Genomic DNA, 118,141 nt, shown 5'->3' with positions numbered 1-118,141 from the left:
GCATGCTGACAAATGGCACTTTTTGTGAAGATCAACACATAAGCGCCTCCCACCCAAAATCTGGGCCAGCATCTGGGCCAATTGCAGCCGCTGTCCAATTAAGCATGCCAGCCCCCTTGCCCAAGAGCCCGTACAGAAGTGAGGAGGATCATTGGAAGTGGCCGTGACTGCCCCAGGACAAGCACTCCAGGACCACAGCCTGCCTGCCTTCCCAATCTCTTCTCCCAGGCAGACAACCTTGCTGTAGAGCTCTAACTCCATGGTGAAGAAGACCTCCAAAACAATCTCTCCCACAGTAGACATGCCTAGCCCTAACTGCTGGCAGAACAATATGTAACAGGTGGTGTTGGCCAGGTACCAGAGAGCCATGGCCACCCTCTTCTCCACCATGATGGGCAGGCACATGTTGGTGGCCTGCAGCCTCTCCCTGAGCATGGAGGAAACCTCCTGAAGGTGCCTTTGGTCATCCTGAAGTTCATGATCCATTTGTCATCACTCCATATGGCCAGGATGAAGTTCTCCTACCATTGGTTCTCCTTTCTGCTCACATCTGTTTTGGGAAGGGCACCTCTGTGAGAGCGAACCACCAGCATCTGTCAGCTCTCCTTGACCTTAGGGAGATCCTTATGTACTGGCAGTGCCAGGTATACCTGGAGATAGGTCAGTGCCAGGTCCACAGATGCCTTTGAGGGTCATCCATGCAGAGAAGGGAGTCTTGTCCCCCCTGATGTGAGTGAGGGTGGCAGAGCTAGCATGACCATTCTCCATTCTCAATAGATTCCTGAAATGGCCACTTTCAAAGATCCAGAGGAAATGGTAGAGAGGTGTGCTGCTTAGTAGGTTTATAGAGGCCATGGGGGGAGGGGTTGTTCAGAGCATGGACGTGTGCTCACCCAAACAGTGAGTGCCAAAATGCAGCAAGAAATTGAATCCCTATGATAAAACAAATCAAGGCTTCACTGTTTTTGTGTTAATGCATAACAACACTTAAGTATCCTTTAAAAAATACTTTTGATACTCAGGGGAACTTTGGAGTCCCCCAAACTACCACTGAGAGGGGACTGGTTGCCTCAGATGGTTGACAAGCAGAGGAGCAGGATGTAAAGTTCGCATTGCTGTCTCTTCTGCCTTATCCGCCAACATGGCAGCAGAGAAACGCGGGAGGGGTCTCCAATATGGAGGGCTGCAAATGGGAGGTTTACCATCCTGCATTTGAAAGCAGGAGACCATGCATGTTTTACCCGTCCATGCAGAAATGGTCACTGAGATGGAGCATTGGGATAGAGTTTTACTATTATTTATTATTACAGTTTTTTATATTCTGATTTTAACTCTATTGTAACAAAATATATACTGTACACCACTCTGAGCCAGGATACAAAGAGGGGTGATTAATAAATCAATCAAACAAACAGACAAACAAACAAAATATTTCCCAAGTTTATAAAAGCCTTTCTCCCTAGGATTAGCTTTCTCAACACTTCTCCAGCATATGGTCCATCTTGGTCTGTTCTGGATCCCAAGAATATAAAATGGTCCATATTCCCAGTCCCCCATCAACTGCAACGTCTCAGAGGTAAATTTGACTTGTCTTTTTAATACTGAGAGTTAGGCCAAATTTTGCACTTTCCAATTTTAATTTCCTGATGAGTTCCAGCACATTTTCTTCATTCTCTGCTGACAGAATTGTATCATCTGCATATCTGATTAATTTTCCGTCCTCCAGTTTAAATGTCTGCTGTCATTTCCTTTAATTCAGCCAGTCTTATTATATACTTACTGTACAAATTAAAAAGATATGGAGATTAAATATAGTCTTATCTTATTCCCTTTCCTAATTTGTATCATTCTGTTTCTCCAAATACAGTTCTCGCTGTTGCTTCAAGCTCATTGTAAAGATTCCGCATTAAAATTATTAGGCAGTGTTTTTCAACCTTTTGACCATGGTGGACTCCCTGAAAATTTCTTCAGGCTTTGAGGCCCCCAGAAGTGATGTCAGTGGGTCACACCTCCCTGTCATGCCCCCAAAAGTGTGATGTCACTGGAAGTGACATCACCCAGACCTTCCCACTGAATGTGATGTCAGCAGGCCCTTACAGGAAGTGATGTCACCTGGCTCTTCTCTCTCATGACATATCTGTCCTAGTTCTTTGTTCTCTTGGGCTGCATTCATTAACAGGTCAATGCCTACTTGGCCAAACTTTGCAAATTCTGAAATGAGAAGGGATTTAGAAGGGGAAAGGGCTTGACTCTTTCTTTTGGCCAGTTGACCAATAAAGGCAGTTTGACCTTAACCCATGAGCATCCACAGAAGTCAAACCCAGTTTTCACATAGCAAAGTGGAAGATTCTTACAGAGATAACTGGGATGAAGTCTTATTTCATTACAAGCACCAATGGACACAGAAAAGGCACTGCTGGATATGCAAGTGGTCCATCTACTTCAGTATATGCTACCAGTTGTCCTAGAGGGCCAACAAACAGGGCATAGGCCAAAGGACATCCCTTGATGTTGCTTCCTAAGACTGAGTTTCAGAGGTTTATCATCTTTATTTATGCAGGTTTACTCATCGTGTCTGGTAACTATTGATAGACATAAATCTCTTACCCGCTTTTATCTGTCTTAACCCCCTTTTAAAGACATCTTTCACTCATGACCATCACTATGTCCATAGGCAATAAATGCCTCCGTTTACTAACTCATTGAGTAAAGAATTCTCTTTTGTTTGTTGCCTATCAGCTTCATTGAGTGTCTCCCAGACTGAAAAGTCCCACGCTCTTCATCTCAACCAAATGAGAGTCCAGTAGAACCTTTTAGACCCACAAAGATTTATTCAAGGCATGAAGGATGCCTTGAATAAATCTTTGTTGGTCTTAAAGGTGCTGCTGGACTCTCATTTTGTTGTGCTACTTCAGACCAACACTACTTGAATCAGCTCTTAATCTCAGTTGCTTTCTTCTGTCTTTTCCCAGCTCTGCTACCCCCTCTTTTTTACTATGGTGACTTTGCAGGCCTGGCTTCTTTTGAGACATGCATAGGATTGGGCTGCCTGAGCAGAAGCAAGGCTGCTGCCTCTGAGCACCGTTCGCTTTGCTGTAAATGTACTCAAGTTCCGCTCACTCTTGTGGAATATCCGCCTTCCAAGATCGTCCGGGGGGCTTTGGCCTCTAGCAATCATCCACCAGAGAGGGCCCTTGAAGGACAGGCTGAATGCGTTTATCTTATTGTCTTCTTTTTATTGCCTCGGCCCAATTAAGAAACTGCTGGCAAAGCCGTTTCCCAGGTCGAGTATCTCCAATTTGACGTCACCATTAGCGTCACAGTGGCCTTCTACGCTCCCGTGAGTGTTTATTATGGCAATTTCTCGGATGTATCATCTACAGTCCGTTCCTTACGAGTATAAATTTCCCCTTAAAAGAGCCACGCAATTATATTTTGAGGATTTTCAGTGGGAAAGAGTATTTGCTAATAATATGGCAGAGGTTATGTGGGCGCATAATAGGCCCAATAAAAATGGAAGATTAGTTGGCAGATCTGATTGTGAGGATCTCTTCTCTCAAAGGGCAACCGTTGTTCGTTTATGGCCATTCCCAATCACCTGGTACGAGTTCACTTACGTGCTATGGTAGGATGGCCAACTCCCGGTTGGAAATTCCTGGGGATTTGGGGGTGGAGCCTGGGCATGGGGGGGGGGGTTGGAGAAGGCCGTCAGTGGGCTATATAGAGCCCACCTGCCAACGAAAGTGTTTTTTTTTTTCAGGTGAACTGATCTCTGCTGTCTAGAGATCCATTTTAATTCTGGGAGTTCTCCAGGCCCCTCCTGGTGGGTCAACAAAGTATAAACAGAGCCACAGATAGATAACAAAAGTACAAGCAGCACAGCAGTTACTGCATACATGCGCCATAAGAAACCACAACTCAGTAACTGAGAGTCTTTTCTCAGACAACCTTGTTTTGAATAGTACAAAATACAGTTGTCCCAGACCAATAACCAACAATGGCTAGAAAATAATTAGAAGTGTAAATAGGCTTTAAAAGCCACCCGTTCCAACTACATGTCAGCCACGGAAATCCACTTCAGAAATCCACCCAGAGAAATCAAGCAGGTCGGAGCTCCAAATGGCTACCCAGGTTCTTGATGGGCTCCAAGACTTAACCAGGTGACCCAATTCAGCTCCTGGTGCATTTTGTTGCTTCTGGACCATGCCCTGCGGCCTGAAGTGTTGAATTCAGTAGGCCTGACATTATACAGACGAGCATGGAGGGATGGGGAAGGTTGCGTGTGGAAAGTGCTTGTTCAATCAATTTACTACGGGTGCCGCAGTGACTATACTCCCCATGCGTAGAATAAACGAAGAAAATAAGCAGTTAATAAACTGTGAGACCCTTTTCAAGGGAGTCTGGGTTTCACTGGGAGAAATGAGGAGATTCTGGGCCATTTCGCACGGCTTCAAAATAGCACAATGGTTGCTAATTGGAAACGCTACTAATTTGCCATAACCCACGACGTCGTAGACAATCTGCAACAATCCTGAAACCGACCCGCAAAAAGCGCTTCGTTGTAGCGCTTTCAGGGGAATCCAGAAAAGTGGATTCACCCTCCGGATAGCGATACACTCCTGCAACCAATCTGCAACAGTAGCGCTAAAGACCTGTGCGTTACCATTGTTGCTGGTTCTTCAAAGTCCCTCCCCCTGGCTCTCTCCTCCAAACTTCCGGCGAAGCGATCGCCATTTTTTTTTCTCCGAGCGAGCGGGGATAAACGCACCAGCGAGCCTCTTTCCGTTTAGAGGCTTCCCTGGCTTCAGTCCTTCACCTTTAGTCACTAAGCACAAACCACATAAAAGCCCATTTGCTGAAATAAAGTCCCTTTATTTTTTACGCATAAATTCAGCCGAAAATCGGGCCCGTGAGAGGGGGGGGGATTTTTTTTTTATCACTCGAGGCAGCGTGCAAACGATCATACAATCAAACAACAGCTCACATTGGGCAGCTGGATGGGTCTCTCCGTAGCAACGAATCTACCTAGATTCGTTGCTATGGGTCTGTTTTTTTTTTTTTTAAACCTTTCTTAAAGGGAAAGGGGCTGTTTGGGAGCATGCTAACGGCTGCCCATTGGCTGATTGACGGCCAGGGGCGGGACGAGCTTGGCAATAGCGCTTCCTTTCTAGCGATTTCTGCCGAGACCGGAAGCCTGTGGGAAACGCTAAAAAACGCAACTGATTCCACTACAAAGGCAGGTATGCATAACGACGAATTCCACTATTTTAAATGGCAATTTTTCATTCCGCAAACAATTTGCAACAAAGATCCCCGTGCGAAAAGGCCCTCTGAATGCCCTTTCATACTGGGGGGGGGGGGGGGCAACTCTGGGTTGGGAAATACATGGAAGTTTTTTGGGGGTGGAGCCTGAGGGGAGGCAGGGTTTGGGGAGGGACCAGAAGAAGAGCAGTTTTTTAATACCCCACTTTCCACTACCCAGAGGAGTCCCAAAGTGGCTCACAATTGCCTTCCCTTCCTCTCCCCACAACAGGCACCCTGTGAGGTAGGTGGGGCTAAGAGAATAGCTCTGCAAGGACGGCTCCAAGAGACCTGTGGCTTGCCCAAGGTCACCCAGCTGACTGTATGTAGAGGAGTGGGGAATCAAAACCCGGTGCTCCAGATTAGAGGCCATAGCTCTTTAACCACGACACCATGCTAGCTGCAGGGTAAAATGCCATCGATTCCTCCTTCCAAAATAGACATCTTCTCCAGGTGAACTGATTCCTTTGCCTGGAGATCGGCAGTAATAGCAGGAGATCTCCCTCCCCCACCTAAAAAGGGGGCAATGGGATTCCATACCCTTTTGTCAAGCCCTCCCCTTTCCTTAGTGTGGCTTTTGAAGGCGAACTGGACCATCAGCATGGAAAATGGAACCTTGCTTCTAACAGCCGCATAGAGAATGTACAGCCCACTCTGTCACCAACCATTGCAGGCTGGATTCTGGGGCAGTACGAGTGTGAAGAGCTCTCAAGCAAACTAGACGTGGCATTTGAAAACCACTTAAAATAGTGGCAGTGTGCCCAGATTGGGAAATCCCTGGGGATTTGGGGAGCTAGATCCTGGGGAAGGTGAATTCAAGGATGGGAGGGAACTTGCCCCGGCAAGGGACTGATCTCTGTTGTCTGGAGAACAGCTGTAATTTGGGGAGATCTCCAGGCTCCACAAAGACTGCCACGTTTAGCTTGGCTCTCAGAATCAGTTCTTTCCTGATCCACCTTCCCCTCACAGCCTCCTGCACCATGGGTGATCGGTGAAATTAACGAGCAGTAGGCTTTTAACAGATAAAGGGAAGTCCTTGGAGGGGGCCACAGTGGGAGGGCTTCTGGAGTTCTGGTAGACTGGTAGACCTCCTCATAGCCCCTGGGGATCACAATTATGTGACACAGAGGGTTGGTCTGAATGGGCCAATGGCTTGATCCAACATGGCTTCTCCTATGTTCTTATGTCTGGGGCAGTGATGCTCTGTCTTCTTGGGGCTTGGGGAGTGGGCCACAGTGGAAGGGCTTCTGGAGTTCTGGGCCCACCAGCAGGCCTCCTGATGGCCCCTGAGTTTTGGCCCCTGTATGACACAGAGTGTTGTTGGACTGATCCAACATGGCTTCTCTTATGTTCTTGGTTCTAGGTTATTTATTTCAGCAGCAGTCCTGGGCATTCAAGGACTGTTCTTGCCCTGTCAATCATTGAACTAGTTGAAAACATGAGTAGTCTGTGCCCAGTTTCCATTTGAAGGTTAGTAAAAATTATGAAGTAACTATTTACCTTAGTGAGTGAATCACAGCTACCTTTTTTTTAAAAAGCGTGTTTCTGCAGGTGTTTCCAACCACTGAGTGTCTTAGATTATCTGAGGTAATTACTGCTGTAAACAGACATGAATCTGGCATCCTGTCATAGGAACAACAGAGTTTATGAAATCTCCACAGTTCAAGGCTTGGCCGTTCATCCACGTTTACAGTAAAACAGCACCATCACATGCCATGAAATCTATCCAAATTGTTCAACTTTTGATGTAGCAATAAATAACAACAAAGCTCTTTGCCCTAGGACAAGGGTAGTCAACCTGTGGTCCTCCAGGTGTTCATGGACTACAATTCCCATGAGCCCCTGCCAGCAAACGCTATCCCTGGCTATCCCTGCCCCAGGAAACAGAGTGTAGCCTTCACAATTCTATTAAGGGGGGGGGGGATGAGGGACTGATTTATTGAAATATCCAGATTGACTCAAAGGAGAACATCTACTCCAGGTGTAGCTTCCACAGGATAGATTTTCCTATTATCTGCATGCAATAAAAAGGTTTGGTGTCCACAAAATATAAATACACAAATGAAATCAACATTTACTGTGCACAACTTGTACAGTTAAAAAGTTTGAAACATAGAGTGTAGGCAACCCTTTGAAATCATGAAATATGCACCCTACAATGCTAGACCTAATGCGTTTTGACCCCAAAGTGGGTCTTCCTCAGGGTTCTAATTCTGAGCACACATATGATTCCTGCAGTCAGTGAGCTTTTAAGCATTCATTAATTCCCTCTGAATAACAAGCTCAATAAAAACAGAACCGAAGAAAGATGTCCATTTATCAAATGGCTCTTCCTCAGCTGCTAAAAATATTTTGGTGTGTGTCAGTAGCTTCTGTTCAACTATGATTTCAAAAATCACCCTATGGTCTCTGTCTATGTTTTTAGAGCCAGCTTGGTATAGTGGTCAGGGGCGCGGACTTCTAATCTGGTGAGCCAGGTTTGATGCTGCGCTCCCCCACATGGAACCAGCTGGGTGACCTTGGGTTCACCACAGCACTGATAAAGCTGTTCTGACGAAGCAGTAATTTCAGGGCTCTCTCAGCCTCTCCTCCCTCGCAGGGTGTCTGTGGTGGGGAGAGGAAAGGAAAGGGGAATGTAAGCTACCTTGAGATTCCTTTGGGTAGAGAAAAGTGGCATATAAGAACCAAGTCTTCTTCTTCAGTAATCTCAGGGCTCTCTCAGCCTCACCCACCTCAAAGGGTATCTGTTGTGGGGAGAGGAAAGGGAAGGCGACTGTAAGCTGCTTTGAGCCTCCTTTGGGTAGGGAAAAGCGGCATATAAGAACCAACTCTTCTTCTTCTTCAGTAATCTCAGGGCTCTCTCAGCCTCACCCACCTCAAAGGGTGTCCATTGTGGGGAGAGGACAGGGAAGGCAAATGTAAGCCACTTTGAGATTCCTTCAGGTAGAAAAAAGCAACATATAAGAACCAACTCCTCCTCCTCCTCCTTCTCCTCTTTCTCCTCCTTCTCCTTCTTCTTTCATGCACAATAAAATTTCTACAGGAATATCTGCCTTCCCAGGAGCAGATTTGAGTTCCACTCCCCCTTACCCCACAGTTTCCGAATCCTCCTTTGTGGCGAATTAATGTATTCGGTGGATAAAACCCATGAGGAATTCCATGTATTTGGATCTCTCCCCCCCCCCCCGTCCGCAGTGTGCAATCCTTTATTGTTTTAGGGCTTTTTATCTCTTAACTTTATTGCTTTACAATGCCATTAGAAAGCAACAAAATAAAGGATTTCAAAAATTTGACACGGCCAATGATTGTCCGGTTTTGGTCACAACTCTTTTGAAAGAGTAACATGGTCATTGTGGCCATGGGTGACTCATCCCCCAAAGGTCCCTCTCGTCTTCCTCCTACCTCCAGCCATTTAACGATGTTCCTTCTTCCCCCTTTTCCTTCAAAACCCCCTGTCTTAAAAGTAGTCATTTCAACGGACCATCTTGCACATGCTCAGGGAAATCCCCAGACATACTCTTCCCCTTTCAGTATTTTAGAGACATCACCTTTTTTGAAACGTTGCTAAAACGAGAACTAACGCTGGGATAATTTAGATTTTCATCCTTCTGTGGACCATTCAAAGTTAAGTTAAATTTCTGAGGTTGGAGGTGGAAGCCAGAGAGAGGTACATAAATGCACAAACATGAATGCATACTGCCGATGTTTTGCTTCCCTTCTGTCCAACTACGATTTCAAAGATCAGCCTATGGTCTCTGTCTATATTTTTAGAGCCAGCTTGGTATAGTGGCCAGGTTTGATGCTGAGCTCCCCCACATGCAACCAGCTGGGTGACCTTGAGCTCCTCACTGCACTGATAAAGCTGTTCTGACGAAGCAGTAATTTCAAGGCTCTCTCAGCCCCACCTCCCTCACAGGGTGTCTGTGGTTGGGAGAGGAAAGGGAAGGCGAATGTAAGCTGCCTTGAGACTCCTTTGGGTAGAGAAAAGCAGCATATAAGAACCAACTCTGAGACAACTGTTCTTCTGAATAGTAAAGGTGGCTGCTTGTGTGTAAGTAAAAGAATGACAGGCCTAGAAGAATCTAGTAACAGCAAGCTAGGGATGCCCATTTCTAGGTGGGACCTTGGGATCTGCCCGAATTCCGGCTCATTTCCAGGCCACAAAGATCAATTGCGCTCGAGGAAATGGCTGCTTGGAAGGGCGGAGTTTGCAGCATCAGATCCTACTGAGGTCCATGTCCTGCCCAGGTGCCACCTCTGAATCTTCAAGAGTCCCCCAACCTGCATTTGGCAACACTACCCGCCCCCCTCCATTCCATGCAAAGACTGTAGCAACTATGGGCCATTGTACTGATTTCTCATCCATGTAAAGTGATCCTGAAAATCTTACCTTATATGGGATGAGAAATGCCAGATGCTTAAGCTGTATTCAGAAAAGGAAGAGATCATGCTGCAAGATTATGTTGGTTACTGGAACATATGAGAAAATTTCAGCAAATAATCAGTTTGGGTTTCATAAATACAGCAAAGCTTATGACTGCGCAGATCATGAAAATCTATATTTTGTATTAGAAGAAAAGGGTATGTTATAATATCTCACTGTTTTGGTTCATAACCTACACTCTGGAAAAGAAGCTACTGTTAGTACAGCTTATGGAGAAACAGAATTGTTTCCAATTGCTCAAAATTTCATACAAGGATATATTTTATTTCCCTTTCTGTTCAATCTATATGCAGAACACATCACAAGGAAAACTGGATTAGATTTTGATGAAGGTGGAGTGATAATTGGTCGGAGGTACACTAACAGTCTGGTTTCCAGCCTGGCCATGGAGTAGAGACAGTGCTAGTCACCCTGACAGATAACCTCCATTGCCAGTTGGACAGGGGTGGGTCAACGCTGCTTATATTACTAGACCTTTCAGCAGCATTCGACACGGTCGACCATGAGCTTTTAGCTCACCATCTTGCCGATGCCGGGATCAGAGAGACTGCCCTTCTCCTTTCTCCAGAATCATAGACAGAGGGTAGCATTAGGAGAGAGCTCATCAAGCCACCACCAACTGGCTTGTGGAATCCCTCAGGGGCAGTTCTCTCTCTTCATGTGCCTTCTTGCTCAACTGGTGTTGCCACAAATAAGTCGATGACACCCAGCTCTTCCTCCTGATGGATGACTGCCCTGATTCTACCCAAGAAGCATTAGCCAGCTGCCTGGAAGCAGTGATGAGGTGGCCCAAGCAGAATTGTCTGAAGCTCAACTCTTCAAAGACAGCGATCCTGGTGGCTGGGCAGATAAGGTCCAAGCGAGGAAGTGCGCTTACCCAACCTGGAGGGAGTACAGCTATCAGTGGCCCACTCTGCCAGGAACCTGGGGTGAATCTTTATACCTCTCTATGGAGGCTCAGATCATGATGGTAGCACGACTGGCATTTTACCACCTTTATCAAGCCAAACACAAAATAGTAAATAAATAATCTAAAACCATTAAAAATACTCCAAACCCGCATCAATGTGTTTCCCCCATTCTATTCAGGGGTGTGGGTATTCTTAGGGAGGGGTTCAAATGTTATCATTTAGTTGTTTACTGGCCCCAATCAAAAACCTGGTGGAAGAGCTCTGTTTTGCAGCCCCTTCAGAACTGGGGAAGCTCCTGCAGGGCCCTCAGGTCTTCCACAAGCTCATTCCATCAGGTGGGGCTAGGACTGAAAAGGGCCTGGCCCTGGTTGAGGCCAGACGTATGTCTCTAAGGCCGGGGATCACCAGTCAGTTTGTACTGGCTGAGGAAAGTGCTCTTCGGGGAGGGGAGGTATAGTCAGTTATGTGGTCCCTCTGGCACACCGGGGGCCCAGACCGCGGATGGCCTTGAAGGTGCAGTAGAAAAGACAATAACATTAGGAACGTTGAAGACTTTTCTGTCAAGGAAGCCTCTGTCTGCAATACCTGAGCAAGGCTGTTAACAGTGGGATGTTTGGGAGGTCATTAATTCAAAGGGTCACCGTAAGCTGGAAGTGACTTGACAACCCTTTAACACAGGGATCCTCAACCTGTGGTCCTCCAGATGTTCATGGACTGCAATTCCCATGAGCCCCTGCCAGCATTTGCTGGCAGGGGCTCATGGGAATTGTAGTCCATGAACATCTGGAGGACCACAGGTTGAGGATCCCTGCTTTAACACACACACACACACAAACAGCTATCGTCTTCCGTAATGGAGCAAAAAATTAGCAGAAGCTGCTTGTTGCAGAAATGTGTTCCCTTTTCTTTTTGTTACTGATAGGCAACTTAAAATGTTGCCCTGATATATTTTCTTTTCCTTATCACACGTCCTTGCATAAAGATCGGATTGGTTCTAACAGCAAGTTGGCTGAAAAGTTGACTTATTACTATAAAACGGGGGGGGGGGGGATTCTTGAATAAGACAGCATATTCCAATAGAAAAATAATTTAAATTATTATTGTATACAAAGCGGAGCAAGAGAAAGTACATTCAACGAAAAATTCCTTTTGACACCTGGAGGGCATCGTGGCAGCCTGAGATCCTGTGCATCAGCATACAACCTCTCAGGAGCAGGCCTCTTCTGCTTCTTCCTCTTCCGGAGTATTTATGCGGAGTTAGTTCAAGGTCTTCAAATTAGGGAGGAGCTGATCCATTCAGCGTGGATTCGTCTGATCATTATTCCAGGGATTTTGCTCTGGAAAATATCTGAACCATGACCTAGAACTTCAGGGCCTTTTCACATTGGTTGTGTCCATGTGTCAGAAGTAACACAATCAGATGTGATCTGTGGGTTCTCCTCAATTCCTGTGTGAGCAGAGCCCAGTTCAGATCAGGGCCACGATGCACGTGGAGGAAGAGTTTCAGCCTATCTCGCTGCCATTTGCCCAACCTGAAATGGTCCCCGGGGGTGCCGCTGTTTAAGGAAAGCCAGGCATGTCTTGGAATGATACCCCTTGGTAGAGACAACTGACAATATTTTACCTCCAATATTTCTTCATCTGCAACTAAAAGGGCCTTTATGGGAGCATTTTTCACATATGTATCTGAACACGTACCAGATGGTTCTTTAGGAAACCGTTTCTGGAGACTGGTGTAGCTTTCCTTTCACTGTTCAGGACTCTTCAACTGGAACCGTAAAAGTGTCTGGATTGTTTTACTGCTAAAGCACAAGCCCTTTAGAAACTGTAAGAAAGCACAGGGTTGCCTCCTTCCCCAGAAGCAATGTTCAGCCATTCTATGAATAGTGTGATAACTTCGTTCCCTTCAGTTCCATTCCTTCCTCCATACTGCTTTAAGCAGCTGCCTTTCTTAACTTTCCAAAACGCAGGGAAGATGATCCTCCACCTGTCTCTTACGTGTGCAAAAGATGTCAAGCTATTGCTTTAGAAACCACAGTTGTCCTCAGTATGCCACCAACTTATGAGGCCGGCATATGTTTGATTGTCTACATAAGCCCTCGTAAGTTCAAGCAAGGTCATTTAATGGGGAGAAAAGGCCCTGATTACTTTTAAACGGAACAGAAATCCCTTCCCCAGCTGATTAATTTCACCTCTAGACAGTTTCTGAATTTGAAAATAAGCTAACGATTTCTGAAGGAGACCTACGTTGAAAGGCTCTTCTTCCCAGAATCAGTTGTTCATCCTCTTCAACAAACACGGAATGACTTTCAATTTGCTCCAAGCAAGACTGGGGGTGTCGGATGCTTCATCAGCATTAGAATTTGCTTCTGCAGTGAGACATGGACCTTTTCCTCCACCCCCATGGAAAAACATAGGGGACCTTTTGCCATTTCCCAAAAAGGAGGGATGATTTTGCCTTCGATGCCATCAGAATGATGCTTTTTGGGGGAAGCTGTATTTTCAGCTGTTGGAGAACATCCCTTGGGGACCTAGGCCATTCTCTTCTGAATTATTTGAAACGGCAGGTTCTTCCTGCCAGGCAGAGCCTCTCTCATGAGTATGTTCTTCTGGGGAAGGATATTCATCTTGATCTTCTTCAGGCAATGATGGCGTAGGGGCTTGAAAAGCTGCCAGAAAGCACAACAGTAAAAAGTCAATATCCAGACATGAATGAGGACTAATATTTTAAACACCTGACCCATTCAGAGAGGACATCAGCATCCAAGACAGCTTAGCCTAGTGCAGGGGTAGTCAAACTGCGGCCCTCCAGATGTCAATGGACTACAATTCCCATGAGCCCCTGCCAGCAAATGCTGGCAGGGGCTCATGGGAATTGTAGTCCATGGACATGTGGAGGTCCGCAGTTTGACTATCCCTGGTCTAGTGGTTAAGAGCAGTGGCTTCTAATCTGATGAGCCAGGCTTGATTCCCCGCTCCTCCTCCACATGCAGCCAGCTGGGTGACCTTGCAATCTTTCCTCTCCCTGTGATCTGTCTTAAGCTCTTCCTTGGTTTAGGCAAGAATGGAAGAGGCCTTACAAGGAGAAACGGTGCTTCGTGCATGGGAGACATTTGGACCCTGCTGGTCGCAAATTTTCCCAATGACATGACCCTGCATGGTTTGTTTCTTCTTTCCAGAATGCAAGTGCCAACACAGAATAGCCCACAGAGATCAAAATAGTGTCTGTGAGCCTGTCAGCAGCTAATACCAAAAAGCTCACAGGTACGGTTGGGAGCTCTGGGGTGGGAACTACCTGGGGACTTTGGGGTGGAGCCAGGAGTGGGCGGGATTTGGGGCAGGGAGGGACCTCAGGGTGTAATGCTATCAAGCCACTCCAAAGCAGCCATCTTCTCTAGAGCAGGGGTGGGCCATTTGTGGCCCTCCAGATGACCATGGACTACAATTCCCATGAGCCCCTGCCAGCGAATTAACTCATTCAAGGGGGAAAATTAACACACATGCTTCTCTTGGTTGAATTTTTAAAGAATTTTTAAAAGAATGCTGGCAAGGGCTCATGGGAATTGTAGTCTATGGACATCTGGAGGGCCCCTATTCTAGAGGATCTGGTTTTTGTGGCCTGGAGACAAGCTCTAAAACTGAGGGATTCCATGGGTGTCTGGACAGGGGGATTCCCCAGGTGTCTTGCTGACAAGACAGGGCTCGGTAGACCCTGACAGGAAAATCTGCTTTTCTTTCAGATTTCATTTTTCGAATATTGGTAGTATCTAGCCTGATGAAAAGCTATGATGAGCTTGAAAACCCGCAGGGCGTTTTCTGTCTTTTGGGTTGGCCTGAATGAAAGGAATCGCATGGATTCTGTTACTTCTCCAGAGGTCTTTTCCAGGCCATATTTTTGATTGCAACAGGTGACAGGGAGCCACCTTATTCTGACTCAGACCCTCAGTCCATCACAGAGTCATAGAGTTGGAAGGGACCTCCTGGGTCATCTAGTCCAACCCCCTGCACTATGCAGGACACTCACCACCCTATTGCTCATCCACTGTCACCTGCCACCCCCCTTGAGCCTTCAGAGAATCAGGGTCAGCACCGCCTAACCAGCTTGGCTGTGGCTCTCCAGGGTCTCAGGCAGAGGGCTTTCCCATTAGCCAGGATCTGATCCTTGAAACTGGAGACTGAACATCCTGCAAGTAAATGCTCAGCCGTTGAGGCACACCCCCTCCCCTCTGGCCCCTTATAAGCCTAGCCGCTCACTGGTGCATTTTTAAGCCTGCGTTTTAGGTTCCTATCATCTCTACAGAAGAAGACTCTGAATGGGCCACACCGTTGTCGACTTGGGGAGCAAGAAACAGATGTCACTTCTGCGGTTCACACTGAGTGCAGCTCTAGGGGGAAATTACCGATCTGAGAGGTACGCGACCTTAAAATGGCCCTGTAAAACAATCCACCAGCCCCAGAAGACAAGAAGCAGGAGAGTTGTAAAAGGAATTATCTAGTCTTACTACCTGTTATCTTGCCATGTTAATATTCTACTAGGGATCTTTTTTTTTTCCACTTAATGCAGCGGAATGCTTCAGTTGACTAGGGCGGTAAACAGTTATTGATAAAACTCAGATTTTCCATGCTCAAAATAAGAATGCTAACTGCAAGCAAGGTTTATCAAAAATGATAATATTGGCTGAAAATAAAACTCTACCACATTAAATTCTCCACTGCTATCCAAGCTTCTTTTGTGTCGAGGATTTGCGCAAGAGAGCAGGAAAAGGGACCTTGGTTGGGTTTCCAGCTCCTGGTTGGGAAATGCCTGGCCTTTTTTTTGGGGGGGGGGGGAGAGGCTGGGAAAGGGGGGTCTGGGGAAGGAAGGGACATCATGCCATGGAGCCCACCATGCAATGCTGCCATTTTCTTCCGGAAAACTGATGAGCTGTTGTAATTCTGGATCTTTAGCCAGCCCCCACAGGCTAACAAACCGATGACCACTCAGTTGTAGAATAATCAAACCAAGAAGCAATGCATCTGCCTGTTGGTAGACCAGGTCCCCCGGAAGAGATTTCACACGACAGAATTGTATCTTAATCTAGGCTTGAGTTTTCATTCTTTTGGGATATTGGCTGCTGAGGAAGTCCATCGCAAAACCAATTCAACTGGTGTGGTTTCAGAGCCTCAACTTGGTGTTTTGCTTCTTGGTTCGATGAACCACCCTGGTGGTTAGCAACCCTAAGTAAATTCCAGGAAAATGGCTGCATCGTGCCTAGGAACCGCAAGCACAAGAAAGGCTGTAGCATTTCACGCTTGGGCCATTTGAAAGAGAGAGGAGTGCGTGAATCCGCCTTCTACCAGTCAGCCCACCTTGCGTGGCTTCTTCCAACCAGCAGTGCTTCTCCAAGGCCCATTCATGGGAGATACGGAGTGTGATGCCACCGAGGGCTTAACATGTCTTCTAGGGCAGGGATAGTCAACCTGTGGTCCTCCAGATGTTCATGGACTACAATTCCCATGAGCCCCTGCCAGCAAACGCTGGCAGGGGCTCATGGGAATTGTAGTCCATGAACATCTGGAGGACCACAGGTTGATTACCCCTGTTCTAGGGCTCAGTCAGGCTGAGCTGGGGTCCTCCGTTTGGGAATTGTGCTGCTGTACCAGCCAATCCTGACAATTGTTGGTCCCTTTTCTCTCTTGTCTGTTTTCTTCTTTGTCTCCCTGACTGCTGTCTGCACCTGATGCTTAAGTTTGTCTGCTGCTTAAGTTGCATACACAGAGCCAGCGGCAGACTCTAATCTGGAGAACTGGGTTCAATTCCCCACTCCTCGACTTGCAGCCAGCTGGGTGGCTGTGGGCCAGTCACAGGCCTTTTGGACCAGTTCTCACAGGACTCTCTCAGCTCCACCTACCTCAGAGGGTGCCTTGTTGTGGGGAGAGGAAGGGAATGGTGTTTGTGAGCTGCTTTGGGACTCTTTCAGGTAGTGATAAGCAGGGTACAAAAAAAATCTGTTTTTCTATTTTGCTGTAATTTGGATTATTCTTCTGTTCACTGTCATCAGGTTGTTCACAGAAGATTTACCATCTACATTGCAGGTATTACAATCACCCTCCCTGTCTCTCCCACAGCAGACACCCTGTGAGGTAGATGGGGCTGAGAGAGCTCTGACAGATCTGCTCTGTTTAGCTGTAATAGGACTGTGACAAGCCCAAGGTCACCCAGCTGGTTGTAGGTGGTGGAGGAGTGAGGAATCAAACCCAACTCGCCAGATTAGAAGCTGCTGCTCTTAACCTCTTCACTAAGCCCATTTTAATTTTAACTCTTCTTCTACGCATTAACATTTGAGATTGGAACTTTTACTGTGGCTTTTTACAGTAAACAGCAAAACAAACATCCTGCCACCCCCCCCCTGCCACTGGCGTCCCCCTCCCCCAAATATGCATTTCAACTTATTGATGCCATTAACATACCCGTCTCTGTCTCCTTGGGCTTCTCTTTAGGACCATAACTTTGGTTCTAAATATAAATTACAAGACCAAAGTTATGGCCTTTAGAAGGAGGCCAAGGAGATATATTCTCATTGAATAGTGCACTTCATTCAAATATTCAAATATTTGGGAGTGACCTTTACTGAGACATTGAGTTGGAACGACCACATGACATTAATGAAGGCCTCTATGCTGAAAATAATTGGGGCCATTTTGAGAGTTTTATTCCTCCAAACGTGGATCTCTTACTGATCCAGCAAACTTACTCAGCGCAGCTGGAGAATACCGCGTGACAGATATAGCCACCAACAAAGCGATGACGAAGGAGCCCAGGAAGTAAACCTGCAGTCAATTGGAAAGCGGATATTAGTTACAGCCTTAAAACGCCAGGCGTTCAATCAAAGGACAGCCGACTTGTACGCACCAGAAACGAATGCAAAACGTTCTTTGCCAAAATCCGCAGGCGAAGATAAAGGGAGGCTAAGAGACATGGGCTAATGGATTCTTCGTTGCTCTGATTCCAGCATCTGCAGGTGACAATGGACAAGTCAACAAGATATAAAAGCCACTGGTCAAAATTCTGCCTAGAAGGGACAGGAAATAGAACCTGCCCAGATGGCTGAGCAGAAAACTGGGGTGGGCCTATTGTCATGATATTGCCATCTAGTGCTTCCTTGATCTAATTGTATGGTCCTGCCTGTTTAATGATTTTCCCTGTTCTATGCTTTTGCCAAGTGATGTTTCTTTAGACCTCTTTTTAACCTGTGTTTCAGTGGTGTAGTGGTTTCCCACAGCTCTCTCTCTCTTTTCTTATATTGCTTTCAGGTGTTTTATGATTTTGACCTATGCTCATAGGAATGCCTGTAGTGTCAAAAGGTTTGCATGCCTGGGAAACCTGGCCTGGAAAGATTGAGAGCCTGGCACGTTAATTACTGTGCCAGGATTCGAACTGAAGGGCGGGGTTGCAAGGCTAACATACAAATCTGCTTGTGGTTTTTCTCTTTAGTTCTAGCAAGGAAAAGACATGCATTTGCATTGTTTTAGTTACATCCCAGTTTTCTCCCCAGCTGAGACACAAAGCAGCTGAGAACACCCGTTTCTCCTTCCTCCATTTTCTCACAACAGCTCTATCAGGTGGCTCAGACAGACTATGGGATGGGACCAAGGTCACCCAGCAAGCTCCATGGTAGAACTGGGGATTCGAACCTGGGCCCACCAGGATACTCCTCCAACAATCCACCCACTATGTCATGGTGGCTCTCAATGGGACGTGGTTTAAACTTATACACAGACAAGAAGGAGACCGAGCCAAATATGTTATCTGCAGCACAAAGCAAGAAAGAGAAGAGCCTCACCTTTCATAAAGCTTTTGAAGGACAGCTGTCTGACTGGCATCAGCAGTTCGGTTGATATCTAAATGTTCTAAAATATGATCGGAGATGGGATAACCTTCTTCCAGAAGAAGGGCCAAGTTAAAGAATCCCTACAAAAAAACACAAGGTGCAATATATATTAGTAATGTTACGTTATAGTCGGTCCAGTTTCAACATTACAGCCTTCCCATTTGCATTCATGATGTCATACGGACCCCATGCTGCTCCCAAAGGACTGAATCCGGCACACTACAACCTGTGCTGCACAAGTGTCAGTCCTGATGTAGCACTGTTGGCAAGGCATCACGTCTTTGTTAACAGAGAGATTAACCCAAAGTGTAGCCACTAAATGGAACCTGAAACAGCCAAGGTTTCCTGCCTCCTACCCTTCCTTCCTGTCCTTCTACACAGTTATAGAATATCCACACAAGAACTGAAGCAGCGTCTCAGCAAGATTCTAAATTAGAGCAGAGTCTCTCATTTTCCTGGCTTGTAAGTTCTTCTGCCTTTGGGGTTTTTTTGCTGTTCCATATGTGTTTTGCTCCCCCTAGTGGTCAATTCGACATTTTACTGGCTTGTGTCCAGCATAAAAACCTGCAGTTTAAATAAGCAGGGAGACATGATTGGACATAGACAGGTGTAATACTGAACTGACTACAAGAAGTAGCAAAATATGGGCAGAACAGAAGAATCTCTCCCCACTCCAAAGACACAAACTTACAAATGAGGAAAATGAGAATATAGGAATGCTCCAAAGTCCATCATGAGTAGGCCTACTCAGAACTAAGTTCCACCTTATTCATAGGACTGTGATCAAAAGAGGGATTGCCCAAACCAAGTCCAGAAGAAGAGCCTGCTTGGGAATTGCTGCCATCCAACTGGAACTATGAGCCTCCAAGAGACTATGCAGTCCACCTGTATAGTCAACCCACTCCTGAGCAGGCTTTACTCTATTGAAAAACAGGGAGTATTGACAATGCTTTTGCAGAATAGAATTGTTATTCTTCTGTAAGAACTTTGATGCTGATGCTTTTAGTGTGAGTGTTTTTAAATGTTCACATTTCTATGCCTCTCTTTCCATAAGAGCTGAAGGTAACATTTATAAGGACGGTCAATCTCAAATGAGTTGGAAGGAATTCCCCTCTAAGCAGATTCTTCATGCCCATTCTAACAACCATAAATGATTAATTTCATCTCAGATATTCAAATGGAGGAAAATGAGAAACTGCAAGTTTGATCAATTATCTGCTTGTAAGAGTCTACATAAGAGCCTCTTGTGGCGCAGAGTGGTAGGTAAGGCAGCAGAAATGCTGTCTGAAGCTGTCTGCCCATGAGGTTGGGAGTTCGATCCCAGCAGCTGGCTCAAGGTTGACTCGGCCTTCCATCCTTCCGAGGTTGGTAAAATGAGTACCCAGCTTGCTGGGGGGTAAATGGTAATGACTGGGGAAGGCACTGGCAAACCACCCTGTATTGAGTCTGCCATGAAAACGCTGGAGGGCGTCACCCCAAGGGTCAGACATGACCCGGTGCTTGCACAGGGAATACCTTTACCTTTTTAAGAGTCTACATAATAAGCATGGATAGTTTGGCTCAAATAAGCTGAAAAGTACCCAAATCAATGCTGATTCTGGCACTTTTTCGGCTTATCTGTGCTTAACTGCCAGTCCCTGAGAAGGCAGGGGAAAGAGTGTGCCCTGATCAGCTCATGACACCTGCCCCACTTGCTCCTTTTAAATCCTTCCCCAACTGGGGAGCGACTTAAAAGGAGGAGGCAGGACACCTGTCATCATCAGCTGATCACTGTGCGGGCCACAGTTAACTGTGGCCAAATGCCCCGAGCAGCTGATGATGACGGGCGTTCTTCCTGTTCCATTTAAATGCCTTCCCAAATGGGGAGGCATTGAAATGGAGTGGATGCCTGGAACCAACAGCTGAGGTGTGCACTGGACACAGTTAAAAGGAAGCAGTCAGAGCGCCTGTCAGCTGATGACATGTCCGGAATCTTTCCGATTTGGCCGAATCCGAAAAGGTAAAGGGGTATTCATGCCTTTTGCATTCGGTCAAATCATTTTCAGCCAGATCTGAAACGGTACATTTTTCGTACATTTATTTTGAACCTACTACATGGGGTTGCCTCTTGTGGCGCAGAGTGGTAAGGCAGCAGTCATGCTATCTGAAGCTGTCTGCCCATGAGGCTGGGAGTTCAATCCCAGCAGCCGGCTCAAGGTTGACTCAGCCTTCCATCCTTCCGAAGTCGGTAAAATGAGTACCCAGCTTGCTGGGGGGTAAATGGTAATGACTGGGGAAGGCACTGGCAAACCACCCCGTATTGAGTCTGCCATTAAAACGCTGGAGGGCGTCACTCCAAGGGTCAGACATGACCCGGTGGTTGCACAGGGGATACCTTTACCTTTACCTTTACATGGGGTTGCCAGCTCTGGATAGGAGGATACCTGGGGATTTGGAGTTGAAACCTAGAGAGGGATCTCAGTAAGGTATAGCACCAATACAGTCCACGTTCAAAGCACCCATTTTCTCTATGGAAGCAGATTTCTGTAACCCAGAAGCCAGTTGTAATTCTGGGAGATCTCCAGCTACCACCTGGAGCCTGGCAACTCTATGTCTATAACTTCCTTTTTACCAAAAGGCATTAGCCACAGTCCAAAAGAGAGTAATCCACATTACTGATTTAAACACTTGTAAATCCCTGAATAGGTCATCATCTTGGGCTATCTAATACTATCTAATGCAGGGGTAGTCAAACTGCGGCCCTCCAGATGTCTATGGACTACAATTCCCATCGCCCCCTGCCAGCATTCGCTGGCAGGGGGCTCCTGGGAATTGTATTCTATGGACATCTGGAGGGCCGCAGTTTGACTACCCCTGATCTAATGTTTTGTTGTGGTATGTAGCTCTGGCCACTCTGTTCTTTGTGTGGACTGCAGGATGGATTCAAGACCTACCTGATGGACCCCACAAGGGTCTAAAATGAAGCCAGACATCATGTCCTGTTTATCAGGGCAGACAGGGTGCAATCTTGCTGTTCTGTCTCAACTAGGGGCCACTTACCTGTGCGTCTCCATCCAACGCTGCCTGGGCATACATCTGTACCGACAGATCCAAGTCTTTGGATTGGTTCTGATATCCGTAGTAGTAGAAATCGCCGACCTTCAAATAAGCTAGGGAAACAAACAGGTTATTCCAAGTCAGGGAGGTTATTCCAAGTTCTCGAGAAGGAAACGTTGGAGGCTTTGGTCCTAGAAAGTGCTCCCAGCAACCACCAAGGGCAAAACTGCTTTGAGGAGCATCTATATTTCTCCAGGGTGTGTGAAAAAGAGCTCTAGGGCAACATGTTTCAGTGAGAAAGCAGCCAGGGAAGAAAGGGTTCAGGTCAGCCACCTGCTAGCACAAGCCCTGGATCAGAATCCCTTGGAAAAAGCCGCCCTGGTAGCTGCATTTGGAAAAGAAAAAATGATCATGGAACAAAATGTAACATGTAGTCCTGATCTCCTCATTCACCTTCTCCATACAGGTCCCAGCTCTTTTCAGATAAATTAAAGACTGCAAAGGGGATTCCTTTCCTACCCTTTGCAAGGCAGTTAGGTTAGGACTAGGCTTGGTAGCTCTGGGTTGGGAAATACCTGGGGATGTGGGGCAGGTGGGGGTGGAGCCTGCGGAGGGGCTTGGGGCAGGGAGGGACCTCAAACAGGAGGCCATGCCATTCTGTCCACCTTCAGATCACCCGTTTTTCTCAGGGGAACTATTTTCTCTTGTCTGGAGATTAACGGTAATAGCAGGAGACTCCCAGGTCTCACCTGGAGGGTGGCAACCTTAGTTATACCACAAATCCCAGTGGTTCAGATCGGCCACCTGTTAGCACAGGGTCTGGATTAGAATCCTGCTGTCTGCTGGCCAAGTATCAGGCTACCATGAGGACGAAGGGCCTTTTGTATTACCAAACCGAGTGCCATCTTGAAGAAGGAATTATACATACCCAACGCAGGAGCATTGTGCTGAGAAACGGAAAAATTATAGTATCTCCAGACGCAGTCAGTAGCGAAGTACCTTTTTGCCACATTCTGGGAGGGAAGAGGCAGGGAGGGGGGAAAAGACTCAGACTTGCTTTACAAGCAACGTTTTTCCTGTCTTTTTTCCGACCAAAGCTCTGCAACTCAGTGCCTAGAACAGGATAAGGACCTGACCTTTCATTCCCCGTCTCTCTTTATTTCCCAAAAGACAAAAGGAATTTTAAAAGTTTGGCAACATCCAAGGTTATATTAGGCCTTTCATTGGAGAGTCACAGCCATCTGCCTGGATTAAAATCATTGAAATTCACTGGCCGGAGTGGCATGGAATGGCATCTTAGGGTAGAATATAGAGGGCATTCCAATAAAATATGAGACTGAATCTGTTTTACAAGGAAGAGTTGGGTTTTGTACTCTGCTTTTTACTACCCAAAGGAGTCTCGAAGCAGTTCACACAACCGACACCCTGTGTGGTAGATGAGGCTGGGAGAGTTTGGAGAGAACTGCTTGTTGAGAATAGCTCTGAAAGCACCGTGACTAGCCCAAAAATTACCCAGCTGCCTGCATTCTATCAGAGTTGGGCATTCCTCCTAGCAAGAGTAAAAACTCTGCCTAGACCAGGTGAGATCAAGTAATAAACAGGAGGGAAGAGAATCCAGGGCAAGTATTAAAAAAAACACATAAAAAACAAACAGCAACATCTGTAGACATTTTAAATGGGGAAGCCATTGTGAAGACGTGAACTTACCGGTCTCTCTTCGCAGAGGTGTGCTAAATTGGTTTGAGACACTTCGATCCCGGTCTCTGCAGACAGAATGTAATACAGCAAAGCTTCATGCCTAAAAGGAGAGCGGCAGATCCGACAGAACGAAAAAGAAGAGAAGCCCAATGAACACCATCAAACACGGGGGCGGTTTCCCAGCCCTATTCCATGGAACCCTCCTTGGAAATCTATCGTGGATTTCTTAGATCAGCATTGACGGAGGAACTTCTCGGAAAGCCACCCGATGACCCCCCACACACACACGCGCACACACACACTGCTGTTTTTCAACAGCAGAAAAGTGCTTGGGCAGGGTTCCCAACCTCCAGGTGGTGGCTGGAGATCTCATGGGATTACAACTGAGCAGCAGGTGACAGGGATGCCTTCCCCTGGAGGAAATGGCTGCTTTAGAGGTTGACTCTAGCCGTAAAGGAATACCACAGAGAACAGCTCTAAGAGAACTGTGAACAGCCCAAGGTCACCCAGCTGGCTGCATGTGGAGGAGGGGGGACACAAGCCCACCTTGCCAGATTAGAAGCCGCTGCTTTTAGCCCTTGCATTAGGCTGGCTCTCTATGTCCCTCTGTTCAACCTTCGCTTCTCAGACTTTTGTGCTTCCAGAAACCCTTCCTATGTAGGCTTGTCTTCTTGGGGCCTTGGTTTGTGGGTAATTTGGGAGAGGGTTTTGGGGTCCACACAGCCCCAGCTGAAATTCATGGGATCCATAGCCCCAGAGCAAGGTTAAGGATCTGTGGGGCCTTAAAGGTAAAGGTAAGGGGCCTTAAAGGCAAGCACCGAGTCATGTCTGAACCTTGGGGTGACGCCCTCCAGCGTTTTCATGGCAGACTCAATACGGGGTGGTTTGCCAGTGCCTTCCCCAGTCATTACCGTTTACCCCCCAGCAAGCTGGGTACTCATTTTACCAACCTCGGAAGGATGGAAGGCTGAGTTAACCTTGAGCTGGCTGCTGGGATTGAACTCCCAGCCTCATGGGCAAAGCTTTCAGACGGCTGCCTTACCACTCTGCGCCACAAGAGGCTCTTCTGTGGGGCCTTAGCCAAACACAAGTGACCCGGTTATTTGTGCTGTGACAGCAGGGCACCCTTTCTACGGATAGCAGGAGCTTTGGAAGCAATGCACAGCTCTTTTTCCCCATTCCTGCAGCCACATGAGTAGGAAGACCCCTAACAATCAGAGAGTGAAGGCCCCCCAGCCATATAGCACTGCAGGGCCCTTGTGCCACAGGGCCCATAGTACCGCCTCTGGGTACACACTACTTGCAGGGGACGTGAAGGAGATTTTGGGGTGGAACCTGGGAATGCAGAATGTGGGGAGGGAAGGGACTCTGAGGGGAGATGGCTCCATTGCCATGCTTCCTAGATGCCATTTCCCTTCTCCAGGGGAACTGATCTCTGCTACCTGCAGATCAATTCTAATGGCAGGAGATGTCCAGTCACCCCCTGGAGACTGGGACTCCTGCTGGTTAGGATCGTGCAAAGCCATACGAGGGGGGAATTTTAAACACCGTTGGGAGAGATGTCTATACCGCCCCCCCCCCCCCCGGGGCTGTTTCCTTGCCTCTTGCAAAGATCTCCCCAACCATTTTTGTCCCATTTGTATCCAGCCCCTCTTGGGAAAGGTGGCTGGGATGAAGGGTGCTGGCCGCCCCTCTAGTTTTCCAACATGCCCGTCCTAAACCCATCCACCCTCTTCCCAGAGCAGCCATCTAATTGTAATACACAGACCTTCTGTGACCCAAAGAGTCTGGGAGCAGGGCTAGAACTGTAACAACAGTCCCACAACAACAACAGCGACCTCTGCTGGCCAAACCAGAAACAAAAAGACACCTGCTAGCTTTGAATTGTCAAGACTTTCACGGCCGGAATCAATTGCCTGTTGTGGGTTTTCTGGACTGTGTGGCCGTGGTCTGGTCGTTTGAGTCCCTGAAGTTTTGCCAGTACCTGTGGCTGGCATCTTCAGAGGTAGGACATAGCAAGATGGGAACCTCTCTGTGCCCAAGTGTGGAGTGTGGGTGAACAGTTGCTGGGCTTTGGTTTTAGTTGTTCGGGCGGTATAAGACAGGAATGGGATGTGTCACACCCCTGTCCCCCTGAGGAGTTTGGCGTTGTCATTCCATTGGGGTTTGGCTGGCTTAGCTGTGTCATTTCATCTGGGTGCTTTCTTCTGCTTTTCTTCTTTCCTTGCAGAGTTCTGCTCTTTTCTAGCATTATATGCTTGGCACTCCTACAGGTTTTAAAAAGCGGACTTAGACAGATTCACGGAGAATACGTCTATCAGTGGCTACTGGCCATGGTAACTCAAGGAAATCCCACACTGAAACTTCTGAATCCCAGAGCCAGGAGACAATACCAAGCAAAGGCCTTGGCTTCTCTGCCCTGCAATTGACCCTTTAGAGGAATTGGTTGGCCACGGTGTGAGAAAGCAGGCTAGACTGGATGGACCTCTGGTCTGATCCAGCAGGGCTCTTCCTGTATCTTATGATCCTACCTTGCTCACCAGGACAGTGTATTATGTGTGATCCTCTCGACATGCACCAGAGTATATATTTTCCAGCTTCAGTCAGTACACTACACATGACCAGAATGGTCTCCCAATGGGCATGGGAGATCTCGCCCCCCCAGATCCCATTGTCTGCCATTGCTTGGAAATGTCAGCAGGGGGGTTATTTTTGTAATGCAACCTTAGGTAGTTACCAGAAGTGACAAAGGGTAGCTCTAGGAATCAGCAGTTTGACAATAGAGTTGATTCCTAGAGTTACCCCTTGTCATTTCCAGGAAGGACTTCTGGTAAGTATACAAAGCTGCATTTTTAAAGATCTTTCCATGATGCTGCACCCTCCAACCCTAGATCGGAAACCCAGGTTTGTTTTGTGGGCACCGAGCTTGAAGCTATGTGCATTGCCCTATTCACACTAAATGGTGATTGCAGGTATTGGAAGGACTGCGGGCAGCATACGATGTGTGAGGCGGCAGTACCCAAAATGCCTCAACAGCATAGAGATTTTGGCTCAGTCTTCTGTAAAATGCAGCTGGCAATCTGGGCAGTGGCACATCTGTCTGCAAAGACCTTGGATCGAGGCCACCACTAAACAGCAGTCCATTGTCATTTAGATCAATATCACTGAAATTATCTGCCTCAAAGGCCATTGCATTTGATGTCCTGCAGATTCCGAATTACCAGGTTATGCTGCATTTTGCACAGGTTGGATAAAGCATTTTCAGTGCACTTTGGAAGCAGATCTTCTTATTTTGCACAGGAAACTCCAGCTGCAAAAGCACACTGGAAGTGCATTATCCAACGTGTGCGGAATGAGACCTGGGCTAATGGAGGTATTTCCCCCCACATGGAGGGATAAAGGCAGCATGGGGACAACCTTTGATTCCAGTAATGGAAAAGGAGGAAGGAGTTCAGCACGCCCACTCTGGCATGCCTCCCCTGATCACAACAGCAGTTGTGATCAAGGGAGGCATGCCGGAGTGGGCATGCTTGGACGCCAAAGAAGCAAAGGGAGCCAAGTTCTGGTCCCTAATCCCTCCTGCCCCATGAACAGGAAAGGCATGTTGTCCTGTCACCCAATCCATTCCGCAGCGGCCAACGCACACACACACAGATCCAAAATCAATATTTACTAGCAGAAAAGGAACCTACCATGACGAATCCAGATAAGCGTTGAGGGCTTTTCGAATGACGTGGCCCAAATAGCCGTTCTTTTCTGCCACGTATTTTGCCCAGCTGCAAGGGAAAATATTGAATATTTTTAATTAATTTAATTTTTAATTAATTAAATATTAAAACATTAAAATGCAAGGCTTGAAGCCAAGTTTTTAGCTAGTAAATACTAGGGATTTGGACCAAGGGAGGAAATTGTTCCTTTTTGGTTCTGATTTGGTACAACCTGAATCAACTGAATCACTGAGTGGCAGCCCCAGGAGGCAGGGCCAGTCCCACAATGGCTGCCCTAGTGAAGATTCTTGTGCTGTGGTGGCAGATGCTGCCAAAGGAATGTTTTTGAAAGCCGCACAATTGTTTAAATCTCCACATCTGGGGAAAAGCCACACTTGATTCCACTCATTTTCTAAGAACACTTGGTGGGCACCACGTTGGGGACGCATGAAGTAGATCAGCCATTCTCAAACCTTTTTGTCAGGGCCTTTTTAAGAGCTCTTCTCAGGTTGCAGGGCCCCTATAGTAGGTGGCCACTGTGGCCCTCCAGATGTTCATGGACTACAATTCCCATGAGCCCCTGCCAGCATTCTTTAAAAAAATCTTTAAAAATTCAACCAAGAGAAGCATGTGTGTTAATTTTCCCCCCTTGAATGAGTTAATTCAAGCACACACGAAGAAATGGATCACATGATATCTTTTTCTTTCCCTTGATGAAGGTCGAACTTTCTACCAATTGTTAACAAAATGTAGGACAAAATGGTATTTTATCAGTTCAGTTACTACCCCTCCGCCAAAAAAAAAGCCCTTTGGGTTCCCCTTCTCACATTTTCCTCAATGTAGACCCCTTCAAATGTTCCAGGGCCCCCCAGAATGACTGGGGCAGACTGTATATCTTGGCGAAACAGAGGGAGTTTTCAAATTACATTAATTCTAACTTCAGGTGCAGTTCTAGTGAAATGAGATCCCCTTGACAATTTCTTAGGAGTTACTTACATGACTGCCATTTCAGGGTCTCTGGGGAAACTTGGCAAGTCTCCTGTCATGTAATGCAGAGAGCACCTCAACGTCCCTTCCATGTGGCCTTCTTCTGCTGCTTTATGGAAATAATCAGCGGCCATGGACTACAAAAGAAACAAAATGGTAGGGGGAAAAATGAACGTCTCTCATTAACTTTTCACCTAGTTTTAAGTCATCTGACACAGGAGAGGGGGAAAGAAACTTCAAAAAAATATTCTAGCAAAGGGGATGAAGGGACAAGCCATCTCCCTATCATGTACGTGAGGGTCTGGGTACGTGCCAGAACATTTCCAGCAAAGCCACCAAGAGACATGTCTGAGGGAGCTCACTGTTTGCTAAGAACAGTCTTGAAGAAGAAGAAGAAGAGGAGGAGGAGTTGGTTCTTATATGCTGCTTTTCTCTGCCAGAAGGAGGCTCAAAGCAGCTTACAGTCACTTTCCCTTTCCTCTCCACACAACAGACACCCTGTGAGGAAGGTGAGGCTGAGAGAGTCCTGATATTACTGAAGAAGAAGAAGAGTTGGTCCTTATACACCGCTTTTCTCTACCCGAAGGAGTCTCCAAGTGGCTTACATTTGCCTTCCCTTTCCTCTCCGCACCAGAGACACCCTGTAAAGTAGGGGAAGCAGAGGGAGCCGTGATATTACAGCTCGGGGTTTCCAGATGGCCCTGGAAGGGATTCCCAAATAGGTGGGAGTTAATTATATTTTGCATATTTTTCAAGTTGTTAAACATTTATTGGATGATATGATCATATGTAGTCATAGTGACCTGCTACCTCACTCTCAAAATGGTCAATGAGGGGCCTGGAGGGGGTGGGAAGAGGAGGGGCCCCAGGTGGGCTCTGCTTCCCAACCGTATTCTGCATGACTGCACCACTTCTGGGGTTTCTGGAAGTTTTAAGAACATTTCAGGGGTTTAAAAGGTGAGAATTGCTGCCTGAGGTGGTGGCTGAAGTTCTCCTGAGATTATGACATTTTCTCCTGAGGATAATGGCTGCTTTGGAAGGTGGACGTAACCCCACCCTCTCCCCCCAGAATTGCCCCCTTCAGAACTGACAAACATGACACAGACCCCCAATACTTCAAAAAACTCTTCTTCTTGACACAGTTCATGTCTGAAGCCCATTCATGAGGTCTGGTAATGTCCTTGGGGTCCTTCTTCCAAGACCTCTTTGATGGAGCTCTCTCACCAACGGCACCGGCAAATACTCACGCGATTTCTACCAGCCGCATTGGGATAAATCCCATCTAGGTAGAGGACACCGAGATTGAAGGAGGCATCGGGACTGCCCATGGCTTCAGCTTTTAACCAATATTTGGCGGCTTTTGCATAGTCTTTCTTAAAGTTGTGGTAATACCAGCCCAGCCCGTTCATTGCCTGAGGCAGACCCTGCAGGTAAAAGGAACGAGAATGAAGCAGAAATCTCACAAGCGCTGATGTGCCTGCCTGTCTTTACTGGGCCTCCCTGAGGTCAGGGAAATATGGTATTTAGTCCAGGGATCACTGCAGCACTCCAGGCACCCCCAGTAAAATCCTGGGGTTTCCCACAGTTCTGGCTGAGTGCTGAAAATCTTTCATGAACATGCAGGAAAAGAAAGAAGAGGAAAAGAAGAGCTAGGCTTTTGTAGCTTGCTTTTTACTACCCAAAGGAGTCTCAAAGAGGCTAACAGTCGCCTTCCCTTTCCTCTCCCCACAACAGACACCTTGTGTGGTAGGTGAGGCTGAGTGAGCTCTGAGAGAACTGTGACTGGCCCAAGGTCACCCAGGAATAAGGAATCAAACATGCTTCTACAGGTTAGAAGCCTCCTAACCATGACACCAAGCTGGCTCCTGGAGGGTCATATGAATACAGCAAGACTTTGTTGCATATGGAAAGCAAGCAAGGGTCATGATTCCTCCCTGACATCCTAGCTTTCCATGAGCAAAGGCTGCTCTATATGGGAACAGTATATGGGACAGCACTAGAGTTGGTGGCTGGAGCTCTCCTGGGATTGTGACTGCTCTCCAGGCCACAGAGATCAGTTCTCCTGGAGAAAATGGCCACTTTGGAAGGTTCTCTCTATAGCATTGTACCCTACTGAAGTCCTGCCCCACTGCAAACCCACCCTCCTCGGGCTCCAACCCCCAAATCTCCAGGTACTTCCCAAGTGAGAACTGACAACCCTATTTCCAATGGCTGTCTGCAGACGAGATCCAGATGGGAGCAATCGAGAAACCCGCTATATTAAATTACCTTTGCGGCAGCTTTTCTCATCAGGCGCAGAGCAAGTCGTCGGTCTTTTTGCACACCTTGACCCTGGGTGACAAAGAATCAATTGCAGAGTTACGGAAAGCAGCCTCGGTTTTTCCTGTTACCCTAAAAAAGTGCAATTGCTCACATAAGGAGAGTCTGATGAAGAGATGAAGAGGAGGAGAGTATCCACAGCTCAAGCAAGAATAGGATGTTACAAGGAAAGTATACAGAATGTAAAAAAACAAAACAGCATTCAGGCCTGGAAAGTATGAATTCAGTTTATGGATCTATTTCCAGTGACTGACCATGTTCTGTTACCTACCTCTGGCCTCCTAATTCAACAGCTCTTTGATGAAACATTGAATGGATGGGTGGGATATTCACCTGGTGCTTGCATTCACTTTTAAAAAGCATTTAACTGGCAAATGTTTTCACTTAAACAATTTCTTGTATAATTCATGGTGGAATGGAGAAGGCATGGATGAAATATCAATATTTTCCGATTCCCAAAGAGGAACGTGCATACCAGCAGCCACAGGTAAGTATCCTGAAAAAATGCAACAGGCTTCCAGCTACTTGTCACACAACCTCCAAGAAAGGTGGTGCCAATTTCTTGCACAGGACGTTGTACAATTAAATTGACAACACAGAATGAAGAACTATGGGAAACAACCTTGTCTGTTATGCAATAGCAGGGCTGGTCAGTGCTTGGAACATAGTAACAACTTCTGCTAGATGTAAAAATTGCATTTTGCAAACAAACTGTCGTAATACTACTACTAATAATAGTTTATTTTTTATATTCGCTACATGAAGGAGTCCCAAAGCGGCTTAAAAGCACCTTTCCCTTCCCCTCCCCACAACACACACCCTGTGAGACACATGGGGCTGAGGGAGCTCTGTCAGAACTGCTCTCTGAGAACTGTAACTACAGAACTGTAATGGGCCCAAGGTTGGTTGCATGTGGAGGAGTGGGGAATTAAACCTGGTCCTCCAGATTATAGTCCACCACTCTTAACCATGCTGGCTCTGGTTGACCGCTGTGTGAGCCAGGATGCTGGACTAGATGGACCACTGGTCTGATCCAGCAGGGCTCTTCTTATGTTCTCTGTAAGGCATTTAGGATACAATTCAGCATCTTCTTATGATTTTATTTTTTGCCTCTTTGAAAAGTTCTTTAAACATGAAAAGCGGATACTAATTCTCTAAATAAATAAATTGTGAATAAATGTCAGAATTCAGAATGTAGGGCCATGACAGAATGCTCCTGAAAGATACAGAAGGTATTGTGTGATCCGAAACAGAGTTTCACCCTTCTAAATCCACTGAAGTCAATGGGCTTAGAAGGATACATCTCTGTTTAGGACTCTGTTTAGGACCACAGCCTCTACTAGAAGAACTATTCTGACTTATGTGAAAATTATTTATACTATCCATGGATTAAACTTGAAGACACACAGGAGTTCAAGATGTAAAACCAGAAACATCGGAAAGCCTTGCTAATATATAATGTAGTGTAGATGAACTGTGCTCCTGCAGAAAATGTGTCAAGGATTATAAATAACTACTAAAATAACCAATATTGAAAGCTGGCAGTAATTCCGTGGACTCTGTGGGGTGGATTGATCATGATGTTGGAAAGCGCAGAAATGGTTAGGATTATCGATGAGCTACATAGAATCAACTGATCAAGAATCATGGCCAAACTGGGGAGGGGAAAAATTGAACTCATATATTTTATCATGAAATACCTGTTGCCACTTTGGAAGGGTCTTTGTATGAATTTTGACACAGCCATCCTAGGGAGAGTTCTGCTCTTCTCCATCTTCAGTGGAGTTTAAAAAATGTGACTCAGCTTCGGACGGCCCAGAGCGCACCTTACCTTGAACAACACAATGGAAAAATCATAGAGGGATACAGGGTCTTCGGTTTCCAAGGCCCCCTTTGCGTACCACTCCACAGCTGCTTCAGGATTTTTTTCTACTCCCTGCTGACCCCAAAAAAGCATCTGTCCTAGCCGTTGCTGTAACAAGACAAAAACACAAATAAATATCAAGTAAAACTGATTGTGAGCTTTTCTGCCTCTCGTTTTCCTTGCTTGTCGGTTCCTGTTGCTTCGGGTCTCTTTCTATTCTGTGGTCGGTTCAATATTACATGCCTTTGTGTTAGCATTAAAAATTAGCAGTTTAAATCTACAGGCAGACCTGTCAGACATAATGCACTGTGATACTGAATCAACCACTAGAGCAGGGGTAGTCAAACTGCGGCCCTCCAGATGTCCATGGAATGCAATTCCCAGAAGCCCCTGCCAACATTTGCTGGCAGGGGCTCCTGGGAATTGTAGTCCATGGACATCTGGAGGGCCGCAGTTTGATTACCCCTGCACTAGAGGAAGCAGAACACATGTGAAATAGATCAGGGGTAGTCAACCTGTGGTCCTCCAGATGTTCATGGACTACAACTCCCACGAGCCCCTGCCAGCGTTTGCTGGCAGGGGCTCATGGGAATTGTAGTCCATGAACATCTGGGGGACTACAGGTTGACTACCCCTGAAATAGATCATCCCCCCTCCCCCCAAAACAACAGGAAAACACCAGTGGGGAAAAAAAGAATGTGGAAAATAGAGATGCAATCCTACACAGAGCTGTTACAGTCCATTAATTTCAGCAAACTTAGACTGGAAGAACTCTGCATAGGATTCTGCTGTAAGGTAATCTCTAAATACATCTACTTCTGGGCATGGTGTGACAATCCAGGCCAGTGCATAAACCACCTTCCTAGAACCGGGATCCTCTTATATTTCAGCCATACGCTTCCATGCGTAACATTTCAATGGGGGTATTCATATATCCTCAGCCACTGCCTCTGGCTGTGCATGCACTTAGATAGCAGAGATTTGAGGTCAGATTTCAGAGATCTACCCTTACGGAGTTACCACCCCTTCCCCCTCACTTATGCCCATTGAGTTCAGTGCACTAAGATTGGAGTAACTCTATGTAGGATGACCCTGCAGATCTGCCTGATGAAAATGGTGCATCAGCCTGCCTGAATCAAACCACAGGCTTACATAGAGGGTTGCCAGCTTCCAAGTGGGGCCCAGAAATCTCCCATCATTATAACTGATCTCCAGACAACACAGATCAATGGAGGACATGGCTGCTTGGGAAAGTTGACTTTATGGCGATATATCCTGCTGAGAGAGCCTCTTGTGGCGCAGAGTGGTAAGGCAGCCGTCTGAAAGCTTTGCCCATGAGGCTGGGAGTTCAATCCCAGCAGCCGGCTCAAGGTTGACTCAGCCTTCCATCCTTCCAAGGTTGGTAAAATGAGTACCCAGCTTGCTGGGGGGTAAACGGTCATGACTGGGGAAGGCACTGGCAAACCACTCCGTATTGAGTCTGCCATGAAAACGCTAGACTGTGTCACCCCAAGGGTCAGACATGACTCGGTGCTTGCACAGGGGATACCTTTACCTTTACCTTATCCTGCTGAGATTTCTCCCTTCCCCAAACCCTCCCCTCCCCATACTCCCCCTAAAAAAAAATCTCAAGGTATTTTCTACCCCAGTGTTGGCAACCCTATTCACATGGTTCAATTCTGCATTCTCTGACCAGCAGTGGCTCTCACAGGCCTCTGGGTTTGCTGAATTTGCACGTACCCCCAAGCTCATCTACCTGGGCAGCTGCATTTCCTCTGCTTGCTTCATATTTCAGCCACATAAAGAGGTCGCCATTCTCTTTGGTTTGAGTTTTCAGCAAGTTGTCATCCTGAAGCCTTATTACTTCTACAAAGGCCTAGAGCAAAAGAAAGGAAGCATTAGACCCGCCCTCACTTCTCCCAAAATGGCAGGTGGGTTCTGTTCTCACACTTGGCATTGCTCCATTTTGTTAACACCTTTGGGTCACTTCTAAGGTGAGGCTGAAGGATCAACGGTCAGAAAAAAAGCATATGCTTTCTCACAGACATTGCCCTAGGTTCAGCCTCCAGCATCTCCTAATTAAAGTCATTCTGGTGGCCGGGGTGAGAAAGAACTTCCTTGGAGAGCCACTGCTAGAATCACAGAATCATAGAGTTGGAAGGGACCTCCTGGGTCATCTAGTCCAACCCCCTGCACTATGCAGGACACTCACCACCATATTGCTCAACCACTTTAACCTGCCACCCCCTTGAATCTTCACTGAAGGAGGCTCAAAGCGGCTTACATTTACCTTCCCTTTCCTCACCCCACAACAGAACCCTGTGAGGGAGGGGAGGCTGAGAGAGCCCTGATAATACTGTAGAATCATAGAATCAGAGTTGGAAGGGGCCATACAGGCCATCTAGTCCAACCCCCTGCTCAACGCAGGATCAGCCCTAAGCTGAAGAAGAAGAGTTGGTTCTTATATGCCACTTTTCTCTACCCGAAGGAGGCTCAAAGCGGCTTACAGTCGCCTTCCCATTCCTCTCCCCACAACAGACACCCTGTGGGGTGGGTGAGGCTGAGAGAGCCCTGATATCACTGCTTGGTCAGAACAGCTTTCTCAGTGCCGTGGTGAGCCCAAGGTCACCCAGCTGGCTGCATGTGGGGGAGCGCAGAATCGAATCCGGCATGCCAGATTAGAAGTCTGCACTCCTAACCACTACACCAAACTGGCTCTCGTGGGGCATTACAGCGGCAAAAAATCCCCCTCCTCTACGCAACCTGTCCAGGCCACCGTCCACCTCAGGGTATGGGGTCTGCTGATGTTCTAGCACTGCCTGAGGAGGGCCCTCAATCTTCTTTGCTCTGGCTTCAACTAAGGACTGGCAGAAGAGCTCCATTTTACAGGCCCTGTGGGACTCTGACAACTTTGTCAGGGCCTGTAGCTCTTTCAGGAGCTCATTCCACCAGGTCAGGGCCAGGATCAAAAAAGCCCCGGCCCTGGTCGAGACCAGACGCCATTCCCCTGGGTCAGAATAGAACCTGCAGAGTGAAGAGTCCTGCAGGGAGCATAAGGAGAGAAGCAGTCCCTCAGATAGGCAGGGTCCAAGCCAATGATGGTCTTAAAGGCTAAAACCAGAAGTTTAAACTTGATCTGGGCTACAACTGGTAACCAGTTAGGGGAGAGAACCTAGGAGCAGGCTCCGAGTTCCCTGGTTTGCTCCTTTGGCATTTTGCATGGTGTATATTATGTTGCAGACAATAATTCTGAATTGGAGGCAACAATTAACTGGATGCAAGGCAGAAAGGCGGGATATAAATGCATTACATGCATTTAGGCAAATGCATTAAAATGTTGCTAGGCAGGAAAATAAATTGGGACATTGCATATTTCCTTTACTTGGTCTCCTTCTGCAGTCTGATGATCGTGGGGGGTCTTGACAGCAACATCGCTATAGTAGGCGTATGACAATTCCAGATCGTGCGGGTAGCCATTAATGCCTTGGTAGTGCTTGTATCCAAGGCTGATCAAAGCCAGCCTATCTCCTCCCTGAGCAGCGATCAAACTGTACAGCAGCCCCTGGTAAAAACAAAGCAACAGAAATGTGAGTTGAGAAATAAGAGAAAAAGTGCAAAGCTGAAAATCAGGCATGCAACCAGCCAGTAAACAACAGCAGATGCTGAAAAGGTCTCGTCCATTTTTTAAGTCCTGGAATGCCTTAAACCCTCACTTTGATATCCCAGATTAGCTTCTCTGAGAGTCAAAACTTGCTTCTTACCTGGTTTGGGTCAACAGCCACGCCCAGTCCAATGTCAAAGATCACAGCCAGGACATAGGAAGCCCTGTGATAACCACAACAGCTGGAGTACACCAGAGATAAGACCGAGGAGTTGACATGATTCAAGCCATCAGCCCTGGATAGATTCTGAGCAGCTTTCTCAAAGATCCGGCGTCCGGTTTCTAACACGGCATCCTCCTGGCTTTCGGGAACTGAAAATGCAAATATATATCTGTTCCTCATAATAAAAGGGTAAGTGGGTGCTGGGTGGAACTGGGACTCATCACCTGAACACCAATCAGAGAGGCTATCCTGGCTGTCCCATTCCTGATTGGCTGTCCGTCCAACGAATAGCCAATCAGGAGGTATGTCCCACTCCTGATCACCTCCCCCTCCAACTTCTTCCATATGGAAGAAGTGCCAGCCACCGGTAAGGTAGGCAAGTGGCTGGAGATGGGAGGGAGGGCAGAGGGCCAGGGACTAAGTCTGGGGGCAGTGGGGGGAGGAGGGAGGGAGCCCCCAACAGTGCTACCGTTGCCCCAAGCAGCTGCAGCCATGGCCTTGCCAGGGCTGCCCAGGCCAGCATGGGGAAGAGTGGAGTTCCCCCCAGCACTTCCCCCCCACCCCGAAAAGGCCCACTGGGGCTTGCGGAGGCCTCAGTGGGCCTTTGGGGGGTAACGGGGAAAAACAGGCTGCCCCCCAAAGCTCCCCCTCCCCAAAAGGCCTGCCCCCCCCACTCCTGCCACCCCAAAAAGGCCTTGGGGGGTGGGGGTGAGCAAACTGCTCCGCAGTGCTTCCCCCCCCCCCAGTTTCGCACAGGAAGTAATATCGTCATGCCAATGACATCTGGCCTATGATCTGGCATTTGGGCAAAAAACGTTATGTTGGAAGCCAGTTTTATCATAGACTATTAGCCCAAATACCAGAGCGTTGCCCTGACATTGCAGAGTCATGACATCACTTCCTATGCGATGCTGGGGGTGACGAGGCCTGGGCCTTTCTCTTTCTCCTGGTAAGCCCCCACCACCACCACCACCACCAATCCCCTGCCAGGTGCCAGGTGGGACCTAACAACCCTACAGCCCCCTCCCCTTCCCAAATCCTGCCCTCCTCAGGTTCTACCTCCCAAATCTCCAGGTATTTCTCAACCCAGAATTGGCAACCCTACTTTCCACCACGGACAGCACAATATTTCACAGCCTAGGACTGGAACAAAAGTTCAGAAATCACAAAAGGGAAGGAAAAGAAACGAGAGTTTCTCCTTACCGCCCCACAAATGTAAATCAGTATCTTGCATCTCTTTCAACAGCTCCTCATAAATAGTCCTCAGCTCTTTTCCCCACAAGGAAGCCGGGCACTTGAGGTGATCTCTATATTTCTTACTCATTTCCAAATAATAGTTTTCAGGAAGGCCTGATGTGAAAGAAAGTGAATTATTCCACCTGATTTTTGAAAGCTTTTCACATACAGAATCTATTTCCTCCCCTTCAGCGTTACTTTTACGATGGCAAAAAAAATAATCCCTTCCATTTAAAGATTACATTGTTCCTGTTTGATGTTTCGGTTCCACTACAAACATACAGCCTGATCTTAAAATGTACTTATTCAGAAGTCAGTCCCACTGATCAAAATGAGACTTCATCTTTATGAATAGGAGTTGACGACAGAGGCCTTCAATAGATATCGCAATTATCCTGTTTTCCCAGGGAAACCTGGGAACTGCAGCCCTCTGAGGGGGGACTACAGGGCTCAAACCAGCCAAAATTCTGAGAATCTTCACCAACTGACAGTCCCAGGATCTGGGTGTGAATGAGGGGAACAATCGCTTTTAACCCTGTCTAAAACCCAATTGCACTTGTAGTACAGATGTGCCCAGGCAGAAAAAGAATGCAATGCAGTTTTCACTATCCACATATCTCGTGTAGGATGTTCCTCCAAAAAGAGTCACAGAATCACAGAATCATAGAGTTGGAAGGGGCCATACAGGCCATCTAGTCCAACCTCCTGCTCAACGCAGGATCAGCCCTAAGCATCCTAAAGCATCCAAGAAAAGTGTGTATCCAACCTTTGCTTGAAGACTGCCAGTGATGGGGAGCTCACCACCTCCTAAGGCAGCCTATTCCACTGCTGAACTACTCTGACTGTGAAATTTTTTTCTTGATATCTAGCCTATATCGTCATACTTGTAGTTTAAACCCATTACTGCGCGTCCTTTCACCAGGCCTCTGCTGAGGCCAGGGAAACCCCCACTTTGGCGTTGCTCCCCTTACTTTGGGGCTTTCGCAAAGCAGGAGGAAGTGCCCTCCAAAAGCCAATTTCACAGCACCCCCCTCCTCCTCCAACCAAACTGGAACCAGAGAAGAACATGCTGACATCTCCCAGAAGTGACATCAGCATGCTAAAGTCATTGGGGGGGGGGGGGTGACACTCTGGGTTTTGGGCAAAACTCTATGGTTTGAGGCCAATTTTTTACCATAGAGTTTTCTCAAAATCCAGAGTGTCAGGCCTGACACCTTTCTTTTGGGTTTAGGTAAGTGTGAGCGGAAGCTCCCGGAGTACACCTCCACACACCAACAGTGCCGTGGCGCCTGGCAACCGTACCCCTCAGTCCTGTGTTAAAAACCTTAAATGCGATAGTCCACGCATGCACACACGCAAACACACATGTATAAACAACTACAGACAGCACAGCAAGGTGGAGACTGAGATCCACAAGCTGTAGCTTAATACTTACACTTTCTGTGTTCTCGTCTCAGCCTGAATCCAAACTCTGAGGTGATGCTTTGGATATCTGCACATTTGTTGTAGTACAGCTCAATTCTTTCCATAATGCCACGGTTGTCGAATAGGTTAGTAATCTAGAGGGGCGGAAATGAAATTTCTACCTGCTTCGGCAAGGGCAACTAAAGCAGTAGTAACAAAACACATTTTTGAGGGAAGGGTTTGAACGTACTTTAAACACCGGATAAAATGCAACTTGTTATTTTATCATTCCATTTCTATTGCGACTGAATAAATCAAGCTGCAAACAACTGCTATTTAGCATGTAACTCAGTCCCGCCCCCCCCGACACCACCCCCAAGCTCACTCCAAGACGAAAGAACATCAATAATTTAATGCAACATTCTGACATCATCTGGAAGTGATGGTGACACACAGGGTTGTGGGGGGGGGCTCTGATTTTCTGGGCAAAACTCTATGGTTTGAACAAAAAGCTAGAGTGCAACCCTAATTAAGCACCATGGCCCAAAACCATATCTCCTCCTCGGAGACTGTTCTTTGAGGCTAAACTGTATGTTGATCAGATTCCCCGCATAATGTGCCTTTGGTGTCCCAGTGCTTAGTTTTATGGAATGAATCGCTGGGATATGAATCTTCCTTAGTCAACAAGGACTTTTTCCAGAGGACCTCTCTGAGAAGAAGTTGCGGGGTGGTGGGCCACTGTTCCTACCCTGCAAAACAATTTGGGGGTGACAACTATAACTGACTCCATGCACTACTTTTGCCTGTGAGCTGGTTGTTGTTGTTAGGTGCAAAGTCGTGTCCGACCCATCGCAACCCCATGGACAATGATCCTCCAGGCCTTCCTGTCCTCTACCATTCCCCGGAGTTTACAGCATCGGACTGTCTTTTCGCCACCAATTACTTCCACAACTGAGCGTCCTTTCGGCTTTGGCCCAGTCGCTTCATTCATTCTGGCGCTACTCGTACTAGCTGTCTGCTCATCCCCACTAGCATATTGGACACCTTCCGACCTGAGGGGCTCATCTTCCGGCGTCATATCATTCTGCCTTTTGAACTTGTCCATTGGGTTTTCATGGCAAAGATACTGGAGTGTGAGCTGGTAAATGTCACATATTGGTACAACCTTTCTAAAAGAACAAAGAAAATCCTGCCTGATTCTTTTTTTTTTTTTAAGTTTAAGAATGCTTTCATTTTGGTTGCCAAATCTGGATTGTGAAATACCTGAAGATTTTGCGGATGAAGTCTGAGGAGGGTGGGGTTTGGGGAGTGGGGTACAATGCCTGACTGTTCACTGCCCAAAGAGGGCATTTTCTCTAGATGGACGGATTCCTGCCACCTGGAGATCAACTGTAATCCCAGGAGATCTCCAGACAACATGTGAGGGTTGACAACCCACGATTCATCCAAGCCACTAAACCGGTCTTCAGAACACCAGCAGAAGTTAGAGGAGAAACCAGGCCCATACTTAAAAGCTGGGTCAGACACAGGTCTCCTAACACATCCCCCCTCACTCACCTTTCTTGTCCCTAGAGAATTCAGCCGATAGTATTTCACCGGGCCAAAGTACCCTTCGATACCGGATGCGTAGTTACTGCCCCCAAGAACAAAATATCCTGAAGTGTCATCATGAAAGAAATCCTCCCTGAAACTGGAAAAGCAGAAATGTTAATGGTCGGAAGATTTCCAAATATTGTGACACAAATAACATCTCTGTGTCTTTAGCAGGAAGACCAGGCTAAAGGGACGGTCTTGGAAGGCAATTGTCACTGGGAAAACAAAAAAACCTAACCAAAAGGCACTTGGGAACCAGTCGGTTGGATGTCCCTACAATGTGAAATTAACACTAAAGAAATTAGAGAAATTAAAAACACACAAAATCCCCTAAGGCTCAGAACTGTATGGTGCACGTTATGTTTTTCCATAACTAGCTTATGGACTTTGTGTATGTTTTTCATTTCTTAATTTTGTCAGTTGCACACAATAAACGTTTATATAATTTTATGATTCGCATTTTAGGGACATCCAATCGTCTGCTTCCTAACTGTGTTTTCTTATTTTCAGTACTCTGAAGCCCCCCCCCCCCCCCCCGGTCCTGTGGTTTTCACGCAAGGGTGACCCACCTGACAAGACCATCCTTACACAGAAGTAAGGAAAGCGAAAGCAGACACAGGCCCAACAGAGATAGGGTTGCCAGGGGCGGGTGAGGAAAGCACTTCCTGGGAGAACATACTGTCTCTCTGTCACAGTTACCTGGAGCCAGAAGAGTGTCTGACATGCTGATGTCACCCAGAAGTGACATCACATGTCAGGGATGTTAGCGGCAAGCCCTGGCTTTTGAGAAAACTCTGTGGTAAAAAAATCAAGGTTTTCTCCCAAACCCACAGAATCGCGCCCCCCCCCCCCCATGACCCCAGCATGCTGATGTAACTTCTGGGTGATGTCAGAACATCGGGACATGCGGGGGGGGGGGAGATCCAGGGCAGCGAGGATTGGCATGAAAACAGCTGTTTTTTGGGGGGGTTAATGCCAAAGTGGGGGTTCCCCCCGGCCCCAGCAGGGGTCTGGAAACTCTAGGTAGAGAAGATATACCACACAATCCGAAGAAGTGTTATGCTTTTTTAAGCCAGTTTGGTGTAGTGGTTAGGAGTGCGGACTTCTAATCTGGCATGCCGGGTTCAATTCTGCACTCCCCCCACATGCAACCAGCTGGGTGACCTTGGGCTCGCCATGGCACTGATAAAACTGTTCTGACCGAGCAGTGATATCAGGGCTCTCTCAGCCTCACCCACCCCACAGGGCGTCTGTTGTGGGGAGAGGAATGGGAAGGTGACTGTAAGCCGCTTTGAGCCTCCTTCGGGTAGGGAAAAGTGGCATATAAGAACCAACTCTTCTTCTTCTTCTTCTTCTTCTTCTTCTTCTTCTTCTTCTTCTTCTTCTTCTTCTTCTTCTTCTTCTTCTTCTTCTTCTTCTACTGATCGGTTAGGACCGCACTGCTAATTTTTTCAAGAGGAGGCAGGTTGCCAGCACTGGGCTGAGAAATTCCTGGAGATCTGCTTGAGGAGGAAGGAGTCCTGGGAAGGAAGGGGGCTCAGCAGGAATGTGATGCAGAGAGTCTGTCCTCTGAAGCTGCCATTTGCTCCAGGGGGATCGATCTCTGTAGCCTGAAGACCAGTTGTAATTCTGGGAAAACTTCTGCCCAAAGATTCTGATCTTATAGAGCTTCATCAAGTACTTTTATGGTGCAATAATATGCACATTACCATGGCTGAGGTAAAACGTGCTTAAACAGGTTTTCACAAACATATTGCACTATGGATAAGAACTTGTTAATGACTTGAAATAATTTTGCCCAGTTCAAACAGGCCAGGATGGTGTGGTGGTTAAAAGTGGTGGGTTCTGATCTGAAGAACTGGGTTCGATTCCCCACTTCTCCACTTGACACCTGCTGGGTAACCTTGGGCCAGTCTCAGTTCTCTCAGAGCTCTCTAAGCCCCCCATCTCCTCTTGAGGTGCCTGTTGCAGGGAGAAGAGCTGTGGGTTTTGTACCTTACTTTGTATCTCCCAAAGGAGTCTCAAAGTGGCTTGCAATAGCTTTCCCCTCCTCTCTGTACAACCCTGTGAAGTGAGTTTTAGGTTTGCTTTAGGATGCTTAGAGTGATTCTGCGTTGAGCAGGGGGTTGGACTAGATGGCCTGTATGGCCCCTTCCATGATTCTATGAGGTTAAGAGAGCTCTGAGAGAACTGTGACATGCCCAAGATCACCAAGCCGGCTGCATATGGAAGAGTAGGGAATCAAACCTGGTTATCTAGATTAGAGACCGCCACTCTTAACCACTACACCCTGGCTCTCTAACTGTAAGCTTCATTAAGATTTCTTAGAGCAGAGAAAAGCAAGGAATAAAAACCAGACAACCATCAGCAACAGTGAGATGTCACTTGTAGAGAAACGCAGAAGTGATGTCATGCCCCTCTAGCTGTTCCCAGAAACCATAGAGTTTCCAGTGATTCCTAGAGAGGTGACTAATACTCTACTGGGGTTCACATACTGAGGAAAATGTTGGACATGCAGGAACAACCAGCATTAGTCTAAAATGGAGGAGAGTCACTCTTACGTAAATGTTTGATGCCGGCGGCTATTCAGGTTCTTTTCAACGCTGCATATTTCTATCTAAAGGAGGAAAATTATTTACCGTTAGTTTAGTAAGCACAAATGACCAACATGAATTAAAAACATAGTGCGTTTTTCATCTTGGACTGCATGTTCTTCAGACACCCAGCAAGAACCCACGAGAAGAATTCGCCCTCTTTCTATATGAGATAATCACAACTACCGTTTCCACACCATTTACTCACATTTGTTTTTCCCCCCTGAAAATACCATCCAGGATGTGGCCCTACACTCAGTCCTTGGAAGACGAAAGGCCAGGCAACATGGGGGCCATTGAAAAACTCACGTGCATGGGCTGGCCTCATCCCATTCCACCTCATCTAGTGTGCGCATGTCTAGCAGCCACCCCAGAGATTCCAAAAGCAGAAATCCGGCCAGAAACTAGTTTGTTGGCAGCACTAGGGAGTGCTGTCCTCTCGCCACGCATCCACTAGGTCAGTGGTCCCCAACCCCCGGTCTACGGACCGGTATTAGTCCGTGGATCAGTCGGTGCTGGGACACGGCTCCTCCTCGTCCTCCTCCCCGGCTGCTGCCTTGGGGGCTCAAGCACTTGTCCATCCACGCATCACTTTATTCCTTTTTAAAAGGAATCTTTTAAAAAGATTATCTGAAGTGAAGAACTGCCACAGGGATTGTGGGGGTGGCAGTGTTGAGTGTGAAGTTCCTTCAGTTCCCTTGGAATCGGGGAATTCCCTGCCAGTGGCTGTAGCAATTAAAATGGGATTAGACAGAATTATGGAGGAGAGGGCTCTCCAAGAGCGACTTGCTATGGTGATGAAAGAGAAGTGCTGTATACAGAGGCAGCAAGCAAGGAGGCAATGTCAAGGGTGTGATCTTAGCCCAAGTGTTCAGTGGAGAGGCACCGTGATGTAGTGGTTAAAGCAGTTCTAGAGAACGAGGTTTGATCACCGACTCCTTCAAATGAAGCCTGCTGGGGAACCTTGGGCCAGACACAGTTCTCTCAGAACTCTCTCAGCCCCACCTACCTTGCAAGGTGCTTATTGTGGGGAGAGGAGGGGAAGGGGATTGTAGACCACTTTGAGACAATAGGGTAGTGGAATGCTAGGTATAAAAAACAGCTCCTCTTCTTCTACTGGTTTGCTGGCCCTCCAGGGTTGCCAATGTGAGGAAGAGATGCTGGAGGAGAAGGACCACGGGTCTGATCCAAAAGGGAATCTTTTCATATTTTTATTTTGTATGTTTCTTGATGATGACATCATGGAGGCCCCAAATCAGCACCGCGCACAGCCTGCGATCATTTCAGAGAACCATTTTTTTTTTGCAGAACTCAATCACAGAGAGGTATATTTGGACCCATTGCAATGGGAGGACTTTCAGAGCGGACTGCTCCCCCCAAGTTCCCTACAATTCCACCCACAGTGACTCTAAATGTGTTCTGTCACACTTTGAGCTTTCCCCACTTTGAAGGAGGTCATAATAGCATCGTACATACCTGCCCTCCATTGACAGAGAGGTCAAGTCGAAGCCATTCCTTCAGAGGAAGGCTGAAGGAGGTCTTCACAGCGAGGTCTCCTCCTTTGACAAGGTGCATCTGGATGTGGATGTAACCTGGAAGAAGAATGTCGTTCATCTTGTAAAGAGGACACAACCAAAGTGGACACATGCAGGTAAATAAGGCAATGTCAGAGTGACGCTCTGGTATTTGGACAAAAACTCTATGGTTGCTTCCCAAACACCAGAGTATCACCCTGATATGATGATGTCATGTCAGAAATGACATACATACATCACTGCAATGTCAACTCGGCCACATTCCCTGTGGGAAATGGCAATTATTAAACTAATATAGATCTGCAGGATTTAATATGGTGACAATTGACCCTGCTTGTTTCCATTTCTGTCAAAATGGCTGCCCTTCTTAAAACACTAAGAAGTATTATTTAAAATGTGAAATAGACTGAGGGCTATGTTACGTTCGGAGTTTCCTTTCTTCTACGTTCATGTTCAGGGGAGGGGAGTTCTGTTCCACGTTTTGCCCCCTCTAGTAGTCAGTTCGATATGACATCACTTTATGACTGGCATATTTTCTGCAGATTTAAAAGACAGGTTTTAATGTTGGACATAAAATGATGTAATATCGAATCGACCACTAGAGGGAGCAAACCATATGTGGAGCAGTGGGAAGCAAAGCCCCAGAAACATAGAGGTGAAGAAAATGAGAATGCGGAAAAGCCCTTCCTGTCTCAAAAGTAGTGGATTAAATGTGTCCTGCATTGGAAGATCCTCTCCCCCTCCCCCCCCACACACAAACACTCACCTTCACCCGTTAGAAATACAGCAGGGGTCCCATACATTTCTTCAGAATCAATGAAGTACAGGAGTCCACACAAGGGCTTTTTGCAGTAATGGAGCAAATAAAGCCAGACGGAAACAGTAAAGCTGTAGAAGGACAAAACGAAATCAAGCACACATTTCCCCAGCTAGCTTTCTCACGTGATAATGTCCCTGGAATCATTTGATTAGTTTCTGAACCTGCAAAACAGCAACGATTACATTTGTTTTTGTGTTTCTGGGGCCTACTGTGCTAACCTGTGGGCACGTCAGCTGCAGAGTGGTTCCTGCCAAACAACACAGCTAGCAAACCAGTGTGGGTTAAATCCTTGCAAAGAAGGGCAGAAGCAGGGAGAAAATAACAAGGGGACATTCAAAACCAGGGAACACATGAAATTCTGCATTTGTGATTGAGAGGTTGCCTGTCTACTTGTAAGCTCAAACGTCAAGCAGTGCCACCCTTCAAAGACCTACATCCATGTAAACTAAGTTTGCCAACTCTGGAATGGGAAATTCCTGAAGATTTTGGGGGTGGAGCCTAAGGACTTCAGTGGGGTATAATGTCATAAAGTCCATCTTCCAAAATGGCCATTTTCTCCAGGGGAACTGATTTTTGTGGGCCTGGAGAACAGGTGTGAAAATCTCCAGCCACTATCTGGGGGTTAATAATCAAACTATATGGATCACAGTGTAGGGAACAGACCCAAAAATTATATGAGCACTTGGCAAAAAAAAAAGGCTCACCAAGAGGTAATATGAGACCTTATTAGAAGAGTGCCTGGTTTTATAAAAAGTATACCTTATTATGCAATATAGTAAATCAATGACATTGTGCTACAAAAACATGTTTTCATACATCAACGAACAATGAATTGATGGTAAATTTTTGCTCTCTTTTCCTGCAAGGCGGAAGACTGAATGCTGCTGATGAAGTGTTCAAATGTACCAGCTGTAAGGGAGGTGCTCCAGTTGAAATTCTGACAATATGGAGGCAGAATCCTGAGACTTTGCTGAAGAAGTCCTAATAGGACAAAACGAGGAACTGAATTCCAGACACTCTTTCTCAATGCATTTTACGACTTCTTCGCTTCAACTGATTTATGTGATTGAGGGCCCCCTTTCTTAACAATTTAGGACAGAAGATGTGAATCCCAAGACAGTGCAGCAAAACCTGGGGTTTACAATCAATTCGTTCTTTCTTGATGTGTGAACACATGTTTTTGTAGTACGATATTACTGACGTTTGAGAGGCCCTAAGCCTGACTCCCAAATGTAGATTAGTTCGATCTATCATATTTCTGATAGCCACTTATGGCTGTGAAAGTTGGACGATTAAAATATCGGACAGGAGACGAATTGGTTTGTTTGAACTTTAGTGCTGGAGAAGGCTTCTGCAGGTTCCGTGGACAGCAAAAGTCACCAACAAGGAACTACTACAGGGCATAAAGCCTGATCTATCAACGGGTAAGCAAAATCACAAAACTCCAGCTCACTTACTTTGGCCATATCATGCGACCCAACTCAATGGAGAAAGCAATTATGCTAGCATTGGTCAGTGGAAAAAGGAAACCAGGCTGGCAAAGGGTGCGGTGGTTGGACATGATCACGGTGCACACCGGCCAGAACATTACACAACAAAAAGAAGTGGTGCAAGATTGGAAATCACAGCGACAGCTCAGCCATGGAATGGCCAGGGGTTGGGCTCGACTGCATGGCTAACATCATCACCATTTTTATTGACCTACTATAGTGTGCAAGAGAGCATATTGTTCAGTGTAGTCTCTAAAATCAGATGCTATTTTAATAAAGTCTGTATTACATCTTCGTAAGCCTTTTTTTCACAGCGTGCCCAACTGCCTGGAGGTTGGCAAATGTAATCGAAGCTTACTGACTTCAAGAGCCACAAGTAGGATGTGACTCTGCGCTAGGCCGTGCGGCTAGGCAAGATAAATAAAGGTGTAGTTGGTGCAGACTGCAGGAAGGAAGGAAAGGAGTATTTGAAGGCTTTATCTCTGTTTGCTCACGTTAACCTCTGCTTGCTCTCTGAGCACGTGGTTTGATGGCTGAGGTGGCATTTTCAACAGGGAAGTGCTTGCAGGACCTGAGGCAGAGATGCCAGACTCCTATTCAAGGAATTAGCACATCAAAAATAGAAGACTTGGGATGAGCTCTGTGTGGGCAAGGCATGGTTTAGAGCAGGAGTAGTCAACCTGTGGTCCTCCAGATGTTCATGGACTACAATTCCCATGAGCCCCTGCCAGCAAATGCTGGCAGAGGCTCATGGGAATTGTAGTCCATGAACATCTGGAGGACCACAGGTTGACTACCCCTGGTTTAGAGAACTGCAATTTTCACATTGTGAGCTACCTCATGGGCCAAGATGTGGGGCAGCACTGAAAGGTTTTAAATCAACAATGCAGCAAAGAGCAAAAGCTTGCTCAAGTGCAGATGTACCCAACTGGATTATTTCTGCACTTGGTACTAACACGTTTATTGTGCAGTGGTTCTCAAACAGTGGATCAGGACACCAGAACCACTGTGGTGTAGCAATGAAGAGCAGTGGCCTCTAATCTTGAGAACTGGGTTCAATTCCCCACTCCTCCTCCTCCTCCTCCAGAGCCAATTGTCCTTCGGGTGGGTGGCAGAGCCAGCTTGGTGTAGTGGTTAAGAGCGGCAGCTTCTAATCTGGCAAGCCAGGTTTGATCCTCTTGGATGTTCTACGTGGGACAATCCATTCCCAGGTTTAAGTCTGTCCCAAATGATGGAAACGTGTGTGACCCAACCATCAACTGAACTTGCCCTGAGCAGACTAGGCTGCAAACACCAGCTCAGCTTTGAAGGCAAATGGGATTGACATTTGGGATACAATCTGGGCTGCTAACAGGATGGCAAAAAAAGAAGCCCTTTTTTGTTCAAATTGTAGTTAACTTTTTGGAATACATCACAACCACATTAAGCGAGGATAGAAATTAGCTTGGAAATTTTTACAGAAGGATTTGACAAACGTCTGGGAAATGCAACTGGTCTCTGCCGTGAATTGCACCGCTCTCCTAAGGAAAATTTCCTCCAGCCATGATTAAAAATGGAATGATAAAGCAACACAATTTGATTACTTTAAGAGATTTCACTCATGATGCTTTCCTCCTGGGATGTAAACCAGGTTTTCTCAACCAGGGTTTTGTGAAAAACTTGGGTTTCTTAATGGCCCTGAAAGTGTTTCCTATATTAATTTTTATATATATATTTAAGTTTGTTGAACATTTATTGGGTGATATGACCATATATGGTCATGTTGACCTGCTTCCCCCCACCCCCAGTGGCCAATGATGGGCCTGGAGGGGGTGGAAAGGGGAGGGACCCCAGATGGGCGTGTCCACAGCTATGCTTCCCAAACATATTCTACATGATCACACCACCTCTGGGGTTTCTCAACGCCTGAAGAATGTTTCGGAGGTTTCTCAATGGTAAAAAAGTTGAGAAAGGCTGATCTAAACTCTCAACTCAAACATTTGCAAGTTTGGAATAGTTTCTTTCAGATGAGTGGCTTTAATTGTGGGCAGCATGCACCCATGGAGATATGCAGCACAGAACTATGCGACTCACAGCATTTCACCAGGAATTAGCATCAGAAATAGAATGTGTGGACTAGCAAATGAATGGAAAGGATTATCTGGAAACCAGGTTTTAATCTATGACTTTTCCCAAGAAATAATGGTAAAGAGAAAGTAAAAGGGGTGGAAGACAGATGGAGGAGAAAGGAGGTAGACTGTAGAATGCACAGTCTTCAAGGAGTTTTTCTTTGCTTACATGGGGTACCCAATCTGATGTTTCCTAATTGCTTCCAGCTCTCTGTTCTTGAATTTCTGAAATTTCTTCACAACGCCTGCCATCTCTCCGCTGGATGCATATGGAAAGCTGAGGATCTCAACAGCATCTGTAAAAATCCAGCAGTTTTTCAATATGTCAGGAACTGCAATGTTATATAAGCCCTTTCCTACCTACAACTCCTTGTCCTTAGCCAATGCACAGCTGACAAGTAGGTGGAACAAAACAAATATATTCATCCAACTGTTTTGGGATTGCAAGGAAGAGACGGTATCTAAACATCTCACTCCTTTAAAAGAGTCGGTAAAGGAAATGCAGCAACTGTGCACTGTGTACAGTATGGCCACAAAATGGAACCTAAATGAACTGCAACTCCCTCTCAAAATCCGATCCTAGGCCCATTATGCATGCACTGCTTACTTTGGATTATAGCTGAACTGATTATCCATGAACCGTTTAAGTCACGTTCTGTTTCTCTGCCCATCTTGACTGTCTCCAATTTTTCTCCTCCAAATCGCAAAGTATAACTCTGCACACTAATGAGAAAAACCAGATTGCCAAAGAATGTGTGTCTGTGCATGTGCATGTATGCATGGTCATTTTAAAGCCTTTTGAAATTGTAAAGCAAGATTCTTAAAGCTTCTTTCACTTCCTGGTTTCCATTTACAAAATGCACCTGAGGGAAATGAAGGCAAAAGTGCAGGAAACCACCAGGGCATAAAAGGCCCTGTGCAAGTTTGCTCAGAGGGAAGTTGTCCATAGCAGACACGGTCCGTGTGCACAGGGATTGCGGCCTCAGGTGATTTTTCAAAGAATCCACAAGAAACTGGATCCTATAAGCCCCAGGTCTGACAGTGATGCAGGGAACTTGAGAACTATAACTGCCTCCCATCGCAAATGTGCTGGTGAATTATTGAACTAGCAAGCCATGGGAGGAGGTGATTCTGTTAACTCCCCCAAGGCCAGTTACAAAGTAGTTAGTTGATGCGCAGCACAGAATAAGACCATGTGACCCACTGAGCTTCCAGTGAAATGGGGATTCGATCCAGGGCCCCCCAGGACCAGATCCTAGTCCAGCATCTCACCACCAACCACCCTGGCACCACACTGTTCAGCTATAACAAAAAATTATTTTCAAAATCACCCAAAGGTGGGCCACACCATTACCCCTAGTTAGCCCGAGGTTGTCAAACTTCTGAATCATAGTAGGAAAATGTTTTTTATTAACACAGTCTCAGCCAGGGGTCCTCAAAGCAGGGGGGCCCTTTGGAATTCTGTCACCGTCTGGAGGGAATTGCCCCCAAAGGGCCATTGCAGGAGGTGGAGTCAGTCTCAAAGTGGTTCCCACAGATTCCCTTCAGTTGCTCCAGGAAGAGCCTTGTGCTGTGGGGACAGCTGCTGCTATGGCCATGTAAAACAAACCAACAATCCTGCACAGCCTCATCAAAGCTGCAAAGGCCAACCAGAAGCCTTGCTTGGCAAAAGCCCCGCCTACCTTCCAAAAACACATGGTTGTGGGCACCAGGAAAAGTGTCAGCAAGTACCATGGGTCATGTTGGTGCCCCCTGGTCTTGCCTATAGTTCCTCATGATGCATGCCCTGGCTTCACTCCATCTGGGTCCCCTTCCATGGTGCCCATCTACAGAGAAGCCAGGCCAAAGGAAGGCTAACAGAACGGACATTTAGTGATGCCATTCTTCCGGTGGGACCTGGGGATCCCCTGGAATTATCACAGAATAACAGAATCATAGAGTTGGAAAGGGCCATACAGGTCATCTAGTCCAACCCCCTGCTCAAAGCAGAATCAGGCCAAAGCATCCTAAAGCAATTATTGCTCATCTCCAGGCGACAGAGACCAGTTCCTCCAGAGAAAATGGCTGCTCCAAACCCTACCCACTCCTGGCTCCACCCACCCCCCAAAAAAATCTCCATGTATTTCCTAGCCCATAGCTGGTAACCCCATGTGTTGAAGCAAATCAAGATTTGGCAGATCATCTGTGAGCTGAATTGTGGTTTCCAAATTGCTCACCATAGCTGAAATCAAAATAGGATTTTGTGCTCCATCTGACTCAAGCCAGAGTTTTTTGGAACAAAGGCAGTTCCCCTCCAAAAGCCAAATGCCTACCTGTCTCATGCAGACACTGAGGGATCCTGTTTGACCGGAGTTTCCATGCATATTCTAAGCTCCATTTCAAACACACTTTGTGCTCTTTGTATGGACGTTCAAAAGGCGGAACCGTTTCCAGCAAAGTGTAGTCTTTGGCAACGGCCTGCAGGTATCCTTCCCCCTTCTTGGCATCATGGATCCTCACTTCTCTGTGAGTAATCCATGCATAGAGTACCACCGTATGGACTAGTAAGGAGCGTCTGATGAAATAATCATCTCTGAAAACCATGCTGCTCGGAAACGTCAGCTTCACCGTTCGAGTCCTGCTACTGCGGAGGTGGTTCTCCTCCCAGCTTTTCTTATACACTGGCACACCAGTTCTGAATTCCCAAGAAGCAAGTGCCTCGACAGTGACAACGCATGGCTTTGAGCATAAGTAGTCAACAGAAGCTTCAGTGTCATTGAGCACTCTTTTGTTCAAGACATTCAGACGGACGTAATCTTCATAAAACAGATCATATTCAGGCTGCTCAGTGACAGGTGTCGTCCGCAGCGTTTCCTTTCCAGAGGCCAAAATACTTCCCTAGGAAAGAAAAAGATTATTCGTTATTCCAAAGGTAATTGATGCAAATGATAAATGCTCTGATTTCCATGGAGATTTTTTTTTCTTCAGTTAGACTTTTGGCAAAGAGTCTACACCAAATATCTATTTGGAATAAATGATTAATAGGGGTGCCACCTCTAGGTTGGAAAATACCTAGGGGCTTTCCGCACCCCTTCAAAATCGCACAATGGTTGCCAATTGAAAACACTACTGATTTGCCATTATGCACAACGTCGTTGACAATCTGCCACACACCTGAAACCGATCCGCAAAAAGCGCTTCATTGTAGCGCTTTCAGGGAAATCCCCAAAAGTGGATTCACCCTCCGGAAAGCTATACACCCCTGCAACCAATCTGCAACACTAGCGGGAAAGTTATGTGCGTTACCATTGTAGTGGTTTCTACAAAGTCCCTCCCCCTGACTCTCTCCTCTGATCTTCCGGCGAAGCGATCGCCATTTTTTTTCTCCGAGCGAGCGGGGATCAACGCACCGGCAAGCCTCCGTTTAGAGGCTTCCCCGGCTTCAGTCCCTCCCCAGAGCTGTTTAGTCACTAAGCACAAACAACAGAGAAGCCCATTTGCTGATGTATTTTCCCTTTATTTTTCACACTGTTTTCGGCCAAAAATCGCGCCCGTGAGGGGGGGGGATTTTTTTTTTCACTCGGGAGGAGCGTGGCAACGATGAAACGGCAGCTCAAACACACCTGCAAGCTGGATGGGTCTCTCCGTTGCAATGAATCAACCTCAGATTCGTTGCAACGGGTGTGTTTAAAAAAAAAAAACTTTCTTAAAGGGAAAGGAGCTGTTTGGGAGCATGCTAACGGCCGCCCATTGGCTGCTTGACAGCCAGAGGCGGGACGAGCTTGGCAATAGCGCTTCCTTTCTAGCGATTTTTGCCGAGACCGGAAGCCTGTGGGAAACGATACAAAACGCAACTGGATTCCACTACAAAGGCAGGTATGCATAATGACGAATTCCACTATTTTAAATGGCGATTTTTTGTTCAGCAAACAATTTGCTACAAGGATCCCGGTGCGGAAAGCCCCCTAGAGATGTTAGGGGTGGAGCCTGAGGAGAGCAGGACAAGGGCAGGGGAAGGTTTCCAATGGGATAAAATACCGTCGAGTTCACCTTCCAAAGCAGCCACTATCTCCAAGTGCCTGGAGGTTGGCAAATTATGGTTAGCAGCACCACCCCGATTAGCTCCATAACTTCATTCCAGATTAAATCCATAACTTCATAAATTTAAATTAACCAGATTAAATCAATCCCTAAATACATTCCCACCTGGACTGCTAACCCACAGGACTCCAAAACACGGGGACAGCCGAAATCTAAATTGCCAGTCTCCAGGTAGGAACTGGAGATCTCCTGGAATTATGACTGCTCTCCAGGCAAAAGGCTGCTTTGGAAGGGGGACACTAGAGCATTGGATCAGGCTGAGGCCCCTCCCTTCCCCAAACCCCACCTGCCCCAGGCTCTCCACCCCGCCCCACCCCCAAATCTCCAAGTATGTCTCAACCCACAGCTGGCCTAAAGGCTTTTGCCAGAATTCTGTCAATCACAATAAAATAAACCAAAATAAGCTACTGGTGGCAGAGACTGGAACACGCAAGGGCAAGGATCAAAGCCAAGGAGGTAAATCAGGGGTAGCCAAACTGCAGCCCTCCAGATGTCCATGGACTACAATTCCTATGAGCCCCTGCCAGCGTTTGCTGGCAGGGGCTCATGGGAATTGTAGTCCATAAACATCTGGAGGACCACAGGTTGACTACTCCTTACTTAGAGGGCACAAGGTGCTTTGGTCTCCTGCAAATAAAATCTGATAGGATTTTTTTCCAGCAAATGCTGGCAGGGGCTCATGGGAATTGTAGTCCATGGACATTTGGAGGGCCGCAGTTTGACAACCCTGAGGTAAATAAACCAAGAAACACCCCCCTTTTGAGTCCAAAGCCACCTTTCAGACCAATCAAGTTTTATTCAAGGTAGCTTGAAGAGTTCTTGACGTTCCAAAACATTATATTTATATAAACTGGCAGCAGCATTGGTGTGAATAACAGGAAGTAACTTTATACTAGAGACAATGGATACCATTGAAGGCATTCATAATTATTTAAGGGAACAGAAATCTTTAAGAATGATCCAGAGACAAGAGGGTGAAAATACTGTAAGAGACAGCTTGCTAAGGATTTGGTTTAAGTGTAGAGATACATTAAGTCCCTCACTTTTGCCACTAACCTCTTTAATAAATGCTCCTCTTGATTTAAGTTCAAGAAAGAAAATAGACTAACTTGAGAGAATATGGTGGACAAACAAGGGAAAATAAAAGAATGGCAAAGTGTTAAGAAAGAAGGAAAGAATATACCTTGGTTAGTTTATTTCCAGATAGTCTCAAAATTGAAAGAAGAACTTAAGAAAGAAGGTGGCCAGCTGAGAGAGAAAACTACATGAAAATTTGATAATGGGTGATATAAAACATTGGCTAGGTAAAATCAACAAATTATTACTGCAGTATGAAACAGCAAATTAAAGACTATGACAAAATGGGCTCAAAATATTGGAGAGAATATAAGTTTATACCAGTGTGAGGAATTGTGGGTCAATGAGTTGAAATTTATGGAATTTGAAATGTTAAAAGAAAATTGGTACAAAATGTTTTTAGATTACCCCTCAAGATATTGTCAGAATTGGTAAGAGCTATAGTGACAAATATTGGAAGTATCAAATTATAAACGCATAATTCTACCATGTGTGGTGGACCTGCCAAAGAGCGAAGAAATATTGGGTTGTGATTCATGATGAGATGCAAAAGATATTGAAAGTTAAATTTGTGCTGGAACCAAAATGTATATTGTTAAATATGGTGCCAATTAATATTAAAATGTATGAGCTTGCAAAATAGAGGGTAGCAACTGCATCAAGATGGGGGGGGGGGGAGGACTCATATCAACAAGTTTATATGGGATTTTAAAAGGCCCCAAATTGTTAATTACGTTTTAATTGATGACAAAATGAGAGGAGGCTAAGCAGGACAGGATTTTAGTCTCTATCATTATGCGGCAATATTAACTTTCATATCGGATTGGATTAAGAATCCGATGACCAGAGGCTTTCCTCCTAGGGCAGGGGTAGTCAACCTGTGGTCCTCCAGATGTCCATGGACCCACGGATACCTGTATACCAACTCTAAAAGAACAGACAGTATCATTTTCCTCACTCAAACGCTTCTAAAAAATCTTGAGGCAGACAACTCCACATGACATTTGCCTTTATGGTCGGATTCGTTTATTGTCATGACTGGACTGCCCCATTTTGGGAAATATTCTTTTTCACACGTGCATTGGTAGAATACGTAAGCAACTATGCATGTAATGGCAACAAAGCTCAGGTTGTAACACTTGACTAATGTGATAGTTGATCCATTCACAGAGGTGGCCAAACTGTGGTCCTCCATGGGAACTGTATTCCATGGTCTTCTGGAGCAGGAGTAGTTAACCTGTGGTCCTCCAGATGTTCATGGACTACAATTCCCATGAGCCCCTGCCAGCGTTGCTGGCAGGGGCTCATGGGAATTGTAGTCCATGAACATCTGGAGGACCACAGGTTGACTACCCCTGATCTGGAGGACCACAGGTTGACTACCCCTGTCCTAGGGAAGGTGCTCAAGGGCCTCAAGGCCCCCACCCCACCCCACTTTGTCCGCCTCTGCAACGTCACCCGTTGGCCAGACTGGTGCACAGGATTCCGGATGAAGCTCACCAGAAATCAACGCTGGGCACAACGGGGGGGGGGGGGGAGCTGGAGGGGTTTAAACACCCCCCCCCAAAAAAAAAGATTAAAGAAAAGAAATAATCCCAAAATGCTACCCATTGAATCGACGAAAGCCTATTTGCAACGGCACGCGAGGGGGCAAGAAAGTTTGGCAAAGCAAGGAGAAAGGAGGAAGAACTCGCTCCGCCGTGGCCAGGAGTCCCTGGGGTGCCTGGGGAGAGCCCCCCGCCCCCTTTAGACCCCGGCGATACAGGTGGGGGCGCCCCTCTGGGCCCCCAGGTCTCCCCGCACGCAGCCCCTTGCCCGGAGCGCCCCCCGCGGCCGCCGGCAGCAGCGGGAGGGACCCAAGCGCGCTCGCCTCCTCGCCTCCCCGCCTGCCTGCCGGGTCCCCGCAGGTGCTCACCAGCCAGAGCGCCGCGAGAGGCCAAGAGCTGCTGCTGCTGCTGCCCATGGCCCGGCCCGGCCCTGCCCGGCTTCCTCCGGCTCGTGCGCCTCGTGGGCTCCCCTGCCTGCCTGCCGCCGCCGCAGATCCGGCTTCCCGGCTTCCCAGGGAGCGGCCAGGTGCGGCAGGTGCGTCGCCACCGCCCCCCTCCCCTCCCCTCCCCTCCCCTCCCCTCCCCGGGGCTGCTGGGCCAGGAGCGGCCGGCGCGGCTCTCTAGCGGCCCCACGGCCACGACGGCGGACAAGGACGAGCGCGCCGCTCTCCCTGCCAAGCCGGCCGCCGAAAGGGGCTCTTGAGGGGCGTGCAGAGGGCCCTGCAGGAGGGCGGTCGGCCAAGAGGAGCCGGGCCTGCAGAGGCGGGACCTGGGGCTCTCTCCTCCCAGGCCAGGGAGACCAGTTCCGTGGGATGCCAGCCTCCAGGTGGGACCTGGAATGACGGCCCCAAAACAGCCTGCAGAGATCCTTTCCCCCGGCAGAAAACAGATGTTTTGGAGGGGGGACTCTGTGGTCTCCTATCCCGTCAAGGAACTCGGGCTTCCCCATGCTCCTCCCTCCCCCAAATCTCCATCCTGGATGTGGCAACCCCACTCCACATCCCCCACCGGTGGCCCTGGGGGACCTGGCAACCCCCTCTGTTCCCCTGGATGAAATGGATGCTTTTGGGGAGAGGGGGAACTCTAGGGCAGGGGAAGTCAACCTGTGGTCCTCCAGATGTTCATAGACTACAATTCCCATGAGCCCCTGCCAGCAAACGCTGGCAGGGGCTCATGGGGATTGTAGTCCGTGAACATCTGGAGGACCACAGGTTGACTACCCCTGCTCTAGGGCACTGTGCCCCACTGAGGACCCTGGTCTTCTCCAGGCTCCATCTCAAATCTCTGCCGTTTCCCCACCCAGCTCTGGAAACCCTGCCCCCTCCCCAACGCCAGGGGGGATGCAGGGACGCTGGTGGGGGTCGATCCTGCTCTGCTTTTGCCATCTGTCATGATCAGGCCAGCCCGACTCCCACCCCCATTCGATCAAGGGGCCCTGATCGAGGGTCAGACATGACCCGGTGCTTGCACCGGGGATACCTTTACCTTTATGCTGATGACATGACCCTCCTGTCAGAAACGAAGGAAGGCCTAGGCCAGCTGATGACAAAGGTCAATGAATTAAGCCAGGGGTAGTCAAACTGCGGCCCTCCAGATGTCCATGGACTCCAATTCCCAGGAGCCCCTGCCAGCATTCGCTGGCAGGGGCTCCTGGGAATTGTAGTCCATGGACATCTGGAGGGCCGCAGTTTGACTACCCCTGAATTAAGCAAGTTAAAAAGTAAAATGAGAAAAATAACGGCCACTGCAAAAAAATACAATAAAACAGTAATGCTAGGAAAGTTGAAGGCAGCAGGGCCCATCATGAGGTGGACACACCCCTTAAAGCAGGGGTAGTCAAACTGTGGCCCTCCAGATGTCCATGGACTACAACTCCCAGGAACCCCTCCCAGCGAATGCTGGCAGGGGCTCCTGGGAATTGTAGTCCATGGACATCTGGAGGGCCGCAGTTTGACTACCCATGCCTTAAAGGAAGCCATGGGCCCCTGTTTGCAAGGCTGTTACGGATTGGACGTTTTGGAGGACACTGATTCATAGGGCTGCCATATGTCAAAAATGAAGACTGTCATCCATACAAACCTTTTACTGTAAGTAGGATGGAGAGAAAGAGGAGGAAGGAACAAGTCCTCAGAGGTCTTATCAGACGGTGGCTGGGATATCCCATTGGCGAGCCCTGGGTTCATATCCACACTGAGCCATGCTTTCCACGAGAGACAGCAGGAATCGGAAAAGAAAACGGGACCCAACCTGCCTCCTGTGGCATATGGGCACTATCGGTTCAAGGGCACCTCTCACCGGCCCTCTCAGAAGGAGAGGCTTGGGTCTTGAGGCTGTAACTGGAGGAAGAGAATGATGGATTGCTGTGTTATTAGTCTGTTGTAGCAATAAAAAAAGAGCCAGAGTTCAGGAGTACCTGGAAGACTGACAAAATTTATGGTAGGGGAAGAGCTATGGGTAGCTGCTATTCTCTTCAGAGGAAGAGTTTCTGGGGCCTGTTTGTTGCCTGTTCTGTTAGTTGGCTGTTGGGTTCCAATAAGGCCTCATACGCTCTACAGCAGGGGTAATCAAACTGCGGTCCTCCAGATGTCCATGGACTACAATTCCCAGAAGCCCCTGCCAGCATTCGCTGGCAGGGGCTCCTGGGAATTGTAGTCCATGGACATCTGGAGGGCCGCAGTTTGATTACCCCTGCTCTACAGAGATCCTCCCCATAATATACGATGGCATTGGCACAGGGACACCAAGCCACTGGGCAGAAGCCAAGTGGATGCTCAGGGGGTGGCAAAAGACACTTCTTCAAGGTACAGGCATGAACATGAACAGCAGTTACAACTTTAATCTACACACACCCAACTTCACTTTTGGGTCAGATCAGTTTGTCATTTGCTGAAGGGAACATCCACCTTCAGATGCACTGAATCTCTGGATCACAGAGCCAGGAGGCAACAGGAAGGCCTCGGCCTCCCTGCCCTGTTGCTGGCCCTCCAGAGGAACTGGTTGGCTACTGTGTGAGGCAGGAGGCTGGACTAGATAACACCTGGTCTGACCCAGTATGGCTTTGTGGATGTTCTTCTGAAAGTCTTTGTCTTTATGCCCTGTCACTCTGTGAGGCTGGACTAGCTGCACCACTGGTTTGATCCAGCAGGAATCATGTTCTTAGGAAGGCCTTGGCTTCCTAAGATGGGATGGGATGGGATGCTGGACTAGATGGGATGCTGGACAGATGTGTCAGATGGGATGCTGGACTAGATGGACCCTCACTGGTCTGATCCAGCAGGGCTCTTCTTATATTCTTATATTCAAATTCCTTCCTGCTGGTCTATTGTCTTCCCTTTCTCTGTGTTACTATTCCCAGTTTTCCCACCGTGGGGCTGCTAGATCCCCTTTGGCCATGGGCAGGGGATGTGGAGGGGGGGTGGGGTAAGGTTGCCAGTTCCAGGTTGAGAAGCTCCTGCATAACGGTTGGAAATGGAGCCTGGAGAGGACAAGAGACCTCAGTGGAATACAAGGCCCTAAAGTCCACCCCCAAAGAATTCATTTTCTCCTGGGAAACTGATCTCTTATAATCCCTGGTGAATTTTTTGAGGAAGAGTGCTTGCACACGAAAGCTCATGCTTTGAATAAACCTTTGCTGGTCTTAAGGATGCCCCTGGACTCAAATTTTATCTGCAAAGGTGTCCGTGCCCATGAGCAAAAGCTGGTGCCCAGATATCAGAAGAAGTGTGTGTGCACAGGAAACTTTATAGCCAGATGCCTGGACACTCGTGCATGCACACGAAGGCTTGTGGCCAGAATTAAACCTTCACGGTCCTCCTGGTTCCGTCGCTTTCCAGATCAACCCGACTCCTCTATCATAAAACCGGGCAATGAAGCCTTGGATAGTTTCCGACCGCGGCCACAAGAGGGCAGCAAAAGACCGCAGAGCCTCCACGGGGACACTTCTGCGCATGCGGGGAAAGCGGGTTCTACTACCGGGCCACCTCCTTGACCCTCGGAAGAGAAAAGCCAGGAGCTCCGTGCAGTAAGCAAAAGGGAGACGCGAAACGCGGCGGAGAGTTCGCCGCCCCCATGGCTTTCTATTCTCGCGGCGTCCTGATCTTCGCCGGGTTCGTGGCCGTGGTGGGCGCGGCCTTCTACCCCATCTACTTCCGGCCCCTGGCACATCTGGAGGAGTACAGTGAGTCCTAGCGGCGACTGCGCACGCGCGAGCGGTCCCCCCACGTGACCTCTGCCCGGGCTGCCCCAACAGCCGAGCTCTGGGGCTTCTTTAGGACAGGGGCGGCCAAAGTGTGGCTCTTCAGGGGCCCGTGGACTACAATTCCCATGAGCCCCTGCAACTGAGAGCCAGTTTGGTGTAGTGGTTGGGAGTGCGGATGGCGGGTTTTGCGCTCCCCCACATGCAGCCAGGTGGGTGACCTTGGGCTAGTCACAGCACTGATAAAAACTGTTCTGACCGAGCAGGAATCTCAGGGCTCTCTCAGCCTCACCCACCCCACAGGGTGTCTGTTGTGGGGAGAGGAAAGGGAAGTCGACTGTAAGCCGCTTTGAGCCTCCTTCAGGTAGGGAAAAGCGGCATATAACCAACTCTTCTTATTCTAGTCCATGGCCATCCGGGGAGCCACGTTTTGGCCACCCCTGGTATAGATCAGTACAATGAACAGATGGGACATTTATTTATCTTGTCCTTTACTGTCGTTGCATTCCGCCTTGCCCCTCCATGGAGACCCAGAACGGCTCTTTTGTGCTCACAACCACCCTGCGAAGTAGGTCAAGGGATCTGAAGAAGTGAGCAGTGACTGACAAAAACTACCTTGCCCCAAAGCTTGTTCGCCTTGAAGGTGCTGCTGGACTCTGGCTCTCGTAAGCCAGATGTCAGGTGGGGAGCCGGGGTGGTCCGAAGCAGCAGAACGAAGTCGGAGCCTAAGGACACCTTGCATTCCAACTAAGCTTTATTCTGGGTATAAGCTTTTGCGTGCACGGACAGTTCTTTGGATATAATTCTGTTCCATTGTGTCTGAAGAAGTACACTTGCACACAAAAGCTTATAACTTGCATAAAACCTGAATAAGAAGAAGACTTGGTTCTTATATGAATGGGAAATGCTGAACATATCAACATTTACATTGCCTATAGCAGTGGTCCCCAACTTGCAGTCCGCAGCAAGCGGAAGCTCGTGGACCGCTGGCCTAGAGAAGCTAAGCATATGGTCTTAGGCATACTGCCCAACACAGTACCAAAAATTCAGGGTGATTCAAATATATGACAACAGGGCCTAGAATTATTTGGGCAGCACAGTGGAAGTAAGACATCTGTCCACTCTTAGAAGAAGGGGGAAATAAACCCACTGAATATACTTTAATTGTGAAATTAACAACTTACTTGAGAAATAGTTCAATTGCAAAATTTGAGGAGTTACTGCGGGTGTGTTTATAGGAGATACAATTAAAATGAGAGATAGTTCAAGACTTGTACAGAGATGTCTTGCAGTGTAGAAGTACACTAAGTTTTAAATGAGCCATATTGAATTGTATAAGGAAGTGCATCATGGACAGAGATATTTGCTGTTATCAAGAGATAATGGTAGATTTTCTGTACTTTGATATATGGCCTATTTGTTAAAAGTTACAATAAGTAGGTAGAAGTGGCAAAAATATGTGAAACCAAATTTGCCGTGAAGATGAAACCAACCATGTAAAACAGATTAGCCTATGAAATTTGAAATCTAAAGTGCTGACTGTAAATGTTTAGCTACTAATGCCCTGTTATCTACTACAATCACATTTGTATTTGCACTGTTTATTCAAAGATAAAATATTCCACATTTGGCCTTTAGAAAAAGAAAAAAGATGAACTTTTGAGAGTCCCAGCTCCCTCCCAAGAAATATTTCTGAATTCGTTAAGAACGTTTCCGAGGACAGCCGTCCTTCAGGCGAACCATTAGATCTGCATCCCGGAGCACTGAAGAGATACTTCAGGGTGTCTGACAAAGGCAATTTATTAGAGCAGTGGTCCCAAATCCCCGGTCCGTAGATCAGTCGGTACCGGGCCGCGGTTCCTCCTCATCCTCCTCCCCGGCTGCTGCCTCAGGGGCTGCCCTGCTACTCTGCCGCCAGCTCACCTTTGGTGCTCTCAAAAGCAGCACCCCCCAGCGGGCGGCGGGAAGTCAGGAGCGCCGGCAGGAAAGCAAGTGGAGCAGGAGCTCAGGTGGCGGCGACGTCCCTCGTCAGTAAAATTATCAAGCATTGACCGGTCCCCAGTGATAAGAAGGTTGGGGACCCCTGTATTAGACCCTGAAATTCTTGTTGGTCCCGGATATGCAACTGGATTCAAATCTATCCATATTCATGGTTTCCTTCATATAATTCTGATTTATGACCAGCAGAGGGAGCTCGAACTACGTGTAGGGTTTCTTCTGGCCTTGGCAAAGTTGACAGTTGGATTGGATTTCCCACATTCAGTCAACAGATGCTAGAAAAAAGATACAAAAGATACAATTTAGACAGCAAAAGAGCCACAAGTCACACCTAATTTTTATTTTGGATTCCCTTATACATATAGGGTTGCCAACCTCCAGGTAGCACCTAGCTCTTTACTATTACAAGTGATCTCCAAACCACAGATGGCTTCTCCAAGAGAAAATGGCTCCTTTGGAGGATGGGCTCTCTGGCATCATTCCCTGCTTCGGTCCCTCTCCTCTCCAAATTCCCCCAAAACATCAAGTATTTCCCACCTCAAAGCTGGCACCCTTACTACTCACTAGCACACCTGGGCGTGGGAATCACAGAAGGCTGCAGTTAGATGAGGGGGAGGAAGGGAAGTTGCCTTTCTCCAGCACAGAGAAAGCTGACTTTTTTCGTCAACAAGAGCTATATTGAAAAATATCCCAAGCATCTCCCCTACACACACACACTCCTGAGTTTTGGTCTGTCCTAGAATGAGAACGTGGACTAGGAAGAGCGTCATAAAAAAGCCGCCAGCTCCGCACGACTGAGCAAAATCTTTTGAAATAAGATCATTTCGTGGCCTTTCACCAGGTCTTCTTGGGGAGTTGCTCTTCAGCAGCCCCCCCAGCTCCTAGAAATTCACGAGCTTTTCATGAGAGACCCTGGCTGCAGCTTGGCTCCACTGGCATTGCCTGGGGTTAGAATCATAGAATGATAGAGTTGGAAGGGACCTCATCGGTCATCTAGTCCAACCCCCAACCAGGCTGCCAGCGTAGGAGGACCCACCTGTTTTACTTGGCTGTTATCAGAGCGTTCAATATTTTCCAGTGGTTTCAATGCCTATGGCAGTTGGACTTCCTCCCCACCCTCAAGAAAGTCCAGCATTGACCAGTGCCTAAACCAGGTTTTCCCAAATTGTGACCTATAAGAAATATATTCATTTGAATAAAGATATATCTGAGCGCAACGATGCATCTGACCCGCATGAGAATGCTTGTAGTGGTTAGGAGTGCGGACTTCTAATCTGGCAAGCTGAGTTCGATTCTACACTCCCCCACATGCAACCGGCCGGGTGACCTTGGGCTCGCCACGGCACTGATAAAACTGTTCTGACTGAGGAGTAATCTCAGGGCTCTCTCAGCCTCACCCACCTCACAGGGTGTCTGTTGTGGGGAGAGGAAAGGGAAGGCGGTTGGAAGTCACTTTGAGACTCCTTCAGGTAGAGAAAAGTGGCATATAAAAACCAACTCTTTTTCTGTTCTGACTGATCAGGAATATGAGGGCTCAGTTAGCCTCACCTACCTCAAAGAGTGTCTGTTGTGGGGAGAGGAAAGGGAAGGCGACTGTAAGCCGCTTTGAGACTCCTTCGGGTAGAGAAAAGCAGCATAGAAGAAGCAACTCTTCTTCTTCTATTGATGGGGAATACATCATGGCTTCTAGCCATGGTGACTAAAGGGAACCTTCCCATTCCGAGGCAGTCTACCTCTGAATCCCAGAGTCAGGAGGCCACATCAGGGAAAAGCCTCATCCTTTTTGCCCTGTGGATGGCAACTGTGTGAGGCAGAGGACTGGACTGGACAGATTACCAGTCAGATCCAGCAGGGCTCTTCTTACACTGTCCACTCTCTACTCCTGCCTTCCTTCCATCCACTGTGTGCTGTTCTTCTGAGGCTCTGCCCTGGGTGTGCTCAAATCATCCCATCACTCTGAGTGTGGTGAGAGAACAGAATTACCCACCTTATGAAGAGCCACATCTGGAGCAGTGACTGGCTTGAAAACAGGAGGAGAAGCTTCCCTGGGGTGGGCGGTTTTTGCAGCTTGTGCTGGGGCCTTTCTAGACAGAGCCTTCCATCTTTGGTCATTCTGTTGTCCTGGGGAAACAGCTGAGAGGTTGGTTGTGAGTAGGCCTGGCTTTGCGGTCATCTCCCGTCTTTCGTGGCATCTTTGTGAGCAAGTGTGTTGAATTACGAGATTGACTTCCACCTTTCTATGCTTCTCAGAAAAGGAGCAGTTGATAAACCGAGCCGGTGTCGTCCAAGAAGACGTCCAGCCAACAGGTATCTCTGAATGCTCCCTTGGAGGGGTGGGCTTATGTGGATAATGTTGCCCTCGCTCTGAACAATCTGGCCCTAAGCAGGCTTACTCACAAGTAAATGGGATTCACCCTCTATCGTGCTCCAAGCAAAGTTTGATGTTGTCTTCTTAGCCCAGGCTTTCTCAAGCAGGGTTTCATCATGACCCTGGGACTCTATTATGCTACGATTCTATGATTCTAGGAGTCCATAGCTACTGCATATAACAGGGCATAACAGGGCAAACCAAGTGGGATCCTAGAATCATAGAATATAGAATAATAGAATACAGAATAATAGAGTTGGAAGGGACTTCCTGGGTCATCTAGTCCAACCCCCTGCACTATGCAGGACACTCACATCCCAATTGCTCATCTACTGTAAGCTGCCACTCCTTTGCCTTCACAGAATCAGCCTCTCCGTCAGATGCCTATCTAGCCTCTGTTTAAAAATTTCCAAAGATGGAGAACCCACCACCTCCCGATGATGATGTTGTCCTGTCCCACAACATTGATATCTCCTTCTTCTTCTTCTTCTTCTTCTTCTTCTTCTGCTCCTCCTCCTCCTCCTCCTCCTCTCTCTCTCTCTCTCTCTCTCTCTCTCTCTCTCTCCCTCCCCTTCCCCTCCCTCCCCTTTGGTGCCTCCCATTGTTAAGTTTATGCAGCAGTCTTACAGAGTGCATAAATAGTGAAAAATTAGCTGCTTTAAACGACTGTTAACCTGACACGTGGGCATTCTGTAGGTTCTCTCAGATGAAGAGCCAGTTTTCTGCACAGCCATTTCCCCTAAAGGCCAGGGGGTAGAATAGGCCACACCGGGCTCCATTTCAAGAAACAGACCGTAATTCTTCTTCCCTAGCCAGACAGACCGCTTGGGGTCATGCCAGTGTAGGAAGCTTGCTGAGCATCTCTGTAGATGCCAGGAGGTTTCCCTTGTACTCTGCTAGGAGTACAGTAGCAGGTCAGTCTATTGGGGAAGAAGTCCCAGGAGAGGGCAAAAGAAGAAGCTGGTTTTGTACCCTGCTTTTCACTACCAAGGGAGTCTCAAAGGGGTTTCCAATCGCCTTCCCTTCCTCTCCCCACAACAGACATCCTGTGAGGGAAGTGAGGCTGAGAGAGCTCTGAGAGAACTGGGACTGGTCCAAGGTCACCCAGATGGCTGCATGTGGAGGAGGTGTGGGGAATCAGATCTGGTTCTCCAGATTAGAGGCCGCAGCTCTTAAGCATGACCACAGGCTGGCTCTCAGGAAGGCTTCAACGCCAGGTGTGTGGGAGGACCACAGTGCTGGGAAATACTAATCCAGTGAAAGAAAAGGGCAGGAGTCCAGAGTCCAGGAACACCTTGAAGACAAACAAACATTGTGGCAGGCTGTGAGCTTTTGTGAGTCGCTGCTCACTTCTCCAGATATCTGCCTGGCACTGGTCTGAAGACCTGAGCAGCGACTCACCAAATCTCCCCCCCCACCACCACCACCCTCAGCCTACTATTTTTGTCCATCTTGAAGGTGCTCTTGGACTCTGGCTCTTTTCTTGCAGCCGCAGACAGACTGACACAGTGACCCATCTAGACCTAATGCAGTGATGAGAACCACAGGGATTCTGGGGGGCGTCTCCATACACTGCCCCGCCCTGCCCTCTTCCAGACTGACAGAATTGCCCCTCAGGGTCCAAAGGCTGAACTGAAAAACTGGCATCCTGCCACTTCCGGAATAGTGCTCATCGGATGGGTTGGCGGCTGGTGTTTGGGATTCATCCCGAAAATCTTTTAGGGAATTATGCGTGCCACTTGTGTGCTTTCCTGGTGGGCAAGAGAAACGCTGATTAGGACCCCATGGTAAATTTTGGCCAACATAAAAGAAGAAGAGCTGGAGGGGGGGGTTTACCCTGCTTTTCACTCCCCAAAATGTCTTACAAACACCTTTCCCTTAGTCTCCCCACAAAAGACACCCCGTGAAGTAGGTGGGGCTGAGAGAGAGCTCTAAGTGAGCTTCTCTCTGAAGATAGCTCCAGGAGAACTGTGACTGGCCCAGGGTTGCCCAGCTGGCTGCATGTGGAAGAGCAGGGAATCAAACCTGGGTCTCCAGATTAGAGCAACTCTTTAATCACTATGTCCTGGTGACTCTCACTGTGCCACGCTGGCTGAGATTCTGCAGGGCTCCCCTGTCCCAACCGCAGACCTCCCTCTGGTTCTTCTCTTATGTTGTTCCAGGGGGTCCTCTGAACCATGGGGATAGAGTTTTTTTGGGGGGGGCATTTAGGGTTGAGGTGGGAGGGGAGGAAATCCTGTCGATGGGAATGCCTTGGCAGAGATTCCCCATGGGCCAAAGTCGTCATTTAAATGTCCCAGCGCCCTTTCAAAATCTGTGTTTTGTTCATACATTTTTTGTCCCCCTAGGACTCAAAGTATGGTCTGATCCATTTGACAGAAAGTAAGGACTTCCACAAGTGCTGCCTTGAGGATGGCTACCTTTTCCTTATTCCGGCAATAATGCGCCACGTTCTTTTAATCCACAAAGAGAATGCCCGTCGGGCTTGTTTTGCAGTGGCAGCTTCTAGAACGCGGATCGTGGCTATCTAGCGGTAGGGGTGCAGACCGCATTGAATGTTTCCTTCAAGGCAGATGGGCTCTGTTTCCACTGCAGGAAAGGAAGAGGATTCGCTTTTAGAAACTGGACACAGAGCATGTCACGCAGCTGGTATTTCTGTCAATGCTAGCCGAGCACCTGCAGAAGAGAAATGCATTGCCTCCGTGTGTGTACAAATTAGGTTTCCATTCAGACCCAGTGTGTTCTCTGATTTATCCGTCTCATAAATAAAAACAGAGCAGATCATTGTAACATGCCTTTGGCTCCCATGTGAAATTGGTGTATTGGTGTCCTCAGAAGAAGCTCTTACTGAAATGGTTGGTGTTGGCTTCGAAGAAGAATTAGTTCTTATATGCTGCTTTTCTCTACGAGGAGTCTCAAAGCAGCATACAATCGCTTTCCCTTTCCTCTCCCCACAACAGACACCCTGTGAGGGAGGTGAGGCTGAGAGAGCCCTGATATTCCTGCTCGGTCAGAACAGCTTTATCAGTGCTGTGACAAGCCCAAGGTCACCCAGCTGGCTGCATGTGGGGGAGCGGGGAATCAAACCCAGCTCATCAGATTAGAAGCCGCTGCTCTGAACCAGGACGCCAAGCTCAGGGAATATACTGAGATGAGGCCTTCTCACAGCAGAAGACACAGATCTTGATGCCCCGGGAAGAAAAATTAAATTTTAGTTATTTTTGCTGGCTCTGAACGTTGGGAGGAACAAAGGACACTGCTTTGTCTCGATGAGGGGAGTGCTGAATCTCCATTTAAATTTTCCCGTGAGAGAACGCGCAGGATGATTTACTGTGATCTGCCAGAGTACAATTGAAAAAGTTTTGGAACAGTGGGCTTAACTCATGCCTGGTAGTCAAATCTTTTGTACGATTTCATTACAATCTTGCCCCCTTTGGAATTTTCGTGGTGTTGTTTGTATCAGAAACTCGGTGAGCTGTTTTTTAAACAATAACCAAAAGGTGGGAAAAAAGCAAGGAAAACCCCATTGTGTTACATTACCAGTACCTTCCCCTAGTCATGTATATATGCAACCAGAACTGACGGATTTTGAAGCACAGTTTTACTACTTACGGTTTGAGGAACGTTTTTGTGATTTTTTTTTTTTTGCAACTGACCTATATATAGGATTTGTTTCCTCTTTCCCAGCTCTTGTGACTACCTGGATTATTCTGAGTTGAAATCTCCCCACCCCGCCAGGGGTCCCCAGTGTGGTTCCCACAGGCGATGGCTCTAGCTGCTACCTTTCCTGGTGCCTGCCAAGTGTTTTCAGGAAGTGGGCGGGGTCAGCAAGTCTTCTGATTGGCCCCCAGAAATTTGATTGGCCGGACAGATGTTTTGCAATGTGGCTTTGGGGCCAGCTGCCACCGCAGCTCAAGGATCTACCCTGTGGGATCGATGTTAAGCCATGGCAGCCACTTTTACCTGGCTCTGTTGAGCTGCTCTCGCAGAACAGTTCTGTTAGAGCTCTCACAGCCCCACCTACTTCTCAGGGTGTCTGTTGTGCGGAGAGGAAAGGGAAGGGGTTTGCCAGCTGCTTTGGGGCTCCTTCGGGTATTGAAAAGCTTGGTATAGAGCAGGGGTAGTCAAACTGCGGCCCTCCAGATGTCCATGGACTACAATTCCCAGAAGCCCCTGCCAGCGAATGCTGGCAGGGGCTTCTGGGAATTGTAGTCCATGGACATCTAGAGGGCCGCAGTTTGACTACCCCTGGTATAGAAGCCCAGCTCTTCCTCATGTTCTGCGGCAGCCATTTTGTTCCTGCACATGTGGTGTCCGAACTCCAAATGTGCCCACAGGCTCCAGAAAGTGAAGCCCCTTTTTAATCTCCAGTAGATGCTGGGCTTGAAGATGCCCAGCTAGCTTGCTTTTGCACTGTTGGGGCCTCTCCAGTCTGTAGACTGCGGCTCAGGGGCCCTAAGTGTGCGTTGTTTCTGCCACCCCAGTTCTCTCTGTCATAAAGGCTCCCCCCTCTCGTAGTCAGATAGGGTTGCCAGGCTGTGCCTGGAGACTGGGCAGGAGGTTAGGGGGCAGGGCCGTGGGGGCAGTGACCTTGCATGCACTGCTAAGTCGTCTCTGGGGAAAACCTAGAATGGACATTGGGGAGCCCAGGGAAAACAATACAGTAAAACCATAGAGTTTCTGGTGATTCCTAGAGCTACACTCCACCATTGCCAAGCTTCCCCCAAAGTGCCATGACATCACCATTCCTGAACAGCTGGTCCGAGGGTCTCTCTTTCCCGACAGAGGGCCTGGCTTTGGTTCCATGACTGTACGTGTTCTGTCATAAAATACGGGTGGGTCCGACAATCCTAAGGAGTCTTCCTGTGCCAAAACCTGGAGGAAGTCTTCTTAGGCTGGGGGAAGGTTTCTAGGTTTTGCTCAGAGGAGTGGTAGGACGGGCAGGATCTCCCTCATGGTGCCTACATATGAGTGGTGGAGGGCCAAAAATCGGGGCTTGGGGTCAGAGCCAGACCTGCAGGTAATTTTGCAAAGGGAGTTGGCTTCTGCGGGAGGCGGGGCATAACCCCAGATCCCGTCGCCGCTGGACACACCATGCAATGGTGGAGACTTTTGGAGCCCCCCAACGGGACCCCCGCAGCTTGTCTTTGTTTTTTCACCCAGAATGGCTTGGGGGAAGCGTTCTCTCCTCGCCCTCTAGCAATGATTAACTGCCATGCTTCCCAGAACTGTGTACAGTCGGTCGGACATCAATTGGGCCGCCACGCGGGCCGACGCAAGCGAAGCACAGCTGTGCGTGGTCTCGGCCGGGCCCCTCCCCTGGATTGCAATAACATGTTTTGCTGATGGGAGGTCAGCCAGGATTGGGAAACTGGGCCCTCCCAGACTTCTTTGGAAGCAGCAGGTGGGAGGGGGCGGGAGCAACAGGGGAAATCAGCGGGAAGAACCAAAGCTGTAGTCACCAGTCATAACAACGGGTGCAACATTTAGGCTCTGCTTTCTGCCTGGTTCTAGCAAGTCAGTCATTCGGGGGCTGCATAAATTAGGGATGCCGGCCTCCCGGTAGGGCGTGGGGATCCCTCGGAATGACAGCTCATCTCCAGACGACAGAGATCTGTTCTTGGAAGGTGGACTCCATGGCGTTGTGCCTCCCTGTGGTCCCTTTCCTCCCCCAGTTCCAACCCCTAATCTCCAGGACTTTCCCAACCTGGAGCTGACCATCCTACCCCGGGCTGGGAAACTCTTGGAGGGTTGGGAGTGGAAGCCTGTGGAAAACAGGGACAAACTCTATGGTGGAAGCCAAAGTTACTATCGAGTTTTTGCTCAAATACCAGAGCATCACTCAGATGTGATGACATCAGGGTCACATGGGCAGTGCTGTGGGCATCTTGGGTGTTGGATGGGCCTCCCTGCTGCTCTTGTGAGATGCCAGGAAGAATGTGACAACTCTTAATCCAGAATGGTTGCTGCAGTAAAATGGCTACCATGGGGAGCCTAGACACAAAATGCCACTGTGAGGGTTTGGTTGAATCACAGAAGGTTGGGAAATTCTGCAAAGCACAAGGAGAATTTCACATACGCCTGCTTGTCTGATGGATGCAGGTTTTCCGCAGTGAGTGCTCCATGCAGATGGAACCGGGGTGCTTCCTGGGGCCTTCTGAAGCTTTTCATGCTCCACTAAGTTGCTAGAAAGCCTGGCTGAACACTTTGCTATGGGGAGGATGGAAAGGGGCACCCCCACATTGGGGAGCCCTACTTTAGGTCCTTTCTAACCCCAAACATGACTATTGAAGGGTCAACTACCCAGGCTTTGGGTGCCACTGGCATTACGGCCAGTGGCCCCGTACTGATGCTGTTTTTTCTTACAACATTTTGTATGTTGCCATAATGGTTCTTGGGGCAGTTTACTGCTCAGCCTGGTAGCCCTTGCACCTGAGTCAGTTTCAAATGTCCCCCAAATCTCCAGGTGTTTCCTATCCCAGAACTGCCAACTCCACAGCACCACTACCACCTCCAGCCCCTTCCTATTGGGCACAGCAGAGGTTTTCCGTAACCTACCCTGCAGGAGGAGGAAGGCAAAGAGCAACAAGAAGAGGAGGAGGAGGAGGAACTGGCCTTTTATACCCTGCTTTTCCCAAGATGGCTTCCAAATACCTTATCCTTCCTCTCCCCACAACAGGCACTCTGTGGGTTAGGAAGGAGCTCAAAGAGAACTGTGAGAACAGCTCTGAGAGAGTTGTGACTGGCCTATGGTCACCCAGTTGGCTGCATGTTGAGGAGGAGTGGGGAATCAAAGCCAGTCCCCAGATTAGAGGCCACCACGCTTGACTACTACGCCACACAGGCTCTCAGGAAGAGTCCCTCTTGGCTGTCCAGCCAATCAAAGAAGCTCAACGGTGGGTACAGGACCCAGGGTCTTATCAGTGGTGACCCCATAGCTAAGGTACAACCTCCACAAGGAGGTGCACCTTCCCTCCCTCTCACTGTCATTCCTCAGCATTCAACTGATTTCATTTGGGATTTATTGAGCCCTAATTTCAGTTTTTAAAAAGCGTTTTTTTTAATTGTTTGTTTTATTCATATTATTTTGATTTGTGTATTTATAATCACATTATTTATCTCGCAAGCCAACTTGACATTCCGGGCTTGGCTCCCCGCAGTGTTCTGAAGGTCGCTGTTTCCCAAGTAGGTGCGGCCCCGATCCATGTCAGGACCACGGCATGCAGAAAGGAGGGTTTCTATTTGGTCCGTTGGCCAAATAAGGGTGCACTGGAGGGTTTCTAAAATGATATACCTTTACTTATACCAGCATTTATCTATATTAAGAATACAATATGAATTAAAAACACCCCAAGACTTTATGCATCGCCTCAGATAAAATCCAATCCTGTGATCATACTAAATGTTTTAACGTCTGGCATCTATAAAAGTACAGCATGTAAGAAATGTAAAAAGAAATTTGTAATGTTAGCTCCTTTACATAAACTAGGCTTGAAACCCTGGGGTTTCTTGACAGCCCTGGAAGGGTTTCCCAAGGGGATGGGACTTAATTAGTTTTCTACATATTTTTTAAATGTGTTAAACATTTATCGGACAATATGATCAAATAAGGCAGGGGTAGTCAAACTGCAGCCCTCCAGATGTCCATGGACTACAATTCCCATGAGCCCTCTGCCAGCGAATGCTGGCAGGGGGCTCTTGGGAATTGTAGTCCATGGACATCTGGAGGGCCGCAGTTTGACTACCCCTGAAATAAGGTAATGTCGACCTAACTCAGGGGTAGCATTCGCTGGCAGGGGCTCATGGGAATTGTAGTCCATGGACATCTGGAGGGCCGCAGTTTGACTACCCCTGAAATAAGGTAATGTCGACCTGCTAACTCAGGGGTAGCATTCGCTGGCAGGGGCTCATGGGAATTGTAGTCCATGGACATCTGGAGGGCTGCAGTTTGACTACCCCTGCGCTAACCCTTCCCTCCCAAGATGGCCAATGATGGGCCTGGAGGGGGTGGGAAGGGGAGGGGCCCTGGGTGGGCGTGTCCACAGCTCTGCTCCCTAACCATATTCTGTACCATCACACCACTTCTGGGGTTTCTTGAATCCTGACGAACCTATCAGGGGATTCTCAATGATGAAAAGGTTGAGGAAGGTTGACATAGACAGAATCTTCACATAGACAATGGGCACTGGAAGGACTGTGAGTCACATGCATGGACCAGCAGGCCAGAGAAAATAAATGGCCGCTCTCAGGTTTCAAAAACAGGCCCTAGTCAAGGAAAGCCTTAATTGTCCCCGTCAACGTCCTCCGACCAAGTCTATGGGAATTATGTAGAGTATAAATGGTTCTGTTCATTCAAATATTGCCAGTTGCCAATTGCTGTCCGGATCCGGTTCAAGGTTTTGGTTCTAACCTTTAAGGCTTTACGTGGGTTGGGACCCACATACCTGAGGGACCGCCTGTCGCCCTATGTGCCCCGCAGGGCTCTACGCTCTGTGGGAGAAAACCTACTGATCGTTCCCGGACCCAGAGAAGTGCGCCTAGCCTCAACCAGGGCCAGGGCTTTCTCTGTCCTGGCCCCCACCTGGTGGAATGAGCTCCCGGGTGAGCTGTGGGCCCTGCGGGAGCTGTCAGCATTCCACAGGGCCTGTAAAACGGAGCTCTTCCGCCAGGTCTATGGTTGAGGCTGGGATTGGCGAGGAAGAACACTGCCCCCCCCCCCAGGGGGGTTGAAGTAGTCATCATCACCCTCCATTCCCCAATGCCCTTGTTCGGGTAGGGGAGAGTGGTATTTTCTGCTGTGTTGGGTATTTTTATAGTCTTTTAACGGGGGTTTTAATGGGGGATTTTAAGACTGCAGAAACGACGTTGAGAATTCCAACATCGCATAGGGGGTTCAGCAAAAAGAAAAGAAAAATGGATGCTGCAGGAGGCGGAGCCAGTCACAAAAGATTAGCCACAGCTGAACTTCAGTGACACAGTGCAGATGGTGCTGTGGTATGCTATGGAGGCAGCTTATTATTATTACTACTACTGCTACTGCTACTGCTACTACTACTACTACTACTACTACTACTACTACTACTACTACTACTACTACTACTACTACTACTACTACAGCCTCCCAGGTGGCTCAGGGCGCTGTACAACAAACAAATTACATTGAAACAATTCAAACTCTTAATACAATACATCAATTTTTTTATTTATTTATATTCAAACTTTTATATCGCCCCTCACGACAAGTCGTCTCAGGGCGGTTTACACATAAAACCAATAAAAATACAATATTAAAACCTCATAAAACCCTAGTTGTACAAAAACTAAAAATAATATCAAGAAGAAGATAATGGCTGTTCCAGCCAGAACAGTTGTTCCCCTAATCCTGTCCATCCGGGGGCAGATCATACATATGGGGGGAGGGACCTACTGATGTCATTACCATTCATCGCCCTGGCCACAACCAAATGCCTGGTGGAAGAGCTCCGTCTTGTGGGCCCTGCAGAACCCAGTGAGCCCTTAGCTTTTAAAATCACGACATCTCAGTGCCAACGATCGTTCTCGATACCACCTTAACCAGCAATTTTCACGCCTTCTGTCAGAGGACATGCTCCATGGGGGAGGGGAGGCCCATTTGATGTTATTAGGGATCACTGGCCCCAACCAGATGCTTGGTGGAAGAGCTCCATCTTGCAGGCCCTGACAGCTCCGACAGGCGGCGGAAGAGGTATCAGCACATTGGGGACCCCAGTCTAAAACCTCGGGAAATTAAGGGGGTTGTCCCCGGTCCCCCTGGAGGGTGCTGGGGAGGCAGTTCTGGGATCTTCCCGTCCTTTTCTTCTTCCAAAGCGCCATGCCAGTAAAACTAACAAAAAGAGAGCTCCAGCCAAACCGGAGTGCTGGATTTGTTTCTGTGCGCAATCAGGTTTATTTGCTTAGGCCTTATTTTATTTGCTTGCTGATGATTCAGATAGGAGTATTGCGGCCCTTTCCAAGTGAACTCACACGTTCTGTATATTTGGGGCTTTGGGCTCTGCCAAATCCAGAGAGGCTCTTGGCTGCCCCGCCGTGTTTTTCTATCCAGGGGATTTTACAAACTTTGAAGAGGAACGGAAGGAATGTCTGTCCGAAGCCAGGAGATTTTCCTAAGCGACTTCTCTCCCATCTCATCCCCGATGTTGGGCCACAGCCGAGGAATTTTAAAGGCCGCTGTTGAGCAATCGTGAAGAAATTGTTTTCATTCATTGCTCTGCCATCCTGAAGTTCTCCCAAACCTCTTTTGGAACCTAAAGCCGGGGATCTTTGAGGGGATTAAAACTTAATAAGAATATGCAGGGTGCTTTCTGCATGCATCAGAATAAATTTCAGAATCCCCCCAGTTCCCGTGGCCAAATCTGTGGCGTGCTTACCTACATGTGGACCCTGGTGCTATGGATGCCAGCCTCCAAGTGGGACCTGGGCATCCCCTGGAGTTATAGCTCATCTCCAAGCTGACTACAGAGATCCATCCCCCTGGAGGAAATGGGAGCTTTGGAGGGTAGACGCTCTGGCATCGTACCCCACTGAGGTCCCAGTCCTTCCCAGACCATCCCCAAATCTCCAAGAGTTTTCCAACCTGGATCTGGTAACCCTTCATTGGTGAGTGGTAGGGGAGACCTGGAAATCCGACCTGATCAGCTAAAGTTAATGTTATGAAACAATAGGGTTGCCAGCTCTGGGTTGGGAAATCCCTGAAGACTTTGGGGGCAGAGCTGGGAGTGGGTGGGATTTTGGGTGGGGAGGGGCCTCAGTGGAGGATGATGCTCTGGAGTCCCCCCCTCCAAAGCACTCCTTTTCTCCAGGGGAACTGATTTCTTCCGTCTGGAGATGAGTTGTAAAACGGGAAGTTCCCCCAGTCCCACCCGAGGACTGGCCTCGCTCTCAGTTCTGCTGCTTTCCCTGGGCCTTCTGTTTGCTTGAAAGTAATCCTTGTTAAATTGGATTTCTGAGTGAACACACATTGGCTGGAGGTGACTAAGGAGCTTTCGCTGGATGAGGACCAGGGACATTTGTGGTTGCTCAGCGCCAGGATTTCGATGATTATTCATCAGAGTTTCCAAAGTTATGTGCATCATTTCAGCCATAATTCCGATGCATTCCTAATGACTCACGTACCCTCACGCTAATTTGATTTGAGGAGGAAACTGGGGGGGGGACCCGCTTTCCCCCTTGTTGAGGGCCATGATGGTGTGGGTCTCTTGGGACACGTGGAAGCCATCGAAGCAATGTGTATCTTCTTTTGAGTCTTACACCGCTGCAGAGCCTTTCAGGATGGCTGAAAACCACGCGGGACGTTTTCAAAAGCGTAAGGAGAGTTCAGCAATGCAGCGGAAGGATTCTTGGACTCCTGCAAAAGCACACGGGTTCTTGTGGCTCTTGTTCGTCACATCTCGCAGAGGAGCAGTATGCCCCCGAGCAGCTACTCACAGCCTTCATTTGGAAAATACTATTGGGAACTTAGGTAAAAGGTAAAGGTATCCCCTGTGCAAGCACCGAGTCATGTCTGACCCTTGGGGTGACGCCCTCCAGCGTTTTCATGGCAGACTCAATGCGGGGTGGTTTGCCAGTGCCTTCCCCAGTCATTACCATTTACCCCCCAGCAAGCTGGGTACTCATTTTACCGGCCTTGGAAGGATGGAAGGCTGAGTCACCCTTGAGCCGGCTGCTGGGATTGAACTCCCAGCCTTATGGGCAAAGCTTTCAGACGGCTGCCTTACCACTCTGCGCCACAAGAGGCTCTCTTGGAAACTTAGGAGGCTTCATAAATATTTATTTAGTCATATATTAATTGAGCAAGGAACACAGGGTTGTCAGCAAGGGATGCCAGCCTCCAGGGGGCACATGGGGACCCCCCCTCCCAGAATTAAAGCTCATCCTCAGACTACAAATATTCTGGAGCAAGCAGCAGCTTTGGAGGGAGGACTCTGTGACATTGGACCCCACTGTCCTCCCTAAGCTCCATCCCCAAATTTCCAGGAGTCTCCCAGCCTGGAGACTCCTAGAGTCCCACTGTCCCCTGATGGGGACTAGAAGGAACCTGGCAACCCAAGTTGCCTGAAGACTTGTGGGGTGGGGGCTGGGGAGGGCAGGGTTTGTGTAGGGGAGGGACCTCAGCTGGTGCAACGCCATTAAGTCCACCCTCCAAAGCAGGTCACTGGCCTCTGTACTCTGGAGATCTCTTGTAATAGCCAGAGATCTCCAGGCGCCCACGGGAGGCTGGCAGCTCCAGAGGAAAGGCAGACAGGCAGTGATCCAGGTCTCTAAATCAGCATCACAGCCCACTCCTCACATTCAGCATGTATTAGCCCCGGTGGTGCAAACAGGCTAGCCCAGGGGTAGTCAAACTGCGGCCCTCCAGATGTCCATGGACTACAATTCCCAGGAGCCCCTGCCAGCATTCGCTGGCAGGGGCTCCTGGGAATTGTAGTCCATGGACATCTGGAGGGCCGCAGTTTGACTACCCCTGGGCTAGACCCTGCTGTGCCTGTAATTCCACTGAGGACCAAGCTTGAGGTCGGAGGCATGAAGCCCACACTGCAGCCGACCAATGGAGAAGGACCCGCTCTTATCGTCCGGTATTCAGCCTCAGCCAAAAACCTGGCAGAAGAGCTCCGTCTTGCAGGTCTTTACACCCAACTGCCCGGTCAACGTGGCCTCCAGCTGTCCTCATTGGACCCCTTGCCCATCTGGCCCAAGCACTTGTGTTTCTATTTTGGAGGATGACTAACAGGGATAATAAATCAGAGGAAGGATTTGCCTATTTTCACCCTTTGATGTTTGCTTTCCTTCCAGCTTGGCTAACGTGCTCACTTTGTGAGTAACAGGGAGGTCACCCTTGTTTGGAAGCCCGAGGGAAAATCCGATTCAAGAGCAGATATGCAGCCTGGAGATCTGTTTGTACATTTTCAAAGAAGAGTTCACAGAGGAAGATCTGCCGCTTTCATATATCATCCGTCCCTGCAAGGAATTCAGGGAGGTTTACCTGGCAGGAGTGCCGCCCTCCAGATGGGGCCTGTGAATCCCCTCACTTCCAGACTACAGAGATCAGTCCCCCCCGGAGAAAAGAGCTGCTTTGGAGCAGGGGTAGTCAAACTGTGGCCCTCCAGATGTCCATGGACTACAATTCCCAGGAGCCCCCTGCCAGCATTCGCCAGCAAATGCTGGCAAGGGCTCCTGGGAATTGTAGTCCATGGACATCTGGAGGGCCGCAGTTTGACTACCCCTGCTTTGGAGGGTAGACTGTGTGGCATCGTACCCCCCAGAGGTCCCTGTCCTCCCCAGGCTCCACCCCCAAATCTCCAGGACTTTCCCAACCTGGGGATGGTAACCCTACCCCACCCTCTCCATCCCTGCCAGTGGCCAGAAAGAACCTGGCAGCCTTCATCCCTGGGTTTTCCCCCATTGAATCCTCACAACAATTCTGTGAAGTGGATTAGTCTGATCAGAGCCCAGCTACATAACACCTGATTCCTGGGTCTGTTGCCTGGAGCAAATGTGGGCTGGGAGTTCCCGGATGAAGTGCAGATTCTTAGGTGTGGGAGGGCTGTATAGGGAGTACAGGAATAGCTCAGGGTTGGGATTTACCTGGAAATTGGGAGGGGGGTGTTGAACAACCAGAGGGAGGGATTTGGGATGGGAGGGAACCTCAGTGGGATATTGTGGTACTGAGTTTGCCCCTCCAGAGCAAACTTATTTTTAAATAAGTAACCTCATAGAATGAAAGTTTCTTTATTTAAGAAAACTGAAAGCAATCTACAAGGAAGGCATAGTCAGGACTGAGGTACAAAACATAGCACAAGCAATATAGGGGTTTGTTCCCCCTCCCCCTGGGAATTCAAACCAAGCACAGTTCAAAGGAGTCAAAATATTGAGATAACAATTTGGCCATCCGGAACAACAGTCTGAGAATGATGGGATACTAACAAAAGGGAGGGGGAGGAATATAGGATAGGGAGTCATAAGACATGTTAAAGCAACACTTTAGCAGGCAACAGATTCTAAGCATTCAAACAGAATCAAAGCATGGCAGAAAACCTGGGGATTCTCTTTTCTCTATGGCAACTGAAAGGGGCATGGATTCAAACCTCCGTCAGCTGTTTTCTCCAGGGAACTGATCTTAGTAGTCTGGAGATCCGTCATAATCATGGAGATCTCCAGGTGCTTTCCTGGAGGCTAGCAACTCTATGTAGGGAGAAGGGGCTTAATTATCATCTAGGGATGCTATTGTCATCTAGGGATTACAGCTTATCTCCAGAGTATGGAGATCAGTTCTCCTGGAAACATGGATGTGTTGGAGGGCGGACTCTATAGCAGGGGTAGTCAACTTGTGGTCCTCCAGATGTTCATGGACTACAATTCCCATTTGCTGGCAGGGGCTCATGGGAATTGTAGTCCATTAACATCTGGAGGACCACAGGTTGACTACCCCTGCTCTATAGCATTGTAGTCCACTGTCCCAGTCCTCCCTGGACTCCATCCCCAAATCTTCAGGAGTTTCCTGACCGGGAATGGGCAAACCAATGTTCATCCCATGTCAGTTTCTAGATCCAAAATGGCCTTGGACTCATCATTTGCACCGTTGTAATCCATAGACACATGTAAGTTTCTCCCATAGGCCTAATAGTGGCTGCAAGGGGCTGTTTCAGGTAGGGAGGGAGAAGTTAAGCCCTCTCTCCCCAGGTGTCGTACTCTGGGTCCAAGTCACACTCCCATTCTTTTGGGAGTGTTAGTTTCAACCAGGCACTCTCCATGTGTGTCTGCTTCTCTGGACCTGGGGTGGACTGCCCTGAATGGTGTAGTTAGGGGCTGGGAGAGAGAATGAATTTCCCAAAGCTTTAGGGATGTGAAGGATGGTCTTTCTATTGGCCACCTTCAAGGACATCAACCTGCTGGTTACAACCCATAACAGATGATGGATGTTGCATTGTGAAGCAAATAGTGCTGAAACCGTTACTACCGACTCTGCCCCTTGGATCTGTCACTGGGTAGCCTGCTGAAATCTCCCGGGACTGAAAGAGCCACAGAGTTATGGAAGAACTTTCTAGCTGCCATAGCTGGCCTTTTGGATAGGTATTGCCGGAAAACCATACTTTCAGGTGAAAATTCTAATGTCTCTAGACCAATAGCTAATTTTTGTGTCCAGGTAGTTAAGCTGCCCAGTAAGAAATTGGATTAAGCATAATGGTTATTCAAAATCATTTTAGGTTATGTAAATTTGAACTTAACTGTATTATAAGTAACTCTTTTAATTGTGTTAAATGTTTAAATTTTTATTGAGATTTATTTGGTCCATGATTATGATTACTGAGGCGCAGAAGCAAAGATGTGGATCGGAACAAGTGACTGTGACCCAGAAGATGCCATCAGCTGCAGGTGCCAGGGAGGCACAGTGTGGTGCAGAGGGGGTCTCCTGGCAAACCAAGCATGGACCATTTCCTTTGGGGCCCAGAGCTCCAATGGGCCCAGCAGCAAAGCCAGAGCTCTGAGAGTTGTCAGCAGTTGGTGCAACTCAGGGCTGTTTGAGGCCAAGTCTTGTGGTTCTGGCCTGACCCCTGTCCTAGGACGGTGGTGGTTGGCGTTACCCTACATTGAGGAAGGACAACAACAAGGGTGGCGAAGTGAGGTCAGATGAGCTCCTTCCAGTTGGCTCTCAGCTCATTTGTCTTCATGGACTGTAATTTGTTCTTATTGTTCTCAGTTGTGTGCTGTTTTTTCTATTTCCACATGTGATATGCTACCTCTAGTGGTCAATTCGATATTTCATCACTGCCTGTCTGGTGTAAAAACCTGCAGTATAAATCTGCAGGGAGATATGCTGGACATATGCTGATGTAATATTGAACTGACCACTAGAGGGAGCAAAACATATTCAGACAAGAAATCCCCTCCTGAAGCAACAGGAATACACAACCAATAAAACTGAGAATGTGGAAGCGCTCCGTATCAAGGGTAGGCAACCTTTTAAAACTAATCACCAACCCTTCCCCCCATGTGTATCTGCCAAGATGCCAGTGGGGCAGCAAATAAAAGGGATGGAGGAGAACAAGGAGCCAAAAAGACTGGAAGCAAACAGAGCCTCCATGCTACCTCCTGTGCCTCTCTGGCTGGCCTTGACTGCAGGAACTTAGGGAGGGTCAAGGATATGGTAAGCACTGTTGTATGACAGAGTGAAACAGATGTGATGTGTACCGCTATAGGAATGGACACCTAGAAGGGCCAGCTGTCACTTCTCACTTTCCCTGGAAGTGATGTTATGTCATGTACAAAAACCGTTCTCGGAGTGCTTGCAAGCAACAAGTTTGCCAGAAACATCTCCTGCTGCAGCGGGAGGCTGGGAGACCTTGTTTTGGGGACATCCACACTGAGAACTTTCTTTGCAGCTGCGTGGGGGCCCAATACTGATCAGGGCTATGGGGAGCGTGGTCTTCAGTCTCCCTGCCTTGTTTTCGTGCTGATATCTTGTGGGTCAATGCACAGCCCATTTGACTTCTAGAGACCTAAGGGAGGCATCGGAATCTTATCCTACCTGAGCCAAGTACTAATTCCTGCCCCGCTCCCACCCATACCGTAAATAACCTTCCCATTTGATTCACAGGGACAGTTTTGCGGTCCCAAGGCACTTGAAGTCTATGCCGTCTCACAGTTTCCATAGAAAACACGTTCCACCACATTCTTGCTTCATTGTACATCTACGTGGTAACCGAGGCCTGTACTTACTCCTGAATGCATGGGTGCACGTGGAGATGACAGTGTGTAGGAGACTCTCCCTTTGCTGCTGTATAATCCGGTCTGGCTTCAAAGCAGCTGAGATTAGGCGAAAGGGTTTCTAGAGCAAAGCGGGCTACATCCACAGATCTCTCACTGATGACATCTACACCTGTAGGGGACAGCGGTGGTCCCTGCTACTTGTGCACATGAGAGATCACAGCTATTTTGGGGGTTTTTGCAAGCCTTAACAGGCTGCAACATTCTGGAAATCCTTTCAGTTCATGATAGCTTTTTCTTGGAATTCCCTGTTTCAGCTTTTTATGTGAGTCATAGATCTTGACATGTTATGCTTGCATTTTTCCTGTCAGCTAGCCTGACTTGTTAAAAACCCCAAGGCAGAAAGTAATATTATTGTTTGGTGTTTCTCCCGCAATGAATGGTTGAAGTTCCAGGGCAGCCTTTTATAGGGCTACTAAGGATGTCAGACCCCCACCCCCAGCAGGGCAAGGGTCCCCCACTGCCAGACCCCACCTTCGTGCTGCTGATCAGCCGCACAGTGGGGTGGAACTTACCCCCCAAAAGAGGGGGAGACCTCTGATGTGCAGCAATGTGTCTACATCACTGCTCACATGACATCATCACATCCAGGACATCAGGGCAACATTCAGTACTTGGGCAAAAACTCTATGGTAGAAGTCAAATTTGACATAGACTTTTTGTCCAAATACCAGAGTGTCACCCTGATGACGTCACTTCTGGGTCTCATGGGAAGCCCCCCCCCCCATCTCTTGCTGGTTGCCAGGAGGGACTTGGCAACTCTAAGGGTCACTTTCCTTGTCAGAAGATGGATGGTGTTGGTTGTACTACAGAGTTGGGAAGCAATCTGTACTAAGTGCCAGACATCATCAATTCAAGTCCACAATAGCCTGGAAGATGCCTCTGTCAGTCCTAACCCACTGAGCAATCATCTGTTCAACTTAATATTTCTGGTAAGGCCTTGGAGGAGGAGTGTGTCTCATGCCTTAAGTACCACTCAGTGCTTAGCACCCACTCAGGGCGACTGCTCCACCCCTGAGTGCCTCCTCCTCCAACCGGCTTGCCTGTCTGTCCAGCAGCCAGCCAATCACCTTCCATTGCCGAGCCCCAACCACCCCCTTCTCCTTCCACTTCCCTCTGAGGCTCGGAGGCTGCAGATCCCTGCAGCAGGAGAGCTGCCCCTGCTGGTGAATTTCCCAACAGCTGCCTGCAGCCTTTCCAGGTCCTGGGGGGAGGGGGAGGCTGTTCAAAGAGTTCTTCCACCCCCCCTCCCCAATCTAGCACCCATTGTATTCCGGAATGCAACAGGCTTGGCCCCTAGTTTCCAATAAGAGCCCAAAGTAGGCAGCTTTCTCTCCTATCCAGACTCCTGCAGAGCAAGGAGATGTAATTCAAAGTCTAGTGACCAACAAATAAGGAGAGCCATTCCGCACAACTTAAATGTAGCAGAAGTCTTACCTTCGGTAAACGCTACTAATTCAACGTTCTGCATGACGTCGCACACAATCTGCAACACTCCTGCAAACTCCCACAAAAATCGCTTCGTTGTAGCACTTTTCGGGGAATCGGGAAAAGTGGATTCCCCCTGAAAAAAACGCTACACTTCTGAGCACAAGCTGCAACACATCAGTGAAAGACATGTGCGTTCTCAATGTAGCGGTAGAAAAAATGTCCCTGCCCCACTATCGCCCCCAAACTTCCGGAGAAGCGATCACCATTTTTTCCCCCTTAGACCAGGGAAAGCAACGAATGAGCGAGGCTTCCCTGGCTAAAGTTCCTCCACAGAAGTGCTCAACAGTGAAACAAAGCTCCCTACTGCAAGTTCCCAAGCACAATACAGCCCCTTGTTCGACACTGCCCGTAATTTCGGCCACAAATTAAGCCCATAGGGGGGGGGTATTTTTTTTACTTGAGGAGCGTGTAAACGATTAAGCGCCAGCTCCTACGCCAGCAAAAAAGGTCTTTCCGAAACGATTGAACACAGATTCGTTGCAACTGGTGTGTTTGCGTTTTTAAAAAACAGTTCTTAAAAGGAAAGGGGTTTTTCGGGAGCATGAACACAACAGCCCATTGGCTGTTCCGTTTGATTGACGGCCAGGGGTGGGAAGAAGCGCAGAAAAATCTTGCTTCCTTTGTTGCAATTCCAGCGAGACTGGAAACGTGGGGAATGAATACAACACTACTGGGACTTCAATATTCCACTAATATTAAAGGTATGCGGAATGACGAAATTCCACTATTTAATATAGTGTTTCTGCATTGTGAAAACATTTGGCAACATTGGTCCTTGTGCGGAAAGCCCAAGACTGTATTCGCCACGACTGAATGGGAGGCTGTCAGATCAGACAATCACCACAAATTCCGTGCTGAACACACGTGCAGCTGCCTTCTACTTCATCACACCCTTGGTTCATCAAAGTCAGTATTGTCTACCCCAGGGGTGGGCAAACTGTGGCCTTCCAGATGTCCATGGACTACAATCCCCATGAGCCCCTGCCAGCAAGTGCTGGCAGGGGCTCATGGGAATTGTAGTCCATGAACATCTGGAGGGCCACAGGTTGACTACCTGTACTTTGGAGCACCCCCCAGCACCAGAACGAAGAGTGCAGGTATGATGGGATCTATTTACTTCATTGGAAGAACTTGGATATCCTGGTGGGCTATGTGAAAGCTTCCCCAAATGGGCAAATTGTGGCTCCAGAAAGTGTGATCCAAATCAGACCTCTATGCATCTTAGAAGAGGCCCTAGCTCAGTGGCAGAGCATCTGCTTGACAGGCGTTTGCTGGCAGGGGCTCATGGGAACTGTCGTCCACGAACATCTGGAGGACCACAGGAGGACTACCCCTGCTCCAGAGGATCTCCTGGAGGCACCAGGAGACCCAGTTGCCACAGTCCAGAAGCTGCCTGCTCTCCCAGAGACTTTTCCTTATTTAAAAACTCCAAGTTAAGACCACAATTCCTTCCTACTAACAGATATCAAGTGAATACAATTTTTTTTCTAGGTCTGCCATTTCCTTTGATTCCAACAGGTGCAGACTCAACCTCACTCATTAGGAACTAAGGAAGTATATTTTCCACCCAGCCTAAACCTGTGCTTGTCTCCCATTTTATTGTCTCCCAGCCCTCAGCAGGACTTTGGGAGGATTTTATTTAAAACGGCATAATCCACTGGCGCAACATGGCACTCAGCAAATACCTGGACATGATGTAATATTGACATCACACCTCTGATATGGTGTCATTCCAGGTATTCACCAAAAGTGGCATCATGGTATCAGCGTGATAACATTTCCCCTTGTGGTGTCATGATTAAGAGTGGTGGCTTCTAATCTGGTTTGATTCTCCGCTCCTCAACATGCAACCTGTTGGGTGACCTTTGGCTCGCCACAAACCTGAGAGTGTTGCTCTGACCGAGCCGGAATATCAGGGCTCTCTCAGCCTCACCTCCCTCACAAGGTGTCTGCTGTGAGGAGAGAGAAAGGGAAGGCAATTGTAAGCTGCTTTGAGACTCCTTCAGATAGAGAAAAGTGGCATATAACACCCAACTCTTCTTCTTCAGTAATCTCAGGACTCTCTCAGCCTCATCCGCCTCACAGGGTGTCTGTTGTGGGGAGAGGAAAGGGAAGGTGATGTAAGCTGCTTTGAGACTCCTTCAGGCAGTGAAAAGAAGGATATAAAAACCAACTCTTCTTCTTCCAGCACCTGCCCCCTGTGCACCAGAGAGAAAGAGAGAGAGAGAGAGAGAGAGAGAGAGAGAGAGTGAGAGTGAGAGTGAGAGTGAGAGTGAGAGTGAGAGTGAGAGTGAGAGTGAGAAAGAAAGAAAGAAAGAAAGAAAGAAAGAAAGAAAGAAAGAAAGAAAGAAAGAAAGAAAGAAAGAAAGAAAGAAAGAAATCAGCACCCTTCCTTCATTATATTGGGCTGCAATCCATCTGGTTCCAGCCAGCTTTTCACTCAATCTGGATAAATCCCCCTCCTTACCACAACATGCATTTCAGATTACTGTCAGTGCAGGCCCCATCCTCCTCAGTGTAGAATTTTTGGGTGGTCCAAGGGGACTCCTGCATTCCTTTTGCACATGCTAAGAACTCCCTTGGTGCCAGCTGAATGGCTGACTGGGTTTGGATTGCTCCGTCCCTTCTGGCCACCAGCAGGAGGTGAGGGTAGGGTTCCTGGGGACAAGTTGGAAAACTCCTAAAGATTTGGGGCGGAGCCTGGGGAGAACAGGGAACTCAGCAATATGCAATGCCATACAGTTCACCCTCCACAGTAGCCATTTCCTCCAGGGGAACTGAGCTCTGAAGATGAGCTATAATTCCAGGGGGCTCCCAGGTCTCACCTGGCGGCCAGCATCCCTAGATTGGATTCAGCCCCATGTATGGAAAAGCAACTTGCCTTCTTCTCCCAGCAGCCTGAAACCCCCCTGATTGGCTGCCCCTGGGGGATGGGGGATGTCCCCCTTGGACCAGCATGAATGGGAAACTGGAGGACTATTGAAGGAGGGGAGTTGCCAGCAGGAATCTCCCCCGGCCTTGAATGGGCAGGTACTTTCGCTGGGATCCAGCCCTTTGCGGTCTCCTCTTCATCGGTGCATATAAAAACAAGACTGAGAAAATGGAAAAGAGAAGCAATTTCTCTGTGGTTTCTTTTGGATGCTCTCAGAGAAAGGCAGTTTTCAAATAAGGGAACTGCGAAGAGGCGTAATTGCTTTCTGGCTCTCTAGCCCTGCCTCGATCCGCATAACATCCTGCTCAGTGAGATGGGATATTGTTAAAAGCATAACATAACACATTAGGTATGTGCACATTAACTCCCCTATATATAGCCCATGGTGACGCTCCAGCCCATAAAATGACCTTCCAGAGCCTCAGTAAAAGCTACATGTCTCTATTTAAAGTCAAATCCAGCTTTGGATAGTTGGAGAAGGCAATTCCTGAAGGTAAAGACAATCAATTCAAAGGGCTGATTCACCGCCTCACTCTCAGAGGTTTGGTGGGTAGTGCATTTAGGGCAGAAAATATCCATGGCAAGTATCTGACAATTCTGCCTTGCTGGAGATCAACCTTTGGAGGCAGCCTTTCCCAACCTTTTGTCTGTGGAGGAGCCCCTGAAGGGATCGTTCAGGCTTCCAGGATCCCTGGAAGTGATACCAGCTGGCCACACCTCCCTGGCACGCCCTCCATGCCCCTGGAAGTGACATGTCACCGGAAGTGACATCACTGCCCATGTTAACAGACAGCCGCGAGGACAACAAGAGGGGGGAGGGACAGAAGGTGGTTTAAGGCAGGGGTAGGTAGAGAAAGCAGAAAAGCTCAGCGCCTATTTTACATCTGTTTTTTCCCACAGGTCAAAGGGTTTAGGCACATCTAGAGATGGCAGTAGTGTCTGAGTGGCAGGTTGACATGGATAGAAAGGTTGTCGAGAGGCATTTAGCTGCACTGGATGAGTTCAAATCCCCTGGGCCAGATGAAATGCACCCGAAAGTGCTCAAAGAACTTTCTGGAGAACTTGCAGAACCCTTGTCCATCATCTTCGGGACCTCTTTAAGGACTGGAGATGTCCTGGAGGACTGGAAAAGAGCAAACATTATCCCGATCTTCAAAAAAGGGAGGAAGGATGACCCGGGAAACTACAGACCAGTGAGTCTGACCTCTGTTGTGGGGAAGATATTGGAGCAGATATTAAAGGGAGCGATCTGCAAACATCTGGAGGACAATTTGGTGATCCAAGGAAGTCAGCATGGATTTGTCCCCAACAGGTCCTGTCAGACAAACCTAGTTTGTGACAGGTTTGCTGGATCATGGAAATTCGGTTGATGTCGTTTACTTGGATTTTAGTAAAACTTTGATAAGGTTCCCCATGATGTTCTGATGGATAAATTAAAGGACTGCAATCTGGATTTTCAGATAGTTAGGTGGATTGGTTAGAGAATTGGTTAGAGAACCGGTTAGAGAATTGGTTAGAGAACCGCACTCAAAGAGTTGTTGTCAGTGGTGTTTCATCAAACTGGAGAGAGGTGAGTAGCGGGGTACCTCAGGGCTCGGTGCTTGGCCCGGTACTTTTTAACATATTTATTAATGATCTAGATGAGGGGGTGGAGGGACTACTCATCAAGTTTGCAGATGACACCAAATTGGGAGGACTGGCAAATACTCCAGAAGATAGAGACAGAGTTCAACGAGATCTGAACACAATGGAAAAATGGGCAAATGAGAACAAGATGCAATTTAATAAAGATAAGTGTAAAATTCTGCATCTGGGTCAGAAAAATGAAAAGCATGCCTACTGGATGGGGGATACGCTTCTAGGTAACACTTTGTGTGAACGAGACCTTGGAGTACTTGTGGATTGTAAACTAAACATGAGCAGGCAGTGTGATGCAGCGGTAAAAAAGGTGAATGCCATTTTGGGCTGTATCAACAGGGGCATCACATCAAAATCACAAGATCTCATAGTCCCATAGTATACGGCACTGGTCAGACCACACCTGGAGTACTGTGTGCAGTTCTGGAGGCCTCACTCCAAGAAGGACATAGATAAAATTGAAAGGGTACAGAGGAGAGCGACGAAGATGATCTGGGGCCAAGGGACCAAGCCCTATGAAGATAGGTTGAGGGACTTGGGAATGTTCAGCCTGGAGAAAAGGAGGTTGAAAAGGGACATGATAGCCCTCTTTAAGTATTTGAAAGGTTGTCACTTGGAGGAGGGCAGGATGCTGTTCCCATTGGCTGCAGAGGAAAGGACACGCAGTAATGGGTTTAAACTACAAGTACAACGATATAGGCTAGATATCAGGAAAAAAGTTTTCACAGTCAGAGTAGTTCAGCAGTGGAATAGGCTGCCTAAGGAGGTGGTGAGCTCCCCCTCACTGGCAGTCTTCAAGCAAAGGTTGGATACACACTTTTCTTGGATGCTTTAGGATGCTTTGGGCTGATCCTGCATTGAGCAGGGGGTTGGCCTGTATGGCCCCTTCCAACTCTATGATTCTATGATTCTATTAGAGAAGTGCCGGAAGGCATTGGGTCCCACAGAGCATTCAGGAATCCAGTCAGATCTATAAGTCTCCACAGGTGAGCTAAAATCTGCTTGACACCCAAGAGGTGGCATCCTTAGCCGGGCCTTCAGGGCATAGTGGTCTGACCATGGCATGGCACTAAAGGTAAAGGTAAAGGTATCCCCTGTGCAAGCACCGGGTCATGTCTGACCCTTGGGGTGACGCCCTCCAGTGTTTTCATGGCAGACTCAATACGGGGTGGTTTGCCAGTGCCTTCCCCAGTCATTACCGTTTACCCCCCAGCAAGCTGGGTACTCATTTTACCGACCTCGGAAGGATGGAAGGCCGAGTCAACCTTGAGCCGGCTGCTGGGATCGAACTCCCAGCCTCATGGGCAGAGCTTTCAGACTGCATGTCTGCTGCCTTACCACTCTGCACCACAAGAGGCTTGGCATGGCACTAGCTGAGACCAGATCCACGTTCCAGGGTAGGTCACAACATATTTAAAATTTCATAAAAAGAATTCTGAAATACAAATCTCATTTAGATTAAAATTTTCCTCTATTTCCCTCATGATTCATAACCTGGATGGGAGGGAGCATGGTATGACCTCCCTTGGGAGTATAGTTTGGCAGGTGCAGGCAGAGAGGCCAGCGAGATCAGACCTCAAATATCTGGCCTCCACCATAGGCCTGGCAGAACTGTTCCACCTTGCAAGCCCTGTGGAACTGTCTAAGGTCCTGCAGGGCTCTGCTCTCATTTGGCAGAGCATTCCACCAAGCTGGGGCCAGGACTGAAAAGGCCCAGGCTCTGGTCGAGGCTAATCTGATCTCTTTAGAGCTAGAGGTCCTAAGTAGATTTTTGGTCACAAGGCCTTAATGACCCTTGGGGGACCTAATGGGAGAGGTGATCCCAAAGATACGAAGGTCCCAAACTGTTTAGGGCTCTGAAGTTAAGAAACAAAACTTTGAATCTGATTCAGTCCCCAATCTGGAGCCTATGCAGTTGGGCAAGCACAAGTTGAAGAAGAAGAGTTGGTTCCCCGCCCCCTTGCTTTTAACTACTTGAAGGAGTCTCCAAGACACTTACAATGGCCTTCCCTTCCTCTCCCCACAACAGAAGGAGGAGGTGGGGCTGAGAAATCTCTGACAGAAGTGCTCTGTGAGAACAGTTCTAACAGGTCTGTGACTAGCCCAAGGTCACCCAGTTGGCTGCATGTGGAGGAGTAGAGAATCAAATCCAATTCTCCAGATTAAGGGCCACCACTCTCAATCACGAAACTTCTGTCTATGAGCTCTCCATGGGTTCTCAACAGAAGTTTCTGAATCAACGTCAAGGGTGGCCCTGCACAGGGTGAGTGACAGTAATCTAGTCTGGAGGTGACGGTTGGGGGGATCAGAGTGGTTAGTCTGTCAACCGGCTCTTTAGCTGCTTAGGACACCCTGGAATTCGGGGGGGGGGGTTCAATAAGAAATGTAGCAAGGCAGCCATTGCATTTTGGGAATCCGTAGAGTCAGAAGGAAATGCTGGCTACCAAGAAAAACAAATGCTTTGGAATCCTTTCCCAAATGAAAACGAACCAACTGGCAGGCAGACAGTTCAACATAAATAACCAGAAATTTCCCCCAGTAAAGCCCTGTAATACATTCCAGGCGGACTGCTGCCTCTCTCTGGGCCTGTCCAAGTCTAAAGAGTTTTATGCACCCCCCTCCTGTGCCAGGGGTAGTCAAACTGCGGCCCTCCAGATGTCCATGGACTACAATCCCCATGAGCCCCTGCCAGTATTTCCATGGACATCTGGAGGGCCGCAGTTTGACTACCCCTGCTCTAGGCTTCCTACAGTGGACACGCAAGACTTGTTCATTAGTAATAGGGTAGGAGTAGATGGGACATGCCATTTATGTACAGCAGACACCTAGGGTGGCCAGCTCTGGGTGGGAAATACCTGGAGACTTTGGGGGTGGGGCTGGGAGTAGGTAGGATTTGGGAGGAGAGGGGTGGAGTCGGGAATGGGTGAGATTTGGGGCAGGGTGGGACCTCAGTGGAGTACAATGCTATGGAGTCTACCCTCCAAAGCAGCCATTTTATCCAGGGGAACTGATTGGGATGGACTAGATGATCCAGGAGGTCCCTTCCAACTCCATTATTCCATGATTCTATGATCTTTGTTGCCTGGAAATTAGTTGGTCCCACCTGGAGACGCGTGACTGTTCTTCATAGATAGGGTTGCCACCCTCCAGGTTATGGCTGGAGATCTGCTGGGAGTACAGCTGATCTCCAGGCAGCCAGTTTTACCTGGAGAAAATGGCGGCTTTGGAAAGTGGACTCTTTGGCAGCTGACCTCATTTAAATCTCTCCTTTCCCCAAACCCCATCCTCCCCAGGCTGCATACCCCTAAGCTCCAGGTATTTCCCAGCTCGGAGCTGCCAGGCCTCACACGCAGGAGGTATAGCTGTTCGATCCAATACTGAGCAGGGTTTCATACAACCTGGGTACAGCAGACACATGAAGTAGTTTTAAGGTTATATTTAATGTGTGTATAAGTCAATAAGGAATTTAAGAGAAGAAGAAGAGTTGGTTCTTATATGCCGATTTTCTCTACCCGAAGGAGTCTCAAAGCGGCTTACAATCGCCTTCCCTTCCTCTCCCCGCAACAGACACCCTGTGAGGGAGGTGAGGCCGAGAGAGCCGTGATACTCCTGAAGAAGAAGAAGAGTTGGTTCTTATATGCCACTTTTCTCTACCTGAAGGAGTCTCAAAGAGTCTCCTTCCCTTTCCTCTCCCCACAACAGACACCCTGTGAGGTGGGTGAGGGTGAGAGAGCCCAGATATTACTGAAGAAGAACAAGAAGAGTTGGTTCTTATATGCCACTTTTCTCTACCTGAAGGAGTCAAAGTGGCTTACAGTCACCTTCCCTTTCCTCTCCCCACAACAGACACCCTGTGAAGGAGGTGAGGCTGAGGGGGCTCTGATATTCCTGCTTGGTCAGAGCAGCTTTATCAGTGTTGTGGCAAGCTGAAAGGTCACCCAGCTGGTTGCATGTGGGGGAGCAGGGAATCAAACCTGGCACGCCACTGATCCCCAGTTTTATTTGTTTTAAGCTAGTGTACATTGGCTTTTTCATGTGCATGCACATATGTGAGTTCCTTTGGGGATGTGTGTGCATTTACTGTGACCTGGATGGGGCTGACAGTTCTACAATACATACAGAAATTGGCTGGAATGTTGGCAACTGATATAGAGGAAGAACTGATTACTATCCTTATCCATCCATGGTTCCTCCATATATTTGTGAGACAGCCTGGGTGGTGGAACGTGTCTGGCTGTCCAAGTTGGAATAGGGCCAATCATGGTGGTTGCTGGCTACACTCTGATTGGCCTTGCCTGTACATCTCCCGCCCTCCCCTGGATGCTAGCCACATTCCTCTCAGACGCGCCAGAGACAGAGAGAGATACATAGAGCCCTGCCAGAACATGAGCCCTCATTCCCTCCTATAGCTCCTGCTGCGAAGGAAGCAGAAAGAGACACAGAGAGAGTTGCCCCAAGCTGCTGACCAGCCCTGCTTCCCTCCTAAGCACAAGCCCTAATTACCTGCTATGGCTCCTGCTCCCACGGAGAAAGTGACACAGAGAGAGCCGTCCCTTCTGCAACGGAGGGAGGGACAGACAGACAGACAGATCACCCCTAATTACCTGCTATGCCTCCTACTGTGAGGCACACTGAGAGACAGGTAGGGAGAGGGAGAGGGAGAGAGAGACACACAAACACACACACACAGAGATCTGTACCTCCCAGTGTCCACTGGGTCCTAGCGCCCATTTCATGGGCTTTCGTGCTAATGATAAAATAATATGTTACATGGAACATGTTTGTCATATTAGTAATGGGTGACCTTTGTAACTGTTAATTTAAAAAGCAAGGCTTCGGGCAGAAATCTGTTAAAGTCGGTCATGATTTTTAAAATAGGAAAGGCAAGAAACTGGGAAGTTCTAAAGTGAGCTCAAAGAGCTTATAGAATTAACTGGGGGATGGAACAGAATGAAAAGTGAAGAGAATATGAATCACCCCATGTTTAAAAACATGGGCTCCATCAGTGGTTTATTTATTTACTTCTCACTGAGATGCAAGGGACATTACATCATATGAGTCAATTAATTAGCAATGTGAGAGACTGCAAAAATCTGAAACCAGCAAAGCTCTGAAAAAAAGCCTAAATTGAATGGGACATGTTCAACGGTGGAAAAAATGGCATTGTGTAAAACTGCAGTGAGATCAAAGTAATATATATAGCAACAGTTAATACATACTGTAGATCTGTCTGACTTAAAATTTATGGTAAGGCCTTGGAGGAGGAGCGTGTCTCATGGCTTAAGCGCCACTCAACACTCAACACCCACTAAGGGTGGCTGTCCCGCCCCTGAGTGCCTCCTCCTCCAACCAGCTTGCCTGTCTGTCCAGCGGCCAGCCAATCACCTTCTGTCCCCCACGTCTGACCACCCCCTCCTCCTTCTGAGGCTTGGAGGCTGCAGATCCTTGCCGTGTGAGAGCTGCCCCTGCCAGTGAGTTCCTTAACAGCTGCCAGCAGCCTTTCTAGGTCCTGGGAAGAGTTCTTCCACCCCATCCAGCCAATCTACTGCCAGTTGTATTCCAGAATGCAATGGGCTTGCCCCCTAGTAATAGTTTATGCAACAGTCTCATTATCTTTATTAAAGTATCTTCCTAAAGCAGCGGTCCACAAGCTTGTGCCCTCTGCGGACCGCTGCTCCGGACTCCGGGGAGAGGGCGGCCAGGGGGCCCGCGCACGCACGGCAGCCCCAGAGCAAGCGCGCAAGCGGACTGCTAAAGCGGCCAATTAGCTTGCAGCTCAGCAAGCTTCTCTTCCTCCCCCCCCCCCCCGAAGTGAGAAGCTTGCCGGGCCGCGAGCTAATTGGCCGCTTTGGCGGCCGATTTGCTCGCGGCCTGGTGAGCTTCTCGCCTCGGGGGGGAGGGAAGAAGGAGCCGCGGCCCGGCACCAAGGCCTTCGCGGCCCGCCACCGGGTCGCGACCCTCGGGTTGGGGACCACTGTCCTAAAGCACTCCATAATATAGCTGTTTTACCTCTATCAAAATGTCCTCCTGAACAAGTCTGTTGAATTCTGGAAGCATTGCAATGAATGGTCTGCTATTTAAAATATGGTTTAAAAATATGTGTTTATTCCCAAGGTTGCCAACTCCAGATTGGGAAATTCCTGGGAACTTGGAGGTAAGCATGGGAAAGAGAGGTTCAGGACCACTCTATAGGTAGACAGCTACAAAGTCCATCTTCCAAAGAAGCTATTATCTCCAGGGGAACTGACCTCTGTAGTTTTGGCAATCAACTGTAATTTCTAGAGATCTCAAGGTCCTACCTTGAGGCTGGCAACCTCATGTGTTTATGGAATGCACAGAGGCATGGTATTATATGACTAGGGCTTCTACAAATCAGGAATGGTTCAAGTTCATAAATGTTCATCTCCAAACGAAATATTAGTACCGGCCTCAAGTTGTCATCTAGCAACACATTCTGTACTCAGCTGGTGAAATATCAGTTGATCTAAATGCATTCCCATGGTGTGATTCCCATAGAAACGAAATCAGAGATCCACTGAGTTTTGATTGTTGTCCGGTCAGCAGTAGGAGACCTCCTGATATCACGTAGTTGTCACAGTTCTGCAGGGCCTATAAAACAGAGCTCTCCCACCAGGTCTTCGGTTGAGGATGGGACAGGAAAGATCATAGGCCCCTCATCAGGCTAAGCTGAGACATCAGACAGCGGAGGTTGTCCGGAGTGGGTGGAGGGGGGATTTTTATCACTGCCTGGGTAAGTTGATTTTAATTGAATTGGGGATTTTAATGGGGTTTTATTGGGGGACAATGTTGTTACCCACCACAAGCCACTTGTGTGAGTGGTGGGCTGGAAATGAATGAATGAATGAATGAATGAATGAATGAATGAATGAATGAATGAATGAATGAATGAATGAATGAATGAATGAAACTGATCTCCAGGTAGGGCTTCCAGCTCTGGGTTGGGAAACACCTACAGACTTTGGAGGTGGAACCAGGAGTGGGTGGGATTTGGGGTGGGGAGGGATCTCAGTGAAGTATAATATTACTAGCAAGAAAGCCCATTGCAAGCAGGAATGCAATGAGCGATAGGACCCAGGGGACACAGGATGGAGCAAATCTCTCTCTGTCTCTCTCTCTTTCCCTCTTGCTGCATGTCTTTCAGCAGGAGGCATAACAGATAAAGAGGGCTGGTTTGTAGGAGGGAAGAAGGGCTGGTGTGCAGTTTGGGGCAGGTCTCTCTGTCTGTCTCTCTCTCCCTCCATCAGAGCAGGGGCGGCTCTCTCTGTGTCTCTGTCAGCAGCTTGGAGCAGCTCTCTCTGCATCTCGCTCTGCCTCCTTCGCAGCAGGAGCGATAGGAGAGAGTGAGGGCTCATGTTTGGTCTGGCAGGGCTCTGTATGGTTCTCTCTGTCTCTGGCCTATTTGAGAGGAATGTGGCTAGCATCCAGGGAGGGAGGGAGGCAGGGAGCTTTAGGGGCAGGGTCAATCAGGGTGCAGTCTGCTGCCTGCACCCTCATTGGCCCTATTCCAACAGATAGTCGGACACGCCCCCCCCAGGTTGTTTCACAAATATATAGAGGAACCATGGATAAGGATGGAACCCACCCTCCAAAGCAGCCATTTTCTCCAGGGGGACTGAGCTCTGTCATCTGGAGATGAGCTGTAAAACTGGGGATCCCCAGGTCCCACCCCTAGGGACTGGCATCCCTATCTCCAGTGGACAGAGATCAGTCTCCCTAAATAATATGGCTGCCTTGGAATGTGGAGTCTCTGGCATTATGCGCAGCTGAAATCCTCCCCAGCCCTCAAAATCTCCAACCTGGAACTGACATCCCTCTCCAGCCCTCTCACGTCCCATAGTTCCTGCAACCTGCTAACAGACAGATCCCACAGAAGGTTGGTCTCTCCCAGGCTATTTAGGGTTCGCTGTCCAACTAAAACCAGATGCAGAAAGAGTCACACCCTTCTGAAGACAAAGACTTAAATAGACTGAATGGGGTACGACTCTGCTTGGAGATGCATTGGTGATGTAGTGGGCACTGTGCCATGACCCACTGACATGATGCTCAGCCCCTGGCTCATTTTGGTTGTTCTCGGTCCACTGGGGAATCAGCACCCCGGAAAAGCTTCCTAACTCAGGTCACCCACCAGGAATTTTGTTCTGGGGAACACAAAGTCTGAAGCATGCCTTGGGAGGGAAGTCAGACAACCATGTCTGGATCGCTCCCCTCCCCTCACAAGTTCTGGATGGGGGCTGGAACAGCACCAAACATTTTGCACGGCTATTCTGGAGTAAATTGCCCTAACAAATCATCTCCCACTCGTTTGTTGGCTCGTCAGGACTGTGAGAGGAAACTTTGTTCTCATCCCCCTCCCCACTTTTTAATAGTATTGCTTTTCATCAGATGGCAATGCAAGGACTCAAGCTCCTTAGAGGTTTTCTTTCCCCTTTGTGGGCTCTTTGGATTTCCAAGGCCTTAAAGATTCAAACATTTTCACTTCCTGGACGTTTGGGGTATTGTGGTTACTAGTTTCCAAAGCCACACTCAATCTGTTTATTACCTCATCCTGGGACATGCTTACCCTGGGGCACAAGCAAAAAACCATGTGTAACTAATTGCTTGGAGAACATCCATAGCTTCAACAGATAAAATTACTTTTTCATTTTTGTTAAGAAGCTATTTATTTCTTCCTTCGGGTGCCTATTGCCCTGTAAAGGTAAAGGTATCCCCTGTGCAAGTACCGGGTCATGCCTGACCCTTGGGGTGATGCCCTCCAGCGTTTTCATGGCAGACTCAATACAGGTTTGCCAGTGCCTTCCCCAGTCATTAATTGCCTGTATAGACTGCTATAGAAACCTCTCTACAAGACCAAAACAGGTTTTTATTTATTTTATTTATTCATTTATTCAATTTTTAGTCCCCCACTCCTAAAAGGCTCATGGCGGGTTACAAGATATAAAAGCCCCAATAAAATTCCCCATAAAACAATATACATTTTCAGCTTGCAAATACCATGGTTGCTTTGGGAGGGGGTGGCCTGTCTGGCATTATACCCGGCTGAGGTCTCTCCCTTCCCAAGCCCTGCCCTCCCAGTCTCCAGACCCAAATTCTCCTGGTATTTCCCAACCCAGAGCTGGCAAGCCTAAGAACCTGTCTGTTATTTCTTACCATTTTTCAACATAAAGGATAACAACAGGTAATGTCCATAATAATAATAATATTAGGACAAGACAGAAGGTGGCATATCCATGATATGGCAAACGGGGCTCATGCCCTAGCCAGGGGTAGTCAAACTGCAGCCCTCCAGATATCCATGGACTACAATTCCCATGAGCCCCTGCCAGCGAATGCTTGCAGGAGCTCATGGGAATTGGACATCTGGAGGGCCGCAGTTTGACTTGAATCATAGAATCATAGAGTTGGGAGGCGCCATACAGGCCATCCAGTCCAACCCCCTGCTCAATGCAGGATCAGCCCAAAGCATCCTAAAGCAAGATGTGTATCCAACCTTTGCTTGAACACTGCCAGTGAGGGGGAGTTCACCACCTCCTTAGGCAGCCTATTCCACTGCTGACTACACCTAGACACCAGTTGAGGGGGGCACAGAAGGACTCTGGCAAGTGGGCCAGTCACTGGTCCTTCCTTGGCTGGGTCCTTTGGTGGTGGGCAACTGGCTGGCAGAGGAGATGCATGGAGTGGGTGGGTTGGCCATTGAAGAAGATACATGGGCTGGAATAGACATGAGGGACAGGCTGGAGGACATGTGCAGGATGGATGGGTGGAAGAGATGCATGGTGTGGGTTAGTGGAAGATATGTGCAAGGGTATGGCAGAGGAGGTCAGCAGGCTGAAAAAGGAGATGCCTGCCTGCATCCCCGCATCACCAAACCCTACCCAACATCTTGCTCCAGGCCCCAAATAGGCTAGGTACCCCCTGAAGATAGGTAATCTAGTAGAGTAGTACAAAAAACCACTTGCTATGTGTTTTGGATTGTACTTAGAAGATGAGGCTCTAAGTGCTGGGACAACAGCAGCAGTGAATGAGGAGTTAAAAATTCCCATTAGGTAGACAGAACCAGGGCTACAGGCTGCTCTGAGCTTTCTGATTGGCCATCTGCAGCTGAGTAGGAGATACTGGTCTGAGAATGCCAGGGGGAGCCCAAGGTCACCCAACTGGCTGCATGTGGGGGAGTGCAGAATCGAACCTGGCATGCCAGATTAGTGGACCTACACCAAACTGGGGAAAAAAGCAATTTATATACAATCATGAACAATGGATCTTCACGCCATTGGTCAGTTTCGGTTTAATTTCTGAGAAAGAGCCCTTGCATCATTGTATGGTTGGGGGTCACCACAACATGAGGAAATGGATTAAAGGGTCGCGGCATTAGGAAGGCTGAGAACCACTGGTGTAGATGCATCTGCCATACCATGCATTTTTGAGTTTTAGTTTTAATGTGTTTGTTTGAAAACATTTTCCTGGTTTTGAACACATGAAGCTGAGTTATACTGACTGAGACCATTGGTCCATCGAAGACCCATTCCGGACGCGGATCGTACCGCATATTTTCACAGCAGTAAGCTTTTAAGCTCGACTTCAGTTTCTGTGGCCGCCTCACACACCATTCTTTTTCCTCCAGTTTATTTATTTTGTAATTACAATAACAAAACTCACACTTTTCTAAGTTGGGGTGGAACATCACTTCTGACATGTGTGGGAGCATCGTCCAACATCTTTTAAAAAAATGCCATTGCCCTATCGTGGCTGTGCAGTAGCACCCAGCGGGTGTTTCCCATTTAAATCCTCTTGGTTCAGGTTTTGCACATGCATTTTAGCATTAGTTTGTTGAATGGAAAGGAATGGAAAGGAATGCAGGCAAAAGGGGGGGGGCTGAGGTTGAAACTGACAAATCTTGAAAGAAAGAAAGAAAGAAAGAAAGAAAGAAAGAAAGAAAGAAAGAAAGAAAGAAAGAAAGAAAGAAAGAAAGAAAGAAAGAAAGAAAGAAAGAAAGAAAGAAAGAAAGAAATGCCCTAGTGCAGCTACATCGTAATGCTAGATATAAGGATATATTTTTTAATTTATATCCACCCTCCCACCCTCCCTCCATTCCTAGATAGGACAGGCAACTTACTTGACTAAAACTGCCAGAAAATGTGAAAGAACTTCTTCACTTCTGCCACTATTACATTTGTGATGCCTTACAAAATCAGTTTGGTAGTTGGAGCTTCTTATTTTGTGAGTAGTGTTACAGAGAATGTTTAATTTGTGTATGGTTGCCAGTTCAAGGTTAAGGAAGTCTTCGAGGTTTAGGGGTAGATCTTAGGGAAGATGAAATTTGGGGAAGGGAGGGAGCTTAGTGGGCACGTGATCCCATAAAACCCATCCTCCAAAGCAGACAAAATTGTCATAAGAGTTTTTGCCCAAATTCCAGAGCATTGCCCCAATGTCCCAGACATGATGATGTCACTTTTGGATCAAGGCTGTAGTGAAATTAGCTGGGCCTCCCTCCTGTTCTCAGTAAATCCCCCCATCCCCAACTGGTTGTCAGGAAGGACCTGACAACCCTACTCCCACCCCCACCCCTGCTCCTATTGGCTCCCCATTCCTCCCAATTGGTTCTCTTTCCTTTCTCCTGTGTTCTCTTCTTTTCTGTGATATCAGTGGATTGGCTTCCTTCTCTTCCTTCTGCTGATTGCTGCCATGCTTTTTGCATCAATTCAAGTTGTGGCAACTGAAAATTTTTGCTGAATTCTGACTGGGTGAGATGATGAATGAGTATGTGCAGATGTTGCTGTAAAGTCTTGGAAAGACTTGTTCTCATATTATGTTTTTTTAAGAGGCAGATTTTTCAGCATACTGAGGGGTTCTCTCAGTAGACACTTAAATCATCCACCGAGGCTAGCCCCTTTGTGGTCTCTCTGCACCAAGCCAGCCCTTGGGATATGTTCGACAGAAAAATAAAAAGCTATTTTGATGAAGGGATAAAGTAAACATTCATAACATGGGAAACAGAAAAATTATACCGAGTATTCTTATACATAGAATCAGAAGAACCCTTCTGGATCAGACCAGTGATCCATCCAGTCCAGCCTCCTGTCTCACAGAATGACCAGCCAGTTCCTCTGGAGGGCCAACAAGAGGGCAAACAGACCAAGGCCTTCATAAGAACATCCCTGCTGGATCAGACAAATGGTCCATCTAGTCTAGCATCCTGTTTTACACAGTGGCCAACTAATTTCTCTGGACAGCCAACAGCAAGGCAGAGTGGTTGAAGCCTTCATAAGAACATCAGAAGAGCCCTGCTGGATCAAACCAATGGTCCATCTAGTCCAATAGTCTAGATAGGGCATGTTGGGAGAATGGTTGAGTGCAGCGTTGCTGAGGTTTCTGTCTTTTCGTTGCTATGTTGATCAACAGTGCTCTTTGATTCCACATGTGATGCAATTAAACAGAGAATACCGGAGGAAGTTCCTCATGCAAAGAATGAGAAGATGCAATGGCACCATTAACAACTCCACAAAATCCATTGCTGCTTTCTTGAACCCCAGAAGTGAGAGTGAAGCTTAGGCATAAACAGGGCTGCTTATGTTCTTCAGGTGGTTGGATGGGTGGAATGACTTTGATGTGGGTGGGGGAGCAAGGGACAGCAAAGGGACGGGGAAGGGGGAAATCCAATGAAATCATTATGCTCTTGGATTCATTTTGGCTTAGAAGTCAACCCAAAAAATCGCCACAAAGGGGCTCTCATAAAATGCAGGAAAACACTGAATAGAAAGAGAAGCAAGCACTAAAGGGAGGAAAACATATGCAGAACTGCCCCCCTGTGGGAGATGAAAACTGAAAACGATGAAAAATACACCTGTGCAATAGGCCAATTGATGGGAACACTTGGGAGGCCTTTCCTTTGTCCATAAATTCTCCCTTCTAAATTTATCACAACAATTTTGTTTTTGCTTTCCCAAGCAAGGTTTGGAAATTGAGTTGGGAATGGGAGAAGAAAAGATCTTTCTCTTGAGTGTGTGTGTTTGTTTGTGTGTGTGAGAGAGAGACAGAGACAGAGAGACAGAGAGACAGAGACAGAGACAGAGACAGAGACAGAGAGGAAGAAGAAGATTTGGGGCCATTTCGCACGGCTTAAAAATAGCACAATGGTTGCTAATTTGGTGTAGTGGTTAGGAGAGCCAGTTTGGTGTAGTGGTTAGGAGTGCGGACTTCTAATCTGGCATGCCGGGTTCGATTCTGCGCTCCCCCACATGCAGCCAGCTGGGTGACCTTGGGCTCGCCACGGCGCTGATAGAATTGTTCTGACCGGGCAGTGATATCAGCGCTCTCTCAGCCTCACCCACCCCACAGGGTGTCTGTTGTGGGGAGAGGAATGGGAAGGCGACTGTAAGCCGCTTTGAGCCTCCTTCGGGTAGGGAAAAGCGGCATATAAGAACCAACTCTTCTTCTTCTTCTTCTTCTAATTGAAAACGCTACTAATTTGGCATTACCCACGACGTCGTAGACAATCTGCAACACTCCTGAAACCGATTAGCAAAAAGCGCTTCGTTTTAGCGCTTTCAGGGGAATCCCAAAAAGTGGATTCACCCTCCGGAAAGCGATACACTCCTGCAACCAATCTGCAACAATAGCGGGAAAGTTCTGTGCGTTACCATTGTTGCGGTTTCTTCAAAGTCCCTCCTCCTGAGCCTGTCCTCCAAACTTCCGGCGAAGCGATCGCCATTTTTTTTTCTCCGAGCGAGCGGCGATAAACGCACCAGTGAGCCTCTTTCTGTTTAGAGGCTTCCCTGGCTTCAGTCCTTCACCTTTAGTCACTAAGCACAAACCACATAAAAGCCCGTTTGCTGAAATAAAGTCCCTTTATTTTTTACACATTAATTCAGCCGAAAATCGGGCCCGTGAGAGGGGGGGGGATTTTTTTTTTTATCACTCGAGGCAGCGTGGCAACGATCACACGATAAAACGACAGCTCACATTAGGCAGCTGGATGGGTCTCTCCATTGCAACGAATCTACCCAGATTCGTTGCTATGGGTCTGTTTTTTTTTTTAAAAAAAACCTTTCTTAAAGGGAGAGGGGCTGTTTGGGAGCATGCTAACGGCTGCCCATTGGCTGCTTGACGGCCAGGGGCGGGACGAGCTTGGCAATAGCGCTTCCTTTCTAGCGATTTCTGCCGAGACCGGAAGCCTGTGGGAAACGCTAAAAAACGCAACTGATTCCACTACAAAGCCAGGTGTGCAAAACGACGAATTCCACTATTTTAAATGGCGATTTTTCATTCAGTGACCAATTTGCAACAAAGATCCCCGTGCGAAATGGCCCTTGTGGTTCTTATATGCCACTTTTCTCTACCCAAAGGAGTCTCCAAGCAGCTTCCAATCGCCTTCCCTTTCCTCTCCCCACAATAGACACCCTGTGAGGGAGGAGAAACTGAGAGAGCCCTGATATTCCTACTTGGTCAGAACAGCCTCATCAGTGCTATAACTGTCCCAAGGTCACCCAGCTGGTTGCATGTGGGGAAGTGCAGAAGCTACCACCTGACCCTTTCCACATGGAGATGGCGGGGACTGAACCCAGGACCTTCTGCCTCCTCCCTAGCGGCTGCTCTGCCACTGAGCCAAGGCCTGAGGACTGGGTCACTCTGGAGGGGCCAAGGGCCCTTGCTGCCGTCTATTACTTCCCAGAGAAAACATCAGGTTTGGAGCCCTGCTTTTTAATTTGCAGACTGTCGAACTTCACTCTCTATGCTAAGCAAAGACGAAAAATGTGTGTGTTTCTACTTCAATGAAAAGACTGGGCTACTTGCAGGAATCCAGGGAACTCACATGGAACCCTGTGTTGGATATATGGCGTAAACAATTCCAGCAGAGAGGAGTTTCCACCCAAAGAAGCCTGTGGCTGGAGGAGGAGCCCTTCTCTAAAGCCCTGCCAAACCTCAGAGCACTCCAAAGGTTAACCTTGCAGATCAGGACAAATAAACACTGTGCGGCTAGCAAAACAACATTCTTCCCCCCCCCTGCAAATATCCCATTTCAGCATCTGCATTGTAACAAAATGCTTTTCCAGTTGGTTTCCCCTGAATGCTGCTGTTTCATAGCTCTTTCAACATGGCTACCGAGGCCTTTCAATTTGGATTTAATTAAGTTTGTATCAATATGAGGGCAAGGCCATTTCCACACAAACACACACACATTCGTATCAGCGATAAGTTCAAGTTGGTCTGAAGCAGCACAACCAAAACAGAGTCTGAGAGCACCTTTAAGACCGACAAAGATTGATTCAAGGCGTGAGCTTTTGAGTGCAAGCAAGCACTCGATAGCTCATGCCTTGAACAAATCTTTGTTGGTCTTAAAGACGCTATCGGACTCTGTTTTTGTTATTCATTCCAGTGGTCGAAGATTGGAGTAATTCTGCACGGGATTGCACTGGCTGTGTTATTCTTGGACAGGAGACACTTGTCCAAACCCCTTCCCAGCCCACCTGGCAATGGGGCTGGCCCAAGGTCTCCTGGGGTTACAACTGATCCCCAGACGACAGAGGTCTGTTCACCTGGAGAAAAGGGCTACTTTAGAAGGTCGACTCTCGCGCATGAAGCTCCACTGATGTCTCTCCCCTCTCCAAACTCCCCTCCCAAACTGCCCTGAGTCTCTGGAGAAGGGTGGCATATAAATTAGATAAATAAATACAAATCTCCAGGTATTTCTCAGCCTAAAATTGGCAACCCTACTTGCTGACCTTGGATCAGTCACTTTCTGAGCCAAACAAGACATGACCTTTATTCATACATTTTAAAGAAGAGTTAGTTCTTATATGCTGCTTTTCTCTACCTGAAGGAGTCTCAAAGTGGCTTACAATCCCCTTCCCTTTCCTCTCCTCACAACAGACACCCTGTGAGGTGGGTGAGGCTGAGAGAGCCCTGATGTTCCTGCTGGGTCAGAACAGTTTTATCAGCGCCATAGCGAGCCCAGCTGGCTGCATGTGGAGGATGAGTGGGGAATCAAATCCGGCTCGCCAGATTAGAAGTCCACATTCCTAACCACTACACCAAGCTGGCTTTCCAAGTGTTCCTCGCAGCCATTCAGCTAGATTTGTTAGGTCTAGTAGACCAAACAAAGGTCCCCCCATACTCCCCTCCCCCAAACGCACTCCCAGGTGCACCTCAACCTGGAAGAACATCCTTTTTTAACGTGGCATGCTGACATCATCCAGAAGTGACATAGGCATGCTGTGTGTGTGGTGATCTGGTTTAAAGGCAAAACTTCATGGTTTAAAGCAGGGGTAGTCAAACTGCGGCCCTCCAGATGTCCATGGACTACAATTCCCAGGAGCCCCCTGCCAGCGTTCGCTGGCAGGGGGCTCCTGGGAATTGTAGTCCATGGACATCTGGAGGGCTGCAGTTTGACTACCCCTGCTTTAAAGCAAATCCTACCATAGAACTTTGCCCCAGAGTCAGAGCATTCCCAATATCACCGAGGTGCCAGTGGCACTTCCAGGTGGAAAGCTCCTGGAAAGCATCCCGAGCCACCCCGGCCCCGCCAGTGTTGCTGATGGACCTGAAAACCCTCCATTCAGCAGCTGTGGAGAAGTGATTCTAAAATAAAACGAGTGGCCCAACAGCCCAGGAGGGGGGGGGGACTAGAGGGGGGGGGACTCCTACTTCCCCACCCCAGCAGCCGTCTCACACAGTACTGCATTGAGGGAGTTCTCGTAGCCCATCCACATGGAGTATAGATGCACACGAAGAAGCCAATTTGGTTTTTTTTTAAAACTTATCTCCCTCACCATGCTTTTCATGTGAGAAAACTGCTTAGGAGAAAGGCAGGCTGAAGTCCTTGGCCTGCAGAGGCACTCGGAGCCCATGTGGTCTCTCTCTCACTCTTTTTGTACAAAAAAAAAATAACATTATTGAAAAGGTATGAAAGTGGAAATATGTAGCCTTGCTGTCTTTCAAGGCCTAGCTATATAATCCATTGTCCTTGTCCTTCTCACCTCCTGCGTGCCTCAGATTCTGTTCTAGAGAGCCAGCTTGGTGTAGTGGTTAGGAACAAGCTGGATTTGATTCCCCGTTCCTTTCCTTGGGCTCCCCACAGCATTCTGTTCTGATGGAGCAGAACCCTCACAGGGTGTCTGTTGTGGGGAGAGGAAAGGGAAGGCAACGTTAAGCCGCTTTGAGACTCCTTCGGATAGAGAAAAGCATCATATAAGAACCAACTCTTCTTCTTCAGTAATATCAGGGCTCTCTCAGCCTCACCTCTCTCACAGGGTGTCTGTTGTGAGGAGAGGAAAGGAGGAAAGGAGAGGCAATTGTAAGCTGATTTGAGATACCTTCTGGTAGAGAAAAGTGCAAACTGAAGCAAAAGGGGTGAAAATCATGCGTGCGCGCACACACACACACACATTGTACTTGTGGAAATTGTAGGCAGGATCTAAGCCAATGCCTCTTGGAAAATATCCATCCTGGGTAAGTAAGCTTTTCTTATTTATTTTCTATTATGATATGTAAAAAATACCCATTCACATAATAACACCAGTATCAAGTGATCTGAGATACAGCAGAGGAAACAGCTTTTGAGTGTCCAGTTCATCTAAAGCACCATGTATTTACTTAATTCTGCATCCCCAAAAGGCTTTGAGGTTTATTATTTATCCCATTGGTCAAACAGCCTTGACCCAAGGAATCAGGGTCGCATACACGGCTTTCTTCCTTCCTGCCCCCTCACAACAACCCTGTGAGGTAGGGAAGATGCCACTATAATGACTAGCACAGGATTGCCCTATCAGCTTCATAGCTGGTTGTTGAACTAAGCAGTGTGATCCTATGCAGAGCTCCTCCCATCTAGGCCCACTGAAATTAATGGGTTTAGACTGCATAGGATCGAGTTGGGGGGCTGCGACATCACTTTCAGGGAAAACCACAGAGTTTCCAGCTATACCCCTAGAGTGACCTAGCTTAGAGCACTGGCGAACAACCAAGGAGCCCTAACACAGGGTTGCATTGTGTGTCTCACCAAACCGGTACCTCAGTGGCCTAGTGAAGACTTCCAATCCGTTGAACGCTGCTCCTTGGACTTCTGCCACAGTTATATCAACGAGCACCGGGTTTAAACAACAAAACCAATACTGAATTATAATGTGAAATGAATTCTTCCCAACTGTTCCATCACTGGAAACTAAAGAAGCCGGAACAGGTTTTCTCTTTTCTTCCAAATTCTCTTCCCCTTCAATGACTTTTGATTGATTCTTATATAACTGGAAATGTTTCACATAGCTGTAGTTTCCCAGGGCTTTACTAAAGCCAAACTGGCATTCCAGACAGAGTTCTCCAGTTCCCAAATTTCACCAAAGTCACTCAAGCTGCTCCCCATAAGCTCCCAATTAGTTCTTTCCCATCCATTGGTGCCCATCCGTGCAGATACACCGGCAATGTGACCTCTGGTCCTATCCGATCTGTAGTTGTACCGATTCATGGCATCCTGCAAGATCACCAAACAGGGGGAAGGCTGACTCCAACTGCACACTTTTCGGTATAGGTAATTTGAGGGCCATTCCGCACAAGGACCAATGTTGTCAATTGCTTTCACAAAGCGGAAACGCTATTTTAAATAGTGGAATCTCGGCGTTATGTATGGCCCCTTCCAACTCTATGATTCAAGTCAAACTGCGGCCCTCCAGATGTCCATGGACTACAATTCCCATGAGCCCCTGCAAGCATTTGGGTAGTCCATGGGTATCTGGAGGGCCGCAGTTTGACTACCCCTGATCTAGATCCTGGTCACCTGCTTCACAGTACAGTGAATATTTGCAGTGTACAGATGGATACATGTATGCGCAGGATGCATGTGTGTTCGCTGTAACATCTGAAGAGGATGAGTGGAAGCACATACAGTCCTTGCACGGGGTCCATTTGATTTTTCGTTATGTGGGCATTGAGTAATTCTCATGTTCCATTCAACACATGCACAGCTCAATGTGGAACTCAAGCCCCACGTTCATCCAGGAGTTGTGTGTTGGTTCTTTCCTCCAAAGGTGCAGGCCCCTGGTGCATCAAGATCATTATTGCCCGTTCAGATTGGTAGCAACTCTCCAGGGTCTTTGGCAGAGACCTGATCCTTTGAACTAGAGATGCTGGGATCTCTTGGGTGCAAAGCAGATGCTCTGCAGTTGAGCCGCTACCCCACCTAATGAAAAAAGGAAAAAACTCCAACAGGTTCCAGAAAATCAGATGGTTCCTTTAAAAAATGCGTCACTGGAGAAAATCCAGTCAAGACGAGAGTCAACATTCCAGTACTGCATATATAAATTTATTTTACTGAGAAGAACCAAATGTTAGGTTCAGTTCTGGAAGGAACTTTGGAAACTATTCCTCTTCCTTCACCATCCCCCCACCAAGGGGGATGGGGGCTCCAAGAAAAAGAGTCTTGCACTGACATAGCTTTTTAACACTCCAACCAGCCTCTTTCTCCAAGCGAATTCCGCAGGTCACAGTTGCCAAAAACAATATCGTCTCAGCCCTTTGGCCAATCAACAAACACCCTTCTTTAGCAGAGAGGATTTTTCTTGTGGGGGGGGGGGGGAGTTCAAAGCAAAGCTCCAAGGAGTTTCAAAAGTATTAAAAAAATAGAGGGTTCAGCTTTCCAAAAAAAGAGAGACCGAAAAACCCTTCAGTTTGCTTTCCTACGCAGCGGGAATGCCAAGCCATACTCATGCACACTCCGTGTCCCCGTTTCAGTATAGGTTTTGCACAGGCACATGCACTCATTTCCTTCCCCTCTTGAAATTCTGTGGGTCTGGAGTGAAGCGAAAAGGAAACAGCCTTGGAACTAGTCAATTTCCAGGCGTGACGTTGAAATCCTTCTTCGCCTTTCTTGCATCTGGAATTTGAAGGTGATACTTGTTTTGGCTGGGATGTGTGCTTGATCTTTAACCGTTTCTCTTTGGAATATAGAGGTGTGATGTTCCCGAAACTCAGAGCCGAAGCACATTTTCCTGCCGAACTTCCATCGGAAGCATGAATAAGGGTTGCTGGGCCCCCACTCTGGGGAGGGGTGCGATGCCAGATCCAGGTTGGGGAATTCATGGAGATTTGGGGGATGGGGCCCGGGGAGGGCAGGGACCTCAGTGGGGTCCAAAACAGCCCTTTTCTCCAGGGGGGCTGGCCTCTGTAGTCTGGAGGGGAGCTGTCTTTCTGGGAGATCCTTAGGTCCCACCTGGTGGCAGGCATCTTTAGCATGAATTCCACTTATTTAACCCACCCACCCCCGTTTACTTACCAAATGAATGACTGAGAGGCTAGTAGAACTTCCCCAAATTTCATAATCCTACTGAGGTCCCTTCAGGGAGGTTTACTCCCAGGAAAGTGCTCTTAGGATGATACCACAAGTAATTTTAAATGTATGAGCCAGTGCCATGGACATATGCGATGCAGAGGAACAAAAGAACAAGACATTAATGTTTGGAAGGAGCCAAGAAAAGAGCAGAAAATCGCCAGCAGGACCAGCAAGGGAGGAGGTGTGTGAAGAAGGACTGAAGGAGAAGCTCAAGGAGGAGCAGGAGGAGCTCAAAAAGGCCTCTCAATGGGGACGGGTCTGAGGAACTGCCCCAAGCAGAGGCACAGTTTAGCCCCCTGAGGTTGGAAGGGGAGAAATGGGTGGAAGAAGGGAACCGTGGTCCGGAGGAAGCTTGTGGGCACTTTGCTACATCCATTGTGTCTGCTGATTCTCTGGTGCCCGGGGAAGTCAGTTATGAGGCCCTGCTGCCCCTTGAGGAGGAGGGGCACAATGTCACTGCCTGAACTGTTTCCAATGTTGAGATTCAGTTCTTGGAGACTGTAGCCTTCAGGGACAGGCATGAACTGAACCACGAACCAAAATCCATTGTGAATTTTGCCCTGCTTGTGGTTTGCAAACCAAAGTTCATGATGCGTCTACTGACATGACCAAGCACAAGCTTTTACAATAGTTCATGGTGGTTGGTGGATAGAACAGAAAGCAGGGATTTAGAGTGAGTCCCTTCAAATTCCTGCTTTCTGTTCCCTGAAAGCTGCAAAGACAGCTGAGCAGAAAGAAACACCTTCCTGGGCTGCTCCCTACGCCTCACCTGTTTCTTGGTCTTTTAGCCAACCCCTTTTAAAGGTACAGCAATGCCTCTCAAACAGGATTTGTGGGCCATGAACTGGTTCAGTTCATGAACAAACCTCCCAGTTTTGGTTTGTGGTTAGGCCATGAATCACAAGGTGACATGAACCACAGTTTTCTAGTTCGTTCCCATTCCTAGCAGCCTTTGCCCAAGAGATCCTCTCTGCCAAAAATGAAGGGACCATGGCTCAATTCATAGAGTGCATGCTTTGTATGCAATCCCTGCTTTCAGCCTAGGGTTGCCAGCCCCCACATGGTGATAGAGAGCAGTTCACCTAGAGAAAATGACCACTTTGAAGATTGGCTCTAAGGCCTAACATGGTATTTAAGTCCCCTCCCTTCCTCAGGTTCCACTCTCAGGTGTTTCCCAACTCAAAACTGGCTACCCTACACCTGCCATTTAAAGGATCCATTATTTATTTATTTAATTTATATACCGCCCTCACCGCTCAAGGCGGTTTACATGAAACAGGAAGAATACAATTAACTCAGTTTATAGTGATGTGGTAACAACAGTAACAATAACAAGATAATGATAGTAAGGCAATGGGAAAGAGCTCTACCTGAGGACCCAGAGAGATGCTGCCAATCAGAGGAGACCAAACTGACTTCAGTAGGCCAAGGATCTGACTCAGGATAAGGCAACTTCATGTGCTCAAACTGCAGACAGAGTAGAAATATTTGACCTTATGGGCTGTTAAAGTTCTCCATTGCAGAGTGGTCACATGGACTCCTGATGCCCAGTGTGGTGTAGTGGCTAAGAATAGTGGCCTGTAGTCAGGAGAACCGGGTTTGATTCCCCGCTCCTCCTCCACATGCAGCCAGGTGGGTGACCTTGGGCCAGTCACAGTTTTCTCAGAGCTCTCTCAGCCTTACATTCCTCACAGGGTGTCTGCTGTGGAGAGAGGAAGGGAAGATGATTGTAAACCACTTTGGGACTCCTCCAGGTAGTGAAAAGCATGGCATAAAATCAACTCCTCTTCTTCTTTCCCACCACTGGGGTTTATCTTGATTATTATTATTACGGGACTAGACCAGTAATCAAATTACAGAGTACCTAAAACATCTGGCATTTACAAAGTACATCAAAGAATCATTGATAATTAAAATAGTATAACATATGAAAACATTCCAGCTATAAGAATCAACATTCTAATTTTAAAACTCGCAAGCATTATCTCAAGCAATTGAGACTATCTCTACATAAGTTGCTCCGAATTCACCCAGCTCTTCCTTGTTTTGATTGATCTCCAAGCAAATCTAGCCACAACAGAAGTTATTTCTGGGGTTCTGATGTGTGATCATGCAGATGGAGTGGGGTGGGAGCTTAAACAGAAACCCTCAGAGGTACTTAACCCAGCATTCATGTACAAGATCTGCACTAGGTTCATGTTTCTTCCATACTGGGCAGCCTAGAATTTGGGGGTGGGGGTGGGGGTAGACATCTTGTTGCATCAATAGAAGTTCAATGGGCTGTTATGTAACAGGTGTTGTTATCAAGCTCCATGCCTAGAGCAAGAGAAAGACATTTTACTTCCAAGACAGCAGCAAATCTGACACCCCAGTGGGCATCATCTCATGTGAGTGCCCTGCAATGGAGAATTTTAACACCGCATGAATGAAATTAATTCATAACAAATTAATAATAATGGGGGTTGCCAGCTCTGGGTTGAGAAATACTTGGAGATTTGGGGGCAGGAACCTGAGGAGGACATGTTTTTTTTGGGGGGGGTATCTCAGCAGGACGTAATGCCCCCTCCAAAGCAGCCATTTTCTCCAGGGGAACTTATCTTGTCCTCTGGAAATCAATTATAATAACAGGAGGTCTCCAGGTAACACTCGAGGGTTGGCAACCCTGATGCCCTGGAAGACCTCAGCCAACCATTTCTGTCCATGAAACCTCTATGGAAGGGATAGGCATTTTTCTCCTGGCCAATTGGCAACCTAATTCCAGGCCTAGTGCTAACCATCTTTCCTTGGGGAAAGTTCAGGGGCTTTCCGCACTCCTTCAAAATTGCACAATGGTTGCCAATTGAAAACGCTACAGTTTTGCCGTTATGCACAACGTCGTTGACAATCTGCCACACACCTGAAACCGATCTTCAAAAAGCGCTTCGTTGTAGCGCTTTCAGGGAAATTCCCAAAAGTGGATTCACCTTCCGGAAAGCGCTACACTCCTGCAACCAATATGCAACACTAGCGGGAAAATTCTGTGCGTTACCATTGTTGTAGTTTCTACAAAGTCCCTCCCCCTGGCTCTCTCCCCTGATCTTCCAGCGAAGCGATCACCATTTTTTTTTCTCCGAACGAGCGGAGATCAACGCACCGGCGAGCCTCCGTTTAGCCAGTGAGGCTTCCCCGGCTTCAGTCCCTCCCCAGAGCTGTTTAAAGTCACTAAGCACAAACAACAGAGAAGCCTGTTTGCTGATGTATTTTCCCTTTATTTTTCACACTGTTTTCGGCCGAAAATCGCGCCCGTGAGGGGGGGGGAGATTTTTTTTTCACTCGGGGGGAGCGTGGCAACGATGAAATGGCAGCTCAAACACACCTGCCAGCTGGATGGGTCTCTCCGTTGCAACGAAGCAACGCATATTCGTTGCAATGGGTGTGTTAAAAAAAAAACCCTTTCTTAAAGGGAAAGGGGCTGGTTGGGAGCATGCTAACGGCCACCCATTGGCTGCTTGACGGCCAGGGGCGGGACGAGCTTGGCAATATCGCTTCCTGGCTAGCGATTTTTGCCGAGACCGGAACCCTGTGGGAAACGATAGAAACGCAACTGGATTCCACTACAAAGGCAGGTATGCATAACGACGAATTCCACTATTTAAAATGGCAATTTTTTGTTCAGCAAACAATTTGATACAAGGATCCCGGTGCGGAAAGCCCCTGAGGTTCAGTGTTTCAAACAATGGGATACAGTGTGGAATGCAAGAACTTTTTAAAAAATGCACCCCTCTTCATTCAAATTTATGTGTGAATGGGCAGGCTCATAACTGGACTGTGCCAGAGCTGCTTTTAGATGAGACGAAAAGATCATAGAATCATAGAATCATAGAGTTGGAAGGGGCCATTCAGGCCATCTAGTCCAACCCCCTGCTCTACGCAGGATCAGCCCTAAGATCTGTTTCTTTGTTGCTGCTTGGGGGGGGGGGGGTTAAAAGAGAGTGCTGTTGAGCTGATGGAGTAACTATTGGGTTAAATGTAAAAAAATATATCATTTACCTTGAAAGAATAGACTGCTTTCTGCTGTATCCCCAGTCCTCCATGTTTCCTGGTTAGGGGCGAAATGCTGTTCAAATAAATGACAAAGATGATCTTACTCCAATTGTAACAAGAGAAAGCAATTTTACTTACAAAAACAAAAGCACCTCTTACATGACATATTCATGTAGGTATATTTAACTTTCTGTGAACAGATTAAGCTCAAAAAAGTTTGGTGCCACCAAGACGCTTGCTTGGGAAAGAACCCAGATTGACCCACTGACCTCCTATAAATTGCCCCACTTGCAATAACTGTACTCAACAGAGGGTATGCATCTCTTTAATCGGCAAAACCCCACCCTGCATATAAAGCTTTCTCTGACAATTTTTTTTTTTCACCAGGGATCGGAGTCTGACAAGGCACCCATCATGAGCCTTATTTCATTTCTTTTTTTAAAAAAATGAAATTGAGAAGTCAGGGGAAATAAGCAATACTAGAGCTTGAGAACCGTCTGCTAAGATGGCTGTCAGAGTTGAAGAATCTCTTCTTACAATTTCAAAAATAATGCCCAGTGTGAAACTGACCAATAAAGAGAGACCAAACAAGCGGCACAATGTGAGTAGTGGAGGAGCAGCCCCTAAGGACTAACAAGTAGGGTGGAGAGGAAATCCAAGGGGATAGTTATGATTTCTGACAGGCAGCCACCTCCCTCTTGGGAATGAAACAAGGGGGAAATGGACAGAAAACCACTCTCATAAAACAGCAAACAGAGAGCAAACTGAATGCTGAAGGGAGGAAAATCCACGCAGAACAAAAAAGAAAGCCCAATGCATGCTTGCAGTGAAAGTGAGATGAAATGCAGAATGAAAAAGAAAACCCCAGTGGGAACGCCTGGTGAAAGCGAAGGAAAACACCAGTGCACAAAAAAGCCACTGTCTCATTTGGATTGGGATTGTAACACATAGAGAAAAGGAGCCTCCCCCTCCCAATGTTTTCTTGAAATAGTTGGGGGGAATTGTTATTTGCCCCTGTGAAGTAGTTACAGCCCTTAATAAGTAGGGTTGCCAACCTCCAGAAGGCCCCTGAAAATCTGCTCTTACAATTGATATCCAGATGACCAAGACAAGTTCCAAAGAGGTCTGGGTTGTGGGAGACACAGAAGTGAGGCCTCAGAAGTGGGAGTGGGAGCTAGGAGTCCTGGCCCTCCCAGCAGGCAACCCTGTACTATGACCAGGTGGTGGCAGTGTGTTACTCAGAGAGACCCTTTTGCAGCACTACTGGAGTTAGCAACCAGCCCGTAAAGGGGGTGGGTGAGTTGGAACAAGATTTGCAAAGCAAAAGCAGGCCTGTTCCATCACATACCCTACTGAGCTTTCTCCTCAAATCCCAACCTCCCCAGACCCCACCCCTCCAATCACCGGGTGTTTCTCAACCCAGAACTGGCAGCCTTTCTCTCTGAGTGCTCCCCCCCCCCTTCATTTTCTAATAATTTTCCTCCAGACACTTAAATGAGGAGTTGGGAAGTGGGAGCTGAAGATATAAAGAGAAGGAGTAAGCCAGGGGTTCCTAATCTCTAGGTGGCACCTGGAGGTCTCCTGCTATGACAATTGATCTCCAGGCAACAGAGATCAGTTCCCCTGGAGAAAACAGCTGGTTTGGAGGATGGACTCCATGGAAGGAAGTGTGATGAAATGCAGAATGAGAAAAAAAAATCCAGTGGGAATGCGTGGTGAAAGCGAAGGAAAACACCAGTGCACAAAAAAGCCACTATCTCATTCGGATTGACCTCCTGCTGAGGTTACTCCCTTCCCTAAATCTCACTCACCCCAAGCTCCACCCTCCAAAATCTCCTGGTATTTCTCAATCCAGAGCTGGCAAGCCTGCTTTGTAAGTCACAATTTAATGCAGGGGTAGTCAAACTGTGGCCTTCCAGATGTCCATAGAGAGCTGCAGTTTGACTTCCCCTGATCTAATGCATAACCTTTCATTCTCCATGCTGAATCTTGTCAGGCATGTTTCCAGCACTGTTCATTTTCTGACTAGCTGATTAAAATATCCTGTGTGATGTAATAAATACGATCCCCAGGCCAACCCTGCTAGGCTTCCTCTGTGCCCCTCCACCAGTAGCTTAGACCTGAGGTGGCCAAACCATGGCTCTCCAGATGTCCATGGACTACAATTCCCACAAGCCCCTGCCAGCACATGCTGAGAGAGGCTCCTGAGAATTGTAGTCCACGAAAATCTGGAGAGCCACAGTTTGCCCCTCTCCCCACTACTAAGTCACTTTCCCCCTCCCACAAGCTATTTATATAGTTGAGGCCTTCTCAGGAAGCAGTTTGTCTGGAAATTCCAACTAAATTTGCATGAATCAACTCAACTGGAAGTTTGGCAAACCAGGTGATTTCCCAGTTTGCCCTGATCGTTGAGCTGGCTTTGACAGGCAGGCACATGTTTTTTTATCCATCTATATTTATCCTTGGGGTGGGAAAAGGCCAGCTTTTAAAAGCAGTGTAGGTTGAGAGCCTGGGGGGGAAGGGAAGTGGTGCAGGTGACATAAAAGGCACCGGTGACTTAGTTCCATCCGGGAGCACCTTTTTCAACCTTATCAGCTACAACATTCTGAACAAACTGCATCATTTCACCCAACCACAGCTCATCCCAGGCCAGAAAAGGGCATGCTTGACTTGGCCATGGTGCGGATGGCTCAGGGTTTAAAAATTGTTTCTATCAATGAGTCATGGATAACTCATTGGCAGTGGGCCAAAATGCAGCAATATGTGAAGACAAAGAAGCAAGAGAAGCAAAGGGAGTCATGATGTGAAGATGGTAGGAAACGTTAATTGTGTGAAGGGATGTCAAGTCACTTCCAACCCAAGGCCACCCCTTCAAACGTCTGTTGTTAAGAGCCTAGCTCAGGTCTTGCCAAATGAGTGTTGTGGCTTCCTGGATCAAGACAATTCACCTCGTGTTGGGTCTTCTTCTTCTCCTGCTGGCTTCCATTTCTCCTAGTGTTATTATCTTTTCCGGTGATTTTTCTCTTCTCACAATATGACCAAAGTACAATTGCCTTCATTTAGTCATCTTAGCTTCTCTGGAGAGTTCAGGCTCGATCTGATCTAGAACCTACATATTTGCCTTTTTGGTGACCCACAGTATGCATGAAACTCTCCTCCAACGCAACTTTTGAGATGAATTCACTTTCTCCTAGGCTGAATCTGCATGGAGCTCTTATTCCAATTCCAGGTCAATTCAGTCCTTGCTGTCTACATTGAATGTGATTTCCATTTTGATTTTGGCCAATTTAAATTTTCCCTCTGCAACAAGCATGCTTGATCCAGAGTGACCCTATCGTTCCCCCACAATATCCTGGAGTGGATATGACCTTCAATATTTTAAAAATTGGCATGAGTAAGGGTGCAGTTCTCTGCTTCTCCCGAACTAACTAGCTGCCTCAAGCCTCCAATACTGTAGAAAAGCCCTGATTGGCCAGGGTGTCAGTTCAAAGGGTTCCTCGTTCCCAGGCTACAAGTTTTTCCTTAAAGGGAAAGCCCTAACTTTTCTCAGAAGAGGTTCCAGAAGCCCTAACTTCTCTCAGCACAGATTTGCCTCTGGCATTTATTCACCCTCCTCTGCTATCTTCAATCCTCTCCCCCCCCCCTTCAAGAAAAGAAATAAAGTGGCTCCTGCTGCGTTTCGCTTCCCCTCCCCTTCCGAGCTTCTCTAATCTTGTGCAGAACACTTTTCTGTTTCAATGGGGAGGGGGGAATAGAAGAAGACCCAAGTTCAAATTGATCTGGATTCAACAGAATCCCAAATGGAATAAACAAAGTAAGTGCAGACTCTGCCCTGGTCAGCTTCCTTCATTGTCCAGCTTTCACATCCATACATAGGAATGGGGAATACGATGGTATGCATTTACTTGATCTTGCTGGTTGCTGGAGGTTTTCTAGGCTGTGTGGCCGAGGTCTGGTCGTTTTAGTCCCTGACATTTCACCAGTAACTGTGGCTGGCGTCTTCCGAGCAGGATACGGCAAGATGGAAATGGAGCATGTGTGGAGAGAACTGAACACAATACACTCCACACTTTGGCACAGAGAGATTCCCACTTTTTAGTTTCCCTTTATGTGGATGATGGATCCAGGGAATAAAAAATCGTGAACACTTTCATAAAGAATCATAGAATCATAGGGCCATTCCGCAATCGTTCAAAATAGCACAATGGTTACAAATGGAAATCGCTACTGTTTTGCTGTTATGCACAACGTCGTTGACAATCTGCAACACTCCTGAAGACAATCCGCAAAAAGCGCTTTGTTGTAGCGCTTTCAGGGAAATCCCAAAAAGTGGATTCACCCTCCAGAAAGCGCTACACTCTTGCAACCAATCTGCAACACTAGCGGGAAAGTTCTGTGCATTACCATTGTTGCGGTTTCTGCAAAGTCCCTCCCCCTAGCTCTCTCTTCTGATCTTCCGGCGAAGCAATCGCCATTTTTTTTTCTCGGAGCGAGCAGAGATCAACGCACCGGCGAGCCTCCATTTACCCAGCGAAACTTCCCTGGCTGCAGTCCCTCCCCAGAGCTGTTTTAAGTCACCAAGCACGAAACAACACACAGCCCCGTTTGCTGGTTTATTTTCCCTTTATTTTTCACTGTATTTTCGGCCAAAAATCGCACCTGTGCGGGGGGGGGGTATTTTTTTTTCACTCGTGGGGAGCGTGGCAACGATGAAATGGCAGCTCAAACACCACCTGCTAGCTAGATGGGTGTCTCTCGTTGCAACAAATCAACGCAGATTCGTTGCAATGTGTGTGGGTTTTTTTTTTAAAAAAACCTTCCTTAAAGGGAAAGGGGCTTTTTTGGATCATGATAACGGCTGCCCATTGTCTGCTTGATGGCTAGGCTGCCCATTGTCTGCTTGACGGGACAAAGCTCAGCAATATCGCTTCCTGGCTACTGATTTTTGCCGAGACCGGAAACCTGTGGGAAACGATAGAAACGCAACTGGATTCCACTACAAAGCCAGGTATGCATAATGACGAATTCCACAATTTAAAATGGCGTTTTTTCGTTCCGCAACCAGTTTGCCACATAGATCCTGGTGCGGAATGTCCTATAGAGTTGGAAGGGGCCAAAGCATCCTAAAGCATCCAAGAAAAGTGTGTATCCAACCTTTGCTTGAAGACTGCCAGTGAGGGGGAGATCCTCCTTAGGCAGCCTATTTCCTCCTTAGGCAGCCTATTCCCCTGCTGAACTACTCTGACTGTGAAAATTTTTTTCCTGATATCTAGCCTATATCGTTGTACTTATACTTTAAACCCATTGCTGCGTGTCCTTTCCTCTGCAGCCAACAGAAACAGCATCCTGCCCTCCTCCAAGTGACAACCTTTCAAATACTTAAAGAGGGCTATCATGTCCCCTCTCAAACTTTCAGTTTCTTCATCAGCAGCCTTCAAGTTGTGTGATTCCCCAGAAGTCCTTACTTTCATGACCAACCCAATAAAATTCCGTGTTGTGCACTGGGATCATGTTTGTTTTATTTCTAATCCATCATTCTGACTGAGACAAAGAGGGGATGGCAGATAAAAGCCATTAAGCAAGAACAGTACAGCATATACGAACCAACAATTCCCTTAGAAACAAAAGGAGAGAACAGGACAACTTCAAAACACAATGAAGACAGCAACATAAATATTCCAGGACTGAAGAACAATTCTACAATAGACAAAGCAATACAGCTGGATTATAAAATGAGAATGCCGTAAATACACACAATGATTCCACCACCCTTCATTACAATCTTAATTACAACATTGTGCGTAAACTGTCTTGTGCGTAATGGTGATTGAAATGCCACCCCCACCAATATGAACTACAATTGTAGTTAGACTGTTGTGCCTCACAATGACTTGACTGGTCTGTATTTGGCATCCACATTAGCTTCTTAATCCTTGGAGACTTTTCAGGAAGCGTCTAATCTGGCCACTCCAATTTGGATGGTGTCAATCAACAGCTGTTCTGCAGTATTCCCCACATCCACCCAAACCTGACCCTGTGGGTAGTAAATATTTGAGATTTTAAGAGATGGTAAAGGTACTGAGCATCTACGGGCCATTTTGAAAACTAAATCATCTTTGAGAAACACACCCCAAATTTACTTGAGAAAGTTTCAGTTTATCAGTGCCTTCTAGACTGGGTTACCAACCTCTAGTCCAGTGGTTCTCCACCTTCCTAATGCCACAACCCTTTAATATGGTTCCTCATGTTGTGGTGACCCCCAACCATAAAATCCTGCAAGGGTTTTTTCACAGAAATTAAACCGAAACTGACCAATGGCATGAAGATCCATTGTCCATGATTGTATAAAGTGGTTTTTCCCCCGGGGTTTCTCAGTTCAGTTCTGCCTCTTGTCCCACCATGCCGATCTCACTCTTTTCTGCTGCTCCAGACAGACCAACACTCTATCTCCATCTACCCTGCAAGGCTGTTGTGTGGATAGCACACCCCCGGCCAAGCTGCTTGCCTTGCTGCAACCCCTGTGAAAGGATAGTACGACCCCCAAGGGAGTCCCCAGATTGAGAACCATTGCTCTACGCCAGTGGTCCCCAACCTGCGGGCTGCGGCCCGGTACCGGGCCACGAAGGCCATGGCGCCGGGCCGCGGCTCCCTCTCCCCACCCACCCCCCGCAGTAAAAAACTTCTTACTGCGGGAGGGCGGGGAGAGGGAATCAGGGCCGGGCCGCGCATCGCGCATGCATCGCACATGCGTGGCCCGTGCCAGCGTTGCCCATGCCAGCGTTGCCCGTGCCAGCGTGGCCCGTGCCAGCGCGGCCCGCGGGGGGCGCGGCCTGATGTGCGGGCGTGGCCTGTGGTGCGCAGCCCGATGCACGGGGCGCGGCCCGATGCGCGGGTGTGGCCCGCGCAGGCGCGGCCCGTGGG

The 118,141-nt window shown here is 47.8% G+C and overlaps 2 protein-coding genes across 2 annotated transcripts; one reads left to right on the top strand and one right to left on the bottom strand.

Moving 5' to 3' along the window:
* Nucleotides 1–11,727: 11,727 nt before the first annotated feature.
* Nucleotides 11,728–55,966, bottom strand: SEL1L3 (SEL1L family member 3). The gene is made up of 24 exons (XM_077301490.1): nucleotides 55,815–55,966; nucleotides 51,055–51,619; nucleotides 48,912–49,038; nucleotides 45,091–45,212; nucleotides 44,266–44,381; nucleotides 42,757–42,812; nucleotides 40,160–40,292; nucleotides 38,634–38,757; nucleotides 37,166–37,312; nucleotides 35,900–36,111; nucleotides 35,521–35,700; nucleotides 33,895–34,014; nucleotides 32,106–32,246; nucleotides 30,224–30,286; nucleotides 29,203–29,379; nucleotides 27,965–28,092; nucleotides 26,954–27,037; nucleotides 23,271–23,361; nucleotides 22,492–22,576; nucleotides 21,567–21,676; nucleotides 18,480–18,607; nucleotides 17,549–17,651; nucleotides 17,391–17,466; nucleotides 11,728–13,325 (listed from the first exon to the last, which is right to left on the bottom strand). Exons 1-24 carry the CDS (start codon nucleotides 55,860–55,862, stop codon nucleotides 13,159–13,161), a joined length of 3,303 nt encoding a protein of 1,100 aa, XP_077157605.1. The 5' UTR covers nucleotides 55,863–55,966; the 3' UTR covers nucleotides 11,728–13,158.
* Nucleotides 55,967–59,390: 3,424 nt separating this feature from the next.
* SMIM20 (small integral membrane protein 20) lies at nucleotides 59,391–66,801 on the top strand. The gene is made up of 3 exons (XM_077301489.1): nucleotides 59,391–59,623; nucleotides 63,890–63,946; nucleotides 66,356–66,801. The coding sequence occupies exons 1-3, from the start codon at nucleotides 59,515–59,517 to the stop codon at nucleotides 66,391–66,393; spliced, it is 204 nt and encodes a 67-aa protein (XP_077157604.1). The 5' UTR covers nucleotides 59,391–59,514; the 3' UTR covers nucleotides 66,394–66,801.
* Nucleotides 66,802–118,141: the final 51,340 nt, after the last annotated feature.

Source organism: Paroedura picta, chromosome 10, assembly GCF_049243985.1.
Source record: "Paroedura picta isolate Pp20150507F chromosome 10, Ppicta_v3.0, whole genome shotgun sequence".
Taxonomy (NCBI): Eukaryota; Metazoa; Chordata; class Lepidosauria; order Squamata; family Gekkonidae; genus Paroedura; species Paroedura picta.
The sequence above is the reverse complement of the archived record's forward strand: the minus strand, read 5'-3'. Positions and strand labels throughout refer to the sequence as shown.

What these genes read in the sequence shown, in the direction of transcription:
- SEL1L3 (XM_077301490.1), bottom strand. Translation starts at nt 55,862, where the DNA reads ATGGGCAGCAGCAGCAGCAGCTCTTGGCCTCTCGCGGCGCTCTGGCTG. An exon ending in CGCCGGCATCAAACATTTAC is followed by an intron (nt 40,293 to 42,756) that starts GTAAGAGTGACT and finishes CTGCTTTTCCAG; the next exon opens with TTTCAGGGAGGATTTCTTTC. An exon ending in GAGGAAATGCAGCTGCCCAG is followed by an intron (nt 32,247 to 33,894) that starts GTAGATGAGCTT and finishes GTCTTGTTACAG; the next exon opens with CAACGGCTAGGACAGATGCT.
- SMIM20 (XM_077301489.1), top strand. Translation starts at nt 59,515, where the DNA reads ATGGCTTTCTATTCTCGCGGCGTCCTGATCTTCGCCGGGTTCGTGGCC. An exon ending in GGCACATCTGGAGGAGTACA is followed by an intron (nt 59,624 to 63,889) that starts GTGAGTCCTAGC and finishes TATGCTTCTCAG; the next exon opens with AAAAGGAGCAGTTGATAAAC. An exon ending in AGAAGACGTCCAGCCAACAG is followed by an intron (nt 63,947 to 66,355) that starts GTATCTCTGAAT and finishes TTGTCCCCCTAG; the next exon opens with GACTCAAAGTATGGTCTGAT.